The sequence below is a fragment of the Rhineura floridana genome, chromosome 3 (genome assembly GCF_030035675.1).
Source record: "Rhineura floridana isolate rRhiFlo1 chromosome 3, rRhiFlo1.hap2, whole genome shotgun sequence".
In the NCBI taxonomy this organism is placed as follows: domain Eukaryota; kingdom Metazoa; phylum Chordata; class Lepidosauria; order Squamata; family Rhineuridae; genus Rhineura; species Rhineura floridana.
The window spans coordinates 2,332,998-2,455,609 of record NC_084482.1 but is presented as its reverse complement, the minus strand read 5'-3'; the positions used below and the strand labels follow the sequence as shown (position 1 = coordinate 2,455,609).

At 45.3% G+C, this 122,612-nt stretch overlaps 5 protein-coding genes and 1 pseudogene across 11 annotated transcripts; 2 read left to right on the top strand and 4 right to left on the bottom strand.

Moving 5' to 3' along the window:
• Window positions 1–12,354: 12,354 nt before the first annotated feature.
• On the bottom strand, window positions 12,355–21,302 carry C3H19orf53 (chromosome 3 C19orf53 homolog). Of its 4 annotated transcripts, none has more exons than XM_061613813.1 (4): window positions 21,217–21,302; window positions 20,900–21,043; window positions 14,392–14,447; window positions 12,355–13,640 (listed from the first exon to the last, which is right to left on the bottom strand). In XM_061613813.1, the coding sequence occupies exons 2-4, from the start codon at window positions 20,985–20,987 to the stop codon at window positions 13,500–13,502; spliced, it is 285 nt and encodes a 94-aa protein (XP_061469797.1). In that variant the 5' UTR covers window positions 20,988–21,043; window positions 21,217–21,302; the 3' UTR covers window positions 12,355–13,499. The 4 variants fall into 4 exon arrangements, with proteins under 4 accessions (XP_061469797.1, XP_061469796.1, XP_061469798.1 ...); XM_061613812.1 differs by having other exon boundaries at window positions 21,189–21,291; XM_061613814.1 differs by having other exon boundaries at window positions 21,221–21,287.
• A 5,818-nt stretch (window positions 21,303–27,120) lies between these two features.
• YJU2B (YJU2 splicing factor homolog B) lies at window positions 27,121–41,834 on the bottom strand. Its single transcript, XM_061613803.1, has 11 exons — window positions 41,577–41,834; window positions 40,465–40,657; window positions 37,281–37,306; window positions 36,010–36,063; window positions 33,348–33,430; window positions 33,071–33,126; window positions 32,351–32,411; window positions 31,112–31,254; window positions 30,841–31,013; window positions 28,831–28,969; window positions 27,121–27,817 (listed from the first exon to the last, which is right to left on the bottom strand). The coding sequence occupies exons 3-11, from the start codon at window positions 37,281–37,283 to the stop codon at window positions 27,408–27,410; spliced, it is 1,122 nt and encodes a 373-aa protein (XP_061469787.1). The 5' UTR covers window positions 37,284–37,306; window positions 40,465–40,657; window positions 41,577–41,834; the 3' UTR covers window positions 27,121–27,407.
• A 3,859-nt stretch (window positions 41,835–45,693) lies between these two features.
• LOC133379150 (RIB43A-like with coiled-coils protein 1) lies at window positions 45,694–66,880 on the bottom strand. Of its 2 annotated transcripts, none has more exons than XM_061613805.1 (4): window positions 66,756–66,880; window positions 64,560–64,684; window positions 62,829–62,910; window positions 45,694–45,959 (listed from the first exon to the last, which is right to left on the bottom strand). In XM_061613805.1, the coding sequence occupies exons 2-4, from the start codon at window positions 64,674–64,676 to the stop codon at window positions 45,931–45,933; spliced, it is 228 nt and encodes a 75-aa protein (XP_061469789.1). In that variant the 5' UTR covers window positions 64,677–64,684; window positions 66,756–66,880; the 3' UTR covers window positions 45,694–45,930. The 2 variants fall into 2 exon arrangements, with proteins under 2 accessions (XP_061469789.1, XP_061469788.1); XM_061613804.1 differs by lacking the exon at window positions 45,694–45,959 and adding an exon at window positions 56,553–56,601.
• A 155-nt stretch (window positions 66,881–67,035) lies between these two features.
• LOC133379148 (structural maintenance of chromosomes protein 1A-like) lies at window positions 67,036–70,653 on the top strand. Its single transcript, XM_061613802.1, has 2 exons — window positions 67,036–67,386; window positions 70,180–70,653. The coding sequence occupies exons 1-2, from the start codon at window positions 67,278–67,280 to the stop codon at window positions 70,395–70,397; spliced, it is 327 nt and encodes a 108-aa protein (XP_061469786.1). The 5' UTR covers window positions 67,036–67,277; the 3' UTR covers window positions 70,398–70,653.
• Window positions 70,654–74,046: 3,393 nt separating this feature from the next.
• On the top strand, window positions 74,047–113,537 carry LOC133379145 (structural maintenance of chromosomes protein 1A-like). 3 transcript variants are annotated; one of them, XM_061613794.1, is made up of 14 exons: window positions 74,047–74,194; window positions 76,013–76,125; window positions 76,945–77,148; window positions 77,824–78,062; window positions 79,229–79,487; window positions 80,424–80,564; window positions 83,018–83,100; window positions 83,407–83,614; window positions 83,726–83,911; window positions 104,484–104,552; window positions 105,883–106,047; window positions 106,130–106,294; window positions 108,737–108,845; window positions 113,369–113,537. In XM_061613794.1, the coding sequence occupies exons 1-14, from the start codon at window positions 74,062–74,064 to the stop codon at window positions 113,479–113,481; spliced, it is 2,187 nt and encodes a 728-aa protein (XP_061469778.1). In that variant the 5' UTR covers window positions 74,047–74,061; the 3' UTR covers window positions 113,482–113,537. The 3 variants fall into 3 exon arrangements, with proteins under 3 accessions (XP_061469778.1, XP_061469780.1, XP_061469779.1); XM_061613796.1 differs by lacking the exon at window positions 113,369–113,537 and having other exon boundaries at window positions 108,737–109,718; XM_061613795.1 differs by lacking the exons at window positions 108,737–108,845; window positions 113,369–113,537 and adding an exon at window positions 106,875–107,069.
• Window positions 113,538–114,388: 851 nt separating this feature from the next.
• On the bottom strand, window positions 114,389–118,769 carry LOC133381994 (RIB43A-like with coiled-coils protein 1; annotated as a pseudogene).
• Between the last annotated feature and the right edge of the window lie 3,843 nt (window positions 118,770–122,612).

Genomic DNA, 122,612 nt, shown 5'->3' with positions numbered 1-122,612 from the left:
AAGTAAGTCCCACTGTGTTCTTTGGGATTTTCCTCTCTGACAAGTATGTTAGGATTGCAGCCTAAGGCAAGTATTAATTAAAGATCCGGAAGTACTGCCCTGCAAGCCTTCATGAAAGGAGAGGAAGTTGAACAAAAGCTCCTGTACATTTCTGTAGGACTTGCACAGGAAAACTTTCTGATGAATTGTGTCTCATGGGTCAGATAGGTATGTCTTTTGCATTCTGACACTCTTCACAGCATCCATGATTCTTTGCCTGAAGCTGCTGCCTCCCCTTGACATGTGGGAGGGCTGCATTTAGTGAAATCAAGCCTGTTCTACAGAAACCAAACATGATTAAGACCATAGTACTTTGCCACATGAGTAGCTCATTCCTCCAAAGACAATCCAATGAAGTCATTAGGATTGTGTGATGCCAGACTGATACCATTCTGCCTTATTTGAAATAATCTGCAATTCTGTAATGTTGTTGCAGAGGGGAAGAATGCCCAGAAGGTTCCTTTCATCACTGAAGTGAAATGGATTTGGGTGGGCAACTTCCTAGGATGTGCCACTCTTGGAACCAATCCAGATATTATGCAGAATGAGGGGGTAGAATTCTACAATGTTACCACTTCAGATTGTAGTTGGGTATCGTCATATTTCTGAATGCTCTTCCATGTAGAAAAACAAAACCCTCCCTACAAGTAGCAAACTAGTACCTCAGAAACAGTCCTCTCCCCAATTTGCTACTTCATTACATGCAAGGAGCATGTTACATAGGGTAGCTACTAACGCGTTGTAAAATATGGAAATGCATCACCAAAAAGAAGACGGTAAAAGAGGATGCAGATTTGAACAAAATCACCATAGTGTAGAAGTCTGACTAGGGGACTGGTATGCCTGCTCAGTCTGCTAACTAGATGCTTACTGTTGATTGGCAATTGTAAGGTTCCTTCTCTCCCTTCTTATGGTCCCTTATCTTTAAACTGGGCTTGGACTGGACAGTCCTTCAAGCAGAAGACTGCCCTCTGCAAAGAAGGATACATGGCCATGGTAATTTTACATGTGGTGGCATTAAAAATGTCATCAGCACCAGCTTCAATCTGAAGTGGTACCATCTGTCTCAGTCTGAGCTTTGAACACCTTGAATGTGGGATACAAATGTAACAAAATACACACACAGAAATATAAATTTAATAATAAAATTTAAAAAATAATGAGGATACTACATTTATTGGGCCCTTTAAAAAATATAATGCTAAATAACAGCACCCCTTGATTTCAGTGGAAGAGGTAGGGACTTAAATCTCTTCCACAAAAACAAATGGGATTTAAAAGTCCTTAGCTTGGGCTGGGTTGTATCCCAAGTTAATAGGCTGGTGACAGAAGCTTCTGTAGAAGGTCTTGATCATTTCAGCATATTTTAGTTAGGACTTAAATCAGTAGAATAATCAACTAAAATGTTAGTTGACCAGTCGGAGAGACCCAAGTTTTAAAACTGAGGGCAGTTGGGTTAGGAGCTAAAGGTTTGTCTTTTTGAGTCTGTTTTGGTTCTAATACTTTACTTTGATCAGGAAGATGGCTTTTCCTTCCAGCAACGGGGTAGGTTTCACTTTCTTTGCTATCTTTAAAAGGCATCTTATGTTGAGGTTTTGGTATACACATATATCAAAATGTAATCCTTTAATTCAGGTATTTTCAATATTACTTTCAGGGAACGCCTTCCTCATCAATTATTCTGTTAAGAATTGCCTCCTGGTCTTTCATAGAACTCCTCACATTGCAAACAATTCTGTGACATGTCCTTGAATGGACAATCCCAGCATGTTGGACTGGCTTCCAGGTCTCACTGTCATTCTCAACAGAGATGCAACAATAGTAACAATAGGGGAACAGCTGCAGCACTGGGGGACTGGGGAAGACCTGCCCTGGGAGCCAGTACTTGAGCATTTGGGTGCTTGCTTGCTTGCTCACTCCTCTGGGTTGCTGTCTCTTGAGACAGCTGAGGTCCCTGGTAAGTGCTGCAAGGACTGGGACCACCTGCCTGGCCACAAATCCAGAGAGAGGCTGCAGTCAACCTTGCAGCCTCTTGCTTCATCTCCTGTCTGGATTACAGGGCATAAAAGCCCAGCTGCCATTGGGGAGTCCCAAGGACAATCTAGTAGGAGATTGATAGTGGGGAGGGTGTATGGCGCATGTGTAGTTCCTACATAGGGTGAGAGCCTGTGCAGTGAACTGAATGATAAGAGAAAGTTGCCAGATGCCTTCAGAGTGAGAGTCTGCACCTGCAGAAGGCTGGCCCTCCCTGGGTGTGAGACAGGAGGGGGAGTAGATGTGCCCTGCGTGTAATATATTGAGTGGGTCTGATTGTTCCCAATTCTCGCAGAGACCTGCTGGGATAATTGGTTCAGGTAGCTTTTGTGGGTGGGCTCTTGTTGGGTCCATATCAGGTGTTTAGGAGGAGTCTTAGTAGGGAGGAACTTGGGTGATGCCACCCCAATTTCAGTGATCACAGGTAGAGGGAAGTATAGCTATGAGGGGGGTGAATTACCATAGAAGACAAGGACAAGGCTATCTACAGCTTGTTCCTTGCTCCCACTCCTCTCATGGACGGGTTCCTGTTGTCATCTGCTGTGCCCACTGGCCTGTGCGTGCTGTTGCTTAATACCAGATCAGTATACAATAAGACCACACTCATGGATTCCATTAGTCACAGGATTCCTGAATGCCCTGGGAGAATTCCCAGTAGGTACAACAGATGACCCTGTTGAAGCCCTTGTCACACTGTGGAATAGCGAGGCATGTCGGGCTCTTGACATGGTTGCCCCCGAGCACCCTCTCCAGCATTGTGGAACCCGGTTTACACCTTGGTACACCAGTGAGCTAAGGGCAAAGAAACAGACTGGATGAAAGCTAGAGCATAAGTGGTGAAAGACGTGCCGTGAGGCTGATTGGGCATGAATAAAACATCATAACCGTGTCTACTATGTGTCGGTGAAGGCAGTGAAAAAGGCCCCCTTCTCTGCCACCATCGCATCCTCAAGTAGCCGCCTAGTGGAGCTTTTCTGTATTGTCAGATTTCTGTTGACATCAACTCCAGGAAATGGAGTTTTAGACCCTTCAGAGGCCCACTGTGAATTGTTTGCAAGGCACATTGAGGGAAAAGTTGCTCACCTCCGTAGTAACCTTGATGCCTCACCCACATCTACTGTAGTCCCCAGTGAGGTGTCTAGTGCAACATCTGCTGCAACTTCTTGGGAACAGTTTCAATTGATGTGGCCTGATCATGTGGACAAGGTGCTTGCGATGATGCGGCCAGCAATGTGTCCTGTTGAACCTTGCCCTTCTTGGCTTATTAAAACTTGGTTTGACTGAGTGGATCCAGGGTGTGGTCAACACATTATTGCGAGAGGGAGTGGTTCCAGCCACCCTGAAAGAGGCAGTGATTCGACTACTCCTGAAAAAACCCACCCTGGACCCATTGGTATGTGACAACTACAACCCGGTCGCAGATACCCCCTTCTTAGGGAAGGTGATTGAGAGGTCTGTGATGCAGTAATTGCAAGGACTCTTGGATAAAACAGATTATCTCGATCCATTCCAGTGTGGGTTATGGGACTGAATCAGCCTTGGTTGCCGATGGATGACCTTTATCAGGAGGACAGAGGAAGTGCGACCCTATTATTCTTACTTGATGTCTCAGTGGCTTTTAATACCATTGACCATGATATCCTCCTGGGCCACCTTGGTGAGATGGGTATTGGTGTGATTCTGATCCTATCTCCAGGGTTGTTTTCAGAAAATAGCACTGGATGATTGTCTTTCAGTCTCCTGGTGGTTGTGCTGTGGGGTGCCGCAAGGTACCATCTTGTCCCTAATGCTATTTAACATACATATGAATCCCTTGGGAGTGGTCATCAGGAGATTTGGGGCAAGATGTCAGCAGTATGCTGATGACACCCAGCTCTATTTCTCTGTAGCATTTGAATCAGGAGAGGCCGTGCAAGCCCTGGACCGTTACCTGGCCTTGGTGGTGGGCTGGATGAGGGCCAATAAACTGAGTCTGAATCCTAGCAAAACAGAGATGCTGTGGGTTGGTGGTTCCTGAGTTCCTATAATTGGTCAGTTGCCTGCTTTGGCTAGGGTTGTACTCCCTCTGAAAGAGCAGGTCTGTAATCTGGGGGTGCTCCTGGATCAGGTGACCTCAGTGGCTAGGAGTGCCTTTTACCAGCTTGGGCTGTAAGACAGCTGTGGCCGTTTCTGGACCGGGATAGCCTGACCACTGCTGTCCATGCACTGGTAACCTCCAGGCTAGATTACTGTAATACACTCTACGTGGGGCTACCCTTGAGGTTGATCCAGAAGCTGCAGCTGGTGCAAAATGCGGAAGCAAGACTGCTCACTGGGGCAGGGTATCACCAACATGCCACTCTGCTGCTGAAAGAATTGCACTAGCTACCCATTAGCTACCAGGCTAAGTTCAAGGTTGTAGTTTTGGTGTACAAAGCCCTATACAGCCTGGGACCAGTACCTGAAAGACTGTCTCATCCCTTATATACCCAGTTGATCACTGAGCTCTGCAGGCGAGGGCCTCCTGCAGACACTATCTTATCAGGAGGTCTGTTCTGCACAACATAGGAAGCATACCTTTAGTATTGTGGCACCTACCCTTTAGAATTCTCTCCCCTTAAAGATTAGGTGCCATCTCTATCATCTTTTCGGCACCTACTGAAGACTTTCCTCTTGCAACAAGCCTTTCAAGTAGAGACCTTATCCCAGTCTGCGTTGGAATTGCTTTTTAGTATGTTTTTAAACCTTTTTTAAAGATGTTTTTAAAGATGTATTGGTTTAATATGTTTATAATGGTTGTTTTAATATATTTTAACATCTGTTTTTATTATGTTTTAAAGTGTTTTTAGTGCTTTTGTTTGCCGCCCTGGGCTCCTACTGGGATAAACAGAGGGATTTAAATAAATAAATAAATGTGCAGTGTCTTTTGAGGAACTTAAGTCTGCTATCCTGGTGTTCTCACTAAGGATCTATGACAGGTATTTTGGGGGGTGGTACCATCACAGAACAATTACAATGCAAACTGCACTTGCTTAAACAAAATCCCCTTTTCCATTTATGTTGACCATTCCTCCAGTTTGGAGAGATCCTTTTGGAGTTGGAGTTCACCATCCCAAATAACTTGATTCCTCTATCTGAACTAGAAAGGTACAGCAGTCTTCATCACGTAGGTGATACATTGGGCCTGTCTGATGCTTCTTTCCAGCAGTTTTCCCAAAGGGAAAGGAAAGGACACCAAAGAAGAGGATTGCCATTAATCTCTTTCCCAGCATCCTTTGGTTCAGACAATTGATACACCTGGTCAACTGCTACAGCCAAACATGCTACCTATTGCAGAGATTTGTACCAAACAGGTTATTAAACTACTGTAATATATTAATCAATCTGGCAAATATGCATCTCACGGCTGCATGGATGGAGACCTTTGCTATTATGGACAAAACAAAAACCTTGCCTACATTTTATTAGCCTAATTATCTCCCAAATCAAGGATTCTGTCTCCCAATAGTGACCTCTTCTGGCCATCCTAAAGGAAATCTCCCAGAATTGTCAGCTGAAGCTTAGGGGATCGTTTGCCAAACTGTGGCCATTAGAAATAAACTCAAAGCCCCTGCAATTCCAAAGTAACCATCCACAGGAGGTTGCCAACTATGCTCCTGGATGACTCACTGCTCTGACCTTGCTTCTTGCCAATTAGGCTGTGCTCAAGACGGCTAATTCTACCTCATCTCTGCACAGAGTGAGAACATTCAGTTGCTTCCACTGCTGAGACACATCTTAATTACTGGTTTTCAGAGAAGGTTCTCAGTTCTGTCTCTGCTCTGGACATGCCTCCTTCCAATCAGGGGTGGGGCAGAACACCCAAAACAGCAACTCATACAAAAACACAAGAGGTGGGGCTTCTGAGAAAAGATCATTCTTACTCCTACTGAACTCTTGCACTTGTTAAGTGTGAAGTGTTATCACTTAGCGCAGAAGGTCCCCGGTTCAATCTCTAGCACCTCCAATGAAAAGGTTCTCAGGGTTCTGACAGACCGCTGTTGAGACTATGAAACAGGATGGAGAACCTGTGGCCCTCCAGATGTTGTTGGACTACAACTCCCATGACATCAGGGCATACTAATGGGGCTGATGGGAGCTGGAGTCCAACATCTGGAGGGCCACAAGTTCCCTACCACTGGCATAGAGGCACTGCCTGTGAATGGGAACAATACAGACCTAGATGGACCAATAATGTGACCTGGTATAGAAGAGAGCTTTCTAAGCACGCCTCCAATTTTAATTTGAGAAGGGGGGAGGGATGCAGAAAAGTGCCTCAAGTTATCAGAAGTGTTGGAAACCCTGGTTTATTGCTCCCCATCTCGGAAGCCAACTTTCACCCCAGCAAATCCATTGCCTGCAAATGTCTCTGTCTGGTTAAGGTATGGCAGGACCTCTTTTGTATTTCAGACTTTCAAATACATTGTCCAGTTAAGCAGAGGGTGCACACACATTTGGTAGACCCCATATGAAAAGGTTAATTATTTTCTCTCAGATGTGCATCATCATCAGCAAATCAATCTTCTTTGTATAGGACCCCTGCAGTGTTGTTATAGAATCATAGAGTTGGAAGGGGCCTTGTAGGCCATCGAGTCCAACCCCCTGCTCACAGCAGGAAATCCACAGCTAGAGCATCTCCCGCAGATAGCTGTCCAGCCTCTGCTTGAAGACATCCAGCGAAGGGGATCCCACCACCTCCCTAGGCAGTCGGTTCCATTGCCGAACTGCCCTTACTGTCAAGAAGTTCCTTCTAATGTCCAATCTGAATCTACGCTCCTGCAACTTAAAACCATTAGACCTAGTCCTACCCTCTGGGGCAGCAGAGAACAAATCTGTACCCTCCTCTATGTGACAGCCCTTCAGGTACTTAAAGAGTGCAATCATGTCACCCCTCAGCCTTCTCTTCACCAGACTGAACATGCCAAGTTCCTTCAACCTTTCCTCATAAGACTTGTTCTCCATACCGGCTATCATCCTCGTCACCCTCTTCTGAACCCGCTCTAACTTGTCTATATCTTTCTTAAAATGAGGCGCCCAGAACTGAACGCAGTATTCCAGATGAGGCCTGACTAATACAGAATATAGTGGGACTATTACTTCCCTCGACCTGGAAACTATAGCTCTGTTTATGCAGCCCAAAACCGTGTTTGCCTTTTTTGCCGCAGCATCACACTGCTGGGTCATGTTCAACTACAATTCCAAGGTCCTTCTCACACGCACTACTGCTAAGCCGGGTATTTCCCATCCTGTACCCGTGCATTTTGTTTTTGTGGCCTAAATGCAGAATCTTGCATTTGTCTTCATTGAATGTCATTTTATTAATTTCAGCCCAATTTTCTAGTCTATCCAGGTCCCTTTGGATTTTATTCCTGTCTTCCATTGTGTTAGCTATCCCTCCCAGTTTCGTATCATCCGCAAACTTCATAAGGCTTCCCTCCACCCCATCGTCTAAGTCATTGATAAAAATGTGGAAGAGTATCGGCCCCAGGACAGAACCCTGTGGCACTCCACTCGAGACCTCCTTCCAGTCCGAAGCAGAGCCACCGACGACCACTCTTTGAGTACGGTTTTCCAACCAGTTGTGAATCCACCTGACAGTATTTCCATGTAGTCCGCATTTGACGTGTTTGCTAATCAAAAGGTCGTGGGGGACTTTGTCAAACGCTTTGCTGAAATCTAGATAGATGACATCTACAGCATTTCCACCGTCTACTAAGCTAGTGACCCGATCAAAAAAAGAGATGAGATTAGTTTGACATGATTTTTTCTTGACAAACCCATGCTGGCTCCTACTAATTACAGCATTGTCATCTAGATAGTTGCCAATGGACTCTTTTATTATCCGTTCTAATATCTTTCCCGGTATTGAAGTCAGACAGACCGGCCTGTAATTCCCCGGATCTTCTTTTTTACCCTTTTTAAAGAGCGGGATGACGTTTGCCCATCTCCAATCCTCCGGCACCACTGTATTCTCCAGAAATGCTTCTACCAGCTCCCCTTCTTAGGTGACTGTTTCAGTTAAAAATACATTTATTTGTTTGGACTTATCCTCCTGTTTCATCTATCTATCTGCTGCTCCAGCTCTCCCCAAAACTGGCCTCTGTGAGCTTTGAAAAACAGGATTATCCCTCCATCTCAGGAAAACAAAAGCATTTAGCCCAGATATTTCCTCTCTCCTTGATGGGATTTGATCAGAGCATTCCTCAGAGAAGGAGGGGGCAGAAGGCAGGGCAATTTTGAAACAGGAGCACTGGTCTTGGAGCATGTCCAAATGGGAGTTTCCCACACTCTTGCTTTTGGCACCTCAATCAAAAGTGGGGGCAAAACCCATGCCATCTTCTATAGATCTTACCCCTCTTTCTTCTTTGTGGACTCTACCTTTGCCCAAGTTCCACCTGTCACCAAAGGATCAGTTCAGTAGCAATGATATATGGCTTGAGAGGACAAGGTGCACTGAAACTGCAGAAGTGTGTCCTACCCACCCAACCCACAGACACTTACAGTTGAGTTTGTTGACAACTTGTGGACCATCTATATCTACTTACCTAGTAGCTTTTTATATATTTCCTCTCTCATTCAATCACCCCTCAACCCTGTTTTGTTGTTAATCTTTTTTTTTTAGCCATTATGTTCAAATTTGTTCGTTGCATAATTTATACAAGTTGTAGAATCCAGCTTCTCCTGGTGTAGACTTCAGAATGTCTGGGAGCATTCTTTTTTAAATTGATTTTTATCACAAATTTAACAGAGAAAGAAAGCAGAAAAACAGGGTGTGGGGAAAGGTGAGAGCTCACATTGAAAATACAATAACCATCAATACATAAATCTTAATTTAAACATATAAATTGATATATGCCATCCAAATGTCCAGCTCGGTATCCACATGGATAAGAACATAAGAAGAGCCTGCTGGATCAGGCCAGTGGCCCATCCAGTCCAGCATCCTGTTCTCACAGTGGCCAACCAGGTGCCTGGGGGAAGCCCGCAAACAGGACCCGAGTGCAAGAACACTCTCCCCTCCTGAGGCTTCCGGCAACTGGTTTTCAGAAGCATGCTGCCTCTGACTAGGGTGGCACAGCACAGCCATCATGGCTAGTAGCCATTGATAGCCCTGTCCTCCATGAATTTGTCTGATCTTCTTTTAAAGCCATCCAAGCTGGTGGCCATTACTGCATCTTGTGGGAGCAAATTCCATAGCTTAACTATGCACTGAATAAAGAAGTACTTCCTTGTCTGTCCTGAATCTTCCAACATTCAGCTTCTTTGAATGTCCACGAGTTCTAGTATTATGAGAGAGGGAGAAGAACTTTTCTCTATCCACTTTCTCAATGCCATGCATAATTTTATACACTTCTATCATGTCTCCTCTGACCCGCCTTTGCTCTAAACTAAAAAGCCCCAAATGCTGCAACCTTTCCTCGTAAGGGAGTCGCTCCATCCCCTTGATCATTCTGGTTGCCCTCTTCTGAACCTTTTCCAACTCTATCATATCCTTTTTGAGATGAGGCGACCAGAACTGTACACAGTATTCCAAATGTGGCCGCACCATAGATTTATACAACGGCATTATGATATCGGCTGTTTTATTTTCAATACCTTTCCGAATTATCGCTAGCATGGAATTTGCCTTTTTCACAGCTGCCGCACACTGGGTCCACATTTTCATCGTGCTGTCCACTACAACCCCGAGGTCTGTCTCCTGGTCGGTCACCGCCAGTTCAGACCCCATGAGCGTATATGTGAAATTCAGATTTTTTGCGCCAATATGCATTATTTTATATTTGTTTATATTGAATTGCATTTGCCATTTTTCCGCCCATTCACTCAGTTTGGAGATGTCTTTTTGGAGCTCTTCGCAATCCCTTTTTGTTTTAACAACCCTGAACAATTTAGTGTCGTCAGCAAACTTGGCCACTTCACTGCTCACTCCCAATTCTAGGTCGTTAATGAACAAGTTGAAAAGTACAGGTCCCAATACGGATCCTTGAGGGACTCCACTTTCTACAGCCCTCCATTGGGAGAACTGTCTGTTTATTCCTACTCTCTGCTTTCTGCTTCTTAACCAATTCCTTATCCACAAAAGGACCTCTCCTCTTATTCCATGACTGCTAAGCTTCCTCAGAAGTCTTTGGTGAGGTACCTTGTCAAATGCTTTTTGAAAGTCTAAGTACACTATGACCAGTGGTTCACCTCTATCTGTATGCTTGTTGACACTCTCAAAGAATTCTAATAGGTTACTGAGACAGGACTTTCCCTTGAAGAAACCATGCTGGCTCTGCTTCAGCAAGGCTTGTTCTTCTATGTGCTTAGTTAATCTAGCTTTAATCATACTTTCTACCAGTTTTCCAGGGACAGAAGTTAAGCTAACTGGCCTGTAATTTCCGGGATCCCCTCTGGATCCCTTTTTGAAGATTGGCGTTACATTTGCCACTTTCCAGTCCTCAAGCACAGAGGAGGACCCGAGGGACAAGTTACATATTTTAGTTAGCAGATCAGCAATTTCACCTTTGAGTTCTTTGAGAACTCTCAGGTGGATGCCATTCGGGCCTGGTGATTTGTCAGTTTTTATATTGTCCATTAAGCCTAGAACTTCCTCTCTCGTTACTACTATTTGTCTCAGTTCCTCAGAATCCCTTCCTGCAAATGTTAGTTCAGGTTCAGGGATCTGCCCTATATCTTCCACTGTGAAGACAGATGCAAAGAATTCATTTAGCTTCTCTGCAATCTCCTTATCGTTCTTTAGTACACCTTTGACTCCCTTATCATCCAAGGGTCCAATCGCCTCCCTAGATGGTCTCCTGCTTTGAATGTATTTATAGAATTTTTTGTTGTTGGTTTTTATGTTCTTAGCAATGTGCTCCTCAAATTCTTTTTTAGCATCCCTTATTGTCTTCTTGCATTTCTTTTGCCAGAGTTTGTGTTCATTTTTATTTTCTTCATTCGGATAAGACTTCCATTTTCTGAAGGAAGACTTTTTGCCTCTAGGAGCTTCCTTGACTTTGCTCGTTAACCATGCTGGCATCTTCTTGGCCCTGGCGGTACCTTTTCTGATCTGCGGTATGCACTCCAGTTGAGCTTCTAATATAGTGTTTTTAAACAACTTCCAAGCATTTTTGAGTGATGTGACCCTCTGGACTTTGTTTTTCAGCTTTCTTTTTACCAATCCCCTCATTTTTGTGAAGTTTCCTCTTTTGAAGTCAAATGTGACCGTGTTGGATTTTCTTGGCAATTGGCCATTTACATGTATGTTTAATTTAATAGCACTATGGTCACTGCTCCCAATCGGTTCCACAACACTTACATCTCGCACCAGGTCCCGGTCCCCACTGAGGATTAAGTCCAGGGTTGCCGTCCCTCTGGTCGGTTCCATGACCAACTGCCAGAGCACATTCTAACATTTTCTTTTCCGATTAAGTCTTTTAAATATATTTTACTTTTGAGTGTATTGAATAAAAGGTCCATACATTTTGGCTGCCTCCCCAAAACAGTGTGAGGTCAGAGAAAAATCCTGTGCTTCCTTCCTCAGTTTCAGACTCGGATACGGGAGGGGAGACTGTTCTTGGTATCATGCCGTATGGAAGTACAGTGCAAAAGCAAGTCCCAGCCCTTGTCTCCAGCTTGAAATTGAGGAGGAAGGCTGGAGATTGTTGCTTTGGTGCCTCAGAAGTGCAGTGCAGTGCCAAAATAAACTAGAGGTTTCCTCCCACCCTTGGTGCTGTGATCAACACAGCAGCCACACTGAGCACCTCCATAAGACAACTGTGGGGATGGTCCCCAACTTTTTTCTGGCTTCAAGATTTAGAGCAGCCTTCCCCAACCTGGTGCCCTACAAATCTTTTTGGCTGGCGCTGATGGGAGTTTTAGTCCAAACCATCTGGAGGGCACCAGGTTAAGCAAAGGATGGCAGAGAGTGATACAAAAGCTAATCTCGCCTACTGGAGGGTGGCAGAACATTAACCAAGGTGAGTGAAATTGTGATACTGGTTGCATTATTTTAAAGCATACAGATGAAAGCAATTAGCAAACAAAGGAACAAAAATGTGTACAATTCAGCCAAAGATGCAGTTTCAAGTCTCACTGATATCAATGGTTAAGCTAATAGTACTTAAGTGCTTAAGATTGGCTGGATCGTGTCATCTGTGTTATTAACTACAGTACTTGCCATCACTCCAGGGCTTTTCCAATCTGTCAAATAAATCTTTCGATGTTTCACTGTATAACTGACAGAACTGCAGAAATGAATACTCTGAGTTAATACAGCACTTTGTAGACAATAAAATTATTCAGCGCAGTGTAAATACACTATAGAATTATAAACAAGCATCTGCAGTGGTTACAAGAATAAGAATTTACACTTTTACAAATTACTTTATATTTGCAATTCCTGATCTGAAAAATACATTGATCTGAGGTTATCCCCCCAGAATACTTTACTGTGGAATAAAATGTGTGGAAGGATCAGCCACTTTTATGAGCAAGCTATGAGAGAATTTCTGGGTTCCAAAAGCAATCATTTTTGAAGCTTTGTTAAAGGGTCAAGGTGAGGAAAGCAGTAAAATGTAACTAGTGTGTTACACTGAACATCAGAAAGCAGCAGATAGGGGACAGAGGGAATCCTTTTTACTCAAAAGAAATCATGACACACAAGTGTGAGTATACCAGGCTTGTTTCTAGGAACAGTTAAAAACCTCAAAGCTCAGTCTGGAATTTTTGTTTCTTGATTCAAAACTGAATCAAGCCTCATGCAGATTTTCAAATCCTATACACAATGGGGGATTGGGATCCATGCTAGCCTGCTGGGTCCTGCCTGACATTTACACTGGACTCCATGTTTGCATAGAATCCTACATGTGACAATACCGCTGTGCATAGGCCCCAAAATATACAATCTATACACTTCAATTTTGTAGTCCAACATGACAGCATCAAGTCTAACACATTAACATCAGGCAGGAACACTGGGGAGGGCTGGCTGACTTGCTGGCACAATCCAGCTTCCCTGCTTCACACAGACATGAGGTCTTGACTTCTAGTCCAACTCTGTCAATTTAATGCTGCTGAAACATCAGCAAGAATCAACTCTTGCTGCTACAAACATTACCTGGACCAGGTTAGCTTTGTAACAGAGTGGCTTCCACCAATGTCATTAATGATAAGACAATCCAAATACAAAACAGGAAAACTGCTAGGATATGAGCCAAAGCTTCATAAGGCAGAGCTGAAAAATAAAGCCTCTCTCTTAACCCAGGAATACAATATCATGCACAGAACAGCCCATCTAGTTTCTTGTGTGAAAGGAAACTTTCTCCACCAACTGAAATTCTGCAGTGTTTAGAAATTTGTAGGCCCACCCAGCTCAACTAATGTATGGTTGCTCTCCGCCACACGCACAGGTGTACAAGTCGTAGCTAAGACTTGCTGGAGTGGCCTGGCTCTTTTGTGGTTTCCACTTTGGGGGCCTTCAGCACACTCAGTTTCTTGGGTAGTGTAGCACTGGCCTTCATCACCACCTCATGCTCAATCTTTTTACGGATGCCGACCTCCAGGTTCTGTGGAGAAAGAGGCTTATTAAAAGGCAAGATGACAACTGAGCAGGTATACACCTGAAATGTTCCAATTTTCTGGCACGCCATTGCAGCTTTAATATAGAGGAAGTCTCTTGGGGGGGTGTGGATTTAGTATTTCAGGTTGTTTAGGGCAGGGATGGGGAACCTGTGGCCCTCCAGATGCCTTTAGTATCCTATTCCTATCAACCCCGACCAGCATACTATGATCAGGGTTTATGGCAGTTGCAGTCCATCAGCATCTGGAGGGTGACAGGTTCCCCATTCCTGGTTTAGGGAATTTATATACCACCCTTCATCAAAAATGATCCCAGGGCTCATACAATACAAGCAGCATAAAACAACAACAAAACAATGTAATGATCAGAATAGCAGACTGAGTTCTAAAGCACCTATAAGGCCCGGAAGAATAAAAAGGTTTTTTGGTTGGAGCTTAATAGATAAAGCTCTCCCCATGATCACCAACAACCTTACTTCAAGTACAATGTATTGCAAGAGTCTAAGTGAGAAGCTACTAGGGCATAGATAACTGTGACCAGGCTATCACTGTCCCTGAGGCTACAGTTAAGAGTATTAATCTAAGCTGGTAAAAAAAAATGCTCCATGCCACTGAAGACAATGGATGATTGGCATGTGGGCCAAAGATGGTCTGCTCACATAACACAAACCTCAAAAGGGGATCTCTGCTGTTGCTGTCTCCAGAGTGGCATGGAGGGGGTGGGTGGGAGCAGCTCACCTTTTTCAGTTTCTGCTGCTGGATCACACAAGCCTTCTTGGGAGCAATTATGCGGCCTATGAAGACAGCCAACACAAAGTATTCAAACAGCTAAACAACCCAGAGTTATGTGCAACACAAAGTAAATAAATTATCTTTTGCAACTAAATATCCCAGGAAGAAGCTGTACAGTAGATATGGGCACACAGGAAAAAAATGCCTATCATATATAATTGTCTCTTGCTTAGCTGGGTAAACTTCTCTTGGGCTAGATATATGTTACCAACTCGCTGTCAATACTTGGACAGCTGCATTTGACAACACACTCTATGTGGGACTGCTCTTGAGACTGGTGCAGAAGCCACAGCTGTGCAGAACGCTGCAGCCTGGGTGCTATATGGAGAGTCTGGCTGTTTGCGCATTACACCTGTATTAAGCCAACTGCATTGGCTGCCTGTTAGCTTCAAAAAGCAGGGAAATTGGGCAGCTATAGTGAATGCACCAGGGGAGCAGGAGACCTGAACTCCTCTCTGAGATATTGGACTGCCCTACAAATTGGTCAAAATGCAAACACCATTTGGATTGGTCTTTCACAGTCCAATCCACTTCCTGTGTAGCATGGAAGAATTTGGTAACATGTGCCTCTGAGCATATGGTGAGTGGTGGCAACACCTGCAATCAGCCCAAATAATAGAAAGAAGACATGTGCTGTGCTGATCTTGTTTTAGCAGGGAGGAAGCAACATTATTAAGACAGTTGATATAGTTCAGATGGTCACTTTGAATATGTCTGATTTCTTTTGCAATTTTAGTGAAGTTTCCTATAGGAAATCATTTTCTTTTGTTTCTATTTCTGTGAATATGTGAAGTACAGCAACTCTTTGCAAAATTTATACTAAAAAAACTCCAAACATAATTGTGGAATAATGGCACTGACTTCTGCAGAATAGTCTCCAGTGGACCTCAGGAGTGTCTCAATTTGCACAAGATAAAACAGTGGGAGGTGAAATATATTCTAGCAAAATGCTAGGTGTGCTCTATGTTTTTAATTGACTGTGCCCACCTTGCCTTAAATGAAGTGTTATTACTTGTATGTTGTACACCGCCCAGGAAGCCATTGGCTAAGGGCGGTTTATAAATGAAATTAAATAAATAAATAAATAAATAAATAAGTGGTTTAAACATAGCAGGCTGAAAATATGCATCCTCTTTTTCCAACAGCTAGAGTCATTGCTGAAGTAGCAACATATTGGAATCAGTCTGATTTTTCATCAAACTGCAGGTCCAAATTCCACTGTTAATGCACCCAAAATAGAAATAGGACATAACCTCCAATTTGAAACACAAAAGGCTGTCTTCACCATCATATGACACTGACCAATAAAAAGGCTTTGAAATTAATAAAAATAAATTTGACACAGATTTCTGGGATGAATAATAAGGGAAATAAAATTTTCTAGTGTAGATTCTCTATAGAAACATTAATAACACAGGAAAGAAGCAAAGTAAGAAGAACACCAACAAACATACAAAACTATAATTCTCCATCTTTGGAGATGGCAGGTGTTGCCACCACTCACCATATGCTCAGAGGCACATGTTACCAAATTCTTCCATGCTACACAGGAAGTGGATTGGACTGTGAAAGACCAACCCAAATGGTGTTTGCATTTTGACCAATTTGTAGGGCGGTCCAGTATTATTTATTATTTATTTATTTAAAATATTTATACCCCGCCCTTTTTCCAGAGAACTCAGGAAGGCTTACAAGAATACTCATAAAAAAGATTAAAAGAGTAAATATACAAAATTAAAAACAATTAGAATGAATAAAATCAAGTACAATTAGTTAACCAATTCAATTAAAAGCTCGTCTAAAAAGGATCGTCTTCACCTTAGCATGGAAGGACAAAAGCAAGGATGCTAATCGCACTTCACTAGGGAGCGAATCCCACAATCTGGGGGCGGCCACCGAAAAAGCCATGTTCCGTGTCTTTGCAAGAAGAACTTGTGAAAAGGATGGAGTAGTGAGTAAGGCCTCACCGGAGGATCTTAGAGTCCGGGCAGGTTCATAGAGGGAGATACAGTCTAACAGATAGCCTGGACCTAAGCCGTATAAGGCTTTATAGGTCAAAACCAGCACTTTGAATTGTGCCCGGAAACATATTGGCAGCCAGTGGAGCTGGTACAGCAAAGGGGTTGTGTGTTCCCTGAGCCCGGCTCCAGTTAACATTCTGGTTGCAGCTCTTTGTACCAATTTAAGTTTCCGAGCAGTCTTCAGTGGCAGCCCTACGTACAGCGCGTTACAGTAGTCTAATCGGGATGTAACTAAGGCATGTGTTGTACACCGCCCTGAGAGCTTTCTGCTATAGGGCGGTCTAGAAATGTAATTAAATAAATAAAAATGTGTCACCATAGTCAAGTCTGATAGGTCAAGGAACGGGCGCAGTTGGCGAACTAATCTTAATTGAGCAAAGGCACTCCCGGCCACAGCAGAGACCTGGGCCTCCAGGCTCAGAGCTGAGTCCAGGAGTACCCCCAAACTGCGAACCTGCGATTTCAGGGGGAGTGTAACCCCATCCAGCACAAGTTGAATCCCTATTCCCTGATCCACCTTACGACTGACAAGGAGCACTTCTGTCTTGTCCGGATTTAATTTCAGCTTGTTCATCCCCATCCAGTCCATCACCGATACCAGGCATCGGTTCAGAACCTGGACAGCTTCCCTGGTATCATGAGGTGGAAAGGAGAAGTAGAGTTGGGTGTCATCCGCATATTGGTGGCACCGAACCCCAAAACTCCGGATAACCTCTCCCTGCGGTTTCATGTAGATGTTAAATAACATGGGGGATAGAATTGAACCTTGAGGGACCCCGTAGGTCAATGGCCAAGGGGTCGAGCAGGCATCCCCCATAACTACCTTCTGGGTTCGCCCCTCTAGGAAGGACTGAAGCCACCGTAACACAGTGCCTCCAAGTCCCATCCCAGAGAGGCGACCCAGGAGGATACCATGGTCGATGGTATCGAAAGCCGCTGAGAGATCCAGTAGAACTAACAGGGACACACTCCCCCTGTCCAGTTCCCTACGAAGGTCATCCACCAAGGCGACCAAAGCCGTCTCAGTTCCAAAACCGGGCCTGAAACCAGATTGGAATGGATCTAGATAGTCTGTGTCATCCAAAAAGCTCTGGAGCTGAGCGGCCACCACCCGTTCTATTATCTTGCCCAAAAAAGGAATATTGGAGACTGGGCGGTAGTTGCCTAATAGTGAGGGGTCCAGGGAGGGTTTTTCCAATAAAGGTCTTATCACTGCCTCCTTTAAACTAGGGGGCATTCTGCCTTGTTGTAAAGAGGCATTAATCACTTCCCTGGTCCACTCAATCAGTCCCCCTCTGGCATTTTTTATAAGCCAGGAAGGGCAAGGATCCAACATGCAGGTGGTCGGGCGCGCCTCTCCAAGGACTTTGTCCACATCTTTGGGTTGAACAAGCTGAAAAGAATCCATTTTAATTAAGCAAGCAAGGGCCAAGGTTACATCCACAGAGGCTGTATCAATTTTGGCGTCTAAGTCAGAGCGAATCTGAGCAACTTTATCCGCAAAATATTGCTCAAATTCATGACAGTGGGTTGCTGGGTGGTCAACATCAAATTCATGGGGGTCAGAATATAAGAGACCCCTGACCACTCGAAATAATTCCGCTGGGCGAGATCCCGCGGATGCAATGGAGACGGAGAAGAAGGATTTCCTCTGAGCCTGCACTGCTACGGTGTAGGTCTTTAAATAGGCTCTGGCCCGTGTTTGGTCAGATTCGCTCAGAGTTTTTCACCAATGTCGCTCTAGTCTCCATCTTTCGCGTTTCATCGCCATCAGCTCCTCGGTAAACCAAGGAGAAGACTTGGCTCCAAAGCGCGAACGGGGACGCTTAGGAGCGATTGTGTCCACAGCCCTGGTCATTGCCTCATTCCAGAGGTCAACCAGGGCTTCGACAGAATCACCTGCCGAGGTGACAGGAAAATCCCCAAGAGTCATCAGAAAACCATCTGGATCCATCAGTCTCCTGGGGCGGACCATTCTAATCGGTCCCCCACCCCTGCGGAGGTTATGAGTTCCAGTGAGTTTAAACTTAACCAGGAAGTGGTCTGTCCATGACAAAGGAACTGATACAAGTTCCTCCACACCAAGATCACCTACATCCCGTCCAATACAGAAAACAAGGTCCAACGTATGACCAGCAACATGCGTGGGGCCAGATATTATTTGAGACAGACCCATGGTTGTCATGGAGGCCATGAAATCCTGAGCCACTCCAGAAAGGGCAGTATCGGCATGGATATTGAAATCACCCAGCACTACAAGTCTAGGGGACTCCAACACCAAACCCGAGACTACCCTAGTAAGCTCAGGAAGGGAGACAGTTGGGCAGCGGGGTGGGCGGTACACCAACAGAATCCCTATTCTGTCTCGAGCACCCAACTTCAAATAAATGCATTCGAACCCTGAAGACTCTGGGAGAGGATGCCTGGTTAGGTAGATGGTATTTCGAAAAACCACTGCTACTCCACCTCCCCGTCCCCCAGGTCTAGGCTGCTGATGAACAGAGAAACCGGGAGGGCAGAGCTGGGAGAGATTAACCCCCCCAGCCTCATCCAACCAAGTCTCTGTAATACACACCAGGTCAGCATGCTCATCCAGAATCAGTTCCTGAATAGCATTAGATTTACCATTTACTGACCTGGCGTTCACAAGCAGTATTTTTAGCCCGGGGGAAGTGTCACCAAGACTATCCAGGTTATCTGGGTGGGGAGACAGCTTGGGGGTTACCAAAAACCTGCTGGGTTTCCCCTTAGCTCGGTTGAATAATTGTCTCCCAGGACCGTATCTCCCCCGCTCCTCCAAAACACTAATGGCCGCTCCCTGCACCCCCTCCCTTGATTCCTCATTGGTCCATATAGATGATTGTTTCCTCTTATTCATAGAAACTATTCGCAGTCAAGGTTTAGTCAATCGAGCCACTGAAACGGGACATGGGAAGGTTAAATCTAGTGAAGAGAAAGTATTATTAATCTCGGAAGATTCATCTGGGAGAGGTTCAACTTGTTCTAGACCAGGGTCCAAGCAGCATACATTTGATAGGTGTACTTGTTTAAAGTTTGAAGAAGAGCCTCCAAAGGTATAAGCCCTTTGAGGAGGAGCTTCTTTGTCATTATCCAAGTGCCCTACATCAGTCCAGAAAGATGGTAAACTAGAAGGAGCTGTCATAGTAGAGGAAGTAGCTGGGCAGACATTCTCACTAGGACCCTGAAGTGCATTAGAAAAATTGGAATTGACATCTGCTGTAGGCATAGCAACAGTGTCGTTACTGATTGCAGATAGTGCCAGATTTAATAAACGAAAATCCTCCCCCCATTTATCATTCTTCAGAGTCAGTGACTGAAATGGAGAACCCAATGGGCAAAAAACATCAAGTACAGAATCCAGAATCTCAGAGAGGAGTTCAGGTGTCCTGCTCCCCTGGTGCATTCACTATAGCTGCCCAATTTCCCTGCTTTTTGAAGTTTGATAGAATAGCTGTGGGCTATAGGTATGTTCTTAAACCGCAAGGTTTTTTGCCTATTAGTGAATATCTATATAGTTTTACATCACATTACTGTTAAGTTGCTTTAAGTTGCTTTAATTCCAAGTATTATTTTTGTTTTATTTTCTATCTATAACACCATTAAGCTTTGTGTAATAAACCAGTGTGTTCATTTCAGTTGCAGTTCCGACTTTGTGGTTTTTCTATGGTCTTCCTTATTCCACCAGGTTGGGCTAGGATTGAAGGATCCAATGAAGACTGATGCAGGCCAGAATTTGGTATGGTGTGCATGGGTCTTGATTAGATCCACTGATTAACTATGGGCCCTGACCTGCAGAATATAATCTGATGGCAATACAGCAGCGGGCCTTCTCCGTAATGGAGCATTCCCTTCTGAATGCTCTCCTCACTGTTATTTGGGAGACACCAACGCTGGGGGTGCTTGTTAAAAACACACCTCTTTTCACTGAGGCTTTTTCCTAACCATTAACTCTACTTCTAACATCTGTGGAATTTACAAAATTATTTCAATGTATCTTGCTATGTTGTAAACTGCTTTGAGATTGTTAATGGTAAGTGGTTTTAGTGGTAATAGGTAGCGAGTTTCAAGGCTGTGAGAATTTGAACCCCGGTCTCCCCAGACCTGGTCCAGTGCTGTAATCACTACATCATACTGGCACTCTCCATAAAATGGGAATATTGAGGACAGACGTAATTTCGTGATGCAGAACATCGCTCTGTAAACTAGAATAAGAAAAAAAAAACCCGAATGTAAAGTCCTCAGACTCCAGTTCCTCATCACGTGTTAGGACAGGTTTTTCTGTGCATCCGGGGGAATTCTTTTGAGCATGCACAAAATCCTCTGTCTTCAGAGCTGGAGGATAGACGTTAAGACTACCTACCAGGCTGACTTTTCTCTCTTTTTTTGTCAATCAAACCCTTTCCCCGCCGTACCTCCTTTGCGAGGCCCCCGGGCAACCGCCGCCTTCTTCCCCGCCGAGGCCGCCTTGCGTGCCTGAAACTTCTGCTTTCCCTGGGCCATTGATCTCCAGTTACCTCCGCTCTTCTTTCTCGGCTGCCTGCCTGACCCTGCTTTTCCTACACGGAAAGCGCAGAGAGAGAGAGAGAGAGAGAGAGAGAGAGAAACCTCAAGTGACGCCGAGAAGAATCAAACCCGGAAGTGCAAGCGCTACTCCCACTGCTGCGATGTAAAACAGCCCTGCGAAGGAGCGCGCGCACCCACCCGCAATGCTAGGTAGGCCGCGACTCACGTACGCCTCTTCACTGACGGTGGGAGCTAATACGCGACTGATTGCAAAGAAGAGCAGAGGGCGTGGTTTGTTATTAGGAAGGGGCGTGTGGCAAGACTAACTTCCGGCTCGCGTGTTCAGTGCATGCCGGGATATACCGAGGCAAGGGATTGATTCGCCCGTGCACGTTTCCAGAGAGGTATCCGCCTGTTGCGGCAAAAACACCGAAAAGCTTGTTGCGCTAACGCTTGAGGCAGGGTTTTTTTTTATATAATGAAAATAGGCCAGCCTAACCCATGGCTGGGACGACAAGTGATATTAAAAGGGAACTTCTTGCACAGAATTTTTTTGTTTCTATATCAATACCAACGACAACTTCAAAACATACTAAATTATTCTTTGTGGCGAACGATGAAAAACTCGGAATATGTGTGTTAACTTTACCAAAGTCTATCGGCAAAGGTGGAACACATTACCCAAGGTTTTGGTTTTTTTTTACTGTGCAGCCTGAATATATTAGTATATTGGTCAAAGGGGCATTTATTTATTTAACAGGGTTTATATACCGCTTAATCATCAAAACCTCCCAAGTAATTTATGTAATGATATACCTGCGTGTTTACTGCTTCAGGATTCCTTTGCAATATACTTTCGTAAGCATTATGGAGAGAAGTAACTAGTCCTTCAAGATTGGAATAAATATAAGATAATATTCTCATACAATGTACCTGTTGCAGTCTCACTTGCATGATAATTTCATTTAGTTTATAATACATCACAGTGGTCTAAAAATAAAATTTTAGCCTTTTTGTAATACAATAAAAGGTAAACTAGTCTGCATGGAAGAACGAAAAATGGGAATCCTTCATTTCCTTTGAAGAGCCTAATTAAAAATCTAAGATGGAAATGCTTCAAGACAGTTTCCCACATTGATCAGTCAGAGTTATACATATAAAAAAATTATCCCAGATATATCAAGTATTGTTTGCTATGGAAGAGAGCAAGGGAATCAATTCAGAAATATATGGGAAAGGATGTGTAAGAGATACTCAAGGACCAATGGAAATACATTTTTCCAAAAGCCAAAAATTTCTTCATGTGCAAACATGATAATGAAATGTTTTATTGTTGTTGGTACGTGCTGCTGCAAAAAATGGCAAAGCTATATTCCAAGTTTGTAACACCTGTTGGAAATGCAAGGAGGAGGAAGTCAGTTTTTATTCACGCTTTGAAGCATGTGAGGCTGCTTATGTATGGTAGCAGCTTCTTCCCCGCACAGGTTTTAGAAGGAAATCTGAGATTGCCTGTTCTCTCTTTGATGCCACTGCTAGATTAGTGGCCCAGTCCACAGATCCTCTCACACAGAAATGAAACAGTGGGTTTCATACATGCAGCTGTGTGAGAAGATTCTACGCCTAGTGAGTTGTGGGAGACAGAATAAGTAATATCAATATATTTATAGCTAAAAATAAAAACATTCAAAGATGTCTAGCTTTTACCCCAACTCTGCCTCAGCATGATTAAGGTGAGATTATGAGTCCTATTTGTGCTTTTAATTGTAGAAGAAATAGTTTTGGCAAACGCAGCTTCCTCACTTCCCGCTAAGATGCACTTGCCAAAATTCATTCTTCTACTCAACTGTTAAAACATACAGGAGCCCTGCTGTCCTCCTCTTTCCCATCAAACAATCCTCATCAGGACTGCAGTGCTAGATATATAGATGTATATAAGATGGTCCGTCCCCGGAGACAATGAATCCTGAGGGATTTCAAAGGGCTCTAGGGAATTTTCCGGCTGATAAAACTGACGACTCTGTTGAAACCCTGGTCACTCTGTGGAATACGGAAATGACCCGGGCAGTTGACACAATTGCCCCGGTGCGCCCTCTCCGCTGCAGAGCTCAATTGGCTCCTTGGTTTACCTCGGAGCTAAGAGTGATGAAGCAAGAAAGGAGACGGCTTGAGTGCAAATGGAGGCGAACTCCCGACGGCTGTAATTATGCTCTTGTGAAGGCCTCTACCAAACGTTATGTGAAGGCCGTGAGGGCAGCGAAGAAGCAGTACTTTGCTGCCTCCATTCAGTCATCTTGTAACTGCCCAGTGGAACTTTATAAAGTTGTCCGGGGACTTCTGCACTCTGGTCCTCCGGATTCAATACAACCATCAATAGCCCGCTGTAATGAGTTTGCGAGGCACTTCCAAGATAAGATCACTAACATCCGCCGGGACCTTGACTCCAATATTGTAACAGTTGAATCTAATGAGGTGTCCAGAACACAGTCTTGTCCGGTTTTATTGGATGAGTTTCAGTTGGTACAGCTCAAGGATGTGGACAAGGTGCTCGGACAGGTGCGGGCGACCACTTCTGCTCTGGATCCTTGCCCCTCATGGCTAATAAAAGCTAGCAGGAATGGAACAGCCAGTTGGGCCAAGGAGGTGATTAATGCCTCTTTACGAGAGGGAGTGGTCCCACTCTGCCTGAAACAGGCGGTGGTGAGACCACTCCTAAAAAAGCCCTCCTTGGACCCTGATAATTTTAACAACTATAGACCGGTAGCAAATGTTCCATTTCTGGGCAAGGTTCTAGAGCGCGTGGTCGCTCACCAACTCCAGGCTCTCTTGGATGAAACTGATTATCTGGACCCATTTCAATCGGGCTTTCGGCCGGGGTTTGGTACAGAAACGGCCTTGGTCGCCCTGTATGATGACCTCTGTCGGGAGAAAGACAGAGGGAGTGTAACTCTGTTGGTTCTCCTTGATCTCTCGGCGGCTTTTGATACCATTGACCATGGTATCCTTCTGGGGCGACTCACGGACTTAGGAATTGGAGGCACTGCTTGGCAGTGGCTGCACTGCTATGTTGGGAATCGCCTCCAGAAGGTGATGCTTGGGGAGCATTACTCAAGTCCCTGGGTACTCCAATATGGGGTCCCGCAGGGTTCAGTTCTGTCCCCCATGCTCTTTAATATCTATATGAAGCCGCTGGGTGAGGTCATCAGGAGTTTTGGAGTGCGTTTTCAGCAATATGCTGATGATACGCAACTCTACTTCTCCTTTTCATCTTCCTCAGGTGAGGCTGTCAATGTACTGAACCGCTGCCTGGCCGCGATAATGGACTGGATGAGAGCTAATAAACAAACTCAATCCTGACAAGACTGAGATGCTGTTGGTGGGGGGGTACTCTGCCCAGGTGGTTGATGTCAGACCTGCTCTGGATGGGGTTACACTCCCCCTAAAGGAGCAGGTCCGTAGTTTGGGGGTCGTATTAGATCCACTCCTGTCACTTGAGGCTCAGGTAGCCTCGGTGGCACGGAATGCGTTCTACCAGCTTCGGCTGGTAGCCCAACTACGACCCTATCTGGACAGGGAGAACCTCGCATCAGTTATTCACGCTCTGGTAACCTCTAGATTGGATTACTGTAATGCACTCTACGTAGGGTTACCTTTGAAGACGATTCGGAAACTTCAGCTAGTGCAGAATGCTGCGGCCAGAGTTCTTACTGGGACGAAGAAATTCGACCATATAACACCTATTCTGGCCCAACTGCACTGGCTACCTATATGTTTCCGGGCCAGATTCAAATTGTTGGTTCTTACCTATAAAGCCCTTAACGGCATCGGACCGCAATATCTGATGGAACGCCTCTGTCGCTATGTACCTACCCGTTCACTGCGCTCGACATCTAAGGCCCTTCTCCGGGTCCCAACTCATAGGGAGGCCCGGAGAACAACAATTAGATCTAGGGCCTTTTCAGTGGCGGCCCCCGAATTATGGAATGCCCTCCCAGATGAGATACGCCTGGCGCCTTCTTTGTTATCTTTTCGGCGCCAGGTAAAAACCTACCTCTTCGCCCAGGCATTTTAAGTTTAAATTTAATTTTATTTTAAATTTAACTGTAATTGTATTTTTATTTTAATTTGTATTCTAATTTTGTTTTTAAATATGTTTTATATTGTATGCTGTAATCCACACTTGTTCGTTTTTAAATGTGGTTTTATCTTGCTGTACACCGCCCTGAGAGCTCGTTGCTATAGGGCGGTTTAAAAGCGTAATTAAATAAATAAATAAAATAAATAAATGTAGCTTGAGAGGACCGCAGAAGCATATCTGACCCTTTCCCACAAACCAAAAACTAAGAAGGGGTGGTCCATGATTTATTATTATTAAAATTAAATTTCTACCCTTCCCTTCCTCCCAAAGGAGCCCAAAGATTGAAAAACAAATGGCTCTAGGAGCTATTTTACAATAAAATATTAATTTCTTAACCAACTTTAGGAGATAGACTGGAATTAAACCACTAGTGGTGGTGGTGTTCCAATATTGGTTTTAAATATTTAATACAATTTTAATAAATGTTATGCTTAATAAACTGCTTTGGTCTTTTCTTCTATTGTACTTTATCCAAAAGTTCAAGATAAGGTAGGAAAAAATAAAAATCAATTTCACTTGATTCAGTTGGGTAACTGTTTTCCTTCTTTAATAAGGTAACTTATACATTCAACTTGGTTTTTGATCCAGCCTCAAACAGCGGTCACTTTGAACTGATAAGAAATCATGGTTGATTTCATGGCACACACAGCCCCTTCCACAGCCAAGGCTAGCATGCAGCCTCATTAGCTAGCATATATTGGCTTTGTATGCATTCATAACAAGAACATGTCAAGAGACAGTGCAAGCTATGGATTTAGAATCTGCATGACTTGGCTCATTATGTACCATGAAGCTTGGCCTCTAATATGGGATCCAGAGAATCAAAGCTTTTAAATTTTAAACAAAGGCACAAGTTTCTGATCCCCAAGATTAGGAGATTAAATTAGAAGACAGTTTTGTGGCGAGATGAGGCCCTTTCTCTATTCACCTTTCCATGCATGGAAGCACACATTGGGACTTCATGGCGAAATTGGCAGTTCATAAAACATGGATTTTCATCTGTTTTGCCAGGTGCCCACTTATGACACCACTATGAAAGCCTATGCTTTGCTGCAACAGCAAATTATATCCCAGTTTTAACATATGTCAACTGCAGGGGTCCCCAATCTTTTGGGGCCCTGGGGAAATGTAAGAAACTGTCTTAGGCGTCACAAAATACCAATTTCACAGAAAAACTAACAATGGTCAGAACTTCCCCCGCAAAAACAAGACAATACAAAAAAAGCAGGACCCCTCCACAACAGGCAACCCCTCTACCCCTCTATAACAGTTTAAAAACACACCCTCTTTATAAAAAAAAATAATTGGGAGGGGGTTTGGCAGTTGCCATGGGGTGATATCTGGGAGTGATGCCATGTTAGGAATGCCAGTCCAGGGCCGGTTCCAGGAATGCTGGGGCCCTTGGGCATCAGCTTGCCCTGGGCCCCGGCGTGTGTGCGCATGCACATTCGCGTTCGTGTGCAGCCCACTCCACCCCCACCTACCTGTCTCCTGTCTTTTACTATTGCCATTAACCAAGATGGCAGCCGCCATTTCCATAAGGGGATGAAGCCGCCTCCGCCATCTTTGTTGATGGCACGCATGCATGCTGCACGCGCGCATCTCTGCCGTCAACTAAGATGGCGGCAGGGGCTTCAGTACCTTAGGGAAACCGCGGCCGCCATCTTTGTTAAGGGCAATGGTAAAAGACAGTAGACAGGCAAGTGGGGGGGCGTGGATCACGGAAGGGGAGTGGAGGGGAGGCTGAGGGGCCCCCTACAGCTCCAGGGGCCGTTGGGCCAGTGCCCAACCTGGCTGCCCTTTAGAATCAGCCCTGCACCAGTCTTACCAGTTAATACAAGAGCATTTCAAAAGCCTTTATGTGTTAAATGTATATAACGATGCCCGATTTCAGCTTCTTTCCTTTCCCCACAAACCAAGGCTGGTCACCTCTGCATTCAGCTGACAGTACACATGTGCAGCTATCAGATTCTGGGCAGAACAAAACAGGCAGGGTTATGGGGATAGCTGTGTTTATTTTATGGCATGCTGGAGTAAATAGGGAAGGGATCATACTTAAATAACCAGGGGCAGAGATGCAAACAGTCCAAGAAAAGGCAGCAAAATGAAATTCCCAAGGGAACACATGCACACACACATCCCCCCTATACCTGTTCAGGCATCCAACTGATTGGCACAATAACTGCAGACAGTACAGTCTCTTGTTGGTTTGAAAAAAAACAGTGCACTTTGCCTACCAAGTCCATCCACTTTCTTTCTATCCCAGAGCCACAAAGCTCTGTTCATAGTTCAGCTTCAGGATCAGATGCAGAGTCTGAATAATCTCCAACAAGAGAGGCAGCAAAATGAGATGCGGGGCTTCCTTCAGCCTTTTGGGAGCCCACCTCAGGCCTCGTGGGACAGTCAAGGGTCTCTCTACTTGCTTCACTGTCCTGGTCCTGCCTGTTAACTTGTAATGTGGGATCTGATATCTCATTATCCTCCTCAGCTGAAGCTTGTTCTCTATCCCTGGATTTCCGACGCACAACACCCAGGTTGTTCATAGCGATGGGTAACTTGCCAGCTAGGGATTTTGTAGAGAATGCCAGCTTTTTCAGGGTGTCATTGGCTTTGGGGCTTGAGATCTGGGCAGACGAGAACCATGGGCGGTCAACAATCTCACTGCGTTTTTGCTTCTGTTTGTCTTCATAAGCTGCGAGGAGAGAGGGGAGAATGGGTTAACACGATTGAGAATGTGGCTGTGTACAATGCTACAAGAATGTGGGAAGCTGCCTTAAACCAGATCAGTCCATCTAGTCAAGTGTGGTCTACTATGACAGGCAGCAGCTTTCTAGAGTCTCTGGCAGGGGTCTCTCAACCCTTGCTACCTGAACCTGTTCTTTAATTAAGAAACGTCCGGGGGTCATAAAAGAGAGAGAGAGAAAGAGATGCTGGGGGGATTGAACCTGGAACCTTTTTGCATGATAAGCAAAAAGTGCTCTCCCATTGAGTTATGGATAACTGGCACCTCAGCATCCTCTACAATGCTATAAGGGATTTTGAGGCATAGATAATTTGGTGCAGCTATAAGGTCCTGGGACAGGTCTATCCCGACAGTCCAGTAGCTGTGCTGTATGAACAACAGCATTTTTGTATTGTGACACACACCCTCAGCTCAGTGGTTCTCCAACCAGGATCTAGGAACTGCCTGGTGGTGGTGGTCTGAACATTATAGCAGTGGGGGGGGGGGAAGGGAGATGAGACAAACTCTGCACATGTAAAAAAACACATACTGCACATTCAAAAAGGTTCATAGCATCATTGTCTGTGTAAGTAAAATACTCTTGTTTTAGGACATAATGAACATTATAACCTCACAATCTAGTTTAATTGTGGATGTTTGTCAGTGATTTCTTTTGAAACATGACCAATAGAATCAATCAGCAAAGGAGTCAGAAAACTAGTGCATTAAGACCTGGAGCTCCAAGGGCTGACCAGCACAGAGGTTTCAGGTACCAGATGCACTCATTTAGCCATGCAAGTCTGGCAGGAACAATTGTGGGGGCAGCATCCTGAGCCCTCGCCTTGAATCCTGGCTTCAACAGGAGGCCATGTGTTTTGTGCTGCGAAGGAACATGTTAGACTTCACACGCATCACACTCCTGGTTCATGCCCCCTGCACCCTCCCACCCTGCAACCCCCCCCAGCAGCTTAGGGTTCACATACAGCCAAGGCTCTGATACTTGAGTAGTGCTGCCAGATGCCGGTCTTCATCAGATTCTCGCACAAGTGGGATGCTCAGGCTTGCTTTTGACTGCAATGCGAGATCTTTCTCCTCCTCCTCTTGTAGGACTTTCTTTTCTTCCTATGGGATAGGAAAGGAGATACAGACACACGCACAGTGCACATTGCCAGTCAGCCAGAGGGGAGGTTGAGGAGGAGCAAAACAGACACACAGGCCAAGGACCAGCAAGCCGGGACTGGGAAGCCTTGGCTTTTTAAGTCCTGGAGGAACTTATTTAATAAATAAAATAAAAATAGGGCCACAAACTCTAATCCAGTCTTGTAAGTAGTCTCCTGCCTGGTCATCTGTAGTCAATAAAAAATATCTCCAGGGAAGCAGGCCGAGAAGTTTTATGAAAATTTTTCTTTTTATACCATAAATTGTATTTCCTCATTGAATAGTTCTTATCCTGCCTACTCCTGTTGGGCTTGATATCGCTTCCATTAGAAAATACAAGAAAAAGAAACCCCATAAAGATAGCATATAAAAATGCAAATGACTTAAGTATGCAAACTAGTAAAAAATTACAAGGGCTAGACTTATCTGCAAAACTGCTTTACAGAGCAATCTTATGCAAGTCTACTCAAAGTAAGGTCCACTGAGTTCAATGGGGCTTACTCCCAAGTAGGTGGGTACAGTGTGTTACGAGTGCTTGGCTAACCCCACTTTGGTTCATGTGGAATCAAGGGGGTGCAAGGCCCTGGAGCATTCTGGACTATAATTCCCACCCCACCCCCTGTTGCCTTACTCGTTATGAATTCCTGAGGTACTGTGAAAAGGACAACACAAGGCCATCCTGTGAGCAACAAAAATAATAACCAAGATAAACTAAAATAAATGTTATCTTCTTCCTTGGCAGGCTTCCCTCAAGCTCAGCAGAACAATCCCATTGTTTAATGCCAGCATTAGAAAGTAGCCTGAGTTTCTCAGGGTCAGCAAGAAACATGCACACACACATGAAATCACCTCATACCCAGACCCCTCCTTTTTCAGGGGAGTTGGCAGAGAAAAAGTGTCTTTTAAAAAGAGCAAGGTTTGAGATCTGAGGTAGGGAGATGGCGATCTGAGCTCCAACAGGGGCAACTACACTCTCAAGGAACAACACGGGACTGCGGGCCACAACCAGGAAGGGAGTCTGTGTCTTGGCACAACCCTTGAGGCACACAGATTCCTTCCTGCTTTTTGGCCAGAGCTCTTTCACATCACTTCAGCTGCATTCCACTGCCCACTCCTGGGCCTAGGATAGGTAATCTCTCCTACCTGTCACTCCTTATAGTCATAGGGTCCTTTGTTCTCTTTAAAGTTATGAATGGGTTAGGATATTAATGATTAATGCTGCCACGCACCCAGTAGTTTTGTAATGCTATTCTTTTTTCTCTCAATAAAAGAAAGCTTTGCTTTAGTCTGGTTTGGACCTGCATTTCTTGGGTTATACATGCACCATTTAGGCACATTTCAGGGCAAAGCGCTTGTTTTATCCCTAGCAAAAGATCTCCCTACTCTCAAGGAGGTGTGTTTCATGGGACACATGGGTGGCAGGTTCACACACTCAGGTTCCCAAGGACACGTGTCATACCAAGTGTCACAGTCTTCATGAGTTTAATCTAGGGATGAATCTGTTCCATCTTTTCATGAGACCTTTTTTATTATAAAAATATTTCAGAAAGGTACCTAAATTTTTACATATGCATTTATCAGATTTATATCCCACCCTTCCTCCCAGTAGGAGCCCAGTTGAGGGTTTCACCATGTGCACTTTAAATTTAATCAATTAATTAGTTGAAAGGCACATGGTTAATCATCTTAGAATTATTTAAATGGTTGACAGCTGTAATTAAATATATTATTAGTAGCTCAGTTGCAATTCCATCCTACCTTCATTTGCTCTGGGCTGTGGACAAATTTATTCTAAGGCCATGGAAAGGAATCTTCCCATCCCACCATCTGCTTACCCTGAATTTCCGGCGAAGGAGGCTGTTGAGGGCAAAGTCATCTTTCCAGGCACTCTGAGCCTCCTGGATGTTCTGCAGGGTGGGGAGGGCTCGCTGGAGCTTGCTCTGATCCTTTGAACCATGCTCCAATCGATACATGGCATCTGTCTCCAGCTTCTGCTTCTCCTCGTGGGCTGAGAGGCAGACAGATACATTTTAGGCCTGGCAAGGCCAGGCTCGATGAACCCTCAAGCGCCCCAACAGTAGGATGGGCACAACTCCGTAGGCTCACCTGTGGCCACTATCTGCTCATTGGCTTCCACATCCCAGCGCTCTTCCTTGCGCCGGGCACCACTGACAAGAACATAATCACAGTTGGCAGGGTCTGTCTGCATCTCAATGCGGTTGGGGCAAAGGTGACACTTCATTCGGAACCTTGGAAGGGAAGAAGCAATTCAGCAAGAAGGGATGGGGGGAAAGAGACTGCAGACGTTGTGGCTATGAATACAGAACACGTTCAGAAAAAAGGAGGCCTCACACACAGAAATCTATGCTGAACTTCCGCCTCTTTCCTTAGGAACCCAGAAGCCCTGCAGGGTGACTGCGAAGTGGTTGGTCCCTGCGCCACATGAGGGGAAGATGTTTTCTGATCCTGCAGCTTTTCACTGAGGATGCAAAACATCCCTCTTTCAAAAAGCCTATGGCTGCTGAGCAGGCACTGTGGGCTATGCTGCTGCCAATCTATTTTTATTGTTTAGGTTTTCTGAATAGATGCTTTAAATAAATAGGTAAGTCCCTCGCTAAGGCTGTGTATATTTTTGCATGACCAAAAGCAGCAGGCAGAAGGAGACCGAACCAGACACCCCACTAAGGGAGGGACACTCAGTGCATTTTGCCTTGCTCCATGGTTAGCAGCTGCAGATTTAGACAACTGAAATCTACTATCAAGACACCTAAGCCCATTGGATCTAGTCCTGCCCTCTGGAGCAGGAAAGAACAAGACTTTGCCCTGTGTGACGGCCTTCAGGTATTTGAAGAGCGCTGTCATGCTTCCCTACCTCCCAAATCAGTCTTCTCCAGACTAAGCACATCCAGGTCCTTCAACCTTTCCTCATAGGACTTCTTTTCTATACTGCTTATCCTCCTCTTTCAGTTAAACATCAGAAGAGAGCAATTTGACAATGGAACCAATTACATAGAGGGGTTTTCTAGCAGAGACTGGACACCCACTCTTTCATCAACATGGAGTTGGACCAGAGGGCCTACAAGAAAGCCCCTCCAGCTGTATGATTCACACACCACAAGCAAGTGCATGCTGAGTTACGCCTGCCAGGTCACACAGCATTTTGCTTTTCTTGGTCTAGTACTGGAAGTGGAGGTGGGAAACGCGGGCACAGATTACATATAAAGTGGGCACGCTGCCTTTTCCCCTTGCCAGACCTGAGCTTCCAACTGATGCCAATACTGCCTAGCTGGTCATTTGCAACAGCAACAGACAACAATAAGTGCCCTCTGCCTTCAGAGCACCCACCTGTAGATGGGGGTTGTGTAATAATTGCCAACCTTCTTCTTCTCAGCATTGTAGCGAACACCTGCAGCAAGCAGAGGGCGGGAAGGAAGTGTAGAATGTGTACACTCCTAAAATGCATTTCCTGATCATTCGTCCCCACCCCAGAATTCTACAGTTACCAACAATTATCATTTTATTTATTTTACACATTAATTACCACAAAACTGTACCATAATTACCAAAAAGGCAGACAGGTTATCCCTGCCCAACTTGCAAGCAGGAGGGGCACATAATCAGGATGCAGCTTCTGTTCCGCCTTCCAAGATTTCTGTTTTATCTACTAGACCCACCACTTCCATCTTCCCAGAGCTCTTGTTCTAACTAGCAACAGTCAGCTTGATAACTATTACTGCCCTCCTGATACCCAACCCTTCCTTCTCAGGTTTCTTCCTGACCTATCCTGAGATGCTAGAACCCAAGAGGTGGCACATATGTATTTGAAAAGTACTCAATCATACCTAACAGCAGAAACAAAACAAAAGCCCGCACAGATGATACAGGAGGCTTTCAAAAATATTGAATGGAGATCAAAAAGATCTGCCCTTGTACTTAGCTCTTGCTATGAAACTCCACCCCCTTCTCTGAATCCTGCTGAATTAAAGCCCCTATCAGCTGACAGGGGCTTTAATTCAGCCCTTAAGAAGCTCTAAGGACTAGCCTTAACACCAGCCCCACACTTACCCATGCCGATATGGTTCTGGCAGCCATCACACCAGATGTTGTAAGGCATCTCAAACCTAGGAAAGAGTAGCCAAGAGACTTCACTGTATACAGCAGAGGCTTCAGCTAGCAGGAAAGCAAGCCCTGTGTGATGCCCACATGTAAACTGGCTAGCACAGAGTTAGTTCTTCCCTGATATATAGGCCTCACACGGTTTTCTATGTCCCTTTGCCAAGAACACCATGTAGTAAGGACTCAGATTTCAGGCATGCTAAGTGCTGTATCTAAGTGTGCTTACCTGATGATGAGGATGCCCTGGGAGAGTTTACGGGCTCTTTCCCGCAGAGGATGGCTGTTGCGGTACTTATTAAGTGAGCCATGCTGCAAAAAAGAGAAGATGCTCAACAACTTATATACACAGTTCAGTATCAGTCATGACCTCTTCTGCCTGCATCTGATGACAATTTATGACATTGTCCATGCCATGGGAAACCCAGGATTTTCTGTCTGACTTCAGCTGGGTGCCAAGCATTTGACTGGAAGCCATAAACATTTTACTGCTTCTGTGTCCCCAAAGGTTTTCTACCAGCTTTCACTCAAACATCTAAACTTGCTACAAACTAGTGTTTTTTGCAGGGAAATCTACATGCACCTGATAATCCTCTGTTAGCAAACCCAATTCTTTTTGTTCCTCCTGCTCCTCCACTGGCTTGGCTTCAAGACTTATAGCTCACCTCAGGAAGCCACTTAGAAATGTAATGTTATTTGGATAACTTCAGAAGATCTATACTGCTCAGTATAAGCATTAGCAAGTACACTTCAGCTACAGTCCTGGTAAGGGCAAGGTCAGGACACACCAGCCAATCCCAGACTCTCAGATCTAAGTGCACTCAAAACATCTTAATATATCCTGAAAAATATTTGTCCGATTTGGAAGTCCCTTTTTCCAGTGGGCACAGATTTATTTATTATTTATTTATTATACTTGTATACGGCCCCATAGCCGAAGCTCTCTGGGCGGTTTACAGTAACTAAAAACAAATACAATTTAAGATACATCTTTTAAAAAACAATTTAAAACACAATTTAAAAATTTAAAACAATATAAAACACATGCTAAAATGCCTGGGAGAAGAGGAAAGTTTTGACCTGGCGCCGAAAAGATAACAGTGTTGGCACCAGGCGCACCTTGTCAGAGACATCATTCCATAATTTGGGGGCCACCACTGAGAAGGCCCTCTCCCTTGATGCCATTCTCCGATGTACACCTTTACTCACACAGTTTATAGAAGAGTTGCACAGGAAGAAACTGCAAGACATATGACTAAACTTGAAGCTGTTTATCACTATCTACTATGTTGTCGTACTTGAAATATGCCAAGAAAGAAACAGTATAGAAAACTCAAATTGAGTTAGGAGAGCTGATGATACTCACAAGATTTAAGTTCTTAATTGCCAACTGCAATACATTTACTACATTCAAAACGGCCAAGTTTGCTGTTCAAGCTCAGTAACTCAGGAAAAAAGGGACTGCATAAATCCTGTACAAACTAATTATTTTACAGAAGTACATTCTTCAGTTTATAACATACACATTACTGCCATCTCAATGTTTATTTATGAAACAAGCAAGGGCAGTAATTTACATTGGCTTGTATCCAACTAAGTCATATTCAGAGTAGATAGGTAGGGCCGGTGGGCCTGATCCTGAGCTCCCTCCCTGAGCCACTTTGAACCCACCTATCAATCACCTAATGTTGCCATAGCATCACTTGACTTAACTTCAAAGAAAAGAATCAGGAGTGTGCTCCTGATTCTTTTTTCTTCCATTGCAGCTCGACCTGAGTTCAAAATGGACTGCAAATGAAAAATGTTATTATTTGTGTCATTTATATCCTCTCCATTAGCCAAAAAGGCTGTCAGAGCAGCTTATAAAAATCACGATTAAGATGGTTCCAGCCCTCAGGCTCACAATCTAAAAAGACATGACAGACAAGGAAAAAAAGAATAGGAGGGAAGAGGGCCAAGTAAGCAAAAACATAAATTCTCAAAATTATAGTTCTTAAAGTTACAGCTGATGTCACTTGCTGTTCTGGCTGTCTTGCCCTTGATAAAAAGCAATCTGTCCCCCCAGACATATCCAGGAGCAGAGCTAGTGACAATACCTAGGCCAGGAGGACAGGGGAGCTCCTGTCAGTATCTCCCTCAAATAGCTGACTTGTTGGCAGTTAGAATCCTCACAGAAGGGGGTTTGATGAAGTTACCTTCTACCCTCACCAATGCCAGTGACAGATTTTGCTGTCTTGCCCTCTCTGGAAGCATTCTTCCACCCCACCCCTCTCCCAATCGGATCCAGGAACAACATCCAGGCCAGGAGGGCAGCAGTGTAGTCATCAGGGTGCAGGACAGGACAAATAGCTCTGTCTTCCAACAAAAGGGGACAGACAGAAAGGTCAGGAGAAAAAGCCAGGAGGATGCTGCCAATACCCCACAGCTTCTGCTGCCTGAGGTGGCTGCTTCACTCTACCTAATGCTAGGGCTGGTCCCACTTTCAGAAACAGATGATGTTCACAGTCTTACGGGGGAAGAGAGTGATCCCTAAACGGCCCAGTAACAAGGTATGCCTGAAATACCTGGGGATTCCTTTTCTCTTGGATAACTAACATTTGTAACAATTCTGAGTCATCTCTTGTATCTAGATTGCATAAAAAACCCAGAAATGGAGGCAGTATCCAGAAAACCTAGTGTACAGACCTGTGCCTGTTTCAGCTCACTAAAACCCTCCCAGGCAGTTCAAGTATTTATTTCCGGTTGTCACCACAAGGTACACCATTCCCCTAGGAGCTTTTCCTGTGCAAACTTTACATTCATTTTTCCTTGCAATAAAATAAAAGTAAAAGTATACACAGCACACAATTTGAAGCCCTGAACTCCCCTGAGAATTCCAATTGCGCTCTTACCTTGGCTGGATCAAAATCAGGTGGGTAATATTTATTTACTCCTTTTCTTTCCCCCTGTAAGTAACCAATGACAGCATTAGACTCCTGTTGCTTGATAACACCTCAAGCAATGAAAAGCATGTGAACACTCTGCCAACACAAACAGTTTTTTGGAGCCCAGAGGCTTTGAAGCTGACCCTGTACACTGTTTGTTTGTGGGCCTTTCTCATAGCCCCGGTCCCCTTCTACTTGAGAGATCCGCAAGGGCCATGTCTGGCAAGGTTACAGCATGCATCATGGCATGGACAAAGTTCCAAAGAACAAAACAGTCATCTCAATTCTTCCCCAAACTGCATAAAAACACAAGATGAACTAGTTTCCTCATACTCAGCTTTCTTTGGACTAGCACCCTGCTTTCCACAGAAGCCAACTGGATGCCTCTAAGGATGGAGGTGGGGGTCCAGTGTCCCCGTCCCCCACCTCCAGCAACTAGTCTTCAACAGTATACTGACTATGAGCAGAGGTTCCATTTAGGTATCATAGTTAGTCCACTCTTCCAGCCCCCCTCCCCCAATCTCAGTGGTCTTATAAAAACATTCATGTTATTCAAGCAATAGTTGCTGATTCAGGCCAGTTCTCATTGATGACCATCCACATGCAGGCACCTTAGGAATGTAGGGACCACCCAAGTCAGACAATGACAAGCTGTGTGCTTAAGTCAGCACCTCTGGAGGTGGGGTTGAAGTTGTATACATGGTAGCTGAATTTGCATTATCACGGCAGCTCACAAAAGGACCTCTGCAATCGTGGCCACATATTCAGCCCCTATGTGGCTCATACTGACAGTGCCTCCATAGAAGCACAGCGCTATGCAGTCCCAAGGAGCTAGCCAAACGTGAAGCAGCCTCTCATTGGCAATTATTTCATCTCAACATCTTTAGTTGACAAAAAGGCCAGCGTATGGAGAGCTATCACAGGATAAAAGCTTCAAGTAACTATTGCAGGTTAAGGACCAAGCAGGACACACTGCTCCTCACACACATGTCAGGAGCACATGTGGCCACTGCTGGGTTTGTAGTCAGGTCACACTCCTACAGAAGTGCTGCTTGTGTGAGCCAGTGCTCACTGAAGGAGTAGATATGTGCCACTGAAAAGCACACAATTGCAGCAACTCATGAAAGGGCTCCGTCTACCCTGCTGCAGTTCAAGTGCTGAATGTGTATGTGAGTGAGTGACAGGTGGTGAACAACTGTCTTGATTATGGATGTGCTACAAAACACCCATATACTCACCATGATGGAAGAACAGCTGGAATGGCCTAAGAAAAGAATGGGAGAAAGTTATTTCTAGGATTTCCCCAGAGAGGGGAGCACAAGCATCATCTCTCTTTGGAGTCCCCAAATCAGCTGCCCCCTGCTCTCAAGCTCCAGTACCTGCTTTTGATGCTAGAACTTCTGCCATAGAACGTGTATGAACAACAGACAGTCTTGTAGCGTCTTAAAACAGAGGTGAAGAGCCTGGTTTCTGTCCAAGGGCACCTTCTCTCATGGGTACTTTGTCAGGGGGCACATGCCAGTGGTGGGTGGGGGTCCCTCTTTTCTTTCTCTCCCTCCCTTTCCTCCCTGCCCATGAGGTTGCCCAAGGAGGGACAGATTGCTCTTTTCAGAGGCCTGAACTGACCACTTGCTTCTCCCCCACCCGCCAACATCCTTTCATCCCTTCATTTGTTTGACTTCTATTCCCTTTTCCCCACACTCCCCCTGCCCTGCCCTCCTCCTCCTCTGCCTCCTGACTCCCCACTGCCCGCCCACCAAAAGGCCAAGGACCACAGGTTCCCCAACCCTCTCTTAAAGACTACCAAATTTATTATGGCACACATTTTTCTCAACTAGTATCTACTTTATTGAATGTATGATGCATAATCCTCATGTGTAAAGCAAAAAATGTGCAATTTGGAGTTATATAGTAAAATACAATCTGTGGCAAGTCAAAACATTTTAAAAGTATGTAGCGTAAGCATGGTGACCCTTCATAACAGCAGTAATTAGTGATAACGCAATCTTAGTATTGTTGAATAAATCAAACACCTCTGGTAGAACAGAAAACTAAGTTAGCAGGGTGCCTCTGGGCATGCTTAACAACTTTTAGGCTACATTCATCTTGCCAGGGCTGAATTCTTTATCAGAAGTAAACCACTGGTTGAGATATTTGGCTCAAGGCTAACCTTCTGAGGGATCTGGCAGAGAGGTCATAAGAATACAAGTGTGTGTTGTGTGTGTTATGTGCCTTCAAGTCGATTTCAACGTATGGCAACCTTATGAATCAGCGACCTCCAATAGCATCTGTTGTAATAGGGTTGCCAGGCTCAGGGCCTGAGAATGATTCTGTATCTTTAAGAGAAGAGAAAATTCAGCCAAGTGCAGGTTTTCTTGCAACACCGTAATGGAAAAAGGCACAAGGTGGCTCCTTTCTCCTTGCACAGCTTTTCAAGATACAGAGGCTGGGCCTGGCAACCAAGAGGTCTTCTGTATCTTTAGAAGTTGTGCAGGGGAAAGGGAGAATTTCACCTTGTGGTTTTTCCCATTATAGTGTTGCAAGAACACCTGCACTTGGCTGAATTTTCTCTTCTCCTAAAGATACAAGATCAATCTCAGGCCCTGAACCTGGCAACCCTAGTCGTAAACCACCCTGTTCAGATATTGTAAGTTCAGGTCTGTGGTTTCCTTTATGGAATCAATCTATCTCTTGTTTGGCCTTCCTCTTTTTCTACTCCCTTCTGCTTTTCCCAGCATTATTGTCTTTTCTAGTGAATGTCTTCTCATTATGTGTCCAAAGTATGATAACCTCAGTTTCATCATTTTAGCTTCTAGTGATAGTTCTGGTTTAATTTGTTCTAACACCCAAGATTATTTGTCTTTTTTGCTGACTTTGGTGTTCAGTGATCAAGGTAATCTAATTCAGCGTTTTGCAGTTACTAGCTAGATGCCTCTAAAAAGCTTACAAGAGGGTGTGAAGGTAACAGCCCTCCCCCAGTTGTGTGTCTCCAATGTCTAGCATTGAGAGGTGTAGCGCATCTGAACATGGAGGTTCCCCTTTAGTTATAATGACTAATCGATCTATCCTCCAACACACTACATGGTGCCACCTCTCTCTCCCTTCAAATCCTTCTCAAAACCCATCTCTTCTATGAAGCCTTTGGCTTAACTCCTCACCCCATACAGAAACTAAATCTAAGTACAGGAACTACATTTCTCCATATTCATCTCCAGTCATCTTTACATTGGTGTAGTAGTTAGGGTGTTGGATTAGGTCATGGGAGACCAGGGTTCAAATATTGATTCAGCCATGCAGCTAGCTGGCTGACCTTGAGCCAATCACAGTCTCTCAACTTAACGTACCTCACAGGGTTGTTGTGGGGATAAAAGGGAGAGGGAGGAGAACCACGTATGCCACCTTGAGCTACTTTATATATATGATACTTTTAGGGGCCCACGAAAATGTTTTAATTTTTTTTTAAATCAGAAGAAGAAAAATGAACTTTTAAGGTCGAAGAAAATCTTTTAATTTTTTTCTCACATCAGAAAAAAATGAATTTTTTAGGGCCCATGAAAATCTATTAAATTTTGCCTAAAACAGAAAAAAATAAAATGTTGAAGCATTTAAAGTTATATCAAAAATAATTTTTAATGTTGATATTATTATGGAGGAAGGGGCCCACAAAGACAAAAGTGCCTTGGGCCCACGAAAGTCAGAATGCGGCTCTGGCTGTATGACAAAGAATTCCTTTCTGTCTGCCCTGAACCGACTTCAGTGGGTTAGTTTTAGCATTTATCTACCCCATTCACAATTTTATAAGGCTGTATCATGTCGTACCCACCCCATTACTCTTTTCTTTCTCTAATCTAAAAAATCCTAGATGCTCTTTCCTTTTCCAGTTGAGAAGATACTCCAACCTCTTGATCAATTTGGTTGCTTTTTCTTTATTTTTTCTAGTTCTGCAGACATGTCTTTGAAATACAGCAACCAGAACAGTGCACAATACTTCAAAAGTGGCCACATACCATGGTGATACATCATGGCATTCCAATGCTTGTCTTTTTTATTTTATTTAAGAAAAGGTTTGTAAATAATTCCTAACGATGGGCTTTGCCTCTCCCCACTCACTTCTGCCATCTGGGTCTGACAACTTCTTAAACACAGTGTATATGCTGACCCCATACACAGACATACAGATTCCCACAAACACCAGCTGTGGGGAGAGGGCTTTCCCCACTCCGCCACACCTATGAGCCCCGCAGCAGAGACGGGTCTGCTGTCTAGAAGCGGACCCTGTGCACCCTGAAGTATTGAGGAACGACAGGGCGACATGATAGGTGTATAAGCGATTCCTATGACAACCGAGAAAGGACCGGAGGGGCAAGTCCGAGGTGGAAAAAGGGGTAGGTAGCTATACCTTGATGCCCCAGCCCCACTGACCTCACAACCTGCTTCGGCTTCCTCCTCTCTTTGTTCCGCCTCCTCCAGATTGTCTCATCAACCTGCGCCAGACGGGCGGGCATCCAGACGCAGCTTCTCGTCTCTTCCTGGGCGGAGCCTGCCTGCTCGGCAGCCGTCTTTTTCCCTTCCAGTCATTGGAGGGAGGGAACGGAGGGGCGAGGCCGGCTTTGTTCTGTCGGGAGAGGAAAGGAACGTTTGTTAGGGAGGGGGAGAGGCGCTTTTCTTTTGACAGGCTGACGTTTCTGAGGGATCATGAAAAAGGCGAAGCGGCCCTTGGTTTGCCTGTTTCAAGAGAGCTGAGGCTGCCGCGCACAAAACGGTTTGGCAACGCAGTTTGGGCTAGTGAAGACTAGTCTTCAGCTTCTTGCACTTCTCTTTCATGCCCGTAACTGGGTAGTGCCCACCTCAGATTTTTTTTAAAAAGTTTTAATTTTTGTACAACAGAAAAAAAAAAGAACGAAAGCGTGGTGTCGCAAGCGAGCTGAAGCAAGATTATCGAGAAAATACAGTCTTACAACCCAGTATAACAAGAAACCCCCTCCCCATCTCCCCCCTCCCAGGAGATCATGATTAGTCAAACATTGTGCATCAAATAAAAACAGAAAACACTGCTTTCGGTCAGCCATGTATTACTGCCGCTGTCCGTATAAACCATGTTCCAAAGCATATTCAATGAATCTCCACCAAGCAGCTCTGCGGGTCTCTGCTTTCTCAATTCCATGCGAAAAACGAAGTGCATGAGTTATTTTCTTCAATAGTGCTATGTTTCAAACATTAATTTGATGCCAAAAACACTGGGATGTGTTAGAGACACTTGAGAACAACATTTAGGAACAAAAACCATTCCGATAGGATATTTATTAACCCTTTAACAACCAAAATGCCCTCTGGAATGGAATGAAACAGCCCAGAACGGCAACTTCCCAATGAGCCAGACCTACCAAATTCACCAGTCCCACATGACTACATGGGATGCATGCAATAAGACACAAAACTTCCACGCAAACCACGTTCCGATACCCATTCCGGACTATAATACCCTTTTACGTAAAACAGCCCGGAACAGCAACTGCCCAATGAGCCAGACCTACCAAATTCACCAACCACACATGTTGCTGCCTCTCCTTTCATTGGGAAATGGGAGATAACACAGGATGACCCAGAAACCTCTGGGGTGATCAGCAATACCCTTTCTTGCTGTTTGTAGGTCCTTAAGCAGCACTATTGGTGCTGCTACCAGGTTGAGAATGGCTAGTGAATTGGGGAGAGAGAGTAAGAGAGATTGGAGGGGCAAGTCAGCTGGCTTTTACTCATGCCTTTTCTGCTGTAGGTAATGAGAGAAGACACTACTTGCTGCCACTGAGCCATCTCCACAGTATAAATATAGCATACCTGGGCTGCGGCCTTTTTGGTCTGAAAAAAGAAGGGATCATCCTGTCTCTGCAGAGACCAGCAGATCTTATAGTGCCCCTAGTGGAAGAAGAGTAAACTGCAGCTATTCTCTAGCACCAAAAGCTATCTGTAGTTGCATTCAATACTAGTATAGCTTACAGTAGGGCCCCACTTAATGGTGCTTTGCTTTCCGGCGTTCCGCTAATGTGGCGGCAGGAAATTCCCTGTTTTAAAGCCAGTTTTGCGCTTTTGCGGCATTTTCACGCAACACGCCCCATTATCCTCAATGGATTCCGCTTTACGGCGATTTCCACTTTACGGTGGCAGTCCGGAACGGAACCTGCCGTATAAGCGGGGCCTGCCTGTACTCCAAAAGCCTTGCTAGGAAAGAAAAACAACAATGTACTATATTGTTTTCACACACATACCTCATTAATCATTACTAGAGCTGCCAACTAAGCAATAATAATTATTGGAGCAATTTGTTTTGCAGTTAAATTTGCATACTATCAACATTTCATCCAGGATGTTTTGTGTAGATGACTGCATAATTTATAAATAAACACTACCACTCATTGCTGGAATGAAAGGTCATATTTAATATATATTACAGTAACATAAGAGAATCAAAGTATTCACAAAAATACAGAAGTGTGCCCTTAACTTTCAGCAGTACCAATTTAAATTTGACATCATCAAATGAAATTTGTCTCAGTTGTTAAATTAACTGAAGTAATATTTGGCTATATACCATTGAAAACAATTGGAGCACATAGCACAAATCTTTGCTTGTGTGTATGCAAGTGGGTTAGCAGTCTACTGGCAAGTTTGATTGTTTGGGATGCTTTTGAACTGGCTATTGGCAGTTTCAGATGCTGTTCTGGGCTCTGTTCAGAAAGATGTATTATTGCATGGAACGTGGCTTATGTGGAAGTTTTGTGACTTTTTGCATTAATCCCATCGAGTCATGCTGGACTGGTGAATTTGGTGGGTCTGGCTCATTGGGAAGTCACTAGGGTTGCCAAGTCAGAAGCATCCCAAAACCTGAGATTTGAGGGGCGGGCCTGAGTGATGTCATGGGGTGGGCCCCAGTGATGTCATTAAGCATGACACATTAAGCATCATTTACAGTTGCTTGGAGCATACAATTAAAAAAAATCTGATTGGAAATTAAGATAGAAATTTTAGCTAAAAGGTGGAGCCTGGGTAGGGAACATTTAATCTAGCCTACTTGCTTTTAGCAAGAAGGGTTAAGTGCCTTCAGGCCAGTCCAGTCACCAGAAGGCCACTGCAGAGACAAAGGCGCCTAGTGTTGTGGAGATGTTAGATGGGAGCTTTGGGGAGTAAAGATGGAGGCTCCTGAAGGCTGCAATTCTAAACACACTTACTAAGGGATTAAGCCCCATAGAACTCAACAGGACTGACTTCTAAGTAGATATAGTTTGGATTGTGCTGTTGGTAAACCTTGACTAGGGTTCTTCTGCAAAGACATCCATATCCAAGCAGGGTTGGCAACCCCCTGCATGCAATACCCTGCCCTTATCTTTTAACGTGGCTGCTCCAAACTTTTTTACAGATTTGACCCTTTACTTCAGAAAGAGGTCTGAGAAATGAGTAAGATTAAGAAGTATCTTTTAAAATTGTTCTTTTCAATTCACTCTTGAATGCACATCATACCTAGGGCAGATCCACACCATTCATTTAAAGCACATTCAACACCCATTTGAAGCACATGAATCTCACCACAGAATCATGGGAATTGCAGTTTGTTAAGAGTTGTGAGAACTATAACTGTGAGGGGGAAATGACACTTCCCAGAATTCTTTAGGGGAAGTCATGCGCTTTAAATGCGAGTTGGATGTGCTTTACACATATTGTGTGAATCCACTTAATAAATTTTGCCTTCATGTAAACTGTTTTAATTAATTTTTCAAAATGGAAATGAGCTATAAACTGTAGTGGGTGACCATGGGCTACTCACCATCTCTCAGCCTATCTGCCCCTGAGGATGAAAACAATGGAGAACCATGGCTATCCCAAGGCATACTTAAAATGTAAAGGAAGTATTGTACAACCATAGTATGAAATCGGATACTTATAGGGACACAGCATGACAAAACTGGGTGGAAGTAATGAGTGGGGTACCACAGGGCTCGGTCCTGGGCCCAGTGCTCTTCGACATTTTTATTAACGACTTGGATGAGGAGGTACAGAGCATGCTTATCAAATCTGCAGATGATACAAAATTGGGGGGCATAGCTAATACCGTGGAAGACAGAAAGAAAATTCAAAGGGACCTTGATAGGCTGGAGCATTGGGCTGAAAACAACAGAATGAAATTCAACAGGGATAAATGCAAAGTTCTACACTTAGGAAAAAGAAACCAAATGCACAGTTATAAGATGGGGGATACTTGGCTCAGCAGTACGACGTGTGAGAAGGATCTTGGAATTGTCGTTGATCACCAGCTGAACATGAGCCAACAGTGTGATATTATTATTATTATTATTATTATTATTATTATTACTTATTAAACTTATATACCGCCGGACTAGCAATAGCTCTCTGGGCGGTGAACAACAAAAATACAATAAAATTACACAGTAATACAACAGAGCATATAAAAAGTACAAAATCTAAAATCAGATTACAACACATTTAAAATTAAAATTAAATTAAATTAAATTAAAATGCCTCGGAGAAGAGGAAGGTTTTAACTTGGCGCCGGAAAGATAATAATGTTGGCGTCAAGCGCACCTCCTCGGGGAGACTCTTCCACAGTTCGGGGGCCACCACTGAGAAGGCCCTAGATCTTGTCGCCACCCCCCGGGCCTCCCTATGAGTCGGAACCCGGAGGAGGGCCTTCGTAGTAGACCATAGTGTACGGGCGGGTTCATATCGGGAGAGGCGATCCAACAGGTATCGTGGTCCCGCGCCATATAAGGCTTTATAGGTTAATACCAACACTTTGAATCTGGCCCGGAAGCATATTGGAAGCCAGTGCAGGCGAGCCAGAACAGGTGTTATATGCTCAGACCGCTTGGTCCTTGTTAGCAATCTGGCCGCCGCATTTTGCACTAGCTGAAGCTTCCGAACTGTCTTCAAAGGTAGCCCTACGTAGAGCGCGTTGCAGTACTCCAAACGCGAGGTTACCAGAGCATGTACCACTGATGTGAGGTCCTCCTTACTCAAATAGGGACGTAGTTGGGCTACCAACCGAAGTTGGTAGAACGCATTCCGTGCCACCGAGGCTACATGAGCCTCAAGTGAGAGGGAAGAGTCTAAAACGACTCCCAAACTACGAACCTGCTCCTTTAGGGGGAGTGTAACCCCATCCAGAACAGGATATATATCCACCATCCGATCAGAGAAACCATCCACCAACAGCATCTCGGTCTTGTCAGGATTGAGCCTCAGTTTGTTAGTTCTCATCCAGGCAACGGTTCAGCACATCAACAGCCTCACCTGAAGAAGATGAAAAGGAGAAGTAGAGTTGCGTGTCATCAGCGTACTGATGACAACACACTCCAAAACTCCTGATGACCGCGCCTAACGGCTTCATGTAGATGTTAAAAAGCATGGGAGACAGAACCGAACCCTGCGGGACCCCACATTGGAGAACCCACAGTGTTGAGCAGTGTTCCCCAAGCACTACCTTCTGGAGACGGCCCGCCAAGTAGGAGCGGAACCACTGCCAAGCAGTGCCTCCAACTCCCAACTCCGCAAGCCTCTCCAGAAGGATACCATGGTCGATGGTATCAAAAGCCGCTGAGAGATCGAGGAGAATCAACAGAGTTACACTCCCTCTGTCTCTCTCCCGACATAGGTCATCAAACAGGGCGACCAAGGCCGTCTCAGTGCCAAAACCAGGCCTGAAACTCGATTGAAATGGATCTAGATAATCGGTTTCATCCAATAGCGCCTGGAGCTGGCTAGCAACCACTCGTTCCAAGATCTTGCCCAGGAATGGAACATTTGCCACTGGTCTGTAGCTGTTGAAGTTTTCTGGGTCCAAGGAAGGTTTTTTCAGAAGTGGTCGCACCGCCGCCTCTTTCAGACAGCCAGGGACCACTCCCTCTTGGCTGCAAAAAAGGCAATTGATACATTAGGCTGCATTAACAGAAGTATAGTTTCCAAATCACGTGAAGTATTAGTTCCCCTCTATTCAGCACTGGTTAGGCCTCATCTTGAGTGCTGCATCCAGTTCTGGTCTCTGCACTTCAAGAAGGATGCAGACAAACTGGAACAGGTTCAGAGGAGGGCAACAAGGATGATCAGGAGACTGGAAACAAAGCCCTATGAGGAGAGACTGAAGGAACTGGGCATGTTTAGCCTGGAGAAGAGAAGACTGAGGGGAGATATGATAGCACTCTTCAAGTACTTGAAAGGTTGCTACACAGAGGAGGGCCGGGATCTCTTCTCGATTGTCCCAGAGTGCAGGACATGGAATAATGGGCTCAAGTTGCAAGAAGCCAGATTTCGACTGGACATCAGAAAAAGCTTCCTAACTGTTAGAGCCATACGACAATGGAACCAATTATTAGAGAGGTAGTGGGCTCTCCAACACTGGAGGCATTCAAGAGGCAGCTGGACAGCCATCTGTCGGGAATGCTTTGATTTGGATTCCTGCATTGACCAGGGGGTTGGACTTGATGGCCTTATAGGCCCCGTCCAACTCTACTATTCTATGATTCTATGAAAATATTTATATAAGCATGACTATCAAATATGTTTATTATTTATACAACCTGTAAAGATATTTATAGTGCAATCCTAGTTTGTTTACTGAGAAGCAAGTCCCAATGTATTCAATGGGGCTTACTCAACCTGGGAAAACTGTACCCTGAAGTGTTCTTTTAGCAAGTCTTTTAAGTTGAGACCTTATCCCAGTCTGTGTTGGAATTGCTTTTTAATATGTTTTTAAACCTTTTCTTTTTTTAAAAAAAAGTTTTTAAAGCTTCTAAAAATGTTTTTAAAGATGTTTTGTTTTAATATATTTTAAAGTCTGTTTTTATTACTTTTAAAGTGTTTTTAGTGCTTTTGTTTGCTGCTCTGGGCTCCTACTGGGAGGAAAGGTGGGATATAAATCAAATAACAAATAAATAAATAAACTTCATTCACCCAACGCAGAATTTGGAATCATGCCACTTTAAGCTGTTTTCTAACTGTTTCGGAGCGGTTGCCCACCGAGCACGATGACACTGCCCTAAATAGCTCATGAGAGACGATAAAAAAGTCAATCGTGGAGGTTCCATGAGCAGACAGAAAAGTAAATTCACCGTTAATGTCTCCATTCACATGTCCATTTAGTAAGACTAGGTTCAAGTTGTTCAACATTTGCATAAGGCAAAGCCCGGCAAAGCTAATGCCTTTATCTTTCGATCGTCTGGTTGGAATATTAAAAGGGCCGTCTATGGATGGTGCTGGGATGTGGAATCTAGAATAGACTTCCCGGAAGTGAGTGCTCAGCTGGTGACTGTCTCTGAGAGATCTCTGCCTCAGAGCAAGCTTTTTTCAGGTTAAAAGCCAGTTAAAAGGAAACTTTGACTGGCTTAAATGTTCTCCAAGGTATAGGAGAACCGATCAGATTTTCCACAAGACTTCGTTGAGCTGTCGGCGGCTGGAATTGATCAGGAAATTCCTGAGATAAGAAGGCATGCCGATCGGCTGAAGACGGAGTCAGGACTTCCATGCAAGCTGTACTGGGATAAAGCGAAGCGTTTTTTTTCCTTCAAAAAAAAAAACGTCCTTAACCAGCGAGCCTACTTCTGTCTAAATCTTATCATTTGGCTTAAATTACTACAATAAAAGGGATTTGTTTACGAATCAGCAACTGAGAAACCTGGGTGAGTCATACTTTTTCTCTTTTAAATATAATTAAGGAAGAAAGAAAATGTAAACAACTTATTTTTTTTTTTTATGACAAAAAGCTGGCCTGAATTTGGAGCTTTAAAGTTTAAAAACGGATGAGAGGTAATTATTATTTGATGGAAATATATTTTGGACTATTTTTCTCCTTGGACTATTTTTTTTTGGACGAATCTGCTGTTCGTATATGTTACTAATCGCTTGGTGTTGGCTGTACTGGGAACCAGGATTGTTTTGCATTCTTGGACGTAGATAAGAACTGTGTTGTGCTGGCTGGACTATAATAACAGGCCTGGAATATTAACTCTTTTGTTGGTGGAGGAAAAAAAAAAGAAATAGACTGCCTCTAGGTTTTGGAACAGTGGTTAATATCAGAAATTAAAGGCTTCTTTTGAAAATGACAACTAAAAAAGCAACTAGGGCCCAGGAGCGAAGAGGTTTTATTGACCCACAGGAAGGGGCTATACCCCCAGATATGTTTCAAAAAATAATGGAAGGGATTAATGCTATAAAACAGGAAATGAAAACTGAATTGATAGATATAAAAGACTATATTAAAACACAAGTGGATGAGATTAAAGGGACAATTGGGCAAATAAAGGAGGATGCAAAAAATACTAAAGAAAAGGTACAAATCTTGGAGAATAGAACAGATATATTAAATCTGGAATTAGAAAAAAACTTGGACTATTTGGCTGTGACTGAAATGAGAAATAAAGAGCATTGTTTGAGATTCCGTGCAATCCCTGAGGAAATAGGTGAAGACATTAGAGATAAAATTGTTAATGCTTTAGTAAAATTTCTGGATTTGAATGAAGATCGGATGGAATTTGAAATAGACAAAGTTTATAGAATTAATTCCAGATATGCAACAATGAAAAAAATTCCAAGAGATGTGCTTGTTCATTTTATAAAGAAGACGACCAGAGATATGGTATTACAGCAACACTTTAAAAATACCTTTAAAATTGATGGTAAGGAAATACTGGTGATGAAAGAAATTCCTATTAGACTTCTACGTAAGAGAAAAGAATATGCTTTCCTTACAGAAAAACTTAAGCAATGCAAAATTCAATTTAGATGGGATGTTCCAGAAGGAGTGATCTTTACATTCAGACAACAGAAATATAGATTGAATACTGTTCAAAAAGCAAGGGACTTCTTGAGAAAAGCTTCAAAAGATATGGAAGAAGATAAACTCAAAGATATGGATATAATTCCTGGGAAACAAAGTCAACAAGGATATGCAGAGGAGGGGAAGGAAGATGATGGATTAAAAGGAGCATCAGGCACATTTTAAAATACACGCTTAAAGATGGATTACAAATATCTAACTTGGAATATAAATGGAGCCAACACGGCGCAGAAGAGAAAGAAAGTGTTTCATTATTTGAAAAAATTAAAATTGGATATAATTTGTTTACAAGAAACTCATATTAAGAAGAAAGATTCCAAATATTTGATTTGTAAAAATTTGGGTGAAGAATTTATTTCAGCTGGACCAAAAAAAAAAATGGAGTTGTTCTTTACATTAACCCACAATTGCTTCCTAAATTGGTATTACTGGATGATAGTGGTAGATTTGTGGGGGTTGAAATTACTTTACAGGGTACAAACATTTTGATAGTGGGTATTTATGCTTCCAATGAAGATAAAACAAGGTTTTACACAGGACTTATGGAAAAATTGTCAGAGTTTTCATATGATCATTGGTGCGTCATGGGTGATTGGAATGGGGTAATCTCACCAAAAATTGATAGGCTTTCTGAAAAAAATATCAAAGAGACACAGGGTAAATTACCGAAGATTTGCTTTGAACTGATGGAACATTTAGAATTGGTGGATACCTGGAGATATATAAATGATAACGCAAAGGAATTTACTTATTTTTCAGAAAGACACAAAACATTCTCGAGGATTGATATGATTTGGATGTCTAAAATTTTAGCGAAGGATATTTTTAAAATGGATATATTACCAAAAACTTTTTTGGACCACAATCCTGTGATATTAACTTTAAAAAAAAAAAATCTTGGATTTAGATGGAGACTAAATGAATCTTTACTTCAGAATGACAAAGTAGTACAAGAATGTAAGAAGAAATTAAAAGAGTTTTTTGAACATAATTTACATAAAGGAACAAGTGAAAATATCGTTTGGGATACAAGTAAGGCATTTATGAGGGGATATTTTATTCAATGTAACTCTGAATTAAAAAAAAAGAAACAACAGAAAATGCAATTAATTTTGGAAGAAATAAAACAAAAAGAGGAAGAATTGAAAAAGAATCCAACTAAAGTTTCTATTGTAAATCAAATTAAAATGTTACAGAAACAAGTGTCAATGTTGACAGTTAGAGAAATTGAAAGGAAACTAAATTTTGCTAAACAAAGGACTTTTGAATTTGCAAATAAACCTGGGAAATGGTTAGCATATAAATTAAGAAAAGAACGTCAAAAAAATATTATTTTAAAGATACAAGAAGGAGATGAGACGCTGACAGATAATGTAAAAATCAAAAAGATTTTTCATCAATATTATTCAACATTGTACAAGTGTCAGGAAATTCCATCTGAAAAAATAGAAGAGTATATATCTAAACAGAATTTGCCTAAAATTACAGATTTTCAGAGACAAGCTATTAATGGCCCTATTACATCAAGAGAGATATCTGAAGCTATAAACAAAATTAAATTAGGAAAGGCGCCAGGACCAGATGGGTTATCTGCAATGTATTATAAATGTTTGGAGGAAGAACTCTTGCTACCTTTACAGTCTACAATGAATTTTATTCTGCAAGAGGGAAAGATACCGGATAGTTGGAAAAATGCTAATATAACATTAATACCTAAAGAGGAGCAAGATTTAACTAAAACAAAAAATTATCGGCCAATATCTCTATTGAATAATGACTATAAAATTTTTACAATGATCTTGGCAGAAAGATTGAAAATAATATTGCAACAATTTATTCAGGAAGATCAATCAGGGTTTTTACCTAAAAGACAATTACGTGACAACGTCAGGAATGTCTTGAATGTGTTGGAATATTTAGAACAACGAAATGATAAACAAGCAGCTTTGATTTTTTTAGATGCTGAAAAAGCATTTGATAATTTGAATTGGAAATTTATGTTTCAGGTTTTGGAGCAAATGGATTTTGGAGACAATTTTATAAAATGGATTAGATCGATTTATACATCTCAGAAGGCCCAGATAATTGTTAACGGAGATTTAACGGATTCATGTGAAATACAAAAGGGTACAAGACAGGGATGTCCATTATCTCCCCTTTTATTTATTCTGGTCTTAGAAATGCTGCTTAGAGATATAAGACAAGATAAAAGGATTTCGGGATTAAAGATAAAAAAAGAAGAATATAAATTGAGAGCATTTGCTGATGACTTGATAATTGTACTAGAAAACCCTTTGGAAGGAATTCATATATTGATGGACAAATTAAAAGAATTTGGACCGTTAGCAGGATTTAAGATCAACAATCAAAAAACAAAGATGTTGGTGAAAAATTTAACTTTAAGGGAACAGAAAGAGTTAATGGACAAGACAGATTTTACAATAGAAAAAAGTTGAAATATTTAGGTATCATTATGACAAATAAAAATTCAAAGTTGTTTCATAATAATTATGAAAAATTATGGACAGAGATTAAGAAAGACTTGCTAAGATGGGATAAACTACAACTGTCATTAATGGGTAGAATATCTGTGATAAAAATGAATGTATTACCGAGAATGATGTTTTTGTTTCAAACAATACCTGTAATATCCTCTGATTTACCTTTTAAACAATGGCAAAAAGATATCTCTAAATTTGTATGGCAAGGAAAAAAACCAAGAGTTAAATTTAAACTACTACAAGATGCCAAAGAAAGAGGAGGACTGGGATTACCAAATCTGAGACTTTATTTTGCTGCCTGCTGTTTAGTCTGGATAAAGGAATGGATTTTATTGAGGAATAAAAGACTATTGGATTTGGAGGGCCATAATTTGAAGTGGGGATGGCATGGATATCTATGGTATGACAAAGTAAAAGTAAATGTAGACTTTAACAATCATTTTATAAGACGTCCTCTGTTGAAAATATGGAATAGATACAAACCAAGGTTTTATTCGAAAATACCATTATGTGTCTCAAGTCAAGAAGCGTTTTATAGAAGAGAAATGACTGGAAAAGAGAAATGGTTAACTTATCAAGAACTATTAGAAAATGTACATGGAGAATATACAATGAAAGAGAGAGAACAACTGACAAAGGAAGGATATAGTTTTCAATGGTTTGCCTATTTACAATTGTTAGAAAGATATAAAATGGACAAGAAAATGTATGGGTTTGAAATAAGTAAATCTGATTTTGAAATAGGATTGTGTACAAATGATGAAAATATAATTGCGAAAATGTATAAACTCTTATTGAAAATGGATATGGAGGAAGAACAAGTAAAAGAGTGTATGGTAAAGTGGGCAAAAAATTTTGGTCATAACATACAAATGGATCAATGGGAAAATATGTGGAAAAAAGGTTTGAAATTTACACTATGCTATAATCTTAAAGAAAATTTTTATAAAATGATGTACCGTTGGTACATGACTCCAGAAAAGTTGTCAAAAATGTATAGTCATGTTTCTAATGTTTGTTGGAAATGTAAACAACAAGAAGGATCATTTTATCATATGTGGTGGTTATGTAAAAAGGCAAAATCATTTTGGGCACAGATAGGTAGGAAGATGCAAAAAATTCTAAAGATAAATATTCAGTCAAAACCAGAATTTTTTTTATTGGGTTTTATGGATAAACAAATAGAAAAGAAATATGGAAGAATATTATATATGATTACGGCAGCAAGATTATTATATGCACAAAAGTGGAAAATGGAATCAATACCAACAATGGAAGAATGGCTATTGAAATTAATGGATTTAGTAGAAATGGACAAATTGACATGTTTACTTAGAGAAAAATCGACAGATACATTTCTTAAGGAATGGAAGCCTCTCTTAGACTTTTTGTTGAAAGATCAAAATAAAATGATGATACTGGGATTTGACGATTAATTAAGACAGCCTACGGAGAAAAGGGACTCTGTATGTATACATTAAGGGACAGGTTTGATGTATATTATATACTTATAGCTGATCTGCGACAAATCGGAAGTCAACTATTTTATTTTCATTTTTTGTTGATGTATTGTTATGTTTTTTTGACTTTGTTTTGTCTGTCTTTTGAAAAATTTGAATAAAAATTATTAAAAAAAAAAAAAAAGGAATCTAGAATAGTTGGCTTCATCATTCTTGCCAATTCTGGCATTAAAATCTCCTGCAATGATCACCAGTGCATCAGGATATAAAGCTGTCAACTTGGTCACATACTGTTCTATCCTTGTCATAACATCCTTTCCTGTATTTTTTTGACGAGATGTAGGGGAGTAAACATTAATGAGCAGTAAAGACACCCAGTCCAATTTGATCAGCAAGGAGATAGCAAGACCCGGCAAGGGGGTTGAATTAAAAGTAACGGCACGCAATTTTGTCGAGATAAGTGTGCAAAGGCCTCCCTTCGGTCGTCCCCCCTTGGTACTTGGAGTGGCTTCCAGTAGGTGGGTTGTGAAGCCATTTAGTGCAAGGTCCTCTATGAGCCAGGTCTCTTGGAGGAAAATGAAGTCATGTTTTTTTAGATATTCCAGAAACGATGAATCGGATGCTTTGTTGCTCCAGCCAGAGATGTTCCACGAAAGAATTAATAGGTACGAGGTGAGCTGGGTTGTCCTTTGTCAAAGGGGGGCAGACTGAGTGGGAAATAGCTTTGGCCTTGTAGGTGTTAAATAGAGCGGCCCCATCTCCTTCTCGCAGGGTGTAATTTCATCCAGGATTGGGTCAAGTCTGCTAATGTTTGAGAGTACTGGTTTTGATAGATTGCTTGGATAGTCCGTAACTGCAACTGTCTTCTGTGTAGACCCTCGTTCATATCTGTCCAGGACGGGAGTGTACAGACAAGAGATCTGACCTTGTGGGAAGTAGATACCAGGTTCTTCTTGGAATAATCTTGTTCCATATCAGGAGCTAGTGAATTCATTTTGGCTGTGGTCTGAGTTGGACAGGCATTATAATTATGCTCTGTCCATCTTTGTGGTAAGCTCTCTGCAGGTTTGTGGTGATCTATAGTAGCTACCTCGTCGGCCCTTGCTGTTCCATGTTTTTCTTCAGTAGAGCCCCCATAACTAGAGGGCCTCAGTCTCTTCTCTAATAGGGTTTTTAAGGCATGAAATCTTAACAGAATTTCAGTTTGGGCCTCCGTGGGTACAGCAGAGAACGAATCAAGGAGAATCATCTCCTCTTCCATAATAATAATAATAATTTAATTTATGTGTCGCCTATCTGGCCAATGGCCACTCTAGGCGACGTACATCTCGGTTACAATAAAATACATCATAATAATACAATACAAATGATAAAAACTATACACAATGACAGTTCAGAGTAATAGGCAATTTGTCATAGAGATTAACCCTCCCCGGAAGTCCCAAAGGCCTGTCTGAAAAGCCAGGTCTTCAAGGCCTGGCGGAATACATTCAGGGAAGGGGCATGCCGAAGATCATACGGGAGGGAGTTCCAGAGAGTGGGGGCCGCCACTGAGAATGCCCTCTCTCTAGTCCCCACCAATCTAGCTGTTTTAGTTGGCGGGACTGAGAGAAGGCCCTGCGTGGCTGATCTTGTCGGGCGGCATAATTGGTGGCGTTGGAGGCGCTCCATCAGATAAACTGGGCCGAGACAGTGTAGGGATTTAAAGGTTAATACCAACACCTTGAATTGGGCCCGGAAAACAAGTGCCTGCAAGGGGAAGAGGACCATCACCGCCCAGGGAGGGAGAGCCATCTGCCTGCTTTGCTGCTGCTGCTTGGCTGGCGTCTCTGCTCTCTCCTTCTTGGGCTCCTGCTCTGCACGTGGGCACCTTGCAGGACCAGGCTCCAGGTACTCAGCCAGCTGTGCCTGATACTGTTCCACCTGTCCCTTCTCTGGAGGGGATATATAAGCCGGCTGGCTGAGGGGGCTTGGGAGATCCAGTGCCTGCAAGGGGAAGAGGACCATCACCGCCCAGGGAGGGAGAGCCATCTGCCTGCTTGTGCTGCTTGTGGTTTGAGATGAATGGGTGGTTGGCTGTATGAATGTATGTGTGAGTGTGTGTATGGTTAGCCCAGTGACACTTTGTATTGGACCTGATTGACCCATGCCTAATATCATCTTTTGACTTTTTAATATCTAGGCTTGTTGATTGGCGGACGGGATAGGGGCATGTGTAAATCGGGGGGGAGGAAGGGGGGAGGGTAGGGGGCCAAAACATAACAAGATTGGGCGGCAGGCGCTGGAATGGTGCTGGGGGCAGACCACGTCAATCTAAAGGAACAAGGAATAGATACATAATATCCATCCCTTGTTCCAGGTCTGTCCAGAACCAGAAGGAAGCTGGGGGACGCAGGATTCCTACCGACCTTCGGCTGCTGATATGTAATGCCAGGTCTGTAGTACAAAAAACATCTACCATCCGTGACGTGATCTTGGATGAGTGTGCAGACCTGGCATGTATTACGGAGACCTGGTTGGATGAAGCCTCAGCTCCTATTCTTGAGGCCATGTGTCCACCAGGTTTCCGTTATGCACAGCAGCCGAGGGTGGGAAGGCGGGGAGGGGGAGTGGCAGTTATTTATCGAGAGTCGTTGTTCTTTGCCAGACCTCCCCTTCGTGGGACTAACTTTGTTGATTGTATGTCCTGGAGGTTGGGCTCGAAGGGCAGTTTAGGGATCCTGCTCGTGTACCGCCCGCCCCGCTGCACGACAGACTCCCTGGCCGAGGTGCTGGAGGTGATCTCGGATGTGCGAATGTTGTCCCCGGAGCTGTTAGTTCTGGGTGACTTTAACATACACACCAAGACCACTCTCATTGGAGCTCCTCGGGATTTCCTGGGAACCATGGCTTCCTGGGAACTGCGCCTTAGTAATATTGAGCCCACCCATGTAGGCGGTCATACTCTTGACCTTGTATTTGTCCCAGGGGGGGAGGGTAGTGTGCTGAAGTTAGGGGTTATTTCTTTTACCCCCGTGTCATGGTCAGACCACTATCTGGCAAAGATAGATCTCTCGATGCCGCACGCCCTCCACAGGGGTAAAGGTCCTATTAGAATGGTCCGCCCCAGGCGCATGATGGATCCAGATAGTTTCCTGACGGCGCTTGGGGAATTGGAACCTGCTGAAGGTTGCCCGGTCGAAGCCCTGGTGATGGAGTGGAACGAGAGGATCGCCGGGGCGTTAGACCGAGTGGCTCCAAAACGTCCTCTCCCCCTGAATAGAACTCAGGTAGCACCACGGTACACACCATGGTTGCGTACTCTGAGACAGGAGGTGAGACGACTAGAGCGCCGGTGGCGGAAGTCGCGCTCCGAAGATGCTCAGACACAGGTTAGAGCAGCAATAGCTGCCTACCAGGTGGCGGTGAGGGCAGCAAAGAGGGAATTCTTTGCTGCCTCCATTGCATCAGCAGAGTGCTGTCCCAGGAGGTTGTTCCAGGTGGTCCGAAGCCTGGTCGGTCCAGTTGCTCAGGAACCCTTGGAACAGTCCAAGGCCTCCTGTGACAAATTGGCAAAGCACTTTGCTGATAAAATCGAGCACCTGAGGAGCTCGATTCCGTGCACCATGGATACAGGGAGTGAGCTAGAGTTGGCCAGTTGCAAACCGGTCAAATGGGAACGATTTCGGCCTCTTCCTTCTGAGGATGTGGACAAGGTGCTCTCATCTGTAAGGCCTACCACTTGTCTACTTGATCCTTGTCCGTCGTGGCTCCTTATGAGCTGCAAAGAGAGATTGGGCAAGGGGATCAAGGCAATGGTCAATGCATCCTTGCAAGAGGGTGTTATGCCACTAGCCCTCAAGGAGGCTATTATTAAGCCCATCTTAAAGAAGTCCTCCTTGGATCCCCAAATTTTAAACAACTTTCGCCCAATTTCAAATTTACCATTCTTGGCCAAGGTCATTGAGCGAGTGGTGGCAAATCAGTTGCAGACACACTTGGATGAAACGGATTATCTAGATCCATACCAATTGGGTTTCAGGACTGGACATGGAACTGAAACAGCCTTGGTCGCTCTGGTAGCTGATATGAGGAGGGCATTGGATAGGGGAGAATGCACCTTCCTTGTCCTCCTGGATCTCTCAGCGGCTTTTGATACCGTTGACTACGGTATCCTTTTAGATCGCCTGGAGAGTTTGGGATTGGGAGGCACAGTTTTACAGTGGTTCCATTCCTTTCTCTCCGATAGGCGTTAACAGGTAGCATTGGGTGATGAGGTTTCAGACCCTTGGCCTCTCAATTGTGGTGTGCCACAGGGTTCTATCCTCTCTCCCATGCTATTTAACATCTATGTAAAGCCGCTGGGAGCGATCATCAGGAGATTTGGGCTGCAGTGCCACCAATATGCGGATGACACTCAGCTCTATCTCTCATTCAAATCTTCACCGGAGAGGGCTGTGGAGACCGTATCCAAGTGCCTGGAATGCGTGAGTGGATGGATGGGCAGGAACAGGCTGAAGCTGAACCCTGATAAGACCGAGGTACTGCTTGTGGGAGACAAGGGAAGGTTGGGAGATGTTGACCTGGTGTTTGGCGGGGTGAGGTTGCCGCTACAGGACCAGGTCCGCAGCCTCGGGGTCGTTCTTGATTCCAAGCTCTCCATGGAGGCTCAGATTTCAGCCGTGAGCCGGGCAGCTTGGTATCAATTACACCTTATACGTAGGCTACAACCCTACCTCCCTGTTCAACAGCTCCTGCTCGTAGTACATGCCCTGGTCACCTCTCGATTGGACTACTGTAATGCGCTCTATGTGGGGTTACCCTTGAAAACGACCCGGAAATTGCAACTTATACAGAATGCAGCGGTGCGCTTACTTACCAACAGCCGCCACCGTGATCACATTACACCGGTGTTATTTGATCTACACTGGTTGCCGGTTGTTTTCCGGGCCCGATTCAAGGTGTTGGTATTAACCTTTAAAACCCTGTATGGTTTCGGCCCAGTTTACCTGAAAGAGCGCCTCCACCGCCACCAATTATGCCGCCTGACCAGATCAGCCACGCAAGGCCTTCTCTCAATCCCACCAACCAAAACAGCTAGGTTGGTGGGCACTAGGGAGAGGGCTTTTTCTGTGGTGGCCCCCACTCTCTGGAACTCCCTCCCATATGATCTTCGACATGCCCCTTCCCTGGATGTATTCCGCAAGGCCCTGAAGACGTGGCTATTTCAACAAGCCTTTGAGATCCTTGGGATGGGTTAATCTCCATGAATTGTCATCCATTATATACTGTAAATGTAAATGTTTTATGAAGGTATTGATGACTGTCCAATATTTTATTGTAACTAATATGACTGCTTTGATATTATTGTATTTTATTCCATTTTAATGTACGTCGCCTAGAGTGGCTATTTGCCAGATAGGCGACACACAAATTAAATATTATTATTATTATTATTATTATTATTATTATTATTATTAAACTATTTTTCTCACTTGCTCTGGAGGCAGGGCTATGCAAATCAAATGATGCTTAGTCCCCTTCAGTGGGAGAAGACAACCACAGTTCCACTCCTGCTTGCTCCTAAGCAACAGGTGTTTTTAATCTGTAAAAAACTGTTCTCCTGCTGATTATTTTGATGTTTTAGCCAGTTTTCAGTTTCTTTATAATTGTCTTTATTGTATATTTATGTGAGCTGCTTGGGGGGGGGCTTTCTAGGAGTGAAAAGCGGCATACAAATACTAAGATAAATAAATAAAAGCAAAGACCCACCACAGGTGGGAACAGTTTCCTTCTTTTCCCACTTTGTGCCCTGTTCAACGATTATGTTAAAGGAGTGAAGCCATTCAATTCTGCATAAAATAGTGTGTAAGTACTATAGATTGGACAGAGCCAGAAATCATATGGTGGGTTGCATTCTGGCTCTGCTGATCTTCATTATGTTCCTACATCTTGGGGCATGTGAGGAAATCCCCTCAAGTTTTGCCCACCCAAAACATCCTGTTCTGATATTAGCCAAGGCTAATATAATACAAGAGGTTTGGAGCATCAGAATCCTGTCCCTCCAAAACAGCACCACTTCACAATAAACCCCCCCCCAAAAAACCAATAAAAGGAATCCAGTTATTACAGCCCCGCAGGGAACAGGAACTGAGTACTTACAAGGATATTTGTTAGTAATGCTGCTGATGTGCTGAACAGGAAGCAATAAAACTGGCAACAAATACAAGGAGAAAGCTGCTAATTAATGGTGCAGGGAACCTCTCCTGAATGGGACTTGCTTCTGCATAAACATAGATGGATCTTTGCGACTTCCGGGAAGGGTGACTTAGCCTGTGCCTGCTTTTGAGACGGGCTCCTGCCTCAAAAGAAGCTTATTCAGATATATCAGTCAGGTTTTTTTTTTTTTTTTTGACTGATTAAACTTCTCCCGGGTAGGGAGAAACGAAGAGATTAACCTCAAAGCCTATTTTTGTTGGGACGACCAGATCTCATTAATTTATGGGACGAGGTCCAGCCGACGAAGGTGGGACGGATTTTCAACAACAAGCTCTATCTGATAAAGCGAACGTTCATCTTATCTTCTAAGAGAGAACGCACTAACAGGCAAGCACCCTTCTTTCTATATTTTTCTTTTACTTGACTTAAATTGTTGCTGTTTAAAAGAGATTTGCCAGATTGATCGGTTTTTGACATCTCACTGGGGAGCCATAACTTCTCTCTGCTACTCACTAATTAATAGCTTATCTCTGTTTTTGTTGCAAAAAGCTGTCCTGGATTTGCATTCTAAAGATATACACAGAAGAGGGATTTCTATTCCAGATTTTTATTTTGAAGAATATTATATTGTCTGAGACTACTCTCTTTTTGGTCTATTTTATTTTGACGAATCTGTTTCCTGACGACCGCCATTAATTGTTTCGATCCTGGGAACTGCATTTTGTTTACTTAAGCATGGAGAGATAAGGCTGTCTGCTCTGTTTATACTGTGATGTCACCAAGTTTGGAGTATTAACCCAATTGTTGCTGAAATAAGAAGTGGTTTTCCTATATTTTTCTTTTAAAATGGCAATTAAGAAAGTGGCTGAGAATCTGGAAATAACTATGTTTCAGAAAATAATGGATGAGATTGAGATAACGAAACAAAACCTGCGACAGGGTTGTAAGGAGCTGAAAATTGAATTGAGTAAAATGAAGCAGGAGATTAAAGATATAGGGGTCCCTGTGAGAGAGGTGACCCTGGAAGGGGTCCCTGTGAGAGAGGAGACCCCGGAGATTGGAACAAACGTGGAACAGGAAAAAGATTTGGAGTCTATGGACTTTAGAAACAAAATCTATTGTTTGGAGACACAGGAGATTAAAGACATAGGGGTCCTTGTGAGAGAGGAGACCCTGGAGACTGGAACAGGGGTCCCTGTGAGAGAGGAGACCCTGGAGACTGGAACAGGGGTCCCTGTGAGAGAGGAGATCCCGGAGATTGGAACAAACGTGGAACAGGAACAAGATTTGGAGTCTATGGACTTTAGAAATAAAATCTATTGTTTGGAACTCAATGTTATCTCTGAAGAAATTAATGAAGATTCTAGAGATAAAGTTATCAATGGCATGGATAATCTTCTGGACTGGAATGATGTGATGGAGCCCAATATAGAGAAAATCTATGGAATTAACTGCAGCCATGTGACAATGGAAAAACTTTTAAGAGATGACCCAGTGTATTTTGAAAAAAAGAACAGAGATATGATTTTACAGCAGTATTTCAGCAACCTATTCAGAATGGATGGCAAGAAAATATTTGGGATAGAGGTAATTCCCATCAGACTCTTACTATATGACTATGGCTTTGACAGCAAGATTATTATGGAATACTGATAATGGAAGATTGGATATTGAAATTACTGGACTTAACAAGACTACTGAAGATGGAAGATGGAAAATGGAACTAATAGGGATAATAGAACAATGGCTACTGAAATTACTGAACCTAACAGATTCTGATGTGATGGATTAATTGAAATGTTTATTTTGACTATGGTTATGACAATAAGATTATCATAATTAGTAATGAGATGGATTAATCGATATGCTTATCTGGAAAAAAAAATTGATAGATATATTTCTTAAAGAATTGAAACCTCTCTTTGACTTTTTGTGGAAAGAATAAAGTAATGTTTATGAGATTTGATGATTAAGTAAGATAACTACTGGAGGAAAGTGATTTTATAATATGACTTAAGAGACAGGATTGTTATATATTATAGACTTATAACTGATTTGATCTTTGACAAATGGGAAGTCAATATTTTACTCTTTATTTTTTATTTTTCTTTTTTTTTTCTTTTTTTTTTTTGTTTAACTATTTTTGATTTTGTTTTTTGTCTTTGAATGTTTTATGATTTCGTCTTGTATGTTTTATGAAAATCTGAATAAAAATTATTGAAAAAAAAAAAAAAAACATAGATGGATCTTTGCTATGGAGCCCTGCTACATAATATAGCACTATATGTATTTACCGCCCTGGGCTCTTTCTGGGGGGAAGGGTGGGATATAAATTTAATAAATAAAGAAATAAGGGCTGTGTGGAACCACTGTGAATTTTGCTTCTAGCTTTATTATAGAAAAACAATGCTTCAGCAGTGCTAAAGGACCCTAATGTAAAAGCAACCTGACAAAGGTTTGCTACTTTTTGCTTCTGAAATTTCACTAAAGCATTGACCGTACACTTCCAACTATATCTCTACAAGTACAAGAGCTAGAAAGTTGAGTGTTTTTTAGGAAATTTGATTTTATGATCAATGCCTCCAGTGCTGTGGCTTTTCTGCACTCCTGCAGAATTGCAGCACAGATACAGCCTTGCCTTGAGAGTGTCAGGACAGCAGGCTGAAAGGGACTGTCAGCATCATTTCATTCAGCTTTTCGTACCCATCCACCCAGCCCACAGATAAGCTCAGGCTATCCATACTGTAGATGAAACCAAACTGAGGGGACAAAGGTATACAATATCAGTAGTGCTCAAGTCTAGAAAAAGTTCAGTAAGATAAACATTAAAGTAAAGGTGTTCTCGCACTTATAGTGCGAGTCGTTTCTGACTCTTAGGGTGACGTCTTGCGACGTTTACTAGGCAGACCGTATATATGGGGTGGGATTGCCAGTTCCTTCCCTGGCCTTTCTTTACCCCCCAGCGTATGCCGGGTACTCATTTTACTGACCACGGATGGATGGAAGGCTGAGTGGACCTCGACCCCTTTTACCGGAGATTCAACTTCCTCCTTCTGTTGGAATCGAACTCCGGCCGTGAGCAGAGCTTCAGCTGCGCTACCGCCGCTTACCACTCTGCGCCACGGAGGGTCTTTAAGATAGACATTAAGGATTCAAATAAGGTGCATGTTGCATTCAATGTTATAAGGTAGTGAATTTCAAATGTCCTTCCTTCAAGGAACCATTTTCATACTGACTGCTCACCAAGGAATCTCTGTGCTTCTGCTAAGGGATCCTGTGCTTTGTAAAGGATTTGGGGTCACATTTAAGTGAGCATTTAGCCATGAAGCTCACTGGGTGACCTCTCAGCCTCATGAAAACCCTATTCAGAGGGTCGCCATGAGTCGGAATCGACTTGAAGGCAGTACATCTCAATTAGAGCGTGGTACTGGACAAGCCTGTTGGAACTGGCTATTTCATTAAGCAAAGAAAGACTGATCATGGTGGACAGTCTAGCAGCATCTTCCTTTTAGAGAGACTTACAGCACAATCCCATGAATGCCTACTCAGGAGTAAGCATGTGAAGAATTGCGGCCTTAGAGACTGCCCACTCACTGCCCCTTACAGAGCTCCTACTGCGGTTGATGAATTTCATTCTGCCAGGGCTCATGCACTTTCTTGGACTTGAAAATAATTGTGGATATTGATTTGCATAAAAGAAATGCAATAGGCTAATAGATCAGCCAGGTCCAACACCCTGGGACAATTTAGATAAAAGACCTCATAGGGAAATGGAGTTGAAATGCTTACCAAAAGCTTCATCCCGTCGCTTCTCTGCATTCTCTCTGAGTTTTCGCTCTTCCACCTGGCTCTTCAAACCTTCCACGTCCACCTTAAAGTAGAATGGAGAACATCTATGACTGTGCAAGTTAGTAGCTGTACCCAGTGTGGCTGTTTCAGAAGCAAGTTCTTCAGCAAATAGAATACAGGATTCCTGTATGCTGCCCTCCCAACCAGAGACAACAAAGAACCCTGGGGCACCTGAAAGACTAATGGCATGAGCTCTCCTATTTAATAACTTCAGGTAGTTCAGAATGCAGCTGTCAGGCTGTTGACCAAACCTGTTAATTTGGAGCATGGGATGCCAATCTTTCTATACCAGCTTTACTGGCTTCTGGTTCATGACTGGAATCACATCTAAGTGCTATTATATTTAAAGCCCAAAAAGGCTTAGGACAAAGAACCTTAAAAGGACTGCCTCTTGTCAAATGAGTCTGCCTGCTCTCGCAGCTCATCTGGCAGGACCTGCTGTATGCCCTGCCACTAGCTGATGCAATATGACACCCTCCAGATGTTTGGATTATAGTAAAACTCCTATCAGCCTTAGCTGGCACAGTGCTGGCTGAGGCTGATGGGAGTTGTAGTCCAAACATCTGGAGAGCACCAGGTTGATGAAGGTTGCAATAAGGCCCAGTTCTGCTCAAGTTCTTGCAGCTTTTGGTTTGTTATTTTTTATCTGCTATTCTGCTTTTTCTGATGTAAGCCCACTTAAATGCCCCCTGTCTCCTTTGCTACCAAAATTCCTAGGTATCTCTGATGGATCTGCTGTTTTTCAGGCTTCAGGTTTAAGCTTTTGGCATCCAGAAGTATAATATAGGCCCATTCAGCATCTAGAACATGAAATATGAGTGCTCCTGAGGAATACTCATGCACAATCTACCCTAGAACCAGAGAGATGAACACTGCTGCCCTCTTTAAATGGTGCCTATAGTACCGGATTTGGAAGTAAGATCCTCCGTGGCGCAGAGTGGTAAGTGGCGGTAACACAGCTGAAGCTCTGCTCACGGCCAGAGTTCGATTCCAACGGAAGGAGGAAGTCGAATCTCCGGTAAAAGGGGTCGAGGTCCACTCAGACTTCCATCCATCCGTGGTCGGTAAAATGAGTACCCGGCATACGCTGGGGGGGTAAAGAAAGGCCGGGGAAGGAACTGGCAATCCCACCCCATATAAACAGTCTGCCTAGTAAACGTCACAAGACGTCACCCTAAGGGTCGGAAACGACTCGCACTATAAGTGCAGGGACACCTTTACTTTTATAGTGCTGGAATTTCAGAAGATTAACAGTCCTGCCTTTCACTAATAATACTCCAATTCTCTGAAATCTTAGACTTTGTGCTAAGAGAGATTATTTATTTAATTCTATTTATCAATCATTACTTATGAATCATTGGTTAATCCCTAGTCCAGGGGTAGCCAACATGGTGCCCTCCAGATGTTTTGGACTACAACTCCCATTATCCCCAGCAAGCATGGCTAATGGTCATAGGGGCATGTTGGCTGTCCCTAGTCTAGCCCACATCCCCAACAAATGGCTTCTCACTACATCTCACTGAACAAGCTGAGCTGTTCATGTTAAGGTGCCTGTGTATAGGGATTACTTCTTAGAGGTATCCTCAGGGATATTTAAGGACTCATTTCCAGAGTTTCTAATTAAGGCAACCCTCCTCCCAACATATGGCTCTACAGCTCTGCAAATCTCACCCTCATTGTGCGGTAGCGAGCATTAAAGCTGCGGCTCTGTCTTTGTTTCTCCCGGTTCCTGCGGGCTTCAGTGGCAGCTGCCTCTTTTATATCTGGCTGAATGTCCACTTTATACATCTCTGCACCTGTAACCAAGGGATGCGTTTGTGTGTGGGAGGGAGACAGATTCAGGTTTCTAAAGCAGGACCACTTCCATCCCATTGTGAACTACCCTTATCCCATTCCCTTCCAAGTGGTGGGAATAGATGCCTAGAATTATCTGTCTATTTTAGATTACCTTGCAGATGGGTGAGCATGGAAGAAGCTTTACCCCACATCAGATCTGCCTAGTCCAGGGGCAGAGAACTATTTGGGCACAGTGGGCCAGAACCTTTTTTGTCCCCACCCCACAAGCCAACTTTGACAGGTGGCTGAGACAACCCAGCTGATAAAAATCCCTTGTGCAACAATTCCCAAGTGCCTGACAGCCAGCTGGTTGTCAGATGCTTGGGAACCACAACCCAAAGTGCTTTGCAAGTCCTGTGCTCAGCCCTTCTCAGTCATCAAGTATATGGCAAGCAAAGCTGCTTGCTGCAGGAACTGACTGTGCAATCAAGTTCCCCACAAATCCAGCTGCATCTCTACCTGCCCACGTCTCTACCTAGGCAAGATGTCAGGTGTGGGGCAGGTGGGCGTGGTTTGGGAAGATGGCCTTGCAGGTCAAATGTGGCCCAAGGGTCTGAGGATCCCTATCCCTCACCTAGTCATTGCTTCTTCTAGTTCTGTGTCCCAAGACTGACTTCATCTTTATCGCAGTCCCCAAAAAAGGAAAATGCTGAAGACAGTTTAATGTTCGTTGGAGGATAAAAAGAACACGGAAAAAGGGAATGGGGAGGAAATTGGCCCACTCAGGACCATGATAGTTTATAGAATTTTGGAGAGGAGGGATTTTATGTGGGGAAGTATATTTATTTATTCATTTATTATTTGATTTATATCCTGCCCTTCCTTCCAGCAGGAGCCCAGGGCGGCAAACAGAAGTGCTAAAAACATATTAAACATCATAAAAACAGACCTTAAAATACATGAAAACAAAACAATGTTAAAAACATTTTTTTTAAAAAAGCTTTAAGAACATCTTTTAAAATAGGGTTAAAAACATTAAAAAGCATGCAGTATTAATAAGCAATTCTAACACAGATGCAGACTATCTGTTGTTAGGTCACATGTTAGGAAGGAATAGTTCAGTGGAAGAGCACATGCTCTGCATCAAGAAGATCCCAGATTCAATTTCCAGTTTCTCCTAGTAGGTCTCAGAGGGATTCTTATCTGAATCTCTGGAGGGTCACTGTGGTCAGTCAGTGTAGACAATACTGGGCTAGATAGAGCAACGGTCTGACTCACTACAAAGCAGCCTCCTGTACTGTTACAAATTCCCCTCCATGCACTATAAAGAGAAATGGGGGGAAGAGAAGGACCATAAGGACCTGCCTATCCTAAGTCAAAAAACATTGGTCCATCTAGTTCAGTATTATGTACACTGGCTGACAGCAGTTCCCCAGGATTTCAGACAGAAGCCTTTCTCAGCCCTACCTGGAGATGCTAGAGAACTGAACCTGGGACTTTTTGTGTACAAATCATGTGCTCTACCACTGAACCAAAGCCCTTCCCCAATCCCTTTCTGTTCCAGACTCTTCCCAGCTTTATAGCACTTGAGCACTATATAACACCTCAGGAAGAGAAAAAAGTATCCTTTTCCCCCCTCCTGAAACTCTTCCTTCCAACCCCAAGTAGCATTGCATGGAGTTTGGCTGGAATCGTCAACCGGGACACTTCTGTTAAGGGCCTGTGACTGCACTGTACTATTTTGTCACAATTCTCCACCTGTAATAATGATGGCAATGGCGATGAGCTGTCACCCTGGACTGTTATGAAAGAATACAATACAGACGGTTATGGGCTTTTATCCTAAGCACGGTTCCTTGGAAATACATGTCCTAAGCACACTTACTTGGGCACAATAGGACTTCCGAGAAAACATACATAGGATCTCAAGCTCTGAGGCTGCAGCAGTCTCAGGCACATCTATTTGGAAGTAAATTCCACTGAAAACTATTACTTTCACGTAAGCACGGCTAGATTGAAATTACAACACACGTTGCAAATTAAACGTGCGAGGTAACTGGGAGGCCTTCATTTATGACCCTAAACGCTCACCTTGTCCCTCTGTGTGTCTGTGGTTTGCTCTGCCTGCCTTCTGGTTGCTATGCCAACGAGCCAACCAGTTTTTCAAACTCTTGCAAGAGGCGCATTGATTCTACGCAAACGTCCATTTATGCAAATTTAGAAACGGGAAGCCTATCAACAGAAAGAAAAACTGAAGAGGAGGCAAGAGCGCCGTTAGTAGAAGGCCAACCCCTAATCTAGAGAGAGGTGGAGGAGGACCTACACATGCAAAACTTTTTCGGCAGCGACACCCTATCAGCAGTCGATATTTCGAAGGAGGCGTGGCGGCTACACTGACCTTACTAGGGAACAGTGAAGCCTTTGAGAGTGTGGGATCGTGGTTGTGAGCTCTCGTGAGATTTCCAGGCTCACGTCCTTGTCGTCGAAAGCGGGCAGGAGTGGTCGGCTACGGGGGCCCCGAGGTTTTGACCGAGGGCCCCTGTTGTCCTGTGTCTCCTACCGGGCCCTGTACTTCCAATCCCGTTTCTGTTCCCCTCCCTCGTAACCCCCGAAATGGGGTTCCTGAAACTGATCGAGATCGAGAATTTCAAATCTTACAAGGGGCGGCAAATCATCGGGCCTTTCCGGCGCTTCACGGCCATCATCGGGCCCAATGGATCCGGTACGCGGGGCGGCGGGGGTGGGGGAGATGAAATTTCTGCTATGGGGGGAGGAGGAGGAGGAGGAGTGTGGGGAGAGAACCAAACACTAGATCTCAATATTTCTCACTCGGTTTTCTCGACGGGATTCACGAAGAGGAAGGTCCCGCTGAAGTGTGCGGTGCATCCCTGCATGAGTCGCTGTTCTGGGACTCCCTTGCTTATGATCAGCGAGTGTTGCTTGACGTGGAACGGGGGGGGACTTTTTCTGCTTGCTCATTTGTATCAACTATGGATAGCTGCCATCGTTCAGTACCTTCCTGATACAGAGATGGGCAGTGGAGAGTTACCTGCCCTCAAAGATGAGGCTGCCTGCTGCATCCTTCCAGTTGGGAGGCCTGCTCAACATGATGGCTAACGCAGAGGCAAGAGGGGGGAAGGACTTTCTGTGAGGGCAAGTAAGTCATAGACCTAATTCTCATTGAGGAGATGCTAGGCTACAACGCTCTTCCCTGACTGCCAACTTTTGGCGTGCAGGGATTTATTATTATTGTTGTTGTTATTTAAGGGAGAGTTTTTCATTTGAATTGCAGACATACAGTTAATACTAAAACCCAGGTACAGGTTTACTTGCTTCATTGAGAACTAAGTGTCTGACCTATTCTTAGAAATATGCACCCCTTTCATAGAATAGTATAGTTGGAAGGGGCCCATAAGGCCATAGAGTCCAACCCCCTGCTCAGTGCAGGAATCTAACTTAAAGCATACCCAACAGGTGGCTGTCCAGTTGCCTCTTGAATGCCTCCAGTATTGGAGAACCCACCATCTCCCTAGGTCATTGGTTCCATTGTCGTATGGCTCTAACAGTTAGGAAGTTTTTCCTGATGTCCAGTTGAAATCAGGCTTCCTGTAACTTGAGCCTATCATTCTGTTTCTGGCGCACAGAGATGATCGAGAAGAAATATCTGTTTCTGTGTGAGTCAATATTCTAGGTGTACCTCTTAATGTGAAGGTAGACTTATGCAGAGATGCAACAGACCGCCTCCTCTTTGAGGACAGGCATTCCTGGTTGCACTTATTCATCTGAGAACAATTGAATTATCCCAGTTATGACTGATGCAGAGATGCAGGCAGCGTTGCTGTCCCACCCCTACCTGCAAGTTTGCTGATTTAAAAGGACTCAGATTGGAGTAAGGCATTATGCAAAGATGTGTCAAGCAGCTTCCTCTTAGGTCAATAATTCCTGCACCAGGAATTATTGACATGATGTGGCCAAAGAGGCAAGCGTACAGCATATGTCGAGGCTGCATGGAAGGGGCAAGGCTGGAACTGTTACTCTTTTAAAGATGCATTAGGCCACTTCATTGAGAGCAGCTAACTTTGATTCTTCTGCATCCTGGAATAAATGGCTGCATCAGGTCAGAGCCTGCAAAATCTAGTAGCCTCCCATCTTCTGGCACAAGTGGCCAGCCTATTGTATGGGAGTTCTGGGACACTTCTGGACAGCCTGTGGCTTGTCTTGGCATTCAGACAATGCAAGACACACATCTATGAAGCACTGGCAAGGTTGACATGGGATAAATGTGGGAAAATTCAAATGCATTTAGTTAGACTATTTCAGCTGTAGGACTTGGGTGGAGGCATGTTGGGGGGCAGTTTGTTTTGGTCTTGGATGAGAAGTCTTATGGTGGCTCTAATATCTGAATGCATGGCAGGTGCTGTGTTTTATTTATGAGATTTGTTAGACGCTCATCTGGCAGAGGTTAATCTGCCACTCTGGGCGACTTACAACCAAACACAAGTACATTCCATATGAACATAATCAGAATCCTAAAAATTAGAAATTAAAAATTAAAAGCTTAAACATTTAAACCCCCCAAGATCTGCAATCTGCCAGCCTAAATTTGAATTTAACCCCCCAAGATCTGCAATCTGCCAGGCTAATCCCCTTCCCACGCCTGGGTAAAGAGCCAGGTCTTCAAGGTCCGCCAAAAGCATAACAGGGAGGGGGCCTGACAGAGGTCAGTTGGCAACAAATTCCAAGGCATAGGAGCCGCGATAGAAAAGGCTGTAGACCTTGTCCTCACCAACCTCGCCTCTTTTACTGGAGGTATAAGAAGTGAGCCATTCAAGGATGATCTTCTAAGCCGGCGCCCCTGGAGCGATTGAAGGCGACTCTTTAATTAAATAGAGTTTCTGCTCGTCGTGCAATTGCTGAGAAGACACAGCCTCACCCAGTTGTTTTTAAATTAATGGTGAAGGTAGAGGAAGACTGTGATAAGATTTTTGCCTTGTCGGAGGGTTGGTATTGATGAGAAACAACTTAGTGATGGAAGTTTGAGGGTTAAATTGCTGGAGGGGGCACTCCAATGTGGCAAGAGGTATTTGGGCTGAAAGGCTTCAATTAACTTCTGTGGGAGAGAAGGGAAAGATGCTCCATTATGTCTGCACTTGATTCAAGAAAGGAACACTTGGTTGTGGTAAGGAGAGTGGGAAATAGGTGGGTTGAGGATATTTTAAGTGCTACCTGTCAGGTAAGGGGAAACTGTGCTTCATTTTTTAGAGGAAGAAGCCAAGGCTTAGGTCTTGGAGAAAGCTCTGTGTTGCGCCGCCCCAGATTGAAGGAGGCATTCAGTGTGAGAAATACATTTTCACGTGCTCAGAGGCAATCTTCATATGTTACAGGGTTGTGACACATGTTAACATGGGTGTAGGGCCAAGGCACAGGAACTGAAAGCTCAGATGACACCTGGAGGAAAAGTCATACAGCGCTTTGCTGAAATGCATTTTGTTTTTTCTTGCTGTCCTCCATCCAGGCAAATCAAACCTCATGGATGCCATCAGCTTTGTGCTTGGTGAGAAGACCAGCAATTTGAGAGTAAAGACCTTGCGAGATCTGATCCATGGGGCCCCGGTAGGGAAGCCAGCTGCCAACTGGGCATTTGTCAGCATGGTTTACTCTGAAGATGGTGCTGAAGATGGTGCTGAAGAACAACAAACACAAAAGACTTGCCTGGAAGGCGCAGCCCCTTGATTAGATTAAAAGCAGCCAAAAGCTTAAACAGCCCCGCCCCTCGCTCAGGAAGGAAGGAAGCCTGAGAGAATACTAAAGAGTTAAGCCCCAGCTGATAGCCATCAGCCTCAAGTAACACATCATTGGCTGGCAGCAGTAGCTGGGAGGAACCAGCCACACATATAAAGTCAGAGCACCCTAGCGAGGGAGCCTGCTCCACGAGCTAGAGGGAGCCCCAGCTGATGAAGCGTCAAGGCCCCAGCTGACAAAGCATCAAGGCGAGTTAAGCAGCAGAGTGAGTTTGGCAGCAGGGCGAGGAGGCCAGGGCCCCCCACTCTGCCCATCTGTTCCCTGACCTCAACTAAACCGCAGTCTCCAACCCATTGACGTAGTAAACCTTAAACAAAACTATGCAGGTAAGAAGCCAGCAGAGGTGTGGGGGCTTTCCAGTGTTTTGCACCGCCTGCAGCATGTACGACTATCTGCCTGTTGGACAGAAGTCGTGGGTGTGCTCTCAGTGCAATGAGCTCCTGGCTCTCCGGGAACGACTTCATTTCCTTGAGGCCAAAGTGGCGGACCTGGAAAAGCTAAGAGAGGCAGAGAGGTGTGTGGAGGAGGCCTTCAGGGACGTTATAGCTGTGTCCCACTCCAACAATGATAGCTCTCCTGCTATCATGGACAACGATGGTCTTGGGGAAGGAGAGCATCCAGCTGAGGAAGAGGGAAACGATCCCTTAGAAGGGACCCATTCCTTGGGGGATGAGCAGCTATCCTCTCGTGCCGAGGATATATCTCCAGGGGGTGGAGGGATCCTTGTAGTGGGTGATTCGATCATTAGGAACATAGACAGTGGGGTGTGTGATGGGCGTGTAGACCGCAAGGTGTTTTGCCTGCCTGGTGCGAAGGTTGCGGATATCGCCTGTCGTTTAGATAGTTTGGTAGACAGTGCTGGGAAGGAGTCAGTGGTCGTGGTGCACGTTGGCACCAACGACATGGGGAAATGCAGCCGTGAGGTCCTGGAAGCAAAATTTAGGTTGCTAGGTAGGATGCTGAAAGCCAGGACCTCCAAGGTGGCTTTCTCTGAAATGCTACCAGTTCCACGCGCAGGACCAGACAGACAGGCCCAGCTTCGCAGTCTCAATGCGTGGATGAGACGATGGTGTCGGGTGGAAGGGTTCGGATTTGTTAGGCACTGGGGAACATTTTGGGACAAGCCGGGCCTGTACAAAAGGGACAGGCTCCACTTGAACCAGAATGGAACCAGACTGCTGGCACTTAAAATTAAAAAGGTAGCAGAGCAGCTTTTAAACTGACTGAGGGGGGAAACCCGACAGGAGCTGAGAAAGGTCCGGTTCGGAATAAACCTCCCCCCTGGGATAAAAACCAAAGAAATGATGAAATTTTAAAAGGGGTAGGCCTAGAAGTAGGCATTGTGAGAGCAGGGGCACAGGATATAAATTCAGAAGAGCAAAATTACCACAGGTCTAACCACAAGTGCCAAAGACACTTGAAGAGAGACACTGCTTACAAGTGCCTGTACGCTGATGCTAGGAGCCTGCGAACCAAGATGGGAGAACTGGAGTGCTTGGTCTTAGAGGAGAGCATTGATATAGTGAGCATAACGGAGACCTGGTGGAATGGAGAAAACCAGTGGGATACGGTTATCCCTGGATATAAACTATATCGGAAGGACAGGGAAGGACGTATTGGTGGCGGAGTCGCTCTATACGTGAAAGAAGGGATTGAATCCAGCAAGCTCGAAACCCCAAAAGAGGCAGACTCCTCCACAGAATCGTTGTGGGTGGTGATACCGTGCCCCAGGAGGGACTTAATACTGGGAACGATCTATCGTCCCCCTGATCAAAATGCTCAGGGAGACCTTGAGATGAGATATGAAATTGAGGAAGCATCCAAACTAGGAAATGTGGTAATAATGGGTGACTTCAACTACCCAGACATAGACTGGCCGCATATGTGTTCCAGTCATGACAAAGAAGCAAAATTTCTAGATATTCTAAATGACTATGCCCTAGACCAGTTGGTCATGGAACCGACCAGAGGGACGGCAACCCTGGACTTAATCCTCAGTGGGGACTGGGACCTGGTGCGAGATGTAAGTGTTGTCGAACCGATTGGGAGCAGTGACCACAGTGCTATTAAATTAAACATACATGTAATTGGCCAATTGCCAAGAAAATCCAACACGGTCACATTTGACTTCAAAAGAGGAAACTTCACAAAAATGAGGGGATTGGTAAAAAGAAAGCTGAAAAACAAAGTCCAGAGGGTCACATCACTCAAAAATGCTTGGAAGTTGTTTAAAAACACTAAATTAGAAGCTCAACTGGAGTGCATACCGCAGATCAGAAAAGGTACCGCCAGGGCCAAGAAGATGCCAGCATGGTTAACGAGCAAAGTCAAGGAAGCTCTTAGAGGCAAAAAGTCTTCCTTCAGAAAATGGAAGTCTTGTCCGAATGAAGAAAATAAAAAAGAACACAAACTGTGGCAAAAGAAATGCAAGAAGACAATAAGGGATGCTAAAAAAGAATTTGAGGAGCACATTGCTAAGAACATAAAAACCAACAACAAAAAATTCTATAAATACATTCAAAGCAGGAGACCATCTAGGGAGGCGATTGGACCCTTGGATGATAAGGGAGTCAAAGGTGTACTAAAGAACGATAAGGAGATTGCAGAGAAGCTAAATGAATTCTTTGCATCTGTCTTCACAGTGGAAGATATAGGGCAGATCCCTGAACCTGAACTAACATTTGCAGGAAGGGATTCTGAGGAACTAAGACAAATAGTGGTAACGAGAGAGGAAGTTCTAAGCTTAATGGACAATATAAAAACTGACAAATCACCGGGCCCGGATGGCATCCACCCGAGAGTTCTCAAAGAACTCAAAGGTGAAATTGCTGATCTGCTAACTAAAATATGTAACTTGTCCCTCGGGTCCTCCTCCGTGCCTGAGCACTGGAAAGTGGCAAATGTAACGCCAATCTTCAAAAAGGGATCCAGAGGGGATCCCGGAAATTACAGGCCAGTTAGCTTAACTTCTGTCCCTGGAAAACTGGTAGAAAGTATGATTAAAGCTAGATTAACTAAGCACATAGAAGAACAAGCCTTGCTGAAGCAGAGCCAGCATGGCTTCTGCAAGGGAAAGTCCTGTCTCAGTAACCTATTAGAATTCTTTGAGAGTGTCAACAAGCATATAGATAGAGGTGATCCAGTGGACATAGTGTACTTAGACTTTCAAAAAGCGTTTGACAAGGTACCTCACCAAAGGCTTCTGAGGAAGCTTAGCAGTCATGGAATAAGAGGAGAGGTCCTCTTGTGGATAAGGAATTGGTTAAGAAGCAGAAAGCAGAGAGTAGGAATAAACAGACAGTTCTCCCAATGGAGGGCTGTAGAAAGTGGAGTCCCTCAGGGATCGGTATTGGGACCTGTACTTTTCAACTTGTTCATTAATGACCTAGAATTAGGAGTGAGCAGTGAAGTGGCCAAGTTTGCTGACGACACTAAATTGTTCAGGGTTGTTAAAACAAAAAGGGATTGCGAAGAGCTCCAAAAAGATCTCTCCAAACTGAGTGAATGGGCGGAAAAATGGCAAATGCAATTCAATATAAACAAGTGTAAAATTATGCATATTGGAGCAAAAAATCTGAATTTCACATATACGCTCATGGGGTCTGAACTGGCAGTGACCGACCAGGAGAGAGACCTCGGGGTTGTAGTGGACAGCACGATGAAAATGTCGACCCAGTGTGCGGCAGCTGTGAAAAAGGCAAATTCCATGCTAGCAATAATTCGGAAAGGTATTGAAAATAAAACAGCCGATATCATAATGCCGTTGTATAAATCTATGGTGCGGCCGCATTTGGAATACTGTGTACAGTTCTGGTCGCCTCATCTCAAAAAGGATATTATAGAGTTGGAAAAGGTTCAGAAGAGGGCAACCAGAATGATCAAGGGGATGGAGCGACTCCCTTACGAGGAAAGGTTGCAGCATTTGGGGCTTTTTAGTTTAGAGCAAAGGCGGGTCAGAGGAGACATGATAGAAGTGTATAAAATTATGCATGGCATTGAGAGGGTGGATAGAGAAAGGTTCTTCTCCCTCTCTCATAATACTAGAACTCGTGGACATTCAAAGAAGCTGAATGTTGGAAGATTCAGGACAGACAAAAGGAAGTACTTCTTTACTCAGCGCATAGTTAAACTATGGAATTTGCTCCCACAAGATACAGTAATGGCCACCAGCTTGGACGGCTTTAAAAGAAGATTAGACAAATTCATGGAGGACAGGGCTATCAATGGCTACTAGCCATGATGGCTGTGCTCTGCCACCCTAGTCAGAGGCAGCATGCTTCTGAAAACCAGTTGCCGGAAGCCTCAGGAGGGGAGAGTGTTCTTGCACTCGGGTCCTGCTTGCGGGCTTCCCCCAGGCACCTGGTTGGCCACTGTGAGAACAGGATGCTGGACTAGATGGGCCACTGGCCTGATCCAGCAGGCTCTTCTTATGTTCTTATGTTCTTATGTTCTTAAGATCGCACATTTGCAAGGGTCATTGTAGGTGAGCTTGCAGGGCAGAGTGGAGAAATTTGGGGGAATATTCTTCTGTAGGATTGGGGTCTCTGGTATGCGATGTTGCCAGGAGTTGGCAGCTGAAGCTCAGACGTCTGGACTGCATTGAACGGGGTTAGGTAAGGGAGGATGACGCCTTTGCCATAGGAAAATGGATGGAATATTGCAACACAAGTTTGCTCTGAAGTGAGCCCCATTGTGTTCAGTGGGGCTTATTCCCTTGGAAGTGTGTATAATAGTGTAGCCTTAGGCTGCAATCCTTTACAGACTTACTTGAAAGTAAGCCCTGTTTGAACTCAGTGGGACTTATTTCTGAATAGACATGTGCAGAGCTGTGGAGTCGGTACGCCAGACCTTCGACTCCGACTCTGACTCCTCTGTTTTTCTACTGTCTGACTCCGACTCCTTCAAAAATGGCAAATGTATATTAACTAGTAATAACACATTTACTGTAGTAAAATGGGAGCACAAGGCATTTCATCACCACCACGTGAATCCACGAGCCCAATCCCTGGGGCTGATGGGAATTGTAGCTTAAAAAAGTAACTTTTCCAAGATCTGGATTCACGTGGTGGTGATGAAATGCCTTGTGCTCCCATTTTACTACAGTAAATTTGTTATTACTAGTTAATATACATTTGCCATTTATGAAGGAGTCAGAACATTTCTACCGACTCTGACTCCACCCAGAATTGCTCCCGACTCCACGACTCCAACTCCACAGCCCTGGATATGTGTAGGATTGCACTTCAGTGACCAAAGCTGAAGCCCCATCTGGCCCTTAATATTATAGCAATTCCTACCTCCTGTATTATTTTCCTCAGAATGGCACTGAAATGTTTTTGCCTTGGTTTTCTGCAGCAGTAGTATTATGCTCAGAAATGACCAAGACTCCTAAATCTATTGGTGCCGTCCTGTTTTTTGTGTCCCTTGTTTTCTGTCCCTACCATCACTTTCAGGACTGGGGAGGGGGTTGAAGTCCTCCAGGAGCTGGCCAGGTCTTGGGTTTCTAGTTTTGTCTGGATAAGGTAAATGAGATGTTTGTCTTCTAGGAAGCTCATCGGAGTACAAAATAAACAACAAAGTGGTACAGCTGAGCGAATACAGCGAGGAGCTGGAGAAACTGGGCATTCTGATAAAAGCTAGGAACTTTCTAGTCTTCCAGGTAAGCTTTTGTCATATTTATAGCCTCTCCAAGCATGCATGCATTGAAATTCATTGGTATTTCCCTGCCCTGAATCCACATTGGCAGCCCAAGCACGCAGGCCTTCCCACTTGTATTTCCTGGCGTTCTTCCCACTTGTATTTCCTGGCAACTGGTATATCCAAAGGCCTTTTGCCTCCCACAATGAAGGTAGTACACAGCCATCAAGGCTGGTAGTTGTGAACTCTGGGATATAGTATGGACTCTGCTTGAATTCTGGGATGGGTTCATGTAATCCGGCAAGGAGGAAGGAATACCTGTGTGAGATTCAGGCTTAGTGGATCCTGCAGTGGCCAACCTTTATTTTAACATATAATAATTTGAACAAGCCTTGTTATCTAACATGCTCCTGTGGGGAAGACTCCTCTCTGAAACCCTGGAGAACCACTGCCAGTCAGCGTAGACAGTAATGAGCTATGTGGATCAGTGGTTTGACCTTGTTCAAAGCATCTTTCTCTGTCCCTATGAGTCTGAAGTGGGAGATAATGGTGTCATTCTAGTGAGCCCTAAAGTACAAATGCAAACTCCTCTGCCTTGGAGTTGGTTTTGCCTCTAGCATACTGATCTGGGGAGCTGGCAACAAGGCGGTGTGGAAATGGCAGATCAAAATTCAGACCGGCCGCATTTAGGTGTGCCACAAACTTCTGCTGCTTGTGCCATTGGTGGCATCTCTCCCTCTGCATTGTCACACATTATTCAGTCCATGCCAGAAGTATGGAGACAATTGGATGAGGTGGAGCTCTTGGCCTGTTCTGATGTTGTCTGTTTTCCCTGTCCCAGGGTGCGGTGGAATCTATTGCCATGAAGAACCCCAAGGAGCGCACAGCTCTGTTTGAGGAGATCAGTCGCTCAGGGGAGCTGGCTCAGGAGTATGACAAACACAAGAAGGAGATGGTCAAGGCAGAGGAAGACACCCAGTTCAATTACCATTGCAAGAAGAACATTGCAGCAGAGCGTAAGGAGGCCAAACAGGAGAAAGAAGAGGTAAAAACTGAAAGTGGCTGTTGGTCCGTGGTTCTTTTATGGTCCACAGTGGTGTTGCTCTATCCCTTGGCGCTTCTGTGATGGAAACCATATTTTCTTTGCATTTGGAGTGGGCAACTATCCTGTTTTAAATCGCCCTGCTCCACACCCATCTTCTTCCTGGTTTCATCTCCTCAACCGCAGACACTGCCCCTATTTTCTGCTGAATATCTTCCAAATTCAGTTCCAGAGCAAAACTCACCCTTTCCCTTCCTCGGTCACATGGCTTCACACACCACCTTGGTCAACCTGGGCCAGTCCCGGGAGTAAATCCCATTGAGTCCAGTGAGATGTGCTCTTAGGTAAGCATAGATAGAACTGCGACCTAATAATGCAATCCTGACCTCGCTACTTAGAAGTCAGTCCTATTGAATTCAGTTTACTTCCAGGTAAGTAGAGCTAGGATTGTAGCAGAAAGTGTGTGGTGATGGTGGGGGGGTGTTGTTGCTTATTTATTTATATCCTGCCCTTCCTTCCAGTAGGAGCCCAGGGCGGCTGGGCATTGTTGCTAATTACAATGCTAATAATGCATTTATTTTGAGTCTCTCTTTTTAGTGCTTGGGATTGAGGTTCTTTAGGTTTGGACCGTGATGCCATAGTTTATGAGGCTCTATGTTCACCTTTCTTGGGGGCCAGGCGGATCGGTACCAGCGCCTGAAGGATGAGGTTGTGCGAGCCCAAGTCCAGTTGCAGCTCTTCAAGCTGTACCACAATGAAGCTGAAATTGAAAAACTGAACAAGGAGCTGGCCTCTAAGAACAAAGAGATTGATAAGGACAAGAAGCGCATGGACAAAGTGGAGGATGAGCTCAAGGATAAGAAGAAGGAGCTGGGCAAAGTGATGAGGGAGCAGCAGCAAATTGAGAAGGAGATCAAGTAAGGCTGATGGTGTTTGGAATGCAGGGGCAGGGTCAACATTCACAATTCTGGGATGTTCTTTAAAAATCAAAACCTGGAGTGTCCTGCATATACAAGATCTGTGTGTAACAACGAACCCTAAAAATGTGCCAGCTAACTGATCAATATTTGTTCACGTTAACCATAAAGTGTTGCATATGGGGACCCTGAAGCCAAGACCAGCCCTGAATTCCTTTATACTATCCACAACAGATTTAAATGCATACAGACCGGGTATCCTGAAGGATAAATAACTCAAGAAAGTGAGCCATGCTACAGAGTGCGGGCCAGATTACAAATGGGTGTGCATATTGGAAGTCATGATGGAGAGGTGTCTGACTCAAATCCATATTGACTCAAATCCATATGATTGACTAAGGGTGCAATCCCATGGTCTTTGGGAAGGCATCTCAGGGACCATAAGATATATCTGAGGGAGATCTGAAGTTGGATTTCCCTTCCCTGCTGGTGCTGAAAACTCTGTTACTGTGTCCCAAATGGCATCAGAGCTCAGAATAAGGGTACATTTGGGATAGAATGTGGAAGGTTTCAGAGGGTGCACATTCCTCCTCCTGCTGTATTACCCACTGGTCTTAAATCAGGAGTGGAAAGCCTGTGGCCCTACAGATGTTGGTGGATTACAATTCCCATCATTCCCAACCAGTGTGGTCAATTGCCAGACATCATGGGAATTATTGTCCAGCAACATCTACAGGGCCACAACTTCCCCATCCCTGCCTTAAAGCATGTTGGTTGTTGTTTTTCAAGCTAATCATCAAAGGTCTGGGTTGCTTTTAAAACAGCATTTGGGGGCTTCCTTTGATGCTTATGAGGATGAGGATAGCATTAATGGTGATCAAGTTTTTCTAACTGGGATGAGGAACCTGTTTTGTCATTATTCTTCTACAACAGGGATGAGGAACCTGTTGCCCTCCAGAAGTTACTGTACTACAACTTTCATCATCCCTTACTATCTGCCACGCTGGCTGGGGCTGATGGGAGTTAGCATCCAACAACATCTGGAGGGCCAGTGGTTCCCCACCTCTGTTTTATAGTATATTAATCTAGAGTGGTAGTATGTCTTCCATTCTTGTGGAACTTGGACACAGAATATATATTTTTAAACAAACATGGTGTTTTGGCAGAGAGAAAGATTCTGAGTTGAACCAGAAACGCCCCCAGTACATCAAGGCCAAGGAAAATACTTCTCACAAGATCAAAAAACTGGAAGCTGCCAAGAAGTCCCTCCAAAATGCCCAGAAACAGTACAAGAAGCGCAAGGGTGATATGGATGAGCTGGAGAAGGAGATGCTGTCTGTGGAAAAGGCTCGGCAGGAGTTTGAGGAGCGCATGGAAGAGGAGAGCCAGAGCCAAGGCCGGGACCTCACATTGGAGGAGAACCAGGTGCGGTCAAGGGAATGACTAAGATGGATACTTCGGTACTGTTGGAGGCATCGTGCTTCATCTGACTCAGGGTGATAGAAAATTAAGAGAAAAGGAGCCGCCTTATACTGAAGCCCCCCCTCTCTACATTAAAAAAAATTATATCTATAATCTGAATTCCACCTTTTATAGCAAAATATGCTCAGGGTGACACTGAAGAGTCTGAAATACAATATAGCAAAATAACTCAAGAAGTTACAGCAGTAAAATGAGAGTGACTTAAAAGCAGCCATCAGTTTTAAAAAGCACCAAGCAAAATAAATAAATAAACAAAAGTGTCCACTGAACTAAAGTAGCCTCCAGAGTTCCCCTACAAGAAGCCAGTGGATGGGCCAGGCATACTTCTCTTGGAAGGCCATCATCACCAAAAAGGTTCTGTCTTTGACATCTACCCACCACATAACCTTTTGGTAGGGGGGTATAGAGAAAGGTCTGGGATGTAAAGCAAAGTTCTCATACAAATTTGTATGGGGAGAGGCGGTTCCAGTTAAGGTGTCAGAGAGTGATTTTGCGTTTTTTAAGCCTGCAAACTGTGTGCTCATCTCAGTATGGATGTCCCCTTCTCAAATAATATACTGAGGAGATAAGTTGTTTCGTGCAGTGCAGAAGTCTGAGGTGTGTTCAGACAAGGGCAGAGAAATATTCCAGGAGCTTCATGAAGGGTGTTCTCATTCATGGTGTGCCTTAATGCCCAGATTGGACCAAGGAGGAAATAATGGCCTTTGTAAGCACATAATGAAGTGTTGCGGCCCAACTTAAATATCTGGGTAGCTGTTCCCCTGGAGGGGCTTCCTGCCTCAAAGGCAACTACTGCTCTGTCGTGGGGCATGGAATCCTGGGCAGGTGTCCCCAAATTCCACAGGTTCATTCTCTTTTGTTCCCACCCTTACAAAACAGGTGAAAAAATATCACCGGCTGAAGGAGGAGGCCAGCAAGAGAGCGGCCACCCTGGCCCAGGAACTGGAGAAATTCAACCGTGATCAGAAGGCGGATCAGGACCGCCTTGATCTGGAGGAGAGGAAGAAAGTAGAGACTGAGGTGAGTTTTACCCTGACTTGATCTCCCTGCTGGAGAAAATCCCCAGAACTCAGCCTGCATGCCCTGTACCCAGGAATGCGCAGACTCTATGCCTTAAAACAACAAAAAAGCCCACCTGCACCCAGGAGATCCAGATTCTGCTTCAAGAATCTGCATGTTAGATAAATTAGACAAATAAATAGTATTTCAAATAAATATTATTTTTTAAAAATCAGGCAAACTGAGTGTAACTGCATAACTTCTCTTATCTCGCATTTGTTTTTTACTGACCAGGTTTCCCTGTCCTTTTCATCAGTCGTCACAGAGCCTCCTCTTCTCCCCCCACCCCCCCCCGGGCCTACTTTCTTACTATCACCTCAGCTTACACTTCTCAAAAAGCCATGTGAGAAAAGACTTCAGGCAATGAGCAGGCAAAAGCAAAAGCGTGAGGAGCCCTAACAGCTTACATATAGATATGTATTATATGTAATTTTCAACCTTACTAGTGTCATATCGATGACGCCATGCTTCAAATTCCCTAGTGACTGCTCCGAATGGCATCATGTAGCGGTTAAAAGCATTGGGGAGAAAATGGTTCCCTGCAGAACCGTATAGCATAAGTGCCAGCAGGGGGATGGGAAGCAGAGAGAGAGAGACTGAAAATGGAAACATTGCTAGTGAGGGGAAATAAGAGATAAACCAACTTGATACTAACTCATTGTGGAGATGTTTTTTTTAAAAATAGGCCAATATCCCAGGCTGAGGTCTGAAGGCGCATGAGGCCAGCACCCTGCTGAAGCTAAGCAGGGTCAGGTCTGGTCAGTGCCTGGATGGGAGACCACCTGGGAACCATATGTAAGCTGCCTTGGGTTTCTGTTATGAAAAGAAAGGCGGGGTATAAATGTAATAAATAAATAAGTAAAAAGTTAAGACTCATGGTAGTGCAAACGCTGAGGTATTGCAGTCTGAGCAGGTCTAACTAGGCCTTAGCAGAGTTCAGTGTCCAATTTCAGACACTTCGTTTTTTTGAAAAACCCAGCTGTATTGGGATTTGAAACACTTGCTGTATAACGGGGTGGGGATCCTGCGGCTCTCTAGATCGGCCTTTCCCAACCAGTGTGCCTCCAGATGTTGTTGGACCACAAGTCCCATCTTTCCTGACCATTGGCAATGCTGACTGAGGCTGATGGGAGTTGTGGTCCAACAACATCTGGAGGCACACTGGTTGGGAAAGGCTGCTCTAGATGTTGCTGGGCCACAAGTCCCATCAGCCCCAAGCAGCATGACCAATGGTCAGATCATGGGAGTTGTAGTCTAGTAACATCTGGAGGGCTACAGGTTCCCCATCCCTGCTCTATAAAGAGAGGCTGGAGGATCTTGGAATTTTTAAAGGAAAAACAGCTAGTAAGGGTTGGGAGAGCACGTAAGGGCCAGAAAGAAAATGGTTCACTGGGGCTGATGAGGAAGTATGAATAGAAATGGCTTGAGGCCTCAGCAGCATCTATGTAGGACAGCCTTCCCCCAACCTCATGTTCTCCAGATGTTTTGGACTACAACTTCAATAATCCTTCACAGTTGGCAGTGCTGGCTGGGGCTGATGGGTGTTGTAGTCCAAAGCGTCTGGAGGGCACCATGTTAGGGAAAGCTGCTGCCGGAAAATTTTAGGAATTGTTGACAGGCAACAGGCGGTGTTGACAGGCAATGGTTTTAAATACATGTTTTTCACTGTCTATTGATAGTTCCAGTGTTTTAATATTTTTTTTATAAACCACTTTGCGGTTTTATTACAATCAAGTGGTATATAAATTTTATTAAATAAAATGTTCCAAAGGAAAATGAAGATTAGGTTTGAGGAACCTGTGGCCCTCCAGATGTTGCTGAACTATAACTGTCATCGTCCCTTGCCACTGGTCATGTTTGCTGGGCCTGATGGGAGTTCAGCAACATACGGAGAGAGCAAAAGGTTCCCCAGACCTGCTGTAAGGGAAGCTTGAAGGATAGAATTTCCTTCTTCCATGAAACAGGTGCGATCCAGAGGCTTTTTGCTTGTTCATACCCAAGACCGACCTTTAATCCTAACTACAATGTGGGGCCTACTTTTTAATGTTTGTGTCTTTTGTTTATCTCTTTGTATATCCAGAGTGGTCTGTTTTTCTAGACTTTTCTCCACTTGGCTCTCTGCCTGTCAGTCTTTCTCTTTATTTCTCTAAAAGATGTCTTTGATGCCTCTTAGATGATCTAGTTTTCAACTAATTTATTGAACACCAATAGGTTAGGTGACCTTGTTGGTTCCTAATGATGAGGTGGTTCTCATTGAGGGAGTCAAAGCCTTGCACTTGGCATTGGTGTATTTATTTAACAAAATGTATATACTGCTTGACTGTGAGAAACCTTTAAGTGGTTTATAAGTGGTTGAATTGGGCCCTGGCTTTGAGCTAAGCTCCTTGATTTGTTTTCTTCATCTTGTTTTGTAGGCCAAGATAAAGCAGAAATTGCGGGAGATTGAAGAAAACCAGAAGCACATTGAGAAGTTGGAGGAGTACATCGCCACTAGCAAGTAAGACCAAGGAGGTGGCATGTAATCCTCCTCATAATGTTGGAGAGGTGTGTGTGCCTTGAGTAGGCCATATAGGGAAGGGATAAGCAAGGTGGGCTTCATGTTGGGGTTGCTTAGGAAGCCACTCTATAAGCAGAGGTGGTGAACGATGGGAATTGTAGTCCAGCAGCCTCTGGAGGACTATAGTTTCCCCATCCCTGCTGTAAGCCATCGTGTTAGTCCCGCCGACACAGTGCCACTGGATATGATTCAGGCACAAAGTCCTCAGGGAGCTTCTGCGCCATCTTCTCACTGCTCCTTCTGTAGGCAGTCCTTGGAAGAGCAAAATAAGCTGGAGGGGGAGCTGACGGAGGAGGTGGAGCTGGCAAAATGCCGGATTGATGAGATCAACAAAGAGCTGAACCAGGTGATGGAACAGCTGGGGGATGCTCGCATTGACCGGCAGGAGAACAGCCGGCAGCAGCGCAAGGCCGAGATCATGGAAAGCATCAAGCGGCTCTATCCTGGCTCTGTGGTAGGTGACACTTCAGAACAGCAGAAACAACAAGTGCATCAGGGCTGAGCATGGGGTGTATGGCAGAAGGATGATGGGGCAGAACGGCTCATTCTTCCTTGCTTCCCGCAGTATGGGCGTCTAATTGATCTCTGCCAGCCAACCCAGAAGAAGTATCAGATAGCTGTCACCAAGGTGCTGGGCAAGAACATGGATGCCATCATTGTTGACTCAGAGAAGACTGGCCGGGACTGCATCCAGTACATCAAGGAGCAGCGAGGAGAGCCTGAGACTTTTCTGCCGCTTGACTACCTTGAGGTGAGGCCTAACGAGGCTGAGGCTTTGTCATGGACTTGGACCCCCATGTATGCTGCCTGAGCTTCTCGGGGCAGAAATTGAGAAGACAGATAAATGTCCATGTTTGAGCTAGCCTGCCTCTTTGTGGTAAGGTGGCCTTTCTCTTGACTGGAATTTTTGAGTTCACTGGTTGGAGTAACTTCATGAAGGGTATACAAATTGGCATAAATTTGTCACTTTGTAGTCCTCTGCCCACCTCCAGACACAAACTGCTCAGACACTGCATCAATATATATATATTGAATCCACTAGTTTAGTTGATTAATTGATGGATGAGGACAAAACTTAATAGGGGAGGGTGCTAGTTAAGGGTGGGCTGATTTGTTGTTAGCCTGTTTTGATTCTGGCAAAAAAAAAAAAAAAAGGAGAGGGCAACCAGGCTACACTACAGTGGCATGTGTTCAGCTGCAAACGTAGTTTTACCTGGATGGTGTGAAATGTTTTGACCTGATTGCAGCAGAGGCTGGTCCACCATGATGCATGGGGCACTGCTCCACCAACCTCAGTCTGCCCTCAGCCAGTCCCCACTTGCCTGCTTTCTTACTGACAACCAATCAGAGGGTGGCGCTGCCTGCCATTGGCCTCCCTGCCTCCCGCTCTGCCAATCCTAATGGGTACGAGTGTGCTCGTGACTTAACTCCAAGCAAGCTTTCGCCTGGGGATATTTAATAAGTGCTTTTTCTGGTTGGTTATTTTCTGTAAAACGTACAGTGTACCCATACATGCATATGGCGTGGTGAAGAAATCTTTTAGGGTTGTAGTTAGGGATGGGGGGAAAAGGAGATTCAGTTCTCATCTAAACGCGAGCCTACCCAATTCACGCTTTCCAAAACAAGATAAAGCAAATATCTATATTGTCAAATTGATAACTATGTGAATGAAAACGCAGCCGTCCTTCAAAATCCCTCCGCCTTTTGAAATGCAGTTCTCCAGCCAAGGAATGTGTACAAAAATGGCTAGACGAGGGTAAAGTGGGCATAAAAATGCACATATTACTGAAAATGGCATTCAAACATGCAGTATATTGGGGGGGAATGTGCAAAAATGTGTATATTAGGCAAAACTGCATACAAAAATGTGTAAGGAGAAATTTGTACTGAAATGCTGGAGGATTTTCATTAGGACTTCCCCTAAAATAGGTTCGTCACAAATTGTTCTGGAATTGTGGAGAGCTGAACTTAAGAATGAAAGAATGAGCGAGTGGGAGAAACCAACATGGACAGATTTGCCCATTCCCAGTTGTAACGCACACCTTGACAGAGCCTCAAATACAACATATTTATTGTTATAATATGAAAAATCCCCTCCCCTCTTCTATAATATTATGCCTTGATTTGCAGCAAGGGGGCAGCCTCTATCGAGTCATCTAAGGTTCCCCAGCAAAGCGGTAGATTGGGAGAGGGGGCAACCACTCATTTGCTGGCAAGGAACCACACTGTCTTTGGTGTCTTGGGCGATGCCCTTTTGGTCCGGGGACCTCCTGCTATCCTGGTGGTCGCAGGGAAACCTTTCTTGGTGTGGACCGTTCCTGTTTTCTTTGTACTCTGGAAGGATGTGGGAAGAACGACTTGCTTCATCGGGGCCATCCCTGCATTCCTGGGGGGTAGTGGAGGGGGGTTTGGGTTGACAGTAAGCCCTGATTTCTGGGGTCCAGCAAATGCGGGAGTGGTTGGGTAGGCTCCCGGCTTCCCGGGGCTTCCTCTCATCGTAGAGGCAACGTCAAGCTTGGAGAAGGCTTGTTTGGGAGGCTTTGCAGGGAATGTGTGGGAAGGACGCTTGAAGCTTGCTGGACTGCTAAGCCTAGCTTCTTGTACGGGGGCAAGCTGCCATGCAGCTGCGGCTGCGGCTGCTGCTGCTTGGATGGACAGGACCCCCAAATCATTAGAGGTTGCTGAAGCTGCACACGTGGACATGCTGGAACATCTGTAGGAGGAAGCCATGGTTGACGGAGGCCCCGGTTTTCTACAAGGGCCAGCCACAGCCGGCTTGTCGGCATGCTGGCTGCGTTCTCCTTTGATGCCTCGGATCCGGGTCCAGGCTTGCTTCATGACGCGCAGCATCCTTTTCATGGGATTTCGGGTTGGCTTTCCCGTAGAGGGCCATCGTTCGAGGCACTTGGCCCAACAACCCCTTGCTCCTGGTGGCACCTGCTGGGGTTGGTGCTGCATGCTGGATGGTAGGGGGCACTTACAGTTGCCCGCTGGCTTCTTTTGAACACTCAGCTGGACTGAGGAGGCGGTGACCTGGATTTTGGTCCCCACGTGAATATGATGCACCATCAGTCTGGAGGACTCATGAGGGGCCCTGGAGGCCAGATTGGTGGGGACACTGGGGTTCACGATGTTGACACATCGCTCTGGAGGTTGTTCCTGCACCTTGTCACCCTCCACAGTTTCTGCCAGCCCCCATTTCTTGGCGTGGGTCCTCTTGATTTTCAGGTGGAAATCCAGGCCCATATGCACGTGCCCGTCACGTACGGTCAGCCGTGGGTAGACATGGAGGAGAGGGTCTTGCTGAGTGCGGGGGTGAGGACACCTCGCACTGCAGCTGCCGCACAGCCGGCACACGGGGTACTCTGCCCTCAGCTCTCCGTGGCCCATTTCCAGCGCTTGCACTAGACTCAGCGGGAGGTCCTCCACAGTTTGCTCCACGCTGAGGGAGGTGAGGATGGAGCGAATCAGCTGCTGGCGGGAGGGAGGTTCAGGGGGTCCCTGGAAGCTTGGGGGATCGGTGGGGACACTGGGTTTCACGATGCTGACGCATCGCTCTGGAGGTTGTTCCTGCACCTTGTCACCCTCCACAGTTTCCGCCAGCCCCCATTTCTTGCCATGGGTTCTCTTGAATTTCAGGTGGAAATCCAGGTCCATATGCACGTGCCCGTCACGTACGGTCAGCCGTGGGTAGACATGGAGGAGAGGGTCTTGCTGAGTGCGGGGGTGAGGACACCTCGCACTGCAGCTGCCGCACAGCCGGCACACGGGGTACTGTGCCCTCAGCTCTCCGTGGCCCATTTCCAGCCCTTGCACTAGACTCAGCCGGAGGTCCTCCACAGTTTGCTCCACGCTTAGGGAGGTGAGGATGGAGCTAATCAGCTGCTGGCGGGAGGGAGGTTCAGGGGGTCCCTGGAAGCTTGGGGGAAGCTTGGCCACGATGTCCCTGCTATGGTCACCTGGCATCTGCGGCACTGCTTGCGAAGATGCAATCTGTCTTGCTGGCTGGGGGCTAGCCGGTGTCTTTTGACCTGGCCTGAATTCCCTCCCAACCCCGGCACTGCCCATTGGTGTGGTTAGGACTGTGCTTTCCTTTTTACCGGAAATGCGGGGTGTCGCTCGGGGAACCTCCTCCCCTGCAGTTGGGAGTGCAGATCCTGGTGAGGGGGCCTTTGTGTGCTCTGACATCCTACCCTCCTCAGAGGTCATGAGTGGTATAGCAAGGGATGGTTCCTCTTCTATGTGTCGCGAGGCATCTTGACTTTCACGCCAAGGAGCCATGGGGGGAAGAGGCTTAGGCAAGGCGGGCTGCTCCTTTGGCACACTTTCTCCTGTCAACATTGTCATCTCCAGAAGCTTGGCCTTGGTTTTCACGCTGCTTTGGTGGGCGCTCGTTGGCTCAGTCTGTCTTCTCCCCTCCTTCCCAGCCCTCTCTGGGGGGCTTGGGGTGGGGACTGGGGAAGGGGAGTAGGGAGCCTGGCATTCCATCTTGGCCAGCGACTGAGTCAAGGGGGTGGGCTCCCCCCAGAGCTCTGGGATCTGTTTCCTCTTCCCATTGAAATCCAGGCATTCTGCGGTGTCCGGACCTACTGCTTTGTAGGGACCACGATGGGGGTGGTGGGCCATGGGGGGAAGAGGCTTAGGCAAGGCGGGCTGCTCCTTTGGCACACTTTCTCCTGTCAACATTGTCATCTCCAGAAGCTTGGCCTTGGTTTTCACGCTGCTTTGGTGGGCGCTCATTGGCTCAGGCTGTCTTCTCCCCTCCTTCTCAGCCCTCTCTGGGGGGCTTGGGGTGGGGACTGGGGAAGGGGAGTAGGGAGCCTGGCATTCCATCTTGGCCAGCGACTGAGTCAAGGGGGTGGGCTCCCCCCAGAGCTCTGGGATCTGTTTCCTCTTCCCATTGAAATCCAGGCATTCTGCGGTGTCCGGGCCTACTGCTTTGTAGGGACTATGATGGGGGTGGTGGGCCATGGGGGGAAGAGGCTTAGGCAAGGCGGGCTGCTCCTTTGGCACACTTTCTCCTGTCAACATTGTCATCTCCAGAAGCTTGGCCTTGGTTTTCACGCTGCTTTGGTGGGCGCTTGTTGGCTCAGTCTGTCTTCTCCCCTCCTTCTCAGCCCTCTCTGGGGGGCTTGGGGTGGGGACTGGGGAAGGGGAGTAGGGAGCCTGGCATTCCATCTTGGCCAGCGACTGAGTCAAGGGGGTGGGCTCCCCCCAGAGCTCTGGGATCTGTTTCCTCTTCCCATTGAAATCCAGGCATTCTGCGGTGTCCGGGCCTACTGCTTTGTAGGGACCACGATGGGGGTGGTGGGCCATGGGGGGAAGAGGCTTAGGCAAGGCGAGCTGCTCCTTTGGCACACTTTCTCCTGTTAACGTTGTCATCTCCAGAAGCTTGGCCTTGGTTTTCACGCTGCTTTGGTGGGCGCTTGTTGGCTCAGTCTGTCTTCTCCCCTCCTTCTCAGCCCTCTCTGGGGGGCTTGGGGTGGGGACTGGGGAAGGGGAGTAGGGAGCCTGGCATTCCATCTTGGCCAGCGACTGAGTCAAGGGGGTGGGCTCCCCCCAGAGCTCTGGGATCTGTTTCCTCTTCCCATTGAAATCCAGGCATTCTGCGGTGTCCGGGCCTACTGCTTTGTAGGGACCACGATGGGGGTGGTGGGCCATGGGGGGAAGAGGCTTAGGCAAGGCGAGCTGCTCCTTTGGCACACTTTCTCCTGTCAACATTGTCATCTCCAGAAGCTTGGCCTTGGTTTTCACGCTGCTTTGGTGGGCGCTTGTTGGCTCAGTCTGTCTTCTCCCCTCCTTCTCAGCCCTCTCTGGGGGGCTTGGGGTGGGGACTGGGGAAGGGGAGTAGGGAGCCTGGCATTCCATCTTGGCCAGCGACTGAGTCAAGGGGGTGGGCTCCCCCCAGAGCTCTGGGATCTGTTTCCTCTTCCCATTGAAATCCAGGCATTCTGCGGTGTCCGGGCCTACTGCTTTGTAGGGACCACGATGGGGGTGGTGGGCCATGGGGGGAAGAGGCTTAGGCAAGGCGAGCTGCTCCTTTGGCACACTTTCTCCTGTTAACGTTGTCATCTCCAGAAGCTTGGCCTTGGTTTTCACGCTGCTTTGGTGGGCGCTTGTTGGCTCAGTCTGTCTTCTCCCCTCCTTCTCAGCCCTCTCTGGGGGGCTTGGGGTGGGGACTGGGGAAGGGGAGTAGGGAGCCTGGCATTCCATCTTGGCCAGCGACTGAGTCAAGGGGGTGGGCTCCCCCCAGAGCTCTGGGATCTGTTTCCTCTTCCCATTGAAATCCAGGCATTCTGCGGTGTCCGGGCCTACTGCTTTGTAGGGACCACGATGGGGGTGGTGGGCCATGGGGGGAAGAGGCTTAGGCAAGGCGAGCTGCTCCTTTGGCACACTTTCTCCTGTCAACATTGTCATCTCCAGAAGCTTGGCCTTGGTTTTCACGCTGCTTTGGTGGGCGCTTGTTGGCTCAGTCTGTCTTCTCCCCTCCTTCTCAGCCCTCTCTGGGGGGCTTGGGGTGGGGACTGGGGAAGGGGAGTAGGGAGCCTGGCATTCCATCTTGGCCAGCGACTGAGTCAAGGGGGTGGGCTCCCCCCAGAGCTCTGGGATCTGTTTCCTCTTCCCATTGAAATCCAGGCATTCTGCGGTGTCTGGGCCTACTGCTTTGTAGGGACCATGATGGGGGTGGTGGGCCATGGGGGGAAGAGGCTTAGGCAAGGCGGGCTGCTCCTTTGGCACACTTTCTCCTGTCAACATTGTCATCTCCAGAAGCTTGGCCTTGGTTTTCACGCTGCTTTGGTGGGCGCTTGTTGGCTCAGTCTGTCTTCTCCCCTCCTTCTCAGCCCTCTCTGGGGGGCTTGGGGTGGGGACTAGGGAAGCGGAGTAGGGAGCCTGGCATTCCATCTTGGCCAGCGACTGAGTCAAGGGGGTGGGCTCCCCCCAGAGCTCTGGGATCTGTTTCCTCTTCCCATTGAAATCCAGGCATTCTGCGGTGTCCGGGCCTACTGCTTTGTAGGGACCATGATGGGGGTGGTGGGCCATGGGGGGAAGAGGCTTAGGCAAGGCGGGCTGCTCCTTTGGCACACTTTCTCCTGTCAACATTGTCATCTCCAGAAGCTTGGCCTTGGTTTTCACGCTGCTTTGGTGGGCGCTTGTTGGCTCAGTCTGTCTTCTCCCCTCCTTCTCAGCCCTCTCTGGGGGGCTTGGGGTGGGGACTGGGGAAGGGGAGTAGGGAGCCTGGCATTCCATCTTGGCCAGCGACTGAGTCAAGGGGGTGGGCTCCCCCCAGAGCTCTGGGATCTGTTTCCTCTTCCCATTGAAATCCAGGCATTCTGCGGTGTCTGGGCCTACTGCTTTGTAGGGACCATGATGGGGGTGGTGGGCCATGGGGGGAAGAGGCTTAGGCAAGGCGAGCTGCTCCTTTGGCACACTTTCTCCTGTCAACATTGTCATCTCCAGAAGCTTGGCCTTGGTTTTCACGCTGCTTTGGTGGGCGCTCGTTGGCTCAGTCTGTCTTCTCCCCTCCTTCTCAGCCCTCTCTGGGGGGCTTGGGGTGGGGACTGGGGAAGGGGAGTAGGGAGCCTGGCATTCCATCTTGGCCAGTGACTGAGTCAAGGGGGTGGGCTCCCCCCAGAGCTCTGGGATCTGTTTCCTCTTCACATTGAAGTCCAAGCGCTGTGCGGTATCCGGTCCTATGGCCGTGCAGGGTCTAAGGCAAGGATGCAGAGCCCTCTTGAAGGGGAGCTTGTGCAAGACAGGCTGCTCCTCCGGGGAAGTCATTCCCTTTGACATCATCATGTCCTCCAGAAGCAGGGCCCACATTTTCACATGAGTTCGGCTGGTCTTCAGTGACGGCAAGAGCCTGCCCTGGATGCTGCTGGTTTCAGGAGGAGTTAAGGGCTGAGCAGAAGGTTCCCAGGAGGTTGGAAGATTGCAGGTGGGACCTGAGAGAGGGGGGGAGAGAGAGAGAGAGAGAGAATCTGGCTGAGTCTTTCACCAGGATGGCACAGCACCTCAGATAGATTGACACGGTGAGGGTCCAGGAATCAGAGTAATCCTGACCTGCAGGGGTGTTGCTAGAGATAGGTCCAGCAGCAGTCAGCAAGGAGGGATGTCATTGCTTACCTGACCTCCTGTCACCAGCATCGCTGCAGATTACTGGGAAGGAGAAGGGAGCGAGCAAGACAGTGGGGAGTGTGGTGCAGTGCAAACATATTGACAGGAGTGCCAGATTAGCTCTGCCAATGTGTTTGCACCACACCAATTTCCCCAGCTTGTCGTCGTCTCACCCCTCCCCCTCTACCTCCCAGTAATCCACAGCAACGCTGGTAACAGGAGGTCAGATAAGCAGTGCTGTCTCTCCCTGCTGGCTGTGACTGCGTAGGTTTATGGGGTACAGGTCCCATTTTTTTTTCTGATTGCCCAAATTGTTTCTGGGTGGGTAATGAAGTTTGGGGAAATGGAATGGGGGGGGTGATCTGGGTTTATTGGGTAGGATGTTAATTTGGGGGTAAAATTGATTTCAAATGGCTTTTAGAGATTAGTTGGGGGTAATGAATGGAGGGAAGTGAAGGAGAATGGAATTGCTGGGAAATGAAGCACAGGCAAATAAATGAAAGAGGAACTTATTTTGGGTGGAATAGGGTGCAAATTAACTGACGAATTTATCTGGGATGATTTGGATGGGAAGTTAGTTGCCTTGCCGTCTGTGACATTTACATTCAAAATTTGAACCTATACATTTTAAATAGCTTCAAGATGTTTCATAGGAATCAGTTCACAAATGGAATGCTATCAATAAATCAGCAAGTGCAAATTTTATGCCGACTTGTGCCTATAGTCACCCACCAAATGTTTTAATCACCTAGCAGCATCCTTGCTGACTTTGGTCCTGACCTTATCCCTAAACTCCAATTTGTTATTATTTATTTAATTCCATGTATGAATTGCTTCCTGTAAAATATCTGGAGCCGATTTCACAATAAAACAATCACGCAAATCCATATATAAAAACAATTAAACATTAAAAAAAACCACTTTCTCATGTAGAAACAATTTAAAACAATTTCAGATCTAGTACAGATGCAGAGTGGGATAAAGATCTGAACTTAAAAGACTTGTTGAAAAAGGAAGGGCTTCAAAAGATGCCAAAAAGACAACAGAGTTGTCACTTGTCTGACATGTAATGGGTGTTCCAAAGGGTAGGTTCAACCACACTAAAGGCCCAATTTCTATATTGTACAGAACGGACCTCCTGATGAGATGGTATCTGCAAGAGGCCCTCTCCTGCAGAGTGCAGCGATTGGTTGGGTATATAAGGGGTGAGCTGATCTTCCACTTTGAAGAAGCCCCATATGTTCAAGGAACAGACTCATGGCCCATTTGGGGAACCCAAGACTTGGCGAGGCTCTCTGTTTGCTCACCTGCTGGTCGGGTTCAAAAATACAGGCAACAGAGGCAGGCAGAAGTGGGCATTTTAAGTTGCTGCTCCCAAAAAGATAACACTGATTGTACAATCCTTATGATCAAGGGTAGAAGCAGATGTTCCCAGGGGAAAAGGTTTCCCAGCCCACATCTCCCTTACTGCGCCGCTACTGCAGGGGATGGGCTCTGTGCAGTGGAGACTTGTTGAGGGGGTAGGGCTTCACACTGGATGCAGCACAGGGACGCTCATCCTCTGAGGCCCTTCTAGGGGACGTGTGGAGGACAAGCAACATTTGAATGGGACTTTTTGGTGATGGCTCCCTCACTGTGGCATGCTCTTTAGAGAGATGCGCCTAGCCCCATCATTATGAAACCTATAAGCGCCAGGCAAAGACTTTCCTGTTTACCCATGCGTTGGGGTCTTAACTGGGATCGTATGGTATGAGTGTTCATCTTTTAGTAAGGTGGGGTAGGATTCATCCTCGTTCCATGCACATAGAAAGCTAAGACAGCTGGAAGACGGGTACACTTCAACCCTTCTCCCTCATTGCCTTCAGTGAGACTGGGGGGAGAACAGGGGCCTGTTACTCACAGCTCGAGGGCCTGGACACGGCGGACATCATTTCTGAGGAGCTGCTTTGCTGCGCGTCCTCCTGGGCCCTCTGGGGCGGACGCCTCTCCTCCTCACTCAAGGCCTCCCCTCCGCTGCTGGTGCTGGTGTCAGCCTCGCTGGTGCCCCGGGACGCTTGCTGGAGGTTGGGTTCCTCCAGGATCAGGTCGGTCAGGGAGTCCAAGTGGGGAGTGAGGCCTCCCCACAGCTCCTCCAGCAGCTTTCGGCGGATGTTGAACTGGACCGGGTGGCGGGACGTGGGCTCTCTGCGGGGTCGCTTCAGGCCAGCGGCAAGGGGCCTGGGAAAAGGCAGAGAGTACCAGCCATCTTCCTCTGGGGCTGACGGCAGTGGGGAGACGGGTGTGTCCGGGAGGCTTATGTCCTCACTTGAGGAGGACAGAGACCAGCTGCTGCTGCTGGTGCTGGAGGTGAGGGAGTCCAAGGAGGTGCTGGACAGGCTGGACAGGACTCTGGGGGGGCATAAAGACATAATTGGCATGAGACTCATAGCTTGGTGGGATACATCAAGGCCTCACCTGCACTATACCTTTAGAGCGGTATCATGCCACTTTAAACCATCATGGCTCCTCCCAAAGGATTCTGGGAACTGTAGAAGGTGCTGAGAGTTGTGAGGAGATCCCTTGCTCTCCTTGCAGAGCTGCAGTGCTCAGAGTGGTTTCACCATCAGTCCCTCTTCCCGGGAAACTGAGAATTATAGCTCTGCGAGGGGAATTCTCAGCTCTCCGTTCCCTTAGCAAACGACAGTTTTCGGGAATCAGGGTTGACCCCTAGCATCTCCAGGCCATGCAGGCCTGAGAAGGTTGAGATCAGAGAGGGGAGGGGGGCTGCAAGGCGTGAAAAGGGATGAAGCTTTGGGAATATGATTGCATCAGAAGCCCCCTGATTGGCTGATTCATCCTGAACTGTTGCTGGGATTTTCCCCTTAAGTATAGGGGATGAGACCCATAGCCTTTGTTCCCCGGGACGTTCCTTGAGCGTTCCCCTGGATTCCATCTGGAAGGGTGGTTGTCCATGTGGGGTTCCACCGCTTCTTACTATCCTGATGTTATCTCTCTGAGGAGAGATGAGATTTACCAACTACCTCTAGCAGAATAGGCTAGTTAGTTTGATCATTTTCCGGTTGTGTTTGAACTGAACCCCTGGTTGGGTGTGGTTTTGAGGAACTGTATTGCCACTATTAATTGTGCACTTACATTTTATTAATAAAGTTACTTCTTATTACTTATGTGTGTTCATCGAGTGAGACCAATTTGGTTCTGAATCCAGCACCTTGACCACTGACCACAAACTACCAAACAAGAGTGCATTTTGGTGTTACCAAAGGCTTCTGGACAAGGAGTGCCTGTTTGGCTCTTGTCTTTAAGAATCTTTGGTTTACCTATATCTGGGCTCCGGGTCTCCCCTAACTCAGAGTGGAACCAGTTGAAGGAGTGGTGGCAGCCTATCTTCTACCTTGCAGGGTTGGCGTTGATTGCATCACCTTGGCAAAGGGGGTATTGGGTTCCAGATCAATTGCCCAGGTGGGGAATTTGGTCTGAAGCATGCATTTGGCACCTGCGGGGGTCAAGAGCATGACGTGGCCTTGACTGGGACTGTCCTGTGATCTGGAGCCCCGGAGAGCTGCTGTGGTCAGTGTAGATAATATTGAGCTAGATCGACCTATGGTCTGACTCCGTGTAAGGCATCTTCTGGGCTCCTATAGGACTTCATTTTGGGAAGTGCTGCAGCTCAGTGGTAGAGCATCTGCCTTGCATGCAAAACGCCCCGGGTTCGATCCCCAGGTAGGGCTGGGAGAGAACCCTGCCTGAAACCCTGGAGAGCCACTGCCAGTCAGTGTAGGTATTACTGAGCTCGATGGACCAAGAGGCTGACTCAATGTAAGGCACCGTCCTGTGTTCCTAGGACTTACGAGTCAGCATCCCTGTCCAGCTCCTTGGGTTGTGGTCGAACGGTCACACTGGTGCAGCTCAGTCTATGCTCCAAGGTCAGGATCTCTGGTGGCTCTGGAAGCCTGGTGGGAAGAGGACAACCTGGTCAGGCCTCCTTTGCAGTTCTGTGTGGCAGCTGACTCTGCTGGCAAGACCTGATGGGGGCTGCACATGGCCAGACCAGAATAACAGGAGCCTAGCATCAGGGCCAGAGCCTGGAGCAGCATCCTGTAGGGCAGGTAGAAGGTAGCTCTTTGGGTGATTTTCAGTAGATCAGCAAAGGGTTCTGACTTCCAGTTGTTATAGCAAGAACTGCAAGGCGTCCCCCCTCCCAATACAGTGGATCAGGGGGTGGAGCTTAATGGTTTGGGGCAGCAGAGGGGCGGTCGTGGTCCTCTGAGTACAGTGGAAAGGGGTCTCTCGACTACCACTTACTTCTTTAGAGATGTTCCTTTGTGTTCTTTATGAAAGAATCCGTAGCATGCTGTAAGAAAGGGACACAAGGGGGTTGTGAAAGTCAAGAACCCAAGAACTGTCTATCTGCCCCCAGGGTCCCAAAGTAAGAGACTAGCTCCTCACCAATCCATGTCTCCTGCATCTTCAACCATCTGGTCCTGGGACCATCAGCCTGTAGCATAAAAAGTAAAAAGAATAAAGCATTGGCTAGGTCTACGCACAAAGACCCTCGGCTGCTTCCTTTTCTGTACACCTGAGATCACAGCCACTCCCACAGGCTCTGCCTCCTGCTATGCTAAGCCCCACCCCTTAGGCTCCCAGACTCCACCCCCCATATGTCAGGCCCAGACCCTCAGTAGACCTTGTTACTTGAGTCAAAAGTGACCTCAAGTGACATGGGGTGCCCCTCTACCAGCTCTGGCTCTGACCTTCTCTGAATGGGGATAGCATGGCTTCAGTTGTCCATGCTCTAGTAACCTTCAAGATAGACTACTATAATGTGTAGTATGCAGGGCTTCCTTTGAAGAGGATTTGGAATGCACAGCTAGAGCAGAATGTGGTGGCTAGGTTGTTAACTGGGACAAGCAGTTGCGAACATATAACACCAGTTCTGGCCTGTCCAGGCCCAAATTAAAGTGCTGGTTTTGACCTGTGAAGCCTTACATAGCTCAAGACTTATAATTACAGGACTGGCTTTCCTCATATGAACCGGTCTGGACTTTGAGGTTGTCATCTGAGGGCCTTTTCTGCATGCCACATCCAAGGGAGGTCCAGAGGGTGGCAACAATGGAAAAAAAAGGCCTTCTCAGTGGTGGCTCCCCATCTATTAAATGCTCTCCTCAGGGAGGCCTGTCTGGCACCAAATTTGTCATTGTTTCAGCCCCGGGCAAAGGATGTTTTTGTTTTCCTGGGCATTTGGGCAGCAACAGTGCATAGATGTTTGAATATGTTCACATATTTTTATTCTTGTGTTTTATGCTTGTAAATCACTTTGTAGAAAGCGATCCATACATTCAATAAACCAAAACCCAGACCTGGAAAACCCACTGAATGGACATTCTGGATGCTCTGATCCACCACGGCAATTCTGACTTTCCCAGATAGACTGCCTGACTGGGCAGGATCACGTCACCCTCCTCGTATGAGCCACTTTCAGACCTACCGCAGGGACCCTGAGGCCAGGCTGGGGCTCATCTGTGCTCCTCCACTGGGGACGATCTCTTACCCACAAGGCTGCAGCCACCCAGAAGACCCAGACAGTGATGAAGGCCAGGAAAGGCAGCAGCTCAAAGCACCAGTCGCACCAGTTCATTTCCAGCAGGAATATGAAGCTGCCTTTTGAGCTGGAGAGCAAGAGCTGCTTGGGCAGTTTCTGGGCCCAGCCTGGCCTCTTCCTCCTAGAGTCACTCCCACATCACAAAGGCCTTTTTTCAGCCCAGCCCTCCTTGGCCCAGAGTGGTGGTGTTGTGCTCTGGGAACACTGACCAGACATCACAATGCGGCTGAGTTGAGTTGAGTTTATTTACAGTCAAATTGACCCTTCAATACAAAATAATATTACAGTATAAACAAGTATAAATGGGATCATTTTGATTTAACAGCAGAAAAATATATACTCAAGTAAAAACAGTATACAGAAAGAAAACATTCAAACTAAATTATTGCACCTTTATTTTCCTACGTTTAATAGCAGCAGCACTAAATTTGGCAACAGCAAGTGTCACCTCCGGTTTATAATCACCTAATAAATAATCTAGGTAGAAAGAATCCGTTTTAGCTGGAAAAGGTGACAGAATAGGCGCAATTAATTCATTGATTGATTGATTGATTGATTTTTAAAACTTATATACCGCCCGACTAGCAATAGCTCTCTGGGCGGTGAACATAGATACAATAAAATACAATATGGTACAAAAAAACATCACAGTCTAAAATCAAATATCACAATTCATATCTTATATCATGGTAAAATATACAACGAAGAAGAAGATGTTCATTCGATTCAATTTCTCCGTCAGCACAGGGGCAGATTCTCTCAGAATATGGGGTTTTGTTATATCTGCCAGACAATACAGCAGATGGTTTAATCTAATTAGGGTAAAAGCCCTTCTATAGTTGGGGAGCTCCAGAGTCGAGAGGTATGACATTAAGGTGAAAAACTTTGGATTATGTCTTTGTTTCCTTACAAGGAGTAAGTGATGCTGGAAATCGATGTCTCTAAGTCGTCGTTTGATTATCACACAAGCAGAATCGTAACCCAGATGGAAAATATAAGGCAGAGAAAAACCTAGGTTTAATAGTTTATCGTGGATCATTTTTTCCCAAGGAGAACCAAATTTATCTGAAAGTACATGCGGAGCCAGACCTATGGGACTAAAAATCAATTTCAGCCATAATAATATTCTCAATTTCCATACACAAGACTCAATAGATTGAAGACCACATTCTAATCTCAATATGTAATTTGGGACACAAGTAGGAACTCCTAATATTCATCTTAAAAAGGAGTTTTGAATGGCTTCTAGTTTGGAAAAGTTAGTATATGTACTAGTTTGGGCCCCATAGAAGAGTTGTGGGAGAATTTTAGCAACGAATACTTTTATGGCTGGAGAGATGATTTGGCCCCCTTTGGTATAAAAGAAAGATAGTAAGGCCTTTGTTGTACGTCTGGCAGTTAGCAGGGAGGAGGAAATATGCATCTGATAGGAACCTGATGCTTGTAATACAATACCAAGGTATCTGATAGTTTTCACTTGCTCAATCGGCAGTTTATCGATCCTCCAAATGTGTTTTGTCTTTTTTTTAGTAAAGACAAGAACTTTGGTTTTTTGTCGATTAACTGTTAGTTCTTCTTCCAAACAGAAGGATGTCAGAGCTGCCAACAGTCTTTTAAGGCCAATGGGTGTCTGTGAAAGAAGCAGTATATCATCTGCGTATAACAGGCAGGATCTCGGGATAGATGATCAGATTGGAGGGTGCGATGGTATAGACTGAGGGTCCCTGCTGCAGATCGCAGGGATGGAGCTTCCAGGCCAGCTGCCCATTTGCTCACTCCACCTCTCTCTCTCTCTTGTTTTCTCCAGGGGCTGATGCACCTACTGCCAGCTTGGTGGACGGCACGCATGTGTGCGTGTGCGTCTGTAACGTACTGCGCATGCATGCCATCAACCAAGATGAAGGTAGGTGCATCAGTCCCTTCAAGAAGCTTCCGCTGCCATCTTGGTTGATGGCTGCCCTGTATGCAAGGTGTGCGCAGCAACAGGACGCAGGAGATAGGTAGGTGGAACAGGCAGGAGCTGCACACCCGGGGCAAGTGGGTGCCTGAGGGCCCAGTCATGCCTGGCTGCGTGTGTGTGGGTGCTGGGGCCTGGGGCAGGCTGGTGTCCAAGGGCCCAGTCATGGCTGGCACCGGCCCTGATAGCTTCCTCTGTTCCTAACTAGAAGTCCATCTATAGAATGGGAAGGGGGGAATCCACCATCTTGTCCTTGCCTCAGGCAGCAACATTTCTTAGGCCTCCTCTCCACCCACACAACACCCCTCAACGATTGACCGTCAACTCCCACTCATCCTGTGAAATGCCACCATGACGTTTTGCCTGGAACAAATCATGCGGATTGCAGCATATTTGCAGGCAGGTGGGAGGCTGGCGGTGGGGAGACGGAGGTTGCTGGGGCAGGGCCCCACTAGCCCCAGTGGACCAGCCTCGCTGCCTGGGCCCTTGAACACAGCAGCAGCTGGGGGCTCCAGGTCCGCGGAGCAGGGGCATCCACTCCGGGTTTTACTCTGCCCTTTCACGGAGCTGACTGGACATGCAGCCATCAGCTGCCCTGCTTGGATGTACCCTGTTCCTGCCGGGGGGGGGGCGGGCTGTGCCTTTCTCTGCCTGGAGAGAAGGAGGGCCGGGAAACGAAGCTCCTGACAGGCAGGCTGAGGGCAGTGAGGAGGATTTGCTGGGCTGGCAAAGGTCTGCTCCTTTCTTCTCCCTGTTCCACCCCCCTTTAGCCTACCACTCAGCAGTGGGTGGACCTATGGAGGGGGAGGCTTCCCCCTTGGCCGGCAAATGGACATGGAGGCTACCACAGGGCACACTCTTCTCCATCCTTGTGCTGGAGCGCACGTGTGGTGAGAGCCAGTGTGGTGCAGTGGTTAGAGTCTTGGGGACTGAGACCTGGGAGTGCAGGGTTCACATCCCCCCTCGGCTGTGAAGCTCAGTGGGTGACCTTGCGCCAGTCTGTTTCAAGAAGCATGATGCCACTTTAAATAGTCCCGGCTTCCCCCAAGGAATCCTGGGAACTGTAGTTTGTTAAGGATGGTGAGAATTGTTAGGAGACCCCCCTATTTCTCTTACAGAGTGATAATTCCTGGAATGGTTTAAGGATCCATCCCTCTCCCCAGGGAACTCTGGGAATTGTAGCTCCGTGAGGGGAATAGGGGTTTCCTAACAACCCTCAGCACCGGTAACAAACTGCAGTTCCTAGGATTCTTTGGGGGAAGCCAGGACTGTTTAAAATGGTATGATACTGCTTTAAATGTATAGTGCAGATGGGGCCACAGTCTTGCAGCCTACCCTACCTCACAGGGTTGTTGTGAGGATAAAAATGGAGAGGAGAACCATGTATGCCGCCTTGAATTCTTTGGAGAAAAGGTGGGGTATAAAACTGATATTAAATAAATACATGTGGAGCCTCAGCACTCTGCCTCCACATAAAGATCTTGGCCTTTTGCCCATAAATTCATGTCACCTGGAAGGCCCTGCAGGGTGGAAATGGGCAAATACGTCAGTTTTGGTTTCTCATTTTTCTGGTCTTCTATTCCCCACATTTCCACATTGGTCTGATTTTTTTTAAGTGCCGATGAAGGTTTATATATTTTCTATGCAATTTTGCCTAATTACACATTTTTGCAAAGCGGTTTCCCAAATGTAAAGCATTTTACATATTATTTTCATTAATATGCACGTTTATAGACACACTTTACCCTAGGGCTCATCCAAACTCACCTGGATAATCCACATTTTGCCTGTTCGCATTGTGCTCGGATAGTCCCCACTTCTGTTTCCCCCCCCGCTTTTTTGCCTGTTTTTTTACTTTTTAAAATGTCCAGAAAACGGCTGTTTTTTCAGCCACATATCAAATATTCTTTCTGGATTTCCCCAAAGTCCAACCTCTAACTCTGCCCCTATGAGCCAATTGGTCCACAGAATATGACGCGTGCTCCCTGCACCGAAGCACACGCAGGCGCTTGGATGCAAGAGCGGGAAATTTGAATTTAACTTGCTGTAATGGAGGACGACCCCCTTTAGGATGCACACCTTAATGTGGTGAGGGGGTTTGAGAGTGTTGAAGAAGCTGAGAGCAATGCTGTCAGGAGTCTAGAGCAAAAGGCTAGACTCCTAGCAGGGGCACCCATGGCGGAATGGTCAAAGCTGAGACACCAGACTAAGATGCATCCAAACTCAGAGGAAGGCAATGGTAAACCACCTCTGAATACCTCTTACCACGAAAACCCTATGAACAGAGTATCCACAATGCAACACGAGATAGCGCTGGAAGATGAGACCCCCAGGTCAGAAGGCACTCATCGAGCCACTGCTTCAATACCCACACTTCCTTGCGCACAGAGAATGAAGCCAGTTCTGACATTCTCCTAGCCGAGGTAACTGCCACCAAGAACAAAGTCTTCCAGCTCAAAAACTTGACAGCGACAGGTGCAAGAGGCTTGAAAGGAGGTTTAGTCAACATTTTGAGCACTCTGAAGGTCCCACAGTGGGCAGCAATGTACAGAAGGAGGCTTAAGGAAGGAAGCACCCCTCAAAAATCTTTTGATTAATGGATGTGAACCCAATGGAACCTCTGAAGGTTTGGTGAGGATAGAGCCAAAAGGTTGCCATTTCTTTGACAGGAAAAAAGAAAGCTTGCGTTCATTGGATTGTATCCAACAATGCTGTTCTGCTCACATTGCAGACTTCTGCTTACTCAATGGAACGTCCCTCTTCTCTCCCCTACAGCCCCCTGTGCACCCTCAAAATTTCCAGAGGGTTGTGGGATGCTGTGGAGCAGATTTTGGGGGCAGGAGAGGAAGAAAAAGTCCTGTTGCGTGAGTGGAACTCCATTTCCACAGCGATGGAAACACTCTGTGGTGTTCAGAAAAGCCTGTAATGCAATTACTCCAAAATACAGGCAAGAGAATGTGTAAACCCTACATCCAAAAATGCAGGTGGAAAGTTAGCACATCAGGCTGAGTTATTTTAGCCTAGGCTTAACTATGACATGCTAGTTTTTCAGGTATAAGACATATTTATCAATGTGGGGAAGCATTCAAACATACAACCATCCACCTTGCATTCTAAAGTGATTCAGTGCTGGAAGGATTGTTCCATGGCTTTGTTTCTTTTTTAGAACACATGAATCAATTCTTGGAGAAAACTAGTTTGGCTATAGCACATCAATTCAGGCTCAGAATGTTCTCTGAAAATCCCAAACTGGTTGGTTGCATAGAAATTTGAACTGTGAAAAAGGAATTTCTCTTCTCTCCCTCCCTCCCCCCCCTTGGCAAATTACCCCTTTAAAAAGGAATTCAGCATACTTCTACGTTGTGGAGGATCAGCTTTTTTCAAGTTGCAACTTCCACTGATCAGTCCTACTGTTGATACTGCCTACTAATGCAGAGGCTGTGCTTTGAAGAAAATGTCTGCGTAGCTGGATTCGCTTAGCTAATGAACAGCCTGATGTCAGTGAGCTAATGATTCTTGCAGATCCTCTGCTCTCTCACTTCTGTCTGATCTCTTCCCACTTGGAATTTTTAACCCGATGTGCTTCCCATCACACTACTCTACTTGGAAAGTCAACCATCACAGCAACCTAGAAGTACTTTTCAGCTCCCCTGATTCAGTGGCTGCCATTACCTGTTTTGTTCTGACCTAACAACTTTCATGCATGACTTGGTAACCTGAGGCATGATTTGTGGAACAAGCCCTATATATTAGTGCCAGTTAAGGCTCCACTAATGCAGATTATAGTGGTGAATGCATAAAAGGAGGAGTCAAATTTTGACACAGATTGGAAGGCAGTTTTAGCAGCTGATGAGGCTTGCTTCTTGCTCCATAGAGGCTAAATATGTGTGTTCCATTGTATTTACTACAGAACAAAAAGGCTGTACAGAGAAGGCGAAATAGGTGCTATAGATGTGCATATACCCTGTAAGAACCTTTCCCCTCCAACCTGTGTTACTGATGTTACATCAGTAATAGCTACAGCCTGATGCCACTGTAAAAGAAGCACTTCCTACCTCTCTTGGGTTGCCAGTGACCTTTTAAAAATGTGTTACTTCTGTGGCAGAGAATATTAGAAGCTTTCCCTGTTACTTTACAGAATTAAATGTAAGACCTCCACTGATTTGTGGATCCTCACACAGGATGCACATCATTGTGAAAAGTAAGATACTGATTTAGCAACATAAAGGTATGGTTTTGACCTTTTTTCCATGGTTTCACACCGGTTTCCTTTTCTGTGCTCTTTTATGGCTGTTAAAATCAACCAAATGATTTCATATAATCTGCCCACCAGTCAAATGACAAGAATATATGTGCTGGTTTACAGCTCTTCAAGATTTGCCAAACCTGGGCATTTTCTGGGGCTAGTGTAGGCCTTTAACTCTGGCCATTTGAGGTGTTAAGAGGAACTTAATGACCCCTTTTCTTTTTTAACAGTAAATTTACACCGTATGTAATCATTCAATCGCTAATCATTACAGAAGCTAAACCTGTGTATTCCAGTCTCAAATCACTCCCTGTCTGCCCTTCCCTGTAAAATGGAAGAAAATGGAAATGGACTGCCTTCAAGTCAATCCTGACTTACGGCAACCCTATGAATGGGGTTTTCAGGGTGAGCGGTATTCAGAGGGGGTTTACCATTGCCTTCCTCTGAGGTTGAGAGGCAGTGACTGGCCCAAGGTCACCCAGTGAGCTTCTTGCCTGTGTGGGGATTCGAACCGTGGTCTCCCACTACAAAGTAAGGAAAAATGTCCCCCAAATATTAGTGGTAGCAGCCAAGCAAGCAAACAATCTGCTGGTTTAAATGTATCCTAGGGGATCTCTCAATAAGCACAGCTGACACACTACACAGCAGCAAGTCTCCTTTGCCATCACTTGTATACTTCACAGGGAGCCCACAGCCAATTCTGGTTCCCTGCTTTGTACTTATGCAAAATAATTCTGTTTGGCAGCTCTTATTTACGTGCCACAGATTTGGGGTACACCTAAAATGTCATGTGAAGAGTGGTCCTCTTGGATCTAATTCCCCAGCTGGCAATGGCCCCACCCCCTAATCCTATAATAAGAATACTAATATTACAGAGAAAAAGTAGGGACCATATTTCTTATCTGCAAGCCACTATCTATTCATGAAGCCCAAGCAAAGGTTGAGTGCGTGCACGCGAACCTCTGCATCAGTCTGTCTCGTCTCCCCCCCCCCTCCTTTAAGGCACACTTCCAACTAAACCTGATGGAACGCAGTCATTCCAACTTCCCTACGAATAATCTTGCACAGGAGGAGGCTGCATATCTTCTGTTTAAGGCTGCAACCTTAGGCACTCTTAACTTGGGACAAATTCCAGAGGCTCAGCCAGTGGCAGCAAAAGAGTCTCGTGGCGCCTCGTGAGGATTTACTCTGGCACGCGATTTTTGTGGAGGAGCCCAAGACGAGAAAGTTCCATTAACTACACTTTCGTTTTATTCAAATCAGCGGGACTTCCTTCCGAGTAAACCGGCATGGGATCCGGTTGCAATCCCAACGCGCTCTTTCTTTCCTTAGGCACAAGCTCAGCCCAACAGCGGAAGCTCTCGCTTTCCTTCCTTCCTACCTCTTCCCCTCCTTCTCCTTCTCAGGAAGTGGGCGGAGCTGAGCCTTTCGGCCCTTCGCGCAGCAACATGGCGGCGTCATTGAGGAGCGTGAAGGTAATTCACCGGCACTAAAAAAAAATCCAAGAATGCCCCTACGGGACCCGGGAGGGCACACATTGACGAGCTTCGAGGGCGTTCCTTCAACCGGGGGAGGAGGAGGGGGGGCATAACGGTGCTGGGCAATAGGAGAGGCCAGATCCTGGGAAAGACCAATGGCTTAGAGAGAGACCGTTTTATATATGCAACAAAACAAAATATTTCTGGGAAGGTATGGAGGAGATCGTTCTTCCTTTATGGACGATTTTTTAAAAAGGGGTGGGACCCCTTGCCTTTAAGATCTGCATGACAGGCAGACATGCAACAAGTGTTGCTTTCCCCTAAATTCGTCTAGAGGTGTGGGGAAAGCAGCTGCCCTTGTTTAACATCCAGGTCTGCCATGTAGCTATTTGAGGCACTGAGCTTTGTGGGATAATAATAATAATAATAATAAATTTAATTTTTGTGTCGCCTATCTGGCCGAAACCACTCTAGGTGACGTACAACATTAAATTCAACAATACATAATAATACAATACATAATAAAATACAATGCAGTCAACAATAACCATTTTAAAAAGCGGCAGTACAGGGCCATCAATAGTCAATTTTAAAACAATATAAAGAAATTAGCCCACCCTGGGGACCCCAAAGGCCTGTCCAAAGAGCCATGTTTTTAAGGCTCGGCGAAATGTATCTAGGGAAGGGGCATGGCGAAGATCGAACGGGAGGGAGTTCCAGAGAGTGGGGGCCGCCACTGAGAATGCCCTCTCTCTAGTCCCCACCAACCTAGCTGTTTTCGTTGGTGGGACGGAGAGAAGGCCCTGTGTGGCTGATCTGGTCGGGCGGCTTAGTTGGTGGTACTGGAGGTGCTCCTTCAGGAAAACTGGGCCGAGACCGTATAGGGATTTAAAGGTTAAGACCAACACCTTGAATTGGGCCCGGAAAACAACTGGAAGCCAATGTAGATGAAATAACACCGGCGTGATGTGATCACGGCGGCGGCTGTTTGTAAGGGATGGGGGAGTATATCCTAGGAAAATAGGGTTATCTTCTTATCCCTCCCTTCCAAAGCTCTGGTAAGGTACCTTTGCTTCAAACAGCTGTATGACAGGCAATTTCCCCAAAATAGTATCTGTGTTGGAGGAAAAATCCACTTGCTGAATTTCTGCCTCTTAGATGAGAATGTTATTTTTCTTAGGTACTGGTGTGTTTTTCAAAGTCAGGAAAGCCCTGGCAGCATCAGGGTATATCTGTGAGTGATGGCCCAGAAGGCATGTCATACTTCAGGTCTCTCTGTAGGTCTGCTTTACTTGAATGACAGTTTTTTGGGTTTTTTTACCTGCAGGGATTGGTTGGCCTGGTCACTGGTGGGGCTTCAGGGCTTGGCCGTGCCACAGCAGAGCGGCTGGTGCAACAAGGAGGCAGTGCTGTGCTTGTGGATCTGCCTAAGTCTGACGGGGAGAGCGTGGCCAGATCGCTGGGAGAGAGATGCATCTTTGCTCCTGCTGATGTAGGGATCTTCGGAAAGGGCATTTAAGAGTTTGGGACAGATGTAGCAGCTTTGCTGAGCTGATCTCTCCCTCTTTTCCCAGGTAACATCGGAGTCAGATGTGAAGGCTGCCCTTACGCTGGCACGGGAGAAGTTTGGGCGTGTGGATGTGGCAGTGAACTGTGCTGGGATCGCAGTGGCTGTCAAGACCTATAATATGAATAAGGATCTTCCTCACAAGTTGGAGGACTTCCAAAGAGTTATTAACGTGAGTACAATTCTGCTCTTGGTCCAGCCATTTCTTGAACCCTTCTTGCCTGGCAAGCGGCAGCAGAAAACTGAAGATACTTTACTGGTCAAGTGGGTCCTGCAACAAAATGTTGCATTGTAAAGTGCTCCTGTTTGGGTGCCAGCCAGCCATGTCCCTTTCCAAGATATTCCATCCCATCCCTCAGTTTTCCATTTCAGTCTCCCAACCTCCAACAGCCAGTCAGCATTCTGTAGCTATTCAGCATGCTTAGTCCTCCTGGGGCTGTTTTTTTGGGTCTCTGAAGGGCTATTTTTCCTAAAGATGCTTTGTATTTTTGTAAACATTGGGGTTCACCTAAGCCTGCTAATATCTCACTCTTGTGTGTGGATGATGCAGATGTGGCTAAGTAAGGATTAGGATTCAGGGAACTGCTACTAGCATAGGTGATTATGATTTAGAGTGAGGAAGAGATGGTGTTTGCTAGGCCCAGAGTTCTAATGTGTGCCATTGGAGCAAAGTTATGTTGTCTGGCACTATTGGCCTTAAAGGATGGGGTAGAGCTTTGGGTGTATAAGGTTCATTTGTCTGTGTTCCCCAGGTGAATATTGCTGGAACGTTCAATGTAATTCGTCTGACTGCAGGCGAGATGGGACGGAATGAGCCTGACTCAGATGGACACAGGGGGGTGATCATTAACACTGCCAGTGTGGCCGCCTTTGAGGGACAGGCGAGTCCCAAGCCTCTCTCCCAACTAGCCTGGTTGGCAACACCCAGCTGATGCTACATTAAACTGTACACATGCAGGTGCTTGGTAATATTCTAATATAATAGCAGGAGCAGCGCTGCCCCTAGGCACCGGGAAGGGGGGCAGTTGCCCCGGGCCCCACGCTTGGCGATGAGAAGCTGGGCTGCCACGGGGGGGGTTTCTTTTAAGCCATGCAGTCTCGCCAGCTGCTTCCCACTCTTGGGGAATCTCCCGCTCTTCAGCTGCGTACCTGAGCAGTTTTCCCCCTCTCCACTCATCAGCTGTGAAGCAGGTGTGCCTGAGGCTTTTAGGCGGGAGGTTTGAATCCCCTGCCTGAGTGGCTTCCTTGTGCTGCCTGCCGCCCGCTCATCAGCTGTGCAGCACGTTTACAGGCAGTGCTTGCCGGCTTATTCTGGGTGGGAGGTTTGAAAGAGAGAAAGAATGTGGGGGGCCCCCAACTATGCTTTTGCCCTGGGCCCTGCACAGGCTAAGGGAGGGCCTGAGCAGGAGCATTAAGGTCTTAGACTACAACTCCCACTAGCCCAGCCAGCATGATCAATAGTCAGGGAATATTGTAGTCCAACAATGGAAGGCCACAGGTTACCCATTCCTGCTATACAGCATCAGGAGTGTACATAAGAGTGAAGAATGGCTGAAAATTAATCTGAAAAGTTTGAGAGGTGTATTCTTAAAGGGTTAATTTTTACTTTCATATCTGGTGAGTCACCAGAATCTTTAAACGTTGAAACGTTGATTGAAAGTGTGTGTATATACCTGATGTTCAGATAAATCACAAATTGTTGACTGAAACGAAAAGATCTTCAGAAATTATAGTCGTGTTAAACGGCTTTAAAAACGCATACACAGCTATCTGTTGGGATGTTGTCTAGACAGGATTAGTTCAAGAAGCTTTGTGAGCTCAAACGGACTGCATCATGTAATCCCACACTGCGCACCCCATACAGAAGGGATTTACCTGACAGGCTGCACACTGCTTTCTTGCATTTCTGGGAGCATTGCTGCCCTAAGTCATCACTTGAGTTGTTGCTACATATGTGCTTGGTCTGAATGTATAGTGGCAAGGGAGTAAAGGGAATATTAATCTTGTAAGTGTGAGGTTTTTTTGTTTTTCTTTAAATCACAAGTTTGCTGTAGGATCACACTAGACTTTGTGTTGGGAGGAACCTGGATAACAAAGCTGAACTAATCCAAGGGTAGCCGGTCCCTAGTTTAGAAGCAGCCAGTGATTCAGGGAACTTCTGGCCGGAGCAGAGGGAGACCCATGGGCATGCCTATGGCACTGAGACAGGCCTGTGTTGCTGCCTCCTCCTTCTGTACTGCAGTGGCCTGTAGACTAAAGGTGTGCTAAGGCATGGGGGCTATATATGTTCTTCAATGAAGAGTAGAGTAGTACCACCTTGTACTTGATTTATTTATACATTTGCCCAAAGAAGTTGGCCAGCACTATGCTGGAATCCCAGTGGCTGGTTCCAAAATATTATTTGCCTTCTCTCTCCTTTCTCCTGCTACCAATTCAGAGTGACTTCTGCTTCTCCTCTGCCTTGCTTAGGCTTCCTATTCCTTTAGCAGCCTTGTTTTGATGCTTCTCAGCCTTCACACTGTAACCCACCCTCCATGTATAGTTCAGGGAACTACCTTTGATTTTAGTGTGTTTTTGGACTGTTATCTTTAGAGAACCATTGTTTATCTTCCAGGTTGGCCAGGCTGCCTATTCTGCTTCCAAAGGAGGCATCGTGGGGATGACACTGCCCATTGCCCGGGATCTTGCCCCCATGGGGATCAGAGTTGTTACCGTTGCACCAGGTACCAATCCTGCCCTGGATCTGGTCTTTTGGAGAAAAACATAGAATTTTTGAAGAGTCCTTAGGGCTGGAATGGCAGAGGGTCAATGACAGGGTTGTGTGTACGTGACAGAATTTGTGTTAGCTTGGCACAGAAATGGGGGGGGTAGAATTGTGCCAATTGGAGGAATCTATGCAAATTTGCCTATTCTGTAACCTGTTCTGAATGTCGTGTATTTTCCTGAGAAAGTGCGGACATTCCTAGCACGGCAGGTGCCCTTTCCAACTCGTCTTGGCGCTCCAGGGGAGTATGCCCACCTTGTGCAATGCATAGTAGAGAACCCCATGCTCAACGGTGAGGTGATCCAGCTTGATGGGGCTGTACGAATGCAGCCTTAAAGCTATAGCCTTGGCCTGGAAGAGCAAGAGGGCTTGTCTTCCCCATCACTATTCAGGGGATTTTGTTCACATTGGACTATAATGATGGTACTTTGATCATGGCTGCCTATGCCATGCTTTCTTCACTGGAATCTGGGCTAGCAAAACAAATGATTAACATCTGGACCATAATAAATGAATCATTACTTCTGTGTCCTGTCTGAGTCCTCTCCTCTACTGCTAGTGGGACAGTCTAGAAAATCCTGGACACTAGACCTTTAACCCAATACAAATGTACATTACAATCCAGAAGTCCTATCATTTTTTTACTTCCAAATCCAATGACAGCTGTGTTCCTGTTCAGCATCTTTTCTACAGCTACACTTGATCCTTTTTGTCTCTTTTACTTACTCCATAATGAGGATTGGATGGATACCCTGAACCAAAAAAAAAATCAATGTGAAGGAAACAAAAATCTTAGAACAAATTGTGCAAATAAAGTTAAGTAAGCAACTCATTTCTAAAGCTTCCACATGCTTCTTGGGGGGAAAAGGGCGGGGTAGCAGAACAAGGCAGGGGAGCAGACAGTCAGCAGACGGTGGTAGTTAGAGGGGAGCATTTTTGAAAGGAGCAGGGCAGGGAAATCCTAGGCCCTGACTATGACCCACTGCAAGTTTCCCCCTGCCTTTTCTCTCATTTTTGAGGACTAAAACTCAGGCAAAACACTTCTGCAACAAGAAAAGTCATATCAAGTTAGGTTGCTGTACATGAAAGCAGAGATCACAGTGAATGGGAGCAGAGTGCCTTTCTGGATTCCAGCTTTAGCCTTGTATTGCATAATGGCAAGCATGCTCAAGTCTTCAAATGAATTGCTGTTTTTAGTTTGCAGGTGTTACACGAGAATGAAAGATTTATTATGCTTTTAATTTTGATGGATTTTACCTTATGTATTTTTATATACTCTTGTATGCATCTTGTAGTGATTTTATGTTAAGCAATTTGTGAATTCTAAAAATTAATCACGAATAGGCTAAAAACCTTGCGGTTTAAGAATGTACCTATAGCCCACAGATATTTCTACCAAACTTTAAAAAGCAGGGAAATTGGTCAGCTATAGTGAATGCACCAGGGGAGCAGGAGACCTGAACTCCTCTCTGAGATATTGGACTGCCCTACAAATTGGTCAAAATGCAAACACCATTTGGGTTGGTCTTTCACAGTCCAATCCACTTCCTGTGTACCTTGGAAGAATTTGGTAACGTGCCTCTGAGCATATGGTGAGTGGTGGCAACACCTGCCATCTCCAAAGATGGAGAATTATATTTGTATATGTTTGTTGGTGTTCTTCTTACTTTGTTTCTTTCCTGTGTTTCTACAGAGAATCTAATGTAGAAAATTTTATTTCCCTCATTATTCATCCTAGAAATCTGTCAAATTTATTTTTATTAATTTCAAAGCCTCGTTATTGGTCAATGTCATATGATGGTGAAGACAGCCTTTGTGTTTCAAATTGGAGGTTATGGTCTATTTCTATTTTGGGTGCATTAACAGTGGAATCTGAAACTGCAGTTTGATGTAAAATCAGACTGATTCCAATATGTTGCTACTTCAGGAATGACTCCATCTGTTGGAAAAAAGAGGACGGATGTTTTCAGCCTGCTCTGTTTAAACCACTTCATTTAAGGCAAGGTGGGCACAGTCAATTAAAAACACAGAGCACACCTAGAAGTTTACTAGAATATATTTCACCTCCCACTGTTTTATCTTGTGCAAACTGAGACACTCCTGATGTCCACTGGAGACTATTCTGCAGAATAGTCAGTGGCATTATTCCACGATTATTTTTGGAGTTTTTCTGTACTTTGCTGTACTTCACATATTCACAGAAATAGAAACAAAAGAAAATGATTTCCTATAGGAAACTTCACTAAAGTTGCAAAGTAAATCAGACATATTTAAAGTGGCCATCTGAACTATATCAACTGTCTTAATATTGTTGCTTCCTCCCGGCTAAAACAAGATCAGCACAGCACATTTCTTTCTATTATTTGGGCTGATTGCAGACATTGCCACCGCTCAGCATATGCTCAGAGGTGCATGTTACACAGGAAGTGGATTGGACTGTGAAAGACCACCCCAAATGGTGTTTGCATTTTGACCAATCTGTAGGGCAGTACAATATCTCAGAGGAGGTCAGGTCTCCTGCTTCCCTTGGTGCATTCACTATAGCTGACCAATTTCCCTGCTTTTTAAAGTTTGATAGAATAGCTGTGGGCTATAGGTACATTCTTAAACCGCAAGGTTTTTAGCCTATTAGTGATTTATTTTTAGAATTCACAAATTGCTTAACATAAAATAACTACAAGATACATACAAGAGTATATAAAAATACATAAGGTAAAATCCATCAAAATTAAAAAGCATAATAAATCTTTCATTCTCGTGTAACACCTGCAAACTAAAAACAGCAATTCATTTGTGTTCTTAAACCGCAAGGTTTTTTCCCTATTAGTGAATTTCTCTGCTTTTTAATCTGGGAAGTAAGAGATGGGATCCTGTGCAAATGTAATCCGGGAAGTAAGAAATGGGATCCTGGATTGATCATTTGCATGCTTATTGAGTTCAGTGGGATTTACTCCCCTGCAATCATGCTTTGCATAGTTGAAACTGACCACAGGGGATGAGGAGGGGAAGAGGAGGAGGGGAGGAAGGACGGGGAGAAGGGAGGAGGGGGGGAGGAGAGTTTTGATCATTTGCACGTTTATTGAGTTCAATGGGATTTACTCCCAAGCAATCATGCTTAGGATAAGTAAAACTGACGGGGGGAGGGGCAGTGGAGAAGATTGGGTGGGTGGGCACTGGGCAGAGGGGAAGCCCCTTTCCTTTCCAAAAGGAAAACATTGTGAACAGTATCATTGCTTTTCAGCGTTTCCCCCACCTTTTTATTCTGCAGTAGACACATGTAGCCTCCCACCCTAATGTAAACCAAAGCTGTCCCTGGCCATATCCACACCAGGCCTTTATTTCACTTTGAACAGTCATGGCTTCTCTCAAAGAATCCTGGGAATTGTAGTTAGTGAAGGGTGCTGAGAGTTGTTAGGAGATGCCTTGTTCCCCTCCCAGACCTTCAATCAGAGTGGCTGACTGTTAAACCACTCTGGCCACTGGAGCTCTGTCAGTGGAATAGGAGTCTCCTCTCAGCACCCTTCACAAACTACACGTCCCAGGATTCTTTGGGGGAAGCCATGACTGTCTCAAGTGAAATAAAGGTCTGGTGTGAGTGTGGCCCCCTGGTTAGGCAAGCCCATCAGCTTGAGTCTGGCTTTTAGAATACAGTACTGACAATTGGTTCTTACTGAACATGCCCAACACTATCATACAGTTCAGTGCAAAATTTCTTAAATTAATTAAAAATCAGCCAGGCAATTTTTTAACTTTTAAACTGTAGAAGATGAAGGTCAGAGTATGAGGCAAGGTCAGTAATAGGATTACAGGTACTCTGTGAACATGGCTGATTCTTAATGAATTTCAGCAGATTATGAGCACAGTAGGGCCCCGCTTATATGGCGGGTTAGGGACCAGGCCCCTGCCGTAAAGCGGAACATCGATCAGCTGTAGTGCAGGGAGCTCCCCCCTCAACAGCTGATCGATGCTCCGCTTTTCTGCGTTGCCTCCCTCCCCAGCCTGTTCACCCTTTCACTTGTCCCCCCTGACCTCTCTCCCTCGCACCTGCCTGTTCGCTGCCTGGATTGTCCCCCCTTGACCTCTTAGCCTCGCGCCTCCCTATTCGCCGCCTGGATTGTCCCCCCCCCCCGACCTCTTAGCCTCGCGCCTGCCTGTTTGCTGCCTGGATTTCCTCCCCCCCCCCGACCTCTTAGCCTTGCGCCTGTCTGTTCGCCGCCTCACCTTGATTGCCCTTCGCCTCCCTCCCTGTGTTTGAGAGCATGCTGGCTGAACTATCCCTGGGCTCCCAAATGTCCAGTCAATTGTGAAACAATCACTGGGAGATACTTGTGCTGCAGAGAAGCTTTGCAGGAAAAAAAGGGTTTTTTTCCTCCTGTAATAAATGCAGTGCTTACACAACTGTTGTGAGCGATCCAAATGTCTTTTCTGCATCTGTTGTGAGGAAATGGCCTTTTCCCTACACATGCATGTGTTTCACTACAGGAGCATGCACCAATTCAATACTGTACTGTAGACAAAATGACGCCCGACACTCAGAGCAACGTCCTTGCTTCAACTACAACTCCCATCAGCCCAACTGTGGGAGGAAGCTCTGATGACACACTCACAGCGTCAGGTGTGCCTTTGCTGGAGGACAGGAACCAGCGCCGCAAAAACGGGACAAGGTGCAAATTGAAAACCGCTGCATGAACCAAGCGCCATAAAGCGGGGCCCTACTGTACTCTGACAGAAAAAAGTCCAAAAGGGGGTTGGGTTTCTCCCCCCCCCTTTTTAGACTTTGAACTCTCTATTCTCTCTGACTGTTTTGTGTATCACCATGAAAATTGAGAGGGTTGTTAAGCAAGCATTTCTGAGTTCAAGACTATACGTTTGTAAGGTTTTGTTTTGAAATGAGCTTATGGGAAGCACCAGAATGGCATGGGGGGTATTGTCAATTTAACAATGTGGAATGTGAAAAATCCACACTGGCTATAGTATACAGCCTCTCGTGTGGCTGTATAATAAATAAGTACTTAGCCTAGACTACCTCCGTGTTGAGAGCAGGCAGCTGAGCCTGCAGGTAGCTCGACTGGCTTTGATCTTGTAGTCCTTGGCTGTTGTGGATGATAAACTACTGTGAGCTGAACCACCCTGCAGGCCCCAGACTAGCACCTGATCCTCCCGGGAAAGGGCTTATAGAGATGATTTCCACATTGTGTGTTAAAGCACCCTATTCTGATAAGCATGTGCAAAAGAAACCATCCCAGTCACTCCTAATTTCCTTCGCTAAGGTCACATAGTAAGACATTTGTACACAATAGCTTGCAACGTGGTTGGGCAATCTGCTACGCCAATGCAGATATCCACCCACTCAAAGGTCCCATGTGGAGTGGTTTCAGAGTCTACTCCACATGAGATGTAAACTGGCCCTAATAGAACTTGTTTGTAGTCCCTGGTTATCAGCAATTGCTTAGTAGTTATATCTCTACCTTATTGCCACCAGATGGCTCCCTTTGTCTATACAAAAAATACTTTACTGATTTATTCCTGCCAGCTTTGGAACTGGGTTAGTCATCCATCAGTCAGCGGCTGCTAGTATTAAACTGCAGATGGTACTGGGCCGTGGGTGCATTGGTGTAGACCTCTTTCTCTAGATATCGTAAGCTGTAAAACAAAGAATGCAATTGTGGTCAGTGCAGAAGTTAGGTGTGTTGCTTCATTAGTGCCAAGGATCAGCCCTGGTATTTGTTCTCAATGGCAGGGCTTTACCCTGAAATATAAGAAGAAAAAACGAAAATGGCCCCAAGCGTCTGTATAATGCCTTTCCCTCATCACGGGGCAACAATAAACAGCAGCAGGGACTAGCAGGAAGGACACGGAGCCAAGAAGGTTTTGGTTTTAGACAAACGTGAGCCACAGCATCTCTTTTTCTAGTAGATGTTATCACCTGTTCATACTGCTGCCCTTTAGGGCACCTAAGCCCCTCTAATTTGAGGAGGCTGCCTGACTTGTCTCATAGGTGAAGGGATCTTTCATCCCTGGGCTACTTACTTTGACTTCTGTGCATCCGCCAGCTCCTGGTTATAAGCATCCAGGCTCTTTCTCAGCTGCAAGCGGAAATTCTGTTCCTGCTCCTCCATCTCCATGGTGGCACGGGCAGCCAAATCCCGTTGCCGGTCCCATTCGGCATCCCGTTGCCGCTCCTCTTCACGCAGCCTCTATGGGGAGGAAGAGAGACAAAAGACCTTGAGAGACAGTGCAGCATAAAGAGAGAGAACTGTATAATCCCTGGTTCAAATCTCCACTCCTGCCAGGAACTCACGTCATGGCCTTAAACAAGCCAGTACCCCACCCCCTCAACATTTAATATGGAATGGGTACTGCCCTCCCATACAGGGCTGTTGTAAGGGACTGCGGAAATAACAGACATAAAGCACTTTATGAACACTTGAACTGTGCTTAAGAAAAGGGCAGCATCTTGGTCACGTTTCAGCTTTCTCGCCACCATTTCCAACTGGAATGGCAAATTACCTTTGGAAAACTCAGAATGAGGGCAAGTTAATAAGCCTCTGCAGGCGGAGCCAGTGTCTTCATATGGGGGAGAGAAACCTCATCCTCTACCTGCCTAAGACTTACAGTAAGGAAAAGGGTTGTCCTTGGATCAGTCTGCCTCTTCTGCCCTATTGCATATTTGACCATGCTTGAACTCACAAAGCAGGCTATGCCACATAGTTCAAAATGTCGCCTAAACAGCCCAGCAATGGGCTGGACAGACAACTGATGGTCAGCTAGCATACACATGCCTGTACCTTACCTATTATGCAAAGACATACCTACTCACCTGTATTGCACACGTTCCCACAGTTTTCTGGACATCCTCTTAGTACAGTGGTCGTTATTACTTGTGTAACTCCCAAGTTCTTCTTGGCCTGAGTGTCTTATGCGCAGCCCTCCAGTCCGCACCCACAATGCTCTGTGCCACTTACCTTGTTCTCCTTACGCTGCTCCTCGGTGTGGCCCCACAAGGCTTTGGGCTATGTCAGGATTTTCGGTCAGGATGTCACCAGTCAGGTGGTTGTAGATCTCTGCACGGTTATCATCCTGTTCACGCTGCTGGGCTAGATGCTGCTGCTCAGCAACCCCTGCGGCCTCATTTCAGGCAGGAGAAGAGAGAGGAGTCCTGATGGGCCCTCGTTCTCCTTAGAATTAGTTGTTGGGCTGCTGCACTAGCATTTGCATGTTTGTGCTCGTTCCTCTTCAGGGTCTAGCTCTTTTGCACTACAACTCCCACAAGCCCCACCCAACATGCCCAATCGTCAGAGAAGATGGGAGTTGGACTGCAAAACATCTGGAGGACATGATGTTGGAGAAGGCTGATCTAGACAGCTCTCTGGGTCAAGTTATAGCTAACACACAGTGTTGGTACCTGGGCTCGATGAAAGTCAGCTATTGCCATGGCTTTGGCCTTGCGACATTCCTCCTCCAAACGTGCTAACTCTAGGGCTCGTAGGTCCAACTCTATCCTCTTTTTGTCTTCCAGGATATCTACAAGGAAAGTGGCAGACCAGCAAATCAAACTGACAAGTTGTCACGATCCAGACAAAGAGAGGGACAATCCTACCATAAGGCAAAGTGAGGCAGTGGATTTGGGGTGCCATAAGAGTAGCAGAGTGGGAGAGTGCCAGATCTGTGCTGTTGTGCAGCTCCTATCCATTTCAATAGGGCTTGTAGGGATGGTAATAATCCAAGTGATGGCTTCCTTCCATAATTCTAACAGTGGGATTCACTCTAACGTGGAAGCCTGCCGGTCCAGCAGAAACACTGTCAGCGGTTTCATCAGCACCTATTCTTGCCTGAAGAAACCTGTGCTTTAACTTAACGGTGTACCACTGAGCTGGCAGCAGAACATGAGAAGGCAAGGCCATTAAAAAACCGGTAATCAGTCTGGGGAACCAACGACTAGCCCTAGAGCAGCATTCAGTAACAGTGTCTCCTAATAGTTGGTCCATGTTCACTCTTGGACAGCTCCGGAACACACCGTGGCAGGAAGAGAACACCATAGGGTTGGCTACTGTGCATCTACAGATAGCCGACCCCAGCAGGGTGCAGTTCAATGAAAGCTGCAGGTGCACTATGGAAGCAGAACTAACAAAATCTGCAGGGTTCCCCATTCCCAGTATTCTGCTTTTGAATGGAGTGACTGCATTTACTGACTTAGTGCAACATAAGATAGCCAGGGAAGACTGTATAGCTTTGGCTATGTCTATGTACGGACATGGCATGTCTTTATATGGGCTGGCTGGGTATACACTGGGGTGGAATCTTAAGGATCTACCTCCAACGGACTGGTTCACTTGGATAAATCTATGGATAAATCACTTGGATAAACACATTCCCCTTTTCATTCCATGGAATCAATGGTCCAGGTTGGAAAAAAAGCCAGGGAAGTTGTAGGTGTTCCAGAGATGGCTCTACTATGAGGTAAAGTGAGGCAGTCAACCTGGGAAGCAGGTTTTGGGTGCCATTAAAGAAGGGGTGAGGAGCCTGTGGTTGTCCAGATGTTGCTGGACTCAACCCCCACCATCCCTGGCTATTGGCCATGCTGGCTGGGGCTGATGGGAGTTGGAGTCCAACGACATCTAAAGGGTCAAAGTTTCCCCCTCCCTGCTTTATAGGCAACAGAGAGAGAGACAAATCTGTCGAAGGGCAAGTATAATTCACTGGATAGTTCTGCTATGCAAGCCATACTGCAAGCTCCCATTCATTTCAATGAGGGTTGTCCAGATAGGTATATTGAGGTTTATTGCACAGCAGCAGTTAGGCTATGTTGTACCACCCACTAGGCTTGCTGGAAATGCAAAATGCAAGAGGATTCCTTCATCAGCAACTTGTTCTCAGTAAGTCAAAACCAAAAGCAGCCATCCAGTTGTGCCCAGGAACCCAAATACAGCTTGCAGGTCTATATTGTTACCCAGAATTGAGGCCACGTTTGTAGCAGGGAACATGGTGTGCAGAAAGGTCTGCCACACACCTGGGAATCGTGGAGACTCCAGGGAGGCATGCTGAAAAGTTAGGAAAACACTACCAGGTATGTACATGCACATGGGTGGGATCAAGGTTGTACCGGAGAATGTCCTAGTATATTACACCCTAGATCAGCCTTTCCCAACCAGTGTGCCTCCAGATGTTGTTGGACCACAACTCCCATCAGCCTCAGCCAGCATTGCCAATGGCTGAGGGCTGATGGGAGTTGTGGTCCAACTACATCTGGAGGCACACCGGTTGGGAAAGGCTGCCCTAGATTAGATTAGGTATGTGGCCATTTGGTTTTCCCCACCTGAGGCACCCAAGTGTTTTGAGCAAAGCCAACGCTGGAACTAACTGGATGTTCTTCTTTATATGCCGTTGGCAACAGTGGCAGTTGCACAGCATTCTCTCACACAACACCAGCAAGCACTCCTGTGTCTATGCAACTTATCTCAAGGGCAATGCCGCTTCACACACCACACCCCAAACCGAACATACCGGCATATTTGCGGCCAGCGAGGTCCTTTTCCCGTTCACTCCTCTGCTCCTCCAGGGCACGTTTGTTCTGCTCCTTGTGCAGTTTTTGCCGAGCAAGCGCGTTCAGGTCCTCACCAGTAAAACGCTGCATGCTAGAAGGGCCACAGCGGGGGTCATCGTCACTCACCCGGGCTGGGTGCCCCTTCCGTACTGCCAATGGGTCATGGATGTCCCACTCACGGCTCATGGAGGGCTGCTGTTCCCACTCACGGAAATCCACCACAGCCTGGTTAAGCTGCCTTTTCCGTTGCCGCTCTTCTTCCTCCAGCATCTGCGCAATCTTGTCACACTGCGCCCGATCTGCATCTGTATAAGAGCAGCACAGGATGCAGCCAGGCATTGCGCTGTGTGCTCTGTTCAGTCACACATACACACCTTGCTGAAACACGACGAGTGCTCCCTTAGGAAAGGGGCGGATATTCCACAGTAGATTGATGAATATACCAAAATTCTGCCCCAAGGGAACCAAACCTAAATTCTGTCATTTATAGGCGCAGCACCAGAAGCTTTTGAGTTTTATTCATTATTCCTGTATATGTTTATGTATATGGATATTGTTTATGTATTTTGCTTTGTCAATTAATTTGATACTTTTTATTGTACCTTGTGTATTCTATTGTAAACTGCTTTGAGATCTTTTAGATAGTAAGTGGTCTATAAATGGAAATAATAATACAGAACAACAACAACATGTAAGCATTATATACATTAAGCAAATTTTGGTTATTTCTACCCCTGGTCACTTTTACACTAACCTTTTGGCATGCAATTGCATCACTTTTATGAAGATCCAGATGACGTTCACTACCAAATTAGTGCATTCCAGGATTTTCTGCATTTCCCCCCAGATCTGAATGTTTGGGGTGGGGTGGGAAAATGGCCAATGTGAACAGGCAGAGTGCTGTTGATCCTTCTCAGGGCTAATGTCCCTCTTATTAGAAGCTTCCTCCTTACAGCTTCCACCACTAATCACTTCAGATTCAGTGTGGCCAGGCAGGGCGACACTGATTAACTTTTATTTGTAACTTCCTGTTCCCTATGGGATGAGACACTTTTATTATGGGTATCCTCCCATTATTTTCCCACTTTCTCCTTTAGCAGTGGAGGTTATACAGGCTTAAACAATAAGCAATTCTTTCAGCTCCTTGGACGCTGATGAGTGGTCAACGGTGTCTGTTTCCTTCTGATGTACCGGTGACTGTGGAGCCCGAGTACTGGGCTGGGAAGATACTGTCTCGGACTCAAGGTCGATCAAATTATATCCTGGCTTATTTGCTGGTTGTGGCAGAGCAGCATTTGTACCCTGCATGGGATGAGTGGTTAGCTTCTGTGGGGGGGCTAGATTCTCAAAGACCCTTGACACGAATAGACCCCGGCGTGTAGAGGAAGTCTCTATTATCAAGCACCCACTTAGCTCTTCCTAAATCATTAAAAGACACCAGAGCACGACCATTGACATAATTGTGGAACAGATGCTCAATTTGTATTATGTCATCAATCTTTAAAGCCCCTGCTGTACCACCTTGAAGAGTTTCTAATAGGTGGCTTTTACAATCTTGTTGAGTTAGAAAGCCAGCGGGTTTGGGGTAGTTGGCCAAGACCAGTTTATAACGGTTTAGAACTAAGGCCCATCTTGTGGTTCTTACCCTTCCCAAGGGTGATTTGGGTTCCTTAGGTAACATTGACCATGGATCTTGTTGGTCAAAGACTTGGGTCTGTAGACTGGTATTAGGCAGAGAGAGACGTGGGAGAGGCACAAGAACCTCATGTGGAGCTTTAGTATTGACGCAAGGATTTTGTTCAATTTGCATACTCTTTTTTGTCGGCTTCTTCTTCTCCTGCATAGATGGAGCGTCTAGTAATTTAAAAAGCTTCTCAAAATTCATTTTATTACTACAATGTCTCTTTTTTATATATATATAATAATTTTTATTATTCAAATTTTCATAAAACAAACACAACAAAATCAAACAATAAAAACAATACAACAAAAATAAAAAGAAAAACTTGACTTCCGATTTGTCACAGATCAGCTATAAGTATATAATATATATCAAACCTGTCCCCTAAAACATACGAAATTCACTTTTTTCCAAAGTCTATCTTAATTAATTGTCAAATCCCATTATCATCATTTCATTTTCTTCTTTCAACAAAAAGTCCAAAAGAGGCTTCCATTCCTTAAGAAATGTATCTGTCGTTTTTTCTCTGAGAAGGCATGTCAATTTGTCCATCTCTACTAAGGCCATTAATTTCAATAGCCATTCTTCCGTTGTTGGTATTAATTCCATTTTCCACTTTTGTGCATATAATAATCTTGCTGCCGTAATCATATATAATATTATTCTTCCATATTTCTTTTCCTTTTGTTTATCCATAAAACCCAATAAAAAAAATTCTGGCTTTGACTGAATATTTATCTTTAAGATTTTTTGCATCATTCTACCTATCTGTGCCCAAAATAATTCTTGTTGTTTACATTTCCAACATACATTAGAAACATTACTATACTTTTTTGACAACTTTTCTGGAGTCATGTACCAACGATACATCATTTTATAAAAATTTTCTTTAAGATTATAGCATAATGTAAATTTCAAACCTTTTGGAGCGTCTAGTAATTTAAAAAGCTTCTCAAAATTCATTTTATTACTACAATGTCTCTTAAGTGTTTTAATATTCTTTCTTTTCTTGTACAGCCTTGTAGAATTGATCTTTTTCTGTGCTGTGTAGGGTTGCCAGGTCAGAAGCATCCCCAAACCTGAGATTTGAGGGGCGGGCCCTAGTGATGTCACAGGTGGGCCCTAGTGATGTCACACAGCCCCAGTGATGTCATTAAGCATGATACATTAAGCATCATTTATAGTTGCTTGGAGCGTACAATTAAAAAAGATATCCGATTGGAAATTAAGCTAGACATCTTAGCTAAAAGATGGAGCCTCGGTAGGGAACATTTAATCTAGCCTGCTTGCTTTCAGCAAGAAGGGTTAAGTGCCTTCAGGCCAGGGCAGTCACCAGAAGGCCACTGCAGAGACAAAGGCGCCTAGTGTGGAGATGTTAGATGGGAGCTTTGGGGAGTAAAGATGGAGGCTCCTGAAGGCTGCAATTCTAAATACACTTACTAAGGGATTAAGCCCCATAGAACTCAACAGGACTGACTTCTAAGTAGATATAGTTTGGATTGTGCTATTGGTAAACCTTGACTAGGGTTCTTCTGCAAAGACATCCATATCCAAGCAGGGTTGGCAACCCCCTGCATGGAATACCCTGCCCTTATCTTTTAACGTGGCTGCTCCAAACTTTTTTACAGATTTGACCCTTTACTTCAGAAAGAGGTCTGAGAAATGAGTAAGATTAAGAAGTATCTTTTAAAATTGTTCTTTTCAATTCACTCTTGAATGCACATCATACCTAGGGCAGATCCACACCATTCATTTAAAGCACATTCAACACCCATTTGAAGCACATGAATCTCACCACAGAATCATTGGAATTGCAGTTTGTTAAGAGTTGTGAGAACTATAACTGTGAGGGGGAAATGACACTTCCCAGAATTCTTTAGGGGAAGTCATACGCTTTAAATGCGAGTTGGATGTGCTTTACACGTATTGTGTGAATCCACTTAATAAATTTTGCCTGCATGTAAACTGTTTTAATTAATTTTTCAAAATGGAAATGAGCTATAAACTGTAGTGGGTGACCATGGGCTACTCACCATCTCTCAGCCTATCTGCCCCTGAGGATGAAAACAATGGAGAACCATGGCTATCCCAAGGCATACTTAAAATGTAAAGGAAGTATTGTACAACCATAGTATGAAATCAGATACTTATAGGGACACAGCATGACAAAACTGGGTGGAAGTAACAAGTGGGGTACCACAGGGCTCGGTCCTGGGCCCAGTGCTCTTCGACATTTTTATTAATGGCTTGAATGAGGAGGTACAGAGCATGCTTATCAAATTTGCAGATGATACAAAATTGGGGGGCATAGCTAATACCGTGGAAGACAGAAAGAAAATTCAAAGAGACCTTGATAGGCTGGAGCATTGGGCTGAAAACAACAGAATGAAATTCAACAGGGATAAATGCAAAGTTCTACACTCAGGAAAAAGAAACCAAATGCACAGTTATAAGATGGGGGATACTTGGCTCAGCAGTACAACGTGTGAGAAGGATCTTGG

What these genes read in the sequence shown, in the direction of transcription:
- C3H19orf53 (XM_061613813.1), bottom strand. Translation starts at nt 20,987, where the DNA reads ATGGCCCAGGGAAAGCAGAAGTTTCAGGCACGCAAGGCGGCCTCGGCG. An exon ending in CCGGGGGCCTCGCAAAGGAG is followed by an intron (nt 14,448 to 20,899) that starts GTACGGCGGGGA and finishes CTGTCTTCATAG; the next exon opens with GCCGCATAATTGCTCCCAAG. An exon ending in AGCAGCAGAAACTGAAAAAG is followed by an intron (nt 13,641 to 14,391) that starts GTGAGCTGCTCC and finishes CTTTCTCCACAG; the next exon opens with AACCTGGAGGTCGGCATCCG.
- YJU2B (XM_061613803.1), bottom strand. An exon ending in CAGGGCATCCTCATCATCAG is followed by an intron (nt 33,127 to 33,347) that starts GTAAGCACACTT and finishes ACTCTTTCCTAG; the next exon opens with GTTTGAGATGCCTTACAACA. An exon ending in CCAGAACCATATCGGCATGG is followed by an intron (nt 32,412 to 33,070) that starts GTAAGTGTGGGG and finishes TGCTTGCTGCAG; the next exon opens with GTGTTCGCTACAATGCTGAG.
- LOC133379150 (XM_061613804.1), bottom strand. Translation starts at nt 64,676, where the DNA reads ATGTATAAAGTGGACATTCAGCCAGATATAAAAGAGGCAGCTGCCACT. An exon ending in CTCGCTACCGCACAATGAGG is followed by an intron (nt 62,911 to 64,559) that starts GTGAGATTTGCA and finishes TTCTACTTTAAG; the next exon opens with GTGGACGTGGAAGGTTTGAA. An exon ending in GCGACGGGATGAAGCTTTTG is followed by an intron (nt 56,602 to 62,828) that starts GTAAGCATTTCA and finishes CTCTCTTTGCAG; the next exon opens with CTCATAAGGAGCCACGACGG.
- LOC133379148 (XM_061613802.1), top strand. Translation starts at nt 67,278, where the DNA reads ATGGGGTTCCTGAAACTGATCGAGATCGAGAATTTCAAATCTTACAAG. An exon ending in CATCGGGCCCAATGGATCCG is followed by an intron (nt 67,387 to 70,179) that starts GTACGCGGGGCG and finishes TCCTCCATCCAG; the next exon opens with GCAAATCAAACCTCATGGAT.
- LOC133379145 (XM_061613794.1), top strand. Translation starts at nt 74,062, where the DNA reads ATGGGGTCTGAACTGGCAGTGACCGACCAGGAGAGAGACCTCGGGGTT. An exon ending in CAAATTGAGAAGGAGATCAA is followed by an intron (nt 78,063 to 79,228) that starts GTAAGGCTGATG and finishes GTGTTTTGGCAG; the next exon opens with AGAGAAAGATTCTGAGTTGA. An exon ending in GGAAGAAAGTAGAGACTGAG is followed by an intron (nt 80,565 to 83,017) that starts GTGAGTTTTACC and finishes CTTGTTTTGTAG; the next exon opens with GCCAAGATAAAGCAGAAATT.